Source organism: Centroberyx gerrardi, chromosome 13 (assembly GCF_048128805.1).
Source record: "Centroberyx gerrardi isolate f3 chromosome 13, fCenGer3.hap1.cur.20231027, whole genome shotgun sequence".
Taxonomy (NCBI): Eukaryota; Metazoa; Chordata; class Actinopteri; order Beryciformes; family Berycidae; genus Centroberyx; species Centroberyx gerrardi.
Window position 1 is genome coordinate 22,404,565 of NC_136009.1, and position 127,286 is coordinate 22,531,850.

The following is a 127,286-nucleotide window of genomic DNA, read 5'->3' on the forward strand; positions in this document are numbered from 1 at the left end:
TCATTTGATCCCCGCCTCTGGTTCTGTCATGGGAAAGTGAAAGCAGAGAGAGAGAGAGGGAGAGAGAGAGAGAGAGAGAGTAGATGGAAGGAATGGGGTCAGCGGGTTAATAGAGACGGAGGGAGGGAGAGAGAAAGAAAAAGAAGAAAAAGAAAATAGAGAGTGAGAGAAAAGGGCGTGTGTTACTGTAGTCCAACACAAATGAGGAAAAAGGAGAGAAGAGAGAGAGGTAGAAAAGTAGAGAGAGAGAGAGAATGCAAGAGGGGGTGAAGGGGGTGCTGCTGCAGTCCAGGGCAAATGAGGAAAAACACAGAGGGAGCGAGTGGGAGTGGGTGGAAAAAGAGAGAGAGGGGGAGTGAAAACTGTAAAGGGAAAAAAAGGGAGTTGGGAGAAGAAGCTGTATGCACTTCGTCCTGTTACACCTAGGGCCGCTGCCTCAGCCAGACTGCTCATGTTTAGGGCCTGTGGGTGAGCCGACTGTGTAAATCAGCCGCAGAGCGTGCCCAGTTCAAATAGCCTTACCAGTGTAAATGATATTACAGACACAAAGCAAGCGGGGCTATATTTAACACACAGGCAATTCCGCATCAGTCAGTTTCTACATGTCACGGAAATATGATAAAGATCCTTATTATGTCGGACGAAGAGGTGTGAAATGAAGACTATAACCTAGTTTATGGTCCAGTAATAGTCTGATGAAGAGCAGTTGTCGCTTCACTGGGCGCTGAAAAATTTACTGCCTTACACTGTGCAGATTTTTTTTTTTTTTTTTTACTGATCCAAGTTATGCCATCAAAATTACTAACTAGTGTTTCTTGCGCTGACAAGAAATACGCATACCACATTTCTCCCTTTATGGGTTTAAAGTTTTCAATAATTGAATCAGTTTTTGGGAACTTTTCAGGTTCCGTCAACTGAACTAGGCATTCCAGAATGCAGAAGGAAAGTCCTATAAAGTGAAATCCGCAGGCTCTTCCAATGGAAAGTTTCAGCCCGGTATCCTCCTTTTTGCCATGATGATATGTTGTGCAGATGTTGGGAAAAGCTTTCCATCTCACTGCAAAGAATAACAGCAGCAGCGGAAGTCCCCCAGGAGAGGTTCACAGTCTGAAACGTGCAAATACACACACACTTACACACACACACACACACACACACATGCACAAATGTGTGCGCACATGAACACGTGTTTGGAGACACACGCAAACACACACACACACAAATTTACATTCGCAGACCGCCTCTTTCTCCCTCTCTCTCTCTCTCTGTCTCACACACACACACACACACACACACACACACACACACACATGCTCTCAATACATTCTGAGAAGACATATATTTTGTACAGAAGTTCTTTTAGAGACACATGCTTCTCACATTCAGACAATTAGAGAAGCACATGTACACAGTAATCTTCAACATACACAGTATTTCCAGTACTAGTCATGTCAGTTGGAGTCTCGCCACTTCATATGGGACTGTAGTAGGGTTTGAGTTAAAGAAGATATATAACACGGTGTCCTAATGGGTCAGCAGGCTATGTCAAGTACCCATGATGTTGTGTTAAAACCCTATCCCAAGACTGATTCTATTCTGATGTTATTCCTGAATTCCCTGAAGGGAAACTTTAAAAGAGATACGTAACAACCATTCACACAAAGGCCAATTTATCCCAAAAGCTTTGCTATGCGATGGATGCCTTGAAGTGAGTTTTAATAGGACTTAATAGAAGGAATGCCGTCGTGCTCTTGGTGGCTGGAAAGTTAACCGTAAAATTACAGATGGAGTCAATTTTATGATCCTCTTTCACAGTAGTCAGCGGGAAATGAGAGCTTTGCTTTCATGGTCACAAGCTGAGCAACAGTTTTACTGTGAGGAACATTCCCGAGCTCTCCTGTACAAGTTGCTTCTCCAATGTTGGTAGTTTCTCCTCCTTATACATTTGTTACCATTTACACTACAATAACAGGGACCTGAAGGGTGTAGAATTTCCCCCAGCCTTTGGGCTAGACCAGAACTCTCCTCTGCCATGTTTATCTGTGATTTTCTTCAACCGGAATTTCATCCAAACTAGCGGCAATATGGTTGAACAAGAAGGTATGGTGAAACTATTGCCAATATGGATTTCATGCATTAGATTAAACTAAATACACACAATGAATTCCACACAAGCACAAGTTTATAGTATAAGCATTTTTGTGAATTCTGAGAGAGTAGCAGCAATCCCTTTGACTCTTTCCCACACCTGTCTGACTGTCAGGCAGCCCTCTTCACAACGCTCAGCTTTTTCCATGATATCACCGCTGGCTTTGAGATTTAGAGAGACTCTTTTTCTTTTCCAGCGCTCGGCTCCTCCAGAGCGAGAAGGGGGGAGGAGGGCTGGCGAGGGGGTAGAGCAGGCAGGCATCTTTCAAATAACACAGTGCCGGCCTTGCCTTTATCAAACGCGTGCTGGAGTCTCGTCTGAATTCACCGGCCGCGTCGCCCCAAACACGCTCTCCAATATCACTCTCCAATCTCACTCCGCAGGTTATCTAGTTTTCTCTGAAAGTTTTTCTTAGATTGGTGGATTCCACAGACAGCAGAGGTTATTGAACGTACAGTGAGTGTGAAGGACCACCACTGTTACAATATCAAACATTTTGGTGAAGGGAAATATCAGGCTTTTAATTGGCAACCAAGCAGGGCCTCAAAACACTCACCAGATGTAAAGGATGAACAGCCTTGGTACGCTGCAGCAATGTGCTAGACAGATGTCTGTCTGTGGCACAGGAGGTAGTATTACAGCGCTGAAACCGTCTCTTAAAACACTCCTATTCTCTCCGTCTAGAGAAAATAGCAACTAGTCTTTAACGGCAAAGGTACAGTGCTGTAGGTCTCAGGCTTATACTTAAAGAGCATGTGAAATAATCACAGGTTGTATAGTTGGCATTGAGAGGGGAGAGGTTGGCCGTAAACCTCAACCTGATCTCACACTCTAATGAGCTTTTGCATAAACATGCTTAGCACCCGTGGTTTGGTCTCTGCAGACTTTATTTGTTTTCAGTCATAAACTGTATAGTCCCAGCTTTGCCAGATCTGTCCAAGTTCCTGTCTTCGACTGGCCGCTCTCCCGCATTCTCTGCCATAACAGTAGCCAAGCATTACCTCTGTCCAAGGCATTGGCATAGACACACACACATATGCGATGGGATTGGGAGAAGGTACGCCGAAGAGATGGAGAGAAGAGTGAGAGTCTTGTCTTTATTACACTGCCACAGATAGGGATTTGATTCCCTCTTTGGCTACCTACACTAAAATTCGTGCATTTATGTTATAAGGCATAATGAATAAAAACATCCTGAATAAAGCATGCTTTATTTTTAATGACATATGTTATCAAATCGGTCTTCAAATTCATGTATTGCTCCTCTTAAATCCCTTACAGTCCATGTATTCGTCACAAAAACTAATTAGCCATTTCAGAATTTCAAAAGTGAATATTACAACACATTCTACTTCACACAGAACACCGTAGGAAGTCTAAACTGTAGATGGTAAGTACTTGTACTTGTAAGAATGTGTGTAATTGATGGCCAGTGTGGGAGATATCTTCAGCTGTAAATCTTTTGACTTTTCACTTCCTTCGGTCCTGTCTGGTCTGCTCCAAACACATGGAGTATTAATTAAGAAACAAAGCCCTCATTCTCAGAGAGAGAGAGAGAGAGAGAGAGAGAGAGAGAGAGAGAGAGAGAGGTGGAGCAATAAAGTAGTAAAGGACATCCCTGTTCCATATTGTAATACACTTAACCTAGTTTGTACTGAGAAAATAGCAAAGCACTTCTGCCTGAAACTCCCAGTTTGGTACATTGATACTGCAATCCATCTATATATTTCAGAATTGGACCCTCTCAACACCAACAGTATATGTTGTCTGCCTTTGGAGTTTTAGAGGCTCTATTGAAGTTTTATAGTATAGTTCTGAAACCTGAGTCAAATAGATATTTGAAAATAATTCTTAGCGTTTGTTTTAAACTGCTTGGCATACCAGATGGGTGGGGGTTAATGACTAAATTGGCTTTCAAATACTAAAATTAAATTGGTTGTCTAAACTTTCTGGAACTTAGAGGATTGTCCAGTGTGGTAAACTTCTAAACTCCACCCATTCGGTACTGTAACTAATTACATGTTAAAACAAACGCTGAGACATTTTAGAAAACACTTTTTGGCTCAAGGCTGATCTTGATATGGTCACCTCATAATTGTAATATCTCTTCATTGTGGCAAAGGAAAACCCGCTCACTCTTCTCTTTGTTGTTTTTTTCCACCACCTTGCGCTGTCATTTTCTCCGCTTGTCCCTCTCATACACTCTTTTCTCTGCCCATCTTTCTATTTCTCTTTCTCTCTCTGTCGTACCAACACAGACAGCCACACACACACACACACACACACACATCACTATAAAGTTGGCTAGAGAGTACCATTTGGGTATGAGACTGAATGTAGACATAGAGGCCCTGTAGAATATCCAGGAAGTTAATTTTGGAGGGCTTCCACGAGGCATTCTGGAAAGATCTGCTTCCAGCCAAATCAAATTAGAACCTCCAGAGTTGTGAGAGTTTACAGCTGAATGAGAATCACCTCGTCCAACCCGTCCCTGGGTGTCCATTTTCTGTCCATCTATTCATTTTCTGTCTATCTATTCATCCTAAAACACACCGTAATCACTGAGGACCATGAGACACCGTAAATGCCGTACAGTCATGAAGATCCACCGGGCAATTTCGGCCCTAGACTGCACCTGTAAGTTTCCAACACTAGGGGGCTCTCTCAGGATTTATGAGAGTCCTATTGCTCAGCAAACAAACCAACAATTAGAAAGCCCTTGGTTCCAAATTAAGCTTACCTACCTTGTCAAGCAGGGGGAGGGGAAGTAACTAATCTTGTGCCCAGTGCCTCCATCAGTGCAGTCTGGAAGTGGTCAGTAAGTTTATTGACTCTCTAAACTTACCAAGTGGAGGGCTTTTGGCTGAGATCTGTGTGTGTGTGTGTGTGTGTGTGTGTGTGTGTGTGTGTGTGTGTGTATGTGTGCTCAGCAATCTCATAGCTGGCACGTGAGAGGCTCTGTGCAGCTTCCATATGCCTCCAGTATATCTGGCATATGTGCAACCATCGAAACTGTTGACATTGCCATTCTTTTAATTAAATCGACAAACAATGTACCTCATGAGTGATCAGTGTTATAACTTTTTTTTTTTCCCCCTCGCAGCAAAGATACAAAAAGATGCCAGCAGTGTTATAACCCCAATAAGACTACAACAGGACATGCCAAAAGGAAAAGCACACGCTGAAAACATCAAATTCCTACCCTTTATATGAGCCAGATCATCACCCAACATTTCAACTCTAGGTCATTTTCAGGGGTGTGATGTGTGAAACTTTTCTCAAACTCTCTGTGTCATACATTCTTCTGTCACAAGTCAGTTTTCAAAAGCTATCAAAACTTCCGTGTTGTTTGAGCGCTGAATGGTGCAATAAAAGTGGTCTGTCAGTCAGTCGTATTAGCTTCTTTATTGAGTGTGATAAAGCTTAAGCCAAACGTCTGGAGCCAAACCTAAGCCCAGGCCGTTATTAAGTGTGTGTAGCGCATATCTGGAGCTTGTCTGACAAAACCGCCCGGCATTGGAGAATGTGTGTAAGAGTGGTTTCTGTAACATAGCAGCTATAAGACAGTGATGTGACATCATGCCTTCAATTACGCTGATGATCGTGGGCTGACTGGACCACTTGTCACATTTGTCAAAGGAGTAAGCACTTTCTAGCTTTTTAAACGATTTTTTTCTACGTTACAATGAAACCTTGGCATATTTTTTGCCTGAAGAACAGAAATCAAATATCTTCTTCGGGTTGAATTATGTCATTATTGTAATGTAAACGAAGATTCCTGCACACACACATCTCCTCTGTCCCTTTTGTTGGGTGCAAAGGACGTTTTCCTTATTCCTCTCAATCTTTTGAAATAACTTAAATTTCAGACCTTATTTTAGGTTACTTTCTTCTCTGTACTATTGCAACTTTTCTCACAGACTGAACAATGTGCCCACATTTCTCACCCACTTACACCTAAACAGGAACTTTAAAAGTATAGCTTCTAAGTTTGTGTGTGCATGTGTGTGTGTGTGTGCATGCATGCTTCCATGTGTGTCTTTGGGTGTGTGTGCACATGCTCCTCCATCCGTGAGTATAGGAGTGCATGGGTGTGCATTTGTTTCACAGTTTATGCATATATGTGATTTTCTACGTTATATTTGTTCCAAGGTATCAATTTGGTGAGCTCGGCTTGCCTCGCTGGCCAGTAATAAACATCTATTCCAGTGCTGCCTGTACAGCGCTGCTCACCACAAGCAACTATGTGGCGGTCTGCCCATGCTGCCACAAGGAGAGCCCTACATATGACTGTTATGAGTCACTGGCCATTTACTACGACTCCATGACACAAGCCACAAACTGGAACATTCAGCATCATATTGACAGGTTTCAAAGTCAAATCTAGTTCTTGAGCGATTATTTTTTCTTGTTTGTTTCAAGATTTAATGAGTTAATAAATGTGACTATATGTTTCCACACATAGCCCTAGGCACAGTCAAAAACAAAAAAAATCTATTGTGCAGCTAATGTGCATTATCAGCAGTGTAATAAGTGAAAATGGTTGTAGCATTGTGCGATCCTATACTGCCCGACAAACGAAAAGCAGTAACTGCTTTTTGTGTGTTCCAGAGGTCATAGGGTTTAGATTTCATATGAACTAAAATTATACCCGTGGAAGCCATTAAATTATATACAATCTGTTTCTATATCAGGACAAGAGACATAAACATTTTTTTCATTTTTTTCAATGACACTAAAGTTACTGCTCTTTAGTTTTGTAGGGCAGTATACTTGACCTTATACATTGTAAAAAAAATAAAATAATAAAATTAAAAAAAAAAGATTATAGTATGCTATTATGATTTCAATGCATTATGAAATGTTATGTGCATGTCCATGTTCATAAAGCATTTTGTCAGTTTTATAGGTGTTATAAATGCACTATGTGGCTTTAGACATACCTTTGTAATGCTTTTTACTGCAGGCGCTGTATGGCTTTCATTAAAAAGTGTCTATACCTGAAATATCTATACCTGCTCTGTTCTGTTTCTTATCTATAAGTCCTCCACTCTGCATGGTATTCACAGAAAATATTATCAAAATATATATCCATAATCTGTGAACTAATTACATATTGTTGTTCAATTTCTCAATTCTCAGTCTCCCCAAGCTGAGTTTTTCAATCTGAGTTTTAACATCAGAACAGTCATATCTTCCTCCTGGATCCCGTCCTGGCGCATTTGTAAAGATCTGTATAGCTGACAGGAAAAATGAAATATATAGGAAAAAATGCTACCTGAATCATGGTGAAAGCTCTGCTGTCTTTGGAAACAATGACACTCCTATTGGGAGAAATGATTCCACATGCGGGAATGTGTTCTCCCTCTGGTTAAATGATTCCAGACATGCTCCTCTCCCTATCGGGTTTACGCGCGTGCACGGACGGCAAGCACGCACGTGCATGAAAGCACATAAACACACACATGCATGCACCCACCCCCTCCACTCGCACACACACATACACAATCAAACACTCACGCGGATACACACAGTACACATATTTAAACAGTCAGTGCTCCACTGATCTGGAGCACCCATGAGGTTTTTTTTTTTTTTGCAGCATCACTTGTCAGTGAGTTGTTATGGCGTTATGCCAAAGGGAACCAAAAGACAGTCAGCACTGCGAATGTAAACCCAGCTGCTCTGCCTTCTCTCTTTGATTCTTATTCAAAGAAATGCAGTACCTCCACTGGAAAAGGCAATGGATCAACGTCAGTCAAAAATGTTCATAATGGTCTTTGATATTATTGCAGGTCCACCCTGCAGCTTCCTCTCCATACGGCCGGGATTCAGCTCCTTGACAGCCAGATGTTGAAGGTGGAACTTTCTATTCCTGAGTTTGCTGCAGGCTACTTGGTGAGACTCACCTCTGTGGATATTTATACGGTACGACAGTGACGTTAAAAACACTAATTCTTCCATCATGTGAGGGGCTAGTGTCTCTGTCAGTCGCTGAGTTGTTCAACACTCAGATAGCACAATGGAAAAAAATGTCTTGACTTTGCGCACACTAATGGAAAACCCATGTGGTTTTGGTCCCCCCCCCCCCCCCCCCCCCCCTCACTCCTGTGTTTAAGAATGATGGCTGGTGACTGGTTTGCTGGGGAAGCTTGTGGAGCGACGCATAGGCACCGCAGCTTACCGGCATTGTGGAAACAACGCTCAAGCCAGCTGGTGGTTACTGTAACCTAAACCACCGAGCTGGAAGCCACCCAGCCCGTGCGATGTAGGAGGTGATGAACACGGAAAATACTGTTCTACTACTGCTACTACTTTTACCTTTTCCACTGTAACTGTCAGCTTAAATACTTTTAACAGTCAAATTGTGCTGAACATGCAGTATAAACATGATGAAACAAGATGAAACAGTCTGTAGTATCTGCCCAAATTTCTCACTGACCAAATTTGTATGGTACTTTACTCATGCAAGGCAATGTTACGATGCCATCAGTGGAAGATATAGTGAGGGCCTCATTGTAAGTGGAACAAAACAGCCCATTCATATTCCCCGTGTTGTGGGTGATATGATTGCAGTACACTATAATCTACTTCATGTGTTTTTCCAAATCTCCAGCCACAGTTGTCTCTTTGGTCTTCAATGGGAGCACACAGGGCGTAATCAAGGAATTAAGGCAATGTGGTTTCCATTTTAACCACTTTTTGCTTAGAGGTATGGTGACATCTTCTACTGTCCCCAGTCCTCTTCCTAGTTAAAAAAAAAAAATCTGAATCAGGAGCTTTTGCTTTGATTTTACGCTGCATTTTATCATTGTAACCAGTATATTTGATATACTTCATTAACCGTATTCAGTTATGACACAATGCATTCGAATGAAATGAAATCAACAACATATGAACACTGATCAAATGATTACAGCAACAAGAAGAATACTGGAAAGACTCTGCTGGTTGCCAGTGCCGTAAATATTACAAGTATTATTCCAGCAATTTGATCCTCAATCAGTAACATTTTCCTCAAGCAGTGAGAGTTGGACAGCACTTCTAGATGTGACTAAGCAGAAAAATATGTGATTCAGGGTGTGTAATTTAGAAGCCAAGTTATGATTAAAATTCCTAATGCTGCAAGGACTCCTTTAGGTACCACCCCCAAACCTGGGCTTCCCCCATAGTCCCAGTTTTATTTATTTTCTTTCTTATTCAACCTCTATTTAACCAGGCAGTCCCAATGAGGAAACATCAAGAGTAACCTGGCTAAGAAAGTGGCTAAGACAATTATAAAAGTAAATCAAATCAAAATAGTGTAAAAAGTAAACTGAAAGATTATCTACATAAGTGCACAAAGGCAGTAGTCCAATACTAGCAGGACCAGGGGGAAAACTCAAATGATATTAACCTAATTAAAGCATAGATAGCTCCTTATTGAGTCTCTTTCAATAGCTATAGTCTCACTCATAGTGTCTCTCTTTCTTCCTGTTTAGTCTGTGCATTTGGAGCAGGGAGTAGATAAAGCGTTGATGGATTGGTTCCTCCAGTAACTTAGCTATGTAGTCCACATTGTGCAAGTTTAGCTGATGATGTAAATGTTAATAATGCACTTTTGTTTTGCTTTTTTGTCACCCAGGTTGGCTCAGCTACAGTCTGGCTTTCAACCATTTGCATCATACTTTCCTCTCATTCAGTAATCACAATATACAAATCGTGGCTTTACAGTTGTATGAGAGGAACATCACAAGCTGAGGCAGGACAGCAGGCTGATTTGGGAGGATGTCTAGAACTCAAAGGGTTACTGGTTCAATCCCTAGAACTGACAGAGTCCAATAAGTGCTCTTGAGGGTGGGTGCAGTATGTCATTGTGGTCGCATCCGAATAAATATGCATATTTGTGAAGAACTGTTGTCTTTAATGGGTGATGGCTGTTTGGAAAAATAGTTTCTCCACAGTGACTTCTTTTATGACTGGAAACCCCTCATGTACACCCACTCATAAAGATGTCAGAGGGGTTATACCTGTTGCAATAAACAGCGGGCCAGCAGGCATGTGCTTAGTCACTAAATGGTGAGCAATGGTCTACAACTCCAGGAGAAGCTCACACTCCTCCCTGTGTATCTGGAGAGCCCCGAGCAAAACTGTGGAAAGAATCACAATCCCTCCGCCTGAATGTTAAAACATTCCCACCAATCCTGAAACATGCCTGCTCTGATTAAAGAGCACAATATTGAATCTTGCTGTGGTGCACACACATGCTGTGATTTAGCTGATTTGGTGATTTACTGTTTTACTCCTCCACGTCTGCTTACATTCCCAAACGCGGGTGATCTTTTATGATTTATCTTCAGTTGCGCACACACAAGAATGTTTGTGAGAATAAGCCTTATTCTAAACAATTGCTTTTGTACAAATGTCAAACTAAAAACTGAATTCTCTAAATAAAAGCTCTAAGGCAGTGCATGAAAGATGACACAAAGATTTATGCTTCACCACAAAAAAAGAGGCATAATGAGGAACATCCACGGCCCGTGAACACAACAACTCCCAAGCTGTGCGGAGTCCAACGAACTGCATGAGCAGAAGATATGGTAGGCATTTGTCCTCTTTTGCCAAGCTCTCTGCTATGTCTTTCTCTCTTTTTGTCTTTCTCTCTTAATTTCTCCTTTTCTCTCTATATATCTCACACACCGTCCATCCAATCTAAAACCTCCCTCTCACTTCTCTCTGCCGTCTTTCACCCTACGTCTCACTCTCCTGTCTATCTCTTTCCTAATCTTTTCCCATCTCTCTTTCTCACTGTCTCTTCCTCTCTTTCTGTCTCTCATAGTCTTAAGTTGAAGTCGGTAGCGCCCAAGTAAATTTGGCTGTTTGATGCCCTTGAGTTTTTTCCAAGAATGATAACAGGATGTGACTTAGCGATAGGCTTTTGACCAGCCACGCTGTGTTTGTAAGCCTCCGCATTCAATATCAGCCAGTCCTGCTCCACTCCTCCGCTATCAGTTTTTTTTTTACTGCTGACGGCTGGAGACAGGGCTCAGGCAGACTTTGGCCCATGAAATATGAGATGCTTGGGGCATGTTTAGATTATCACAGACCTCTCCACTTAACTCGCCATAACAATCTGTTCACTCCTGAGAGAAAAGGCATTCATCACGCAGGCTTGACAAGAAACATGAAAATAGGATGAATTCTCTCGTCTCTCCAGGTCGCTCCTCTGGTACACTTGGCAATCAAGAACGGTGATATCTGATCTCCAGTTTCGTAACTACACAAACTTCTGGTTCTTATGAATCAGGGTTTGATAGTAAGCTAGGCAGATAGATAGGCAGACAGCTTCTTCCCCCGAGTGGTGACCCTCATCAACAATTTAACTGCACACCACAACCCCGGCGCACCACAGTGGACAATAGCACTCTACTGCTTTCCAAAATCTGCACCGACTATTATAATGGTCAATTCTTATATACTCAGTTCTGCTCTGGCGGCATAGTTATATATTTATACCTATTTATACCATTCCAGCCATTCCATGTGCAGATTTTTTTCCCTTGTGGTGTCCAAATCACTCAGAACCCAGAGCAATATTCTCTAGATCTCTATATACAGTATTTCTGTTCATTTTTCTTTTCTATTACTGACATCCATAGCTTCCTATCACAGCAGTGAGCCAGGCTCTAACAGAGCTGTACATATTGTACAGAAAAGAGAGTATTTTCTAAATTTGTATTTTAAATGTTTGCATGCAAATGCTGCTGACACAGCAGCAATAGCCAGTTATTCCATGTTTCTCCAAATGTCTGCTTCTGGTGTCTGCTTTTGCTTTTTTTCCCCTCTGTGCGCTCCAAGATGTAAGTGATGACTTAGCAAAAGAAAACCAGGTGACCTTGTGAAATGTGAAAGTGAGAGCACACCTACCCCCTTTCCTTTCAACTCCCATTAGGTAAGGCTGTTTGGGTACCACTCAAAGCTATAATAAACATGCCCAGACAAACACACATTCCATTCAGTGGTTATGCGGTCTGCAATGTCTAGTATGCATCCCTCTCCGCCCCCAACCAGCCGCACGCTGCTTTCTATAGCTGGATAATACATGGTAACACAGGAGCTTCTGAGGTTACGTCTGCCTGCGATAGGGTGGAGGAGGTCTGGGTGCAGTATCTCATGCTGAGTGCTGGTTGCCGCTTGAGTTTTACCACTACACGCATAGCAGGTTGGCGTATTGAAGAAGGGGGCCATCCTTCAACAGGGTGACCTGGGTTCAAGGCCTTCTATCGACTATATCTGCCCCGCTCCAGGTTTGCTGATCTGCCTGCGGAAGGGGAAGAGATTTTTCCTATAGGGATCAATTTTCATTCATTCAACCTTTATTTTGTTCTCGGAAGACACACTGAGGGTTGGGACCCTCCTTTCCAGTGGTGCCGAGATTACAAATAAATACACATTAGCAACAAAAGGGGGAAAAAGAAAGAAAGAGAGAGAGAGAATAAATGAATAAATAAATAAACAATTAAATATATAAACAAAAAGGCAATTCTAAAAGAGAATCACGTAGATTCACATAGATCAGTCCGTCCTCGCAAGGGGACAGATGAGAGATATCAAGAGCGCATCAATAAAGCATCATATTGAATGCAAAATGAGGAAATGCTGATATGCATTTAGTTAGACGATAAAGAAGAAGTTTCCTTGGCGCAGAGCGGTGACAGTGTGTGTCAACAGTGATGCAATTGTATGCAGACCTGCCTGTGAGAAGTGTTTCACAAGCATCACACGTTAGTCATTGTATTACAATAGATGCAGTATACATGAGGATGATCTCCTTCATGTAATGCATGTAAGAGGGTTTACATTCTGAACTGTACATGGTTATGGAACTGTACATCTGTAGAGAGGTGTGTCACTCTCTCTTTCTGCAGTTTCCTGGCCAGTTGTTCAAAGCAGATTCTTCTGAAATTTCAAGGCACTCTGATTAAAAGCTGCCTTCAACAGCAAAACAAAGCCACCGGGCAACATTTTCGAGACATTTCTGTTTTTATAGCTGCTCTGGGCTGAGCCATGCTTAGAGTAGATACTTATTATAGAATAATTATACAATGTCATCTTGGTACACATTGGCAGCAAATGCATCAGTTGTAATCATATGCTTCCAACTACAAAGAGAGCAGCTCCAAAGTCAAATCTTCCTGAAAATTGCAGACTGTCCTGGAAAATAAGAATCTATAAGGAGCACTTGGACCTCTTTCAGTACATTTTGTCTGCTGTGCCGGTCCTGGAAGCAGATCTGTTTCAAAGGGAAACTGAAGACTTTAGTTTCAGTTGTTCAGATTTCCTCTCTGCCAGCGCAGAAGGGTTCCTCAAATTAAACTAAACATTTTGGGCCACAGTCCCGGGAAGCAACATGAACAAGAGGCTCTGACATTTTCTGCCAAACAGTTGAAAAGAAGAATTACAACAAAAAAAAAAAAAAAAACCTAGCCAACCATCTGTCAGCGAACCAATATGCACAGCATCCTTTCAAGAAGCTGCTTTAGCGCTGAGCAAGCACAATGCTATAACCTGAAGTCATAGATGAAGCAATTGTTCAACACCACACAATTATCAACCGTAAAACTCATTCAATCCCACCAAACATTTTGAAAACCGCTAGTTTCTGCACCCATTCTACTTTGGAGTATGACTGAAAAACCTTCTGCACCCCTGGCATTTCTGTCATTCTCTACCCAGTGAGATCTTTGCCTTGATCACCAATTTTCATCTTCATCAACAAACATTCAGGTTCAGAGAGATTCATTAGTGCGGTAAAACCGAAGTTTGCCAGTTCACATACCCTGAACAAGTGGGAAAACCACTGGGGAGAAAAGGAATGAGTAACACTCTCCTCTCGCTCAACAGCTGCTGCCAAGGAGCCCTTGAGCAACACATATAATCCTCTATTTGTCCAGTGGAGCTGCTCAGTGGCCAACAATAGAAGACTGTGGTTTCACTGAGCTGCTCCCACATGTGAATGAGTTTAACTATGAATGTGAAGCAGAGTGTTGCTGATCAAGTATACGTGCTCAGCAAAATTTCCCTGGATAAATAAAGGAAGAAAAAAAAAGCCAAAACAAAAAACTGCACAGCTCTGAAGAACAACTGGTCCTGTCTACCCTCTAGTCCAAAACGACTGATCAAAACCACACTTACACAAAACTGCATCAGAGTTATCTCTGAGAGAAGATCCAGGTATCCATTGCTCTGCATGCTTTATAGTTAATCCCTATGTTCTATTTCATGAGAATGTCTCCAGACGCTAATTATTGAATTTACCCACATCTGCAAATGAATGTACTCAGTCTTTACCTCATCATCCTGAATATGCACTGTGGAGTAAACATGGCTCTAATTGCTGTTTGTGTGATAACATACGTAAACGCAGACAAATTTTCCAAAATGTGGTTTGGGTTTGTGTGACAATCGCTGCCATTACACTGTCAGATCCGTCTTTCATCGTCACACTAAGGAAAACCAAATCAAGGGCAGGACTCTATAGCTACCACCTGTGCTTCCATTCTTTGTTCCAGTCATCTTTTACCATTAATTATTTTCAGGCCTCATGAGCCCTACTGTCCAAGAAAAATCTAAGGGCTCTTTGAGGAAACTCCTAGAATCTGGAAAACATTTCATTTTGGCCACTGAGGCTTTTATATTAGACATTAGCCAACGAAGAGGCGATTCAATCTCTCTTTTCACATTCTTAGGCATTCGGGAAATGTCTGAAATAACCGCTCCACCCCATCCACCACCTCATTTGCATTCAGTGACCCTCCTGCATCTCCCACTCCATCACCATTTTTAATCCAGATAATGATCATTTTCTTATTCATTTAAGATTTAAGATTTAAATTGAGAAAAAGGGACAATTTCCTTTATTTGCTGTAATAAATACCCTTATATTTTTGTAGTTAATCTAACATAACCAAGGACAGCATATTAAGGAGCTTCTAAACCACCGCACTGTCTTGTAATTAGGTTGCTGTGGCATGGGGCAGTGATGCTGCGCTTGATGCTGTTTAGACCTCTTGCAAAGCGAAGGGGGCGGGTCCTGAGACAACTTTCCCGACTGGTGATTTGATGAGCGGAGGATTTTCCAGTGTCAGTTTCCTGCAGTGGGTTCAGGTTCAGTGTTGCGCCGCTTGTCCAGCCTCCCGTCGGCGCGCAACACTCAGGGAACCGAATGGTTTGTGCTTTTTTTCAAGAGAGCCCTTTACCTTCAGTCTGAGAGCTGGGCTTAGGGGGAGCGGAGCACAAGGGCCCGGTTTGCCTTCAAGAAGCATCCTAGACTATTTTTTTCCCCCACATGGCTCAGTAGTACAAACACATCACATATCTTTGTGGATTGTGATTTGATTTAAAGTCGCCCGTTTTTTGTACAGCCGCGGGCGCTCACCATGGAGATGCAAAGGTGGTCCACCAGGTGGAAAACGAAAAGGTGGCTTTGGGATTCAACGCTAACCGCTGTGGTCACACTAACTTTATTTCTGCAAGCTGCCAATGTCAGAGCAGGTAAGAAGCTGCATGTTGCTGCGCCGCATCTACTGTAGCAACTCCCGGGCATCTTTGACAGCTTGAGGGCGTCCTTGCCATAGGCTGGCTATCAAGTGATGACACCGGGGAAGTAGTGGTGTAAACCCACCTGAACTCACTTTACCCACTTTTTTATTTGCTGAATAGAGATTATCCACCTTTTTAAGCTGACATAAGTCTTTATTACAGCATTTCATAGTATGCATCATGGTAAGTAGTAGGCTATCACACTGTCCTCCGAGGGAAAAAACACTACTTTTCTGAAAACTTATTGATTTTTGTTTATATTGGTGGTTGTTTGCCTTATGATCGCCGACTGGAGATCATAGTTTGCCCACAGTTTTTATTTACCAGTTCATAGCCGCATGACACCCAATCACACCGAGTCTGTACCATATGACCCCCTACCTGCATCCAAGTTTCCATCAGCAATTGGTTGACTGAAACTGAACGTTTATCCTGTAATGTTTGAAGCGCTCTACTATGCCACAATATTCCAGTATCTCATAATCTTGCGCTGTCTCGGAGTTTTGTTGAAAACCGTGAAACGATCAACGTAAATCTCGAAGTGTAGACCTTTTCAAGTTTAATGTGTTCAAAATCACGTTGGATAGAAAATGATAGAGTGTTTATCAGGCAGGGTTAGGGGGAAAGGGGGAAGCTGCCCTTCCTTTGGCCCCCTCTGTGTGTCCCTCTAGGTAAAAAAAACTGACGTCCAGGTGTGGTCAGCCGGGAGGAAAGGGCTCAGAGTGTGTGACTTGTGACGAGACCGAAATTAAACACAAGACAAATAGGCTACTCGTCGGTGCTCCGCTAAAATGTGCGTAAACACGATCAGCGGTGATGGAGCTGGTCGTTAGAGGTGAAGATACTGTCGTAATTTCACACTTTGCATCATAATCTCTGAAGCCAGTGTGCAGCACAACAACTTTCTCTGAGTTGTACTTGAAGTCGTTATGGTTTTACGCAGCGCTTTTACGCAGCACGTTTGGTGATATAATCAGTAGCCCACAGTTAAAACGTGGAAAGTATCCAAAAGATCCAACATTGAGTAATACTTGGATATTAAATGGATAAAAGGCATCCTTGGCTCAGTTTTTCTCTGATATATTGTTCTGAAAGGTTGGCTAAATCAAACCACAGACCTATAATCCATATTATACCTTACTGATATTGCAATCTGACAGCTGTCAACAGATCTTATATGCTGGCCTACTCTGGCCCAGTGACATATTTGTTTTGTTAGTTATGTGTTAGTTTATGTAAGACAACACAGTAGGCATACTATTGTAGATATAGTGATTCATTTTGGAGGTGAAGTACATATACTGGCCTAAAGGATCACCGTTTCTCCACACTATCCTGGTTCCCACTAAGTCCAAGAAGGGGCGTTGATGGAAAAAAGCTCTCTGGAGTATTTTCTCCACTTTAAAGCACATATGTAGGTCACATTAACTGCCTCTTTCTGTGCAGCGTATATGTTGCAAAGTAAGCTTTCTTTTGTCCATGAAGTCACAGAGACATCCATAGCTGTTTTAAGCAGTCAAGATCAATTTGTGTCAAGACTAATGTGGATTATGTTCCTTCTAAACCCAAGGAATGTTAACATCAGATCGGTTATTCAGCTGTTTTTCAACCACATCGACTTTTTTTTTTATAACAGAATCATGCTTTCAATCATACAAAAGTACTGAGAATGTGTTTTATTTTGCTGTGCCATGATTGCTCATCTTGTAAAGTGTTCATGAGAGACTGAAGATGCCATTGCAGGTCATTTGTGAAATCACTCCCAGGATGCACTGCGCCCTGTCTGGACATTTCCTGCCTTAAAACCCACCCCTTTCTTAACCCCCACTGCCAATTGTTTTTGAGTGTTGAAGTAGCCCTACAGTATTGTTACATCCAGAATTCATTCAACGCAGGGCAAATTGCAGAGAGCTACCAGAAATGAAAAGATCTTGAAAGCAAATACCACAGTGGCATGGCTTGCCCGTTGCCCATCTTTCTTCGCTCTGACTGATATTTAAACTAACCATAATTGCATGATGTGCTAGCAAACATTTACAGGCTTTCCAATGTACTGTAATTGCCGCTTATGCTGCCAACTTTCAGTAGATGGCAGTGACACGAAAAAGACCAGCAAGACATCCCAAGACGTTACTGCACAGCTCAAAGCCGCAGAGCCATGAAGTCAAAATGTCACGGATTTAAACGTTGATGGCGAGGCTAAACTTAAACATCAAACTGTAAAGCTCAGCACTGATGGTTGAGCTGTACAGTGGTATGCCGCAGATTTTGCCTATACAGATTGCATATTCAGAAACAGCTGAAAATCACATTGCATTGTATCATTAAGGCGCGAAGCTGCGTTGCTGACTTGGAAATGAGTTCTGTCTAATGGTTTTAACAGAGGTTTCACGTGTCAGTACGTGCTCCACTGCCTCAGAGAAAATGCGCCCCTCTGCCATGTTAGTAGCTTGTTAACATGGCAGATAGTATATCACAAGTCCTCGCCAGCAGTCAGCAAGACGTGTCATTGAAGACGTGTGAGATTGTCAGTTTACCCGTCTGACAAGCCTGCGGATAGCCTTGAACTGCTGCGGTGCCGTTAAGCAGCGGCCTGGTCCGACTCCGCGCTCTCTCTTGTGGTTTTCCAGCCTTATCATTAGGATATGGTCGATTCCCTGTAGGGGGTGGAAGGATGGGAGTCTTTATTCAAGATGTGTTGAGCACATAGTAATCTGGCTCTAGCTCCTAGGGCTGAAATGCTTTTAAAAGCGACGCACATGCACTCATTTGGGGTCTTTAATGGTTTTGGGTTATCGCCCTGTTTTTGAGCGCTTCTGTGAGGAGGCGGCTGGGGGAAGAAGGGGGTTGAGGAGTTGGGGGTGTGTGGTGGTGGTGGTGGTGGTGGTTGGGGGGGGGGGGGGGGGGGGGGGGGGGGAGTGGGGGGATGGAGGGGTTCCTGGCCAATTCAGCACATCTGGAATATATGAGGCCTTGAGGTATGCAGTAATGCAGAAAGGCATTCTGAAACTCACAAAGAGACCTTTAGTTCAAGCTTTTTTTTTTTTCTTTTTTCTTTTTTTTTTTCAAGTACCAGTAGCTCTGTACTTTGGGACAATATTCAGAAGAGCCACAGACTATTTTCCTTTTTATGAGGCATTTGGTGTGAGGTTTTAAAGCTGGCTTTTGGTACTTACCATTTGTATGTTATTCAGTCTGTGTTCTAGTGAATAGTCGGTCAGGACACTCATTGTAATCCACAGGACAAAATGGCCCCCGTCCCTGTCAAATTACTCTCTGTGCCATGTCAGTTGTCAAGCCTGTTTTTACTGTATCTGTCCCACAGTTTCAGCAGTAGATAAAAGTTGCTCTGGGGCTGAATTTTCTAGGAATGAAACGAAAACACATTGTGCCTTGCTTGATTTCCCAGTGGTGCTGCTCGCTTGACGCTAATGCTCTGGACAATTTGAATTCATGATGTGTGGCATCAGATGTGTGTTAATATCTGGACCCATGTCAGGATAAATTACTTCAGTCCTTTCCATCAATTTAGGAGCAGATCTGCACAACTTCAAATGAGGTAAAAACTTGAGACACGATCCCCGAGCATGTGGCTGAATCAAGAGAGTTTGATTCACCACCCAAACTGTTGTTTTTCTGGTCATTTGAGAGAGAGCTATAGGGATGGGGCCGTCTCAGTTTAGTCCCATGTGTGTTTTAGTTAGGGGGGGTAAAGGGAGTGGTGCCAGTGCCATAATGGGTTCAGCATGTGGACTTGTAGCTCCACCCATCAGACCCCCACCTGGTCACTGAGAGCGAACAGGAACCGCAGGATCAGCACTTCCTGGCTTCACTCGCCACATGACTTAAAAACTATAAAAATGTAAACAGAGATTTATTTTCGTGATAAAATTCCATTGGCCTTGACTATGGATGAATGTTAAAACTTTTTGAGGAGGACTGTTCAAAGATGTGGTAAAAAAAAAAATACCGTAGTGCACGTGGTATTTGTTGCATACAAAGAAAGAACATACAGTTGTTTCTGCCCTCTTCCCGGTGAGTTTTACACATATCTCTGTAATATAACATCTTCTTCTGATGACAAAATCACATTTGAGAGGAAAAAAAGATATTCCACTCTATTCCTTGAGATCCTTGAGATTTTAAGTGATATTCTCACCACCAGTGTATGTTTTTTCCTGTTTCATCTAGATATTGTATCTTGGCCAACTCTTCGTGGTTCATTAAATTTTTATGGAGTATTAAGAGGCAAACAAGGAGATGTAATGCAATGTGAACATCAAGAAAGGCTTCTTTTTGATCCCTTTAAACCGTTTTCCCACGATGTCTTGTTGTCAATATCAAACACATGAATCAAGCCTTTTATATGAAGGGAGATTTCATATTAAGCCTGTTCTCTGGTCTTTTCTTGAAGGCCTTATCTTCCCAGTGGGACTTTAAGCTGACCATTGAGACACTGTTTATTGTTACTGGGCCTTTGAAGAGGACGCATCCTGCCTCTTGACTCACTGAAAGACAAATGGGTGATGTGATGTCTGGACATTGTTATCTTGGTTTTTGCTGCTGTGGGTTTTCGCAATGGTTAAACAAGAAGCTTTTAGTACTCGGTCTGTAATTGCGCTGCGACTTGACTGCGTCTACGAGCAAAGATCTTACTCATTTCTCATCATATTTCCTTCATTAAACCCCCGCAATCCTGAAACATTCTTTCCTTATAAGGGTGAAATTGCATCTCTCCAGTTTGTAGATGTTTGGGTAATTTGTCAGCAGTCTAAGACATAGTAATGGTGAATTGGTCGCTATTGATGCTCCCTAAGATGTTGTTACTTAAGTATTTATAACAGCACATTAATATACTGCAGAGTTGTTATTACATCTATTGAATGATATGAAATTACAAGGCAGAAGATATGAGAACAGTTGTGGTCAGACAGTGTTTCATTTGTAATTTCTCAGGAATTTCTGCCAATATATTATCAGCAAATATATAAAAAAGATAAATTTAAAAAAAGATTAGTTATGGTTTTACACATATCTGCTTGTGTTTGCCCCTTATGTTTAAGTTTGGAATACATAACAGCCACCTCCACTCTTTTTTTTGTGACCTATCCCCAGATGTTCTGCATCCATTTACATTTACCGTTCCATCCATCACCACACCCATGATGACCTTTAAATTATTGGCTCCCTCTTCTATTTTTACAACAGCAAAGGTAGCCGCGGGCAGACGTGCATTAAACCAACAGTGACGTTAGGCTTTCTTAAATTCCCCATAATCACACTGTAAATGATTATGTGCCTCGGGGTATGGGAGAGATTCAGGGGCAAGAGAGAAAGGGAGAGTTGGAGAAGAGGAAGGAGAAGGGAGTGAGGAAAGAGACTGAGAGTGACGGGTAAGAGTATGAGTCTCAGGAATGCAGATAGAGTTAGAGAGAGAGCGAGAGAGAGAGAGAAATTGAGAAACAGTGTTTACGACACACACACTGCACTGCACAGTAGTTCACCCCTGAGTTCCAGCTCCATTGATAGAAAGGAGCTTAGTAGTGTTAAGCAGGCAGTAAAGCTGCCCCCCCTCTGCGCTCGCCTCACTCCAAAGACCCAGTGAGCGGCAGCAGTGGGTTTTATCATCCCTAGATGCTGGGGGTTTCGGGGGCGGGGGGGACAATTATGTCCACTGAATGGTTCCTAACATTTTTACTGCTCCTCTGCCAGGGTAGCTCATAAAAGAACAATTGGTTGAACTGACAGATTTGGCCACCAGTCACTGACCAGGCAAGGAGGGGTGTAATGGGTGTAAATGTTGATTTATCATCAAAATGCCAGGTCCTATTAGATTTTCCGTTAACTGCTGAGCTACACTTACAGCATACTGTAAAATAACACAACCAGCTTTTTTACTATGTACAGTAATACAGTATTAATAAAGCATTCTCTATATCCCAGGGGGACATACAGTACACATCATCATCGTGTTGTTGTGTGTCTGTATTATGTGTGTGTTGTATGTATTGTATATTTTGTGATATGGCTAGAGCGCATCTTAAACACTGTGTTAGGTGTTCATTTTCTCCTAGGGCGATCAATAAACACTTATACACTCAAAGTTCTGCTAGGAGCTTCATCCCCGAAATGGCATATTTGTTATATTTTGCTGCCCATGTGCTATCATTGGAGAATTTCATCAGTTGTTTGTCCTGCCTCCCTCAGCTGAACCAGTGGATGTACTCAAGGCGCTAGACTTCCAGAGTTCCCCTGAAGGAGTCCGGAAAACAACAGGCTTCTGCACAGTCCGCAGAGGATCCAAACCTGACGTAGCCTACCGAGTGGGGAAACAGGCCCAGATCAGCGCTCCGACCAAACAGCTCTTCCCAGGTAACCCTAATCCTTTGCACCCACATATTGCCAACATTTACATTGAAGCTGCACTAGGCACCTTTGCACGTTGGCCGCTCCAAATGGCAGCGAGAAGAAAACAGTTTGAAAATCGAACTTCAATATCCAGAAACCATGTAAGGTAATGCCAGTAAACGCTCATGTTTACAACTGAGTCGGTCTGTGATCTCTTGATCCCAAAAGATACCAAAGGGACGAGAGAGGCAAAAGATGTAACATTGGTGAGTCCAGCTTTCTCTGGACAAAGGAGGAGACAGTTGGTATTTCATTCTAAAGTTTTAATTTGTCACTTCCTGTGGGTGGAGAAGTGTACATACAGTATCTGACACCACAGTTTCAACTGGGTAAATATATGGAGAATATATGGGGTCTCAGTTAACGAGGATGGGAAACTCTTCTCTGCTGCAGCGTCACTTTGTGATTTAGGCTGATAAGATGGGTGTGTTTTTGCATCAAAATCTTGCATAGTGCTGTAAGACATGAAGAGTTTAATTCTAAAATGAGATACCCATCCTTTGAAAAATGTGGTACCTACTCTGACAAATAATTGTTAGGATGAAGATGAAACTCATTGATGTTACTGAGGCTACTCGCTATCCAGAGCCCCTTAATAGCAAAATAGAAACATTTTAAAGATGAAATCATTTATGTTGTTTTTAATTAAACCCTTCATATATTACAAAAAACACCCATCTTCGAAAATGGTAGATTTTTATGAATGAAGAAAATAATTCTTAAAGACGCCCATGTATGTAATGGGGTTTTAAAAGGTTCCAAGAGACTCACTCAGCACTTTCTGTAAATGACCGTTTCAATTTAAGTAAGAAGAAAAACACCAAATTTCAGTTATGTGATATTTGTGGAAAACCCAGAATTTATTACAATGGATCAATGGAAGGAAGATTGTTTATGACATTTTGTGGAGTGATCTTGTCAAAAAAAGTGACTTTCCTCAACTTTGATTGCTGGCAGCTTTGAGTACGCTGTATTTGGCTGATGTAGAGAAATCTAGCTGGGTTTTCATCTTGAATGCACATTGTCTGACTCACATCTTTACAGAGTCTGATGCCCAGCTGTTTGTGAGAAATAAACCCATATTTATTGTTTTAGGAGAGAGTCCACTCAGACAAACAAAATGCTGATAATGTAACCAGTGGATCGGCTACTGTTGTAAACTGCTTACTACTCATCAGCTAATCCAAAGATTTAATAATAAACTTTAGAGGACAGGAAATCTGTCATTACTCATGGCTGTAGAAAAGTATTGAGCTCAGTGTTGCCAGCTCTTTTCCAAGAAAAAAATTGCTAGAAGTCGCCTGGATGACGTCAAGCACTAATTTGCATATCAACATATATATACAGTCCCTGCTCTTAGTGGAGGGAGGGGCTGCACTGTAGTGCACTGTGTAGGAGAAGCACTGTGATCGTCAGACTTCTGTGGTTTAGAGAAATAAGTAGAGCAAATCTGCATCAGCCGTGCCAATTTGTCGCCAAATACTTTAGGATTCAACACATTAACATTGTTCCCCATGGTCGGAAAAAGTCGCTATTCACTAGTCGCTTTTGAGAAATAATGTCGGCACAGCGGTCTGAAAAGTCACTAAATCTAATGACAAAGTCGCCCATTTGGGCTATTTGTCAATGTCTAATCCTTGCCATGTGCTTGGTTTCCATGCTGGAATATGGAACATGCTGTATTTAAAATAATAATATATATATTATATAATTAATTATAATACAATATAGAACAATAAAACGTAATATCCATTGGAGGCCTGTTAACTCTTTATTGCTAGAGCACACTGTTGATAGAGCCCCTATTTGCTTTCTTAACCCATATTGGCAAATACTGTATACAAATTTATTGGGAACTGAGTGTTGTTAAATAAATTCTCCCAGTCTGTGTGTGCTGGGCTGCTTCCAAATTGGCTGGATTGCAAAGGAAAAAAAACAACGTACAAAATAGTGTGACATATTAGTAAAAATATTACTGTGATTTTTGGCTGAAAATAATTGCCTTACGGTTTTAGGAATGGAAATTTGAAGGATATGATTGAGCTAGAGGGGCGAGGTGTTGGAGATGCCATGGAAACAAAGTGTCCTCAGTCAGAATAATTTGACTTTTATTTGATCAGCAATAGCCTGTTCTTTTTTTCACTGAACTGAGCTCTATTATGGTTAAAGAATGACATTTGAGTTGTCTTATTTACTGGCCTTGTAAAATTAATGTGGCTACAACATCACTCTCTGCTCTTTTCAGGACATGCCAACTTCTGTTTCAGCTTACGTAATTAAGAGTAGTCAGGTCCAATTGTCTAGACTTGTGTGTTTTATGTGAAAAGAGAAAGTTTAGGACTTTGTACACATGCAATTATTCAATTTACTCATTAGAATACAATCACACTTGTAATGACATCTGCAGTAGATTAAAGGCATGAGGTGAGCTGCAGCTTTCATGAACACACAATGCCTTGCATTAGAACTGGCTGCTGTACATTTAATACAGATGGTTCATTCAGCACAGATAACAACACTCCCTTCAGAATTATAAAACTTCATTACTTCATTAGTTAGGCTAGGAATCATAAGCTATTTGGCACCAGCCTTAAGCTTAGAGAAGCAGGCTTGTGACTCGGAGGTAAGGTTTGAATCTCCAGACCAACGTGGAAAATCTGGGCAGGGAAGTGACTTTTTTCCAAATGTTCTGGGAGATGAAGAAAACATTCTCTCCTCTGCCAACAACCATTGTCAAACGGCTCTTGACTGAGGGATGTAACTCCCAACTGCTTCACTGGAGCTGTTCAGTGACCAACAGTAGAAACTAGTGGTTATACTGGCCAGTTCCCATGTGTGAAAGTATGTAACTGTATGGATGTGAAGCAGGGTATTGCTGGAAAAAGTCAAGCATCCACAACAACAACAACAACAACATCTTGTAACTGTACTGTACATTGGTCCTTAATAACAAACCAATAGGGATGGGGCGATATATCGAAAGTCAATATAACGCAATACAAAAATATGACAATCCGTACCGTGGGGCAGAAAGATGAATTGTGTGTGCTTTATTCTCTGTAGCAATCACAAATGAGACGGCTTGTTCAACACAATTTCACGAGCTCTCCATACAAATTATACTATTTGCACTTTGTAATGACATTTTTAAGTTGTTGTTTACATTCTAGCGAGCCAATTGCTAGAAAGATTTGTGGCGCAGAAATGAACAGAATGCTGCACAGTTTTTACTTTTGTCACTGAACTTTTATTTATTACATTGTATTGTGGATGTATCAAATCCTCCAAATCCGATCCTTGCAATCCAACCGACTTTTCCCGCTGTCTGTGTCTCCCTCCAGGGGGAGTTTTCCCTGAGGATTTCTCCATCCTGTTTACCATCAAGCCCAAGGCTGGCCTCCAGTCCTTCCTGCTGTCTGTGTACAACCAGCAGGGCATCCAGCAGCTGGGCGTGGAGGTGGGCCGCGCCCCCGTCTTCCTGTACGAGGACCAGCATGGCAAGCCTGCCCCCGAGGAGTACCCCCTGTTCCGCTCCGTCAACCTCGCTGACGGCAAGTAAGTGACTGACTGGTCCATCGGAGGCCGTAAACACGTTGGTGCTCAGATGCGGGCGGTCGGTTTTGCCTCCTCTGCATCTTTGGTTGTCTGTGTGTGCTGCTATCTCACTGTGCAGCCAGATTAACTCATTTTCTCTGCTGAATGCTAATTTCTGAAGTTTGTTGTGAAGCTTGTAGGATTGGCTCAAGATCTAAGCTGCACATTTTAACGATTATCTTGAACAATTTACCGTGATTTATAGGTTATACTTCATGCTAAACAAACAAAACAATTCTACTTAGCTTATTTTCTCATGCGCTCAGAAATGTACTTAGTGCCTCTAGCCTAGCAAACTGACACATAGCACTGATGATTTATTATCATCATGTTGTTCAGTCATTAATACCATATGGAGCAAGTCAGACAGTAATGGCAAATCGATTATTGGCAACAGTTTGATGACAGTCTTTTCTTTCCCAGATTATTTACAGCAATGGGATACTGATGTGCAGTAATGGGCTGGATCTTCATAAATCACATAGCTGTCCAATGAAGTTAATATGATTTTTTTTTTGAAGTTGCCTCATCCATTTGAACAAATGTAAACAGAAATGTCTCGAAATGACTCCATGTGGGATTGTATCTCTGTAATTAATTAAGAAAGAAAACATTATATGTGTATATGTGCAGTAAAGACACTCCTGGTTGTTCCCAATATATTCAATTTGTACTCGGGATTTACCTGAGTATAAGTACAATCACAATATTCTCTCTCCAGAGGCCTCATTTAAAATACAGAGTTTTCGTACTTGTGACCAAACCCAAGCCAAGGCTGTGATTTGTGAAAATCATGAGGTTTTCTATGACATTCTTTGATAAATCACAAACCTAAGCAATTTCCCTTTATACTCCAAGGTATGAAAGCCACTATATAGACATATTATTCTTTTTTTTTTTAAAGAATGAGAAGAACACTGTTTGTCTTACTGACGTCCTGCTTTGCTCTTGTCCAGATGGCATCGTGTAGCCATCAGCGTGGAGAAGAAGAGCGTCACCATCATTGTGGACTGTAAGAAGAAGGTGATCAGGCCGCTCGGCAGAAGCGACCAGGCCGTCATCAACACAGAAGGCATCACTGTCTTTGGCACCAGAATCCTGGATGAGGAAGTCTTTGAGGTAAGGCGGCCATGTTGAGTTCCTTCTCCTCTGGTTTGGGGTGACAGCGTTGTGAATTAGTTTCATGCTTTACTCGGTCAAATCACTGCAGAAGTCTCCCTGTATTACTAATGGATAGATCTTTGTCTTAACTTTTAGTGTGTAGAAGAGGACTTTTGCATGTGGTATCCATATAAAAGTAAGAGTCTGGGAAGTGTAAAAAGATACAGTGCGATGCATCTCTCACATCGTTTGAAAGTCATAAAAGAAAGAAGGCTTAAATATGTCTCCATCATTTACACAGGAGTGTCTTTCTCAGTGTATTCAAGTTCTTTCTCCGCTGGGTTGAAGTAATAATGTTACTGTGATTGAGTTTCATCCTTTGCTCAGTCATAAGCTGCTGTGCTCGGATCAGCTGGGCGCCTGAGATTTATCTTACCTGGATAAATATGGATGTAATTGGAAGCATATGGTGGGTCGAAATCTCAATGAGTTTCATTTAGCATTGTTAAAAGCAACAATTCGAGTGTCTAATGTTTAATGTCCAAATGCCTAAAGGCTAGACATTTTATTCGCCTTTCATTAGATTTGTTCATAAATGGTAATTTTTTATGGACCTGAACAACAATATTGGCTTTGTATGCTTGGCCAGAGACATGGGCGAAGTCTGTGGAAAGGCTTCTTGTGCACTGAGTACTTCAAATTGCTCTTTTTTCCTCAACAGTGGTTGGATTTGTTTGAATGGTGGACATAATAAAGGAAAATCCAGACTGATTTCTAATAGGCTTCAGTTGTTCATATTGTACATTGTTTGGGATGCATGAACGGTGCCTCTATCTGTTAGGCGATTTCATTTTATTCCCTCAATAACCCTGACTATCAGGGATTCACAGCTAAGTGTGGGGTTACTCAGTGGAGACGGCCATTGCGTTATGACATGGGGATCGAAGCTACCAGTTTTAGTGCAGGTAGCGTTGAGCTCAGTGGAAAATGTGAGCTGCATGCTAAAAGACAATAGCCTCTCTTTGATGTCTGCATGTGGAATGCTTGCTAAGTAGAACAGCCTGCTAAATGCATGCCTCCAGGTCAAAGATGACTTTTAACAGAGGAGCCACTTGAAAATGGGATCCCTCTCTTCTCCGCTGCTAGGTCTCTTTGACAAGCAGATCTTAATGCTAGATAATGACGCTAAACCATGTGGACAAGGCAAGGCGAGGTCACCATAAGGACAGTCCGGTACTCCTTATTTTTCCAAATTTTTGTGAGCAATTAATTTTTCACGCTATTATGAGAATCTAGTGATTACAATTCATTTAGACATACAGCTGTTGTCCAGCATGACTTACAATGAGCGCAGCTGTAGAAAGTAGATTTTTTTCTAAATATTTTAGATGACCAATATTAACCAACAGTAAGGAGTGAAAGGGTCAGAGCCACAGTGCCTTGACAATAGGTGCAACAAAATATTTGCATGGCCCTAGAATTATGAACGAGACGTGTTAGGAAAGGAATGAAGAGCTGAGGAGTGAGGGTTGAAAGGACTTTTTCAGTGGTAGCATAGCACTTTCACCAAGGATATTTTTAATGCTGGTCTAAGGCCAGCATCTGGCTTTTGTGGGTGTTCTTTGTTTGAACATATATTAAACTAAATGGAGTTGAATTACAGAGCAATTTGTTCTCTTCTCTTTTTAGAAACCTGGAGAAGAGAAAATGATTTTGTTTGTCCCAAGGGTAGAGGCTGTTCGCACGTTGGAAGGTGGTTTTAATCAGGCTATCACCCACTAGCAATGCTGTGGTGGCCCAAGCAGAAAGTATGCAGCCATTTCTTACACTGTAATTATTTCCAGTTCAATTTTAATGGCTTTGGTTTGTTGATTGCAAACTGGCTGTTTGTAAGCAAGCTGCACACTAATGACAAAAACTCTTAGTGTCCAGGAGTAACTGTCTTAGGTAATTATATTCCTTGGGATGAAACGGGTTTGCTAAATTAGATTTACCATGTCTTTGGTTCAGAGTGTGCTTAAAGGATCATACTTGGGCTTTCATTCTACAGCTGTATTTGCAAACAATCAGTATACCTTGGAGGCTATACATGATTTTGGTGGCTACATTATCTATATAGCAAACACATTTTGATAATTTGAAGCATGTTTGGTATCAGGTTATTGTGGCCAGTTTGCCAAACGTCCTATGTATATATATTCTGTAGATGCAACTAAAATCATGGCTTAAATCTAACATTTATAACTCCTTGTGATTCTTAGGATTATTATTATTGAAGACAGTTGCATTTTATTAGAGCCACATTGCATGCATTTGACACACACCATATTCATTGTATCCTTATTTAATACAAAAATAATTTTGTTTTGTCCTTGAGAACGTTGGACCTACTCCATTTTTATATAATCCAATCTTTTTGATTATCAAAAGTCATAGACGGTTCATAGAAGTTGAAGACTCTCCTGTGAAGAGTCCCACCTCCCCTGTGAGGTTTGGCTCGGTGTTGCTGGAAAATGATGCTCTGCTCTGATATCAGGATCAACAGTGGAAGATGCTCTGATAAATTGGAATAACATATTTTTTTGGTCACAATGTGACTGGACATCTTGTTATTCCTATACTCAAATACTGATAGTATTTGTAAGTAATAGTACTAATAGAACAGGTAGATTCAGCCAAGCAATCTGATTGGTCAAAGATACTTTCCATCTGTGTTGATAATTCCAGCAATGCAGTGGATATCACCTAATAGTCAGTGCATACAGTAACTACTTAACAGGCTACTTTGTAGCAAAGTAGTTGAGCAAACCTGATGAATGGAGGCTTTCCAGTTCAAACTGGCCTGATTGGAAGGATTTTAGTGATTGTTTAATGAGGAGAGCCAATCAGAACCAGGTCCAGTTGTGATGCGTTGATTGGAGTTTGTCTGAAACTGCCTGGAAAAAAGGGTGGATTTGTGGAAATGCAATAACTTTAAATCCAACCACTCAAACAAAATGTCTTCATTAAACATCTTTAATATGTATAGAAATAGAGGAAAGTATGAATTCCGATAACATGGGACCTTTAAACAGAAGAAATAGGTAACCATAGACTCAGTGCAGAACATTGGAAAACTGATCCGCCAGGAAGCAAAACTAGAGTCGTTTGGCCTGTCTGCCCTTGACTCATCAGTAGATTTATTATTTACAGTTATGATAAACTATCTGAGACATAGTGGATAAAGAAATCGTAGTTGTTTAGCATGGCAAGCTTGAGCTTCAGAACTGTGGAAGCCTTCCCTAGTCTCATTACTGAGGTTGGCTGTGAGCTTTCTCACTAAAACTCCTCCGAGCTGCGAGCATATGGCTACCTTACTGCAGTAGATTGCATAAGCAGGTGTCAAAGCTGGAAGCAGAAGGAAGAGTGAAGGCTAGGGGAAAATATGATCAGTGTGCTTAGTCTTGGCTCAAGCTACACAGCTGTTTAAGAGATATGCTCACTGACCGGGCCTCCAAATGCCTTTTTTCTTTTCTTCTCCTTTTTCTTCTTTTAAATAAAAGCCACAAGATATGTGAACTGAAATCATCTGCCCCTCTCATTTTTATGTAAATGCTGTGGGGATCTTTGTGTACGTGGCTGCATATATTTCAGCATGTACTGTATGTGTTTGTATGTGCATGCTGTGCACACATCTGCAGGCGCGCATGCATGTATGCAAGCGTGTTTGTGTGTGTGTGTGAGAGAGAGAGAGAGAGCGAGAGAAAGTGAGAGAGAGCAAGAGTGAGAGAGGCGAAGATAGTTTGTTTATGTGTCTGTCATTACTGCAGACTAGACCATTCCAAACGTTGTCCCTCAAGCAGGACAGTATTTGGCAGTGGAATCTAACAAGCCTCTGATGGGCTCTAAGCCTTGAAGTGAATCATTGTTTATGGTTGAGTTGGCAGGACGAGAGATGGCTCGACTGTTCCTCATCTGCCTCAGTCACTTTTCACCCTCAAGTACCCGTCACAAAATGTTTTGGTTATGGCTGTTTAATGGGAATATAGTAATTAGTTCATAGTCGTATGAGTGTTACTGTAACTGAGAAAGTGTTTGCTGCATGTTTGACATTTTCAACACTCCTTTTTTCTTGCCTTAGTTCCTCATGGATATTTTTTTTCCGATTTTTTTCCCATTCCCTTTCTCTTATGATATGTATACCATATGTATTTGACGTCAGTGAACTGGCAAATATTTTGCTCACCCCTCTATCACGCAATTAAATGATTGAGCAACGTGCCGCACTGAATGAGACCTTTCAAAACTTCCTGGTATCGTGTCTGTGGCCCCCTTCCCCTGTACAGCGTGGAGGAGAAGACCCCCTGCGGATCCGCGGAACTTAAAAGACCGACTATTCATTTCTCCAAAGATCTTGCAGCACCTACTTAGCCAGTCCACTTTCTCTAAATTTCTAAATTGTAGCTGCATCGAACCCCCTTATCCCTCGTGCCTTGACCAAACATACCATCCTCGCTAACAGGTCCCAGCAGAGCCGTGAAGTAATGGGGCCAAGCTGTGTGGCGCTTCTTACAAACTGCTGTCGATGGAAAATAGAGGACTGAGGAAGAAGAGAGGGAGAGGTGAAAAAAGGGAGGGCAAACAAGCAGGCAGATGGTTCAAACAGTTCGACAGTTTTGTGTGCTACTGTCGGGAAAAAGGCATTAATATTCGATGGGTGCAAGACATTTGTCTGCCCCCAGTGCTTGAAAAGAAACTTTATCCCATGCGCTGACCACAAAGGCTGCATTTGATGAAAGCTGGGAGAAATCTGGATAGAATTATACATTTTTCCTTTTCTCTGCTTCTTGGTTAATTGTTGTCCTTGTATAGTTTTGGAATTTCATCTGTCTATTTGTTCTTTCGGTGATGATGTGTTCCCCCCCCAGAGTTTGGACAAGCAGGCCTTTTAGATGATAAGCGTGTCAAGTTTGTGGAGAGTTGGACACAAGAAATAAACAAACTAAAGAAAACATATTGCTACACCGTTACAAATGTTGCAAATGTTTCAGGTGCTGGGCAGACAAAAGTGTTGCACAGTATACATTTTAAAAGTGAAAATATCTGCCACTCATGACGAATAATGGAGAGTAACGCCTCTGGAGCTGTTGATATGCGTCCCTCTGGCCCATGATGCATTGGGAGGTTCAGTGTCACAGGCAGGTTGCAGTGACAGCTTAACATACACTGAACATTGTAACTACTGAAGGTAGAGGGAGAGACAGGTTACCAGCAGGAGCCCACTTTAGTTCAGCCTTTGTTGTGATTGGTGTGTCAGGGAACATTAAGACCCACAAAGCCACAGTAGGCAAGATTTTTATGTAAAAACACATGTAAAAATTGGTCTTATTACAGTAGCTTAAATCTCACAGTGGGGCTGCAATAAAGAGCGTTCCATTCTCCCCAGTCTCTCCTTCACTGTTTTTGCCCAAATTAAATTCTGGTGTCCGGTATGCTCCTAGACAGCAGCGGGTGAGCGCTCTGTCCAGAGAAAGCTGGACTCACCAATATTAGATCTTTTACCTCTCTCGTCTCTTTGGTGTCCTTTGGTATAAAGCATCACAGACCGGCCGGGCTGGTAAACATCAGTGTGCTGTGTGCAGGTTACTGATGGCATGTTACATGATTTCTGGGTATTGAAGTTCAGTTTTCAAATGGTTTTCTTCGCGCTGTTCTTTGGAGCAGCCAACATGCGAAGTGCAGCTCTGAGTTTACTTGCATCCTACTACTGTATGTAAGCTTTGTGTTAAATTATTAGCAATAGACAATTATTTTTTTTAAAGACAAATGTTTAGAGGCAGATGTTTAAAGACATTGTTTTCCAACTTAGAAAATAGAAATTGATCACACAAATACATCATTTGTGATTGTGATTGTGGGGCCCTGGTTTGTTAAGCTTCCACATGTATTCATTTGTGCTTTTGTGGGTCAGGCTGCAGATGCCTTGGGCATATTTCCAAATGTGTGTTCCAGGTGCATTAATATCCACCAGCTGTTCCTAAAGGCAAACTGACCTGTACCCCGGCTATAACTGCACCTGGACACAGACAATAATCTTTCAACCATGTAATTACATACTTACATGTTGTTGTGCATGCACTGGTAGAAAATGTGTAGCACTTGTGTACAATGGAGAGGAATTTTTTCCATGTAACATGTTACTTTCATTAGTATATACATATCTGCACATTATAAGCACTTTTTCCAGCTTAAATTTGATACATTTGGCCACATTATAGTGAAAGACATCATATTTCAAAGATTGTTCCCCACTCTAGTTTTTCATCTCTCCCTTTGGTATTTTGATATAATTGCACACTTTATGCACAATATGATGGATGTGGGAGTCTGCTCAATGCTCTGCTAACAAGCCCCCTGCTACCCCACTACCCCGCTACCCCTCACTGTGCCAAATGCCAAACTGTACCACTGCATCTTTTAAAATGGCAGAGGGGCAGCAAGAAGCCAAAACTGAGGGTGGCATCACTCTTGAATATAAATCACACTTGCTGAAGTTGTTAAAGTTTTAAGAGTCCTGAATCCAATATAAGTACAGCAAGCCTCTGTTTTCCCTATTACTGTTATAATTTTGTAGAGTCACACACGAGGTTTGACTTTGTTTATACCATCAGAAATTAGTCCAATACGGGGAGGATGTGAAAACTCTTTATCATCTCTGCTCTGAGGCCAGCGGTAGCTAGCAGCATCTGATCAAAGTTGTGTCTTGGTTTTTGAGGTCAGCCATGTGTTTGGGGTGCTAGTGGATGAGGTAATGCACGCTCATCAGCCTATGTCAACTATGTGCTTGATGGCGATCCCCCTACCTCTGTCCTTCGGAGCGGCATTCAGAAGCACACGTTTGACGTCCCACTAGCGATGTCGTGCCAAGGCCGGATTTTATGGTCTGCTGAGGACTTGTAATATCGCCCACTATTAGGTGATCAGCTGAGGCGGCCGTCTGCCAGATATTTTCCTTTGGTGATTTCTGTTCCCAGAGGGTGGGGGCCGTGCACTGGGAGGGATACTCCGCATAGTAGACCTCCGGGTCACCCAATCCAGGGAAAATCCACAGTTGCCTCTCTGCTGTTTTAGATCTCATAGCTTTAGTTTATCAGAGTGGAAATCTGCAAGCTTGAGAACAAAAACATACCTATTGTGCTCACTTCTAGTACTCTTGCACTCATTTTCTGATCTAAAAACTAACTAAACTAAAAGTAAAGCAGCCCCTTTGAAGTATTTGCATACTCTGGAATTGGTGTGCCTCTGGTGTGTGAAATGCAGACAGATCGGGGATTCATTGATGATTCAAGACTCTGTTTTCTTCTCTTTACTTTGATCCTCCCGGCTCTTATCCTTTTCATTTTCGCCTTTTGTCTCTTTTTTGCCTGTTAAATGGTTGTTGTTACTGTATGAGATTAGGGTTAACATGTGTTGCGGCACATTGTATTTACACACACATGCACGTCATACACAGGCCCATTAATAGATTGATTGTACTGTAGCCTAGACAGATGATTTATCCCAGTGTGTGTCTGCCAGCTCACAGCAGAGCCAGGACAGTGCTGTAGATCATTCCTGGAATCCTGAGGAGGAACCTCAACTGATGCCAGAGAGATGTGCAATACAATCCAGACAATAACATCAACAAAAGCACTGAGATGCAGACAAGGGAGACACAAGGGGGTAAAAAGAGGGGAAGGGGAATGATGAGGCAGAAGTTGATCAGGGAGTCAGTGACTTATTGACTGACTGACTGACTGACTGACTGACTGGCTGGCTGGCTGGCTGACTGACTGACTGACTGACTGACTCACAAAATGAGCTAAGTGAATGACTGAATGAAGAGAGAGTTACATACAGACAGGAAGACACGGAGAGCAGGAAGCAGGCTGAAGTCTTGCCATCCTAAATGTGATGCAGCTATCTTTTTTTTTTTCTTCTTTTAACTGAGAATAGCTGTCTACACTCTGGCTGTGACTTTGGAGCCACTCATCCTAAACTATAAAAGGGACATGTGCAGAGCCAATGGGTGAATACTATAAATCTGCATGACTGTCATTAGTTTGAGACCTTCTGTTTGTCATTTCGCTTTTTTGTTCATTTTAGCAGGAGGTGCATTGCACAGACAGAAAAAAGTTTGCATCCAGTGAAAAGTGTGGCAAAGTTTGACTTAAGTGATTGATGCTAGTAGTATTAATAGTTGGTGGACTGGGGCTCAGTGAGTATCCATGCAAGTGTAGAGTCCATCCATAAACTGTATTTATGTTTATGTCAACTGGTTGTCATTCATTTGGGTTGTCCCTGTTGAGATTTACTGGTCACATATGATGCGAGCATTGGGCGGTGAATATCTAATGGGTTCCAGAGGGTTAAGCCTGTGCAGATGTCCCCTCCTGTAATTTAATGTAATCTGCATGGATGTGTTTCCTCTTTAGGGGCCACCCTGCTTGCTGGCCCCCCTTTGGCCAATGTACACTTCGCACAGCACTTAAGTTATTTCCCCATTCATTCATCCTCTTTGTTGCTTGTTCCAGGTGCATTTGGGAAAGAATTGTCCCAACCCCCCCTCCGAGGCAGACCCAGGTCAGCTGAGGTACCCCTGTGGTTGATGGGTATAGTTAACGTTCTCCACATCAGTGGCATAGAGTAGTTCCTGGTTTAGAAATTCCTTGGGAGACGATCATGCAAAAAGGGCCCTTGGCCGATGGAGGGGGGTGGGAGTGGGGATCTAATTTCCTTTTCCAAAAGCTCATGAAAAACAGACGGCCTCAGATATTCACATAAGTACAGACTTTGGTTATTTATCTTCCCATTCCTTCAGTGGTAAAGAGGGACGCTGCTGTGAAACGGGACTTGCCGTCCCTAATGGCTGGGCGAGGGGACTGTACAATAGTTCTTTTTGAAAGGCTTACAGACGCCCTCTTTGCCTTATTCCTAATGTGCATACACACACACACACACCACTAAGCCCCGACACAATCTTCCCCTCACACCCTTTTATTTCCTTTGCTGAGGCCTGCGTTTGCATTTGAATCTGCATTTTTGTGCGTCAGTGAGTGAGTGGTCTCAGACGGAGAGGAAAACCACTACGATGGTCTGATGGTAAAGCCCTGGTTCTTTCCTTTAAGGCTGGAAATGTATTTAATAGTCAGAGACTCCTGCAGCTAGTACCATACAATATCCTCTGTATTGTTTGTCACATTTAATCTTCACCAAGCTGACGCAAAGACTGCGCCGTCTGAGAAAGCGAGAAAGAATGGGCCTATGTCCTGGAAATACACATTTGGTTTCTATTCACAATCAGAAGTGGACAATGGACAAAAAAACTCTGTACTTGCATCCGCACCAATAACACCTTTTTGCTCTTCTTCTTACATGGGCACTTTTATGTAGACAGACATTTAGTTATTTTGTTCCATTGCCCAGTGAGATTATAATAACCACTGAGCTGAAGAAAATTACATTTCTCAGCTACCCAGTAACGCAGTGTGCTGTCTCTGGAGAGAAGCTGTCTCATTGTATCCCCCTGCAGCCGGAGAGGTTTGGTGACAGTGGCTTCTGCTGACAAACTCTTTCTTATCTTCTTCATCTTCTTCTTCTTCCAGGGTGACATCCAGCAGCTGCTGATCGTGGCAGACCCCCGGGCGGCCTATGACTACTGTGAACACTACAGCCCCGACTGTGAAACCCCCAACCACCACGACACCCCCCAGGCTCAGGAACCTGAGGAAGCGGTCAGTATCTGGACGGGAGTGGGGGGGGGGGGGGGGGGGATGGAGGAAAACTTATTGGGAGGGAGGGGCAGTTGTAGGGAGGGAGGGAAGGAGGAAGGAAGAGAAGGAAGGAGGGAGAGCGAGGTAGTTGGATGGAGAGAGGAAGGGAGGGAGGAATAGTTGTAGGGAGGGAAAGAGGGAGGGAGAGACGGCGGGAGGAGGAGTGAAAGTTTGAGATGTAGTAAGGATGATAACAGGAATTTGGAAAGAGGCCTAGGGACATAGGCAGAAGTTAGGAAGCAAAAGACGAAAGAGAGAGGGGAAAGAGAGGGGTCGGATAGACAAAAAAGGGTCAGGGCAGAGAGAGAAAAGCAAAAGAAATTTGTCAAGTAGATTGAATAGGAAGGACAGGAGAGGGGTGAGTTGGAATGAAAAGGGGAGGAAGGTTAGAAGGAGGGAAGGTAGAAAGAGTGAAAATGTGAGGCTTCGAGGCACAGAGGAAGGGACTGGGGGTTGGGTGGTAGGTGATATGTGAGATAGTCCAGTCAAACACACCAAAAGCCTCTTCGTCTCCCAGACCCGGCATTTTCTTAAACACTCTCATAGCATAAACAATAGTCTGTGACAGCTAATAGTAGGTGACACTGTGTTTTACAGACTCTGTCTATGTTGTAAGCGCAAAAACATTCTCTGCAAACCTAGTAAGCTTAAAACATTTGCTGCAAACATTTCCTCCCGGCTTAAGTAGTTTGACAGAGACGGAGACATAGTTTCCACATTGACCCTAACCCATTTCTTAATCCATTGTGTATTCTATTGATGGAGACACGCTCACATATCAAAAGTGATTGTTGAGGCTGAACTCATCTGCTGAAATTTGAATTTTATTGCCATTGGCTCCAGTGGATCACTTGCAGCCCCTGAAAACCATGCTCCTTTAGCCAAATCTCTTAATTGAAATACAATGCCTTGTGTTGGGGCCTCTCTTTTTTTCTTTTTTTATCTTCATTTTTTTGTTATTTTGCTAGTTCGAGCCTTTCTGCCGGCTGACATTTTCCTTCAGTATTTCACTAAATAACTGATGAGCTCACACTGGAAACTTTTCCCTTTTCCCTGCCACGAAGTCTGAGCCCACTTTGGAGTGGCCCCGTGATTTATATCGCTAACGAGTTCTGCAGGCTCTGCCCAGACTCCCAGGGAAATTTAAGCTTTTCCTTCCCCAGCTAGACTCCCAGTACCTGGAAAAGCAGACTTTAGATCCCTGGGTCACGAAAAATCAGGAGAGTCGAACCGATTCTCTGTTTGAAAATATTGGCTGTACAGCGGTGGGTACCGATCCCGGAAAATGTTGCTTCATCACCGAGTTTCTCTTCAGCGCCAAGACAAGGAGCTTGTCAATTCTAAACAGACAGCAGGGAGCAGTTGGACAGTTGCAAGAGCATTGTAAATCCAGTTTATTCATACTGTCCGTCTTGGTACAGTTATTAAAAGAATGTTCTTCCCACATTCCAGGTAAACAACATCCCTCAGTATTTGCGATACCGAACCTTAGCGATTCTTAAAAAACATCTAGCTGACTTCAAACATATACAAAGTAGGAAGGGTCATGGGTTATAGAGGTTCACAGAGCGCGGCTTTGACCTTAGCCTCTGAAGATGCTCCTTGACCTGAAACACACGATGCCTTGCAGTCGACGGCCACATGTCTGGAGTCGGGTTGAGAGAGGAAGAGGGAGTGATGCAGGAGGAAGGGGAGGGTGGGGTGGGGGTGCTCTTTTTATGAGTACACTTCAGTATTTATGCCTTTCATCCAAGTCTGTGGTGACGGCCTTCAGCTTTGCCAAGCACTTCAGCCCCATAAATCTTTATAAATCTCTCCCTCTTTCTCTCTCTCTCCCTCTTTATCTCTCTCTCTCATTCTCCCTCTTTATCTCTCTCTCTCTCTCTCTCTCTCTCTCTCTCTCTCTCAGTCAGTCTGTCAGTCTGGCCGGTCTGGCCAGGACTTCTCTCCTCTGTGACCCTTTTCTCTGGGCCAGTGAACGGAGGCCAGGCCGGCAGGCCAGCAGGCCATGGGTCTCTTATTATTTTTATGAGTTTAGCAGTTATCCTGGGACTAATATTTATTCCTGCACTGATAGAGCAAAGCATATCGGGGGCTGGTCTGCTAACTTAATCTGCCTCGCCTGTGTTTTGACTGGCGCTGCTCTATTTGAAGACAATGTTAAGAGAACTTGAACAAATAGATAGAGCAAGAGGGATCAAGATTTCTGACAAAGAAGGCCAAAAGCCAAAACTTAACATGGGAAATGGGCCAAAAAATGCAATTGGACATTGATTATTTAAAAATGCAACAGGTAGGCATTAGTCACTAGGATCTTATGTGATCATGGTGTTTATTAATATGCTTCCTCATAGGCAGGTCATGACAAAATGACTCCTCAAATGTAATTACACTGCACTTACTTGTCACTTTCTAGAATGAATGGGAGTGGCAAAGGAAATTTGTAGAGGACCAAAGTTGCGGATCTTCATTCATTCTCTCTCTGTAGCTTTTTAACTATGTTTTTTTTAAAGGTTATTCAAGTAAAACAAAGGTGAATAAGAAAGTTAACACATGCTGTTTTGGCAGAGAGACTGTTTTAAGGCCGCACCATTTTCTTTTTAATGATGATTTTACCTCCTGCTATATGCTTCCCATAAGTATTTACATGCAGTGAGTACAGACAGCATGAGCTTTCTGTTTTAAAGAGCCCATTAATGAAAGCCAGGGGCCATTGTTGGCATACTGAAGAAACAGTATAGAGGTAGATGAGTTTTCATTGGCATCACATTAACCCTCTAACATCCTGTTGGAAGCAAACAAGAATCTTTATTGCTGTTTGCTTGGTTACAGCCATGAACCTTTCCGTAGGTCATGTGAAACAAAGTGGTGGGTGGGAACGCATCACGGAATGCTCCTTTCATCCATATGCAAAATTGTTCCGTTTTCCATAATGGATGTGATATTTTCCTCATAGTGTAATTCTATTTTTATAATCCTGCACCATGTGACCATGGGATTTATAAAAAGCATGAAGACACTAAAGGTGTTGTGAATGAGATGAGATTTCTTTTGTTTGTTTAATTTCTCTTATAGCTCTTATATGCCATGTAAATAATGTAGAATATGTCTCTCAGACATCGTACTACCTTATTTACATGATTGCCCTAACTGACTGGTTGTCCCCCCCTCTCCCCCCTCTGTCCTTTTTCCTGTGTAGTACACTAACTATGATGATTATGGTGACTTCTATGACTACGGTGAAGGAGGGGTAGTCACTGATGCTCCCCCAACTGAAGGAGCCAAGACTGAGGTAACACTTACTAATACCATTATCGTGGGTGCTGTCGTGAATGTGATGCATGGGAACACACACACACACACACACACACACACACAAGTACAGACATACAGTTTCTTGTTGTCAACCTTATCCATCAACTTTTAAGTAGATCCAATTTTCAGTCCAACCTATCTCTCTTTCTAGTTCTTGTTCTCTTTCTTTCTTTCTTTTTCTTTCTTTCTTTCTCTCTCACTCTTAATCCCACTTCCTGCCTCCCTTTTGTTCTCTCATTCCGTATTTGATGTCATGGTTATGTCATCATTTTACTTTTTTACTTAACTTTTTACTAAATATGTACTATACATGTACTATATATGTAGAAATGTAGCATGATTAATATGATATTTAAGTTCATTTTAAAGATATGCTACCTACGTGTATTAAGGATAACAATATCACCTTACCTTGTCATGTTAGTGGTGCTGTGGAAGGATGTGGTGTAGAGAAAATTAATTAATTTGCATTAACAGAAGCCATCCAACATGATTTGCCCTTCTCAGATTTGTAATCCTTTACTTTTTGTGCTGTTCCTGTCCTGATTTCAGACAAACGTGGGTGGAGATTATTACACGGGTGAGTATGACTACAGCCCAGTGGACGGCAGTCAGCCTGAAACCCCCACCGAGTCGGCAGGAACAGGCCAGGTAACTTTAGACATATTTATCACTAAGATCTTCATTTTTGTCAATAGGAGGAGAAATTAAAAACACAACCTGCTTGATAAATAATCTGCAGTAAAATGAACAGTTAATGTCCTTAGAAGGAGCCAACAAGAAAAACATATTTTCTTTAATCTTCTGCCATCTTCCTTGGAGGTTGAAACCCAACTCGACTCCTTGATTGCCATGAGAACCCTTATAAAAAAAAGCATATTTATGCTTCCTTGTACTTTTAATGATACTAGAATTATACTTTAATGAACTTAAAAGTGGTCCAATTAAGTCACAAGAAGTTCAAATCTTCAAACCTTTGTACACTTTTAGTACTGTATTTGTGAGTCAATCTCAAGCACGCTGAAAATATACAGATATAAACTTAAAGTTAACTTAAAGTGCAAGTACACTTCTATAAACTATAAATTTAGTCCCAACAAGTAACAAAATTGTGCGCTTACAAGTAAACTAATAGTATGCCAAAGTTAATACACTTCTTTTAAAGTTTAAATAAAGTTTTTTTTTGTTTTTTTGTGTGTTTTTTTTTGTAATTGAAGCCACCCGCATCAATAGAATCTGGATAAAGACCGTAGTAGGCAAACTTTGTCATTTAATGAACCGTAACCAATGGAAAATCAGCAGACAGACGCATCCCCTATGTTTCTCCCATATCCTGAATCTGGCAGATCCTGTCTTAATTTGTGCTAAACCATCACATAAAACAGTACATAATGAGGAACATTCGGGGGTTAAACTAAAACAATACGGCTGTGTGCTCCACCAGCCAAATGCTTGCCGCTTGTGATGTACCTTGAGGTGGATAACACAGCTTCAGCTAGCTTGAGTCATCACATTCATCAGGAGGAGACAAGCCAGAACGCTAACCAGGGAAATCCAAACATATCCAGTCCCATTGTCCCACACTTGTCTGATTACTTAGGACTGTGATGCACCGGACAACTTTTTGGACAATTTCGTAGGGCAACATTACCCATAGAACAACGATATACAGTATGACATTGGTGGATGCTTTTATTCGAAGTGCCTTGCATACATGTTAAGCATGGGTGGCCTCAGTGGATATTGAAGCCCTGACCTTGGGGATTGTGGTTCTTTGGGTACACAGTGGTGGAATGAACTCCTGGTATTTGTATATAAGAGATGTACCATGTAATAAATTACATCATAAGTTCTTTTGGGGGTGGGCGGCAGTAGCCTAAAGTCTAGAGAAGTGGGCTTGTGGCTGGACGCTTGACGGTTTGAAGCCCTGTATAAATAAACGTTAAAAAAAAAAAGTTACCTGATTCATTACCTGTTTAGAACATGGAAGCGCTCTTACAGAATGTTTAACTTCTACTTCTCTAAACAGACATAATTCTGCCTGAGAAGTCTTGAATTATGCTGAAGTGAACAATTACTTTTGTGAGTTGTTGAGATGTTGTGAAGTTCTTCCAAGGAGATGATACACAATGTAAATTGTGTGATACAAATTGACGAACTCACGAAAGGGGTGCTTACAAAAAAATTGCATGACAGGCCCAGATATTTTCTCTCCATTCTCCCTCATCACGTTGTTAATATTTGATGTCTCATGCTGCATTTTGGGTGTAACATTGATTGACATCTCTTAACAAGCTGAGCGAGATCTGATTTCCAAGGTAATGCTTGCAAATCCCCAAAAAAAACAAAAAACAATTCTCTGCGGGAACACCGGGGACAATTAAACACCCCATTTCATGGGGTCTTTAATAGCTCAGTAACCTGAAATAATGTTTATCTGTAAACATTTGCATTTGACTTGTTAGTATTTAAGATTATGTTGTCTGAATTACCTGACAAGTCCTTCATTTTGCAATTTTACAGCATGAATGTGATATATTTCATCTACCATATTTTACTGATTTGTTTTATTTTTTGATACACTCTTAAGATGTATCTTTTTCAAAACATTGGTGTGTCTAGTTTGGGACATCACACATTTGTATTGCTTTTCAATGAAATCATATGTGGATATTAACATATGTTGAGTTGAAAACTAATATAAGTGTGTGTTGTCCCAAATTAGACACATGGATGTGTTGAACAGAGTTTTAAGACACAACTAGGTTGAAAATTCCTAAGGGAACTTTCACTTTGTTGGTGTCCAATAATGTTGGCATAGTTAAGCAAAGTGCCAAGTGCTACTGCTTTAACTGTGAATCATGTTATAAAATCATGTGAAAGTTGATCAGTGAAGCTTTTCACATGGTTTCATTTCACTAACCAAACCTCCATGTTCCCTCCCATCTCGACAACCTGGCCCCCTGCTTGCGACACTTGGATTGATCCCAGAACTACGAAGAGGAAATAGTCGATGATTACATCACCGGCGTGGAGCAGGTCGGGGCGGAACCCACCGTTGCCGTGGAAACCGCCGCCCCTGTGGACACCAAAGAGAAAGTGGAACCTGGCACTGAAATATATGACTTTAAGGAATATGACCTGAAGGAATATGAAGCCAAGGAGCTTGAGAAGAAGCAGTACGAATACGGTGATTATGGTGATTACGGCACCGCCGAGGCCAAGCCTACAGACTCGGCGTACGAGGACGAGTTTGGCCCCGGTGTTCCCGCGGAGACGGACTTCAGAGAGAGCAATGTAAGTGGAGGAGGGGGAGGGGGGCTTCAGGAATGTGGGCGAGATGGAGAAGATGCTGGTGGCATTTGTTTCATGGGGTGTTTCTGGTGCCGTTGTGTTTGTTGCTTCTAATGGTATCGGGTTATAGCTTGGAGCATTCTGCACACACACACACACATAAACACACATGGACTCACAAGCACATACGCACACCTCGTCCGTCTATCTCAGCCTTGACACAAATAAACAGATGTTGACCCAACTGTCAGCACAGCCACGTCCTGCCTCACCTCTTGACCCCGATGACCTGTGCTGTTTATCAAAGACATTCTCCTCCAACGGTCTGTCTGCGTTCCGTGACGACAAACTATGACTCAGCAACTGTTAATCTCATCAAATCCACCTAGATCATTATCTAAAACCGCACCGAAATATGTCACGAGTCATCCGTGTCTGTTGTGGCGAGTCTCCAGCCCCCTTCCTCCCCTCAGGATCCAGAGTCTCAGAGGCAGGAAGTGACATGATCCATGTCTGGCTGTGGGCTCGAGACCCGTCTGCCTCGGGTTCATCTCCACCGCTCTGTTAGTTCGCTCCACTCTTCAGCGCTCACAGCTCCATTCCATGATGGCTTCCTCAAAAAAAAAGAGTTTCTACTCCAGGCTACGCAGTATAATCTAGCGGTTTTTAAACACACTGCTGTAGGTGGTTTGTGAATTCTTCTCATGTGAAGTCATTGTGTGGATAGTGTCAGGTAACGACCCCTGCCTTTCTGCTCAGTTGGGGTCTTTTTTTTCTTTCAGTCACTGGCTTTCAGGAAGCTTAATACATAGGAGTCAGACCAAAGTCTAAATTATAGCTTCTTACAAAATGATTCTTGAGGTTGATTTTTCCAGCAGGCAGAAAAAAAAAATCAGCTTTTTCGCCTGAAGAACTGCTTAAATCCTTTTAAGCATGCACAGCTCTAGTCAGCATTCTCCTGAGCTTTTCTTAGCAGTTGTATTGCTGTATTAAGTAACCTCTATAAAAGAGAAGACACCCATTGGGGCAGGGCATCCGCTGCTTACTGGTTTCACTGTGTTTTTGTTATGTTTGAGTTTCTAACCATTGATGCTTCTGTGTAGCAGCTCACCTGGTCTGTCTTGTGCCTGTAGGTGGGTGGAGGCAGTTACCAGGGAGAGAAAGGAGAGAAGGGTGAACCTGCTGTCATTGAGCCAGTAAGTGATCAGTTATATTGTGGTTATCTAACTTCCGGTAATAGACCTTATTGCCACAGCAGCCATTTTAAACTTACTTTTCATTCGGCGTGGGAAATTTCTCGACATAGCAAGCACAGCCCAGCTATGTCTTACTGTTGTGTACCAAGATTCACATCATAATGTTGAGAATCAGACGAACATTTATCATTCCACAGATTACCCACTGAAAAAACATATTAGAAACAGACCTCAAGAGTCTGGAGGGATATAGGTTCACATTTTAAGGTAAATTTAGCCCTCTATAGCTACCGAAACCTAGCCTAGGTAGCTAGGTAGCTAACTTCCCTGCTAAATTAAAGCAGTCATTGTTATAGTTGTTGATCCCAAGATTGCTAGTTAATAATGGCAATAAGGTCATTACCCAATTATTATTCATTTGCCCCAGGGGTGAATAAATTATCTATCTATCTATCTATCTATCTATCTATCTATCTATCTATCTGTCCATCTGGCTGTCCGTCTGTCTGTCTGTCTGTTATTTGAACCAGTGAAATATTCAGATGACTGAAACACATATTTCAAAATTCCCTGTGAAGTCAGATTTATAGTTGAAAGGCTTTCATAACAAAGACTTGCCAACATTTGCGCACAATGATTTATAAGGGCCTATAAAAACCCTAAATCACATTCTTAGCATATTTTGTTGAATATATGCGTTCTTTTATGTTTTATCTGTTCTCTTCAGATATCTATTGTTCAAACAAATAAGGGCCATCCATATCTGATTGCCATCGGCTCATAAATGTGTATCTCTCAATTTCAATCAGCAATGACCACTGGTGCAATAAAAATGCCAGCACATCAAACCACATCACCCACAATGAAAGTGAATTTTAAGCCTTGTTTATTTAATCTGAAGCCCTTATAACCAACAGTCTCTTCCCTCCTGGCAAGAGTTAAAAAGCGTATGTCCTGTGGCACATAAAAGACTAGTTTCTACACAAAATGTCAGAGCACATAGGATCTTAAGATGGCCATCCTATACAATTTATCATTATAGGGTAAACACTGACCAAAATAGCAGCTGCAGTTAACTTCACCCCTCCCATACCATCTGTGCCACCGCAGCCTCCCATCCAAATCTTTGACCACACACACGCACGCATTATAGAATAATACATCAGTTAGCTGAAGTATTGTTAACTTTAGCTTGTAGCTTTAAGTAAACTCCTCAACATCAAACCCAAAGTCTCCACTCTTTGGACTCACAAAGTTGTTTTTTTTTTCCATCCTCCAGTGCCTGTGGATTTACAGCCTTCCCTAAATGCTACTGTATCCACTTTTTCCTTTTTCAGGGGATGCTTATAGAAGGACCCCAAGGAGCCCCCGGCCAAGCAGTGAGTATCACGTTCTCCCACACTCTTGCCTGCCTTCCACAGATGGAGAACAGCTAAAGGGGGAAAAATGTCTTTATGGAAAGAGCGTCACTCCTGATCGCCTGTGAAGCTTGAGTTGAGAGAGACAGTGAGAAGTGTGTGTATGTGAGAGAGTGTCTGTACAACTCTGTGTGTGTGTGTGTGTGTGTGTGTGTGTGTGTGTCTGTGTCTGTGCTTGTGTCTTTGTTGGCCTGTGCATGTGAACTAGCTGATAGATTGAAATGTGGTGGGAATGCTGGTTAGAAGTAGTTTGGATATTATAGGCTAAGTGTGTGTGTCTGTGTGTGGTTTCAGGGTCTCCCTGGTACCCCGGGCTTGCAGGGTCCCCCAGGTACCCCAGGAGATCATGGTGAGAGGGTAAGTGAGCGCTGGCCTCATTTCAGAGCGGATACCAGATGTTTTTGAGAAGCTCTGTCACCCACTCAATACACATTATGAATGTTATTTAATGTGCTACTTTCATTACACCACTAACAGCCAGTTGTACTTTTCGTCATAGCTTAAAGTAGAAAAAAGCACAATTGCACCAGGCAATTGAAAATATGGTCCAATTTGATTGTATAACAACAAAAACCCTTGGAGTAATAGTTCTCAGATTTTTGCGGGCCATAATTGATACAAAATGTACTGAAATACCAACTTTATACTCATAAACTGGCCGTCCATCTTGCTTTCGAAATGAGTGGAGTCAGCATATTTAAGAAACAGTGCTTCTGTTGTTATCCTGCTGTCTTCTCCTTTATTGGAAAGCTGTGCAGTAGAGCCTCAATGCCATGGAGTGAATAATACAATTGGACGCAGCTTGCTACTGCAGCAGTAGGGGGGGATTAGCAAGGAGTGGTGCAGGGAAACTAGATATGCCCATAAACTGTCAATATCCCAACAAAGACAAGTTCTGAGAAACAGTTGTGTTGGTATCTCACAGGGTGTGCTACAACTTCAAGGAGTTTTCTGTAAAATATGTCAACGCCTGAACTTTCTCAAACCTCCTTTCCCAGCACTGTGGGATTCCACTCATTTACTTGATTGATTGGATGACACGGAATAAGTGCTCATCCCCTCTCGAAAGCTGGATCTCAGCTTGTTTTTCCCAAATGTGGTGAACGCCCCCCACCCCTCTTTCACTGCTCTTATTGCTCGTCCGTTCTGTCTCCTCACCCTGCAAGTTAACCCTTTCGGTGCCGGCAAAGTAAAACCCAGGCACGCCTCCCCCAGCATGACCAGCGGCCCTCTCCAACACAAAAAGCTTATTGTTTCAGGGGGTCAAAGTGATCAGAAAATATTTTGGCGATGCACCCCCCTCCACCCTCTCCCTCCCCCTCCACCCTCTCCCTCCCCCTCCTTTCATTTCCTCCCATGAGAAACTGTCTTGCTGAGGATTGACAGAGCGATTAAAAGTGACGTGTTTCTGTAGTCTTGCGGTTTTCCGTTGCGTAGGGTCCGCCTAGATTGGACGTTTGATCAGCACATTTCTCACATGATCACCCCACCCCCTACCCCCCTCCCTCCTCTACCCTCCGCTCAAACACCACTTTCCCAGCCATGCAGGATCGCCATGAGCACTAGATGGCGCTACGCTTACTATAACACAGCAATGGAGGGAGAGTATTTAGCGCCTCTGGGACAAGGCAGTGGGGAACACATGGCATCAATTTGAGCCAGCAGTCTGAGACTGTGGCGTGTGACAAGCCTGCTAAAGAGATCCTGGTTCCTCTGGAAACATAGTGCATATTATTTAGACTGGATCTTTAGGATAACTTGTTGTCTTTATTGATTCATCAGGCTACATTTTAATTTAACTGATGGTTTGTTCTAACATATTATCACTATTACTCTTATAAACAAATGGTCATGCAGCAGCGGTATTTCTTATTTCAATATGACCAGCTGTGTTGGATACAACCATCTCGCTTATTAGCATAATACCTTTTATGAATTCAACTCAGTGCTTTCCTGCAATTAAGCAGACAACATCCCAAGGCCAACTTAATGCAAATACATGCTTTGCTGTTGTCATGCCTTTATTGTTGCTGGATGTGAGTTTAATTGCTTCCTGGCTAATGACAGTGACTGGCCTCAGTAGGCATTGTGCCAAACTGAATAAACACGAGTACAGTCTGTTTTGTATCAAGGCTATGGGCTCTGCTACTTGGCCCAGTGATAAAGGTTACCATGGAAAATTTCAAAGCTCATCATTGAACCCTATGTCTCATTTTTCTTAAGCGGATTAGTCCAATTACCTATTTGGAATAAGCAACAACAACACAGACTCACGCACGGTACCTTCCTATATGGAAATCATTGTTGTTGATAAAATAGGATTTTGCTGTTTCCAGATTAGGTGTCCAGTGTTTTTTAAATTTGCAATGTACTTTCAATGGATTAGAGACAAAATAGCAAAATCATCATGCTATCTGGTGGGAAAGTAGAGCTTATTATCCACATCAGACAAAGATAATCTTCTGAATTCAAAACCTTGAGGATCTGCTTCATTAACAATCAAACCATGTCAGACTTTTTCGAGAAACTCTTTGTCCTGGAAGAAGAACCAACTCTCTCTCTCCCTCCTCTTATTTCCCAGGGTCCTCCAGGGCGTCCTGGTCTTCCCGGTTCAGACGGTGTTCCTGGTCCTCCAGGTACCATTCTGATGCTGCCAGTAAGTCCTGCTCCGCCCTACTGCTGGGCTGTCTGTTTAATTTCCCTTACATACACCTCTCATCTCAGCCACTGGCCCGTGAACTTACTTCATTTAGCAAGTTTACCTCATAGCATCACCAGTAGGCCAAAGTGTGTCAGTCTTATTTGCTTTGAGTCACAAATCACTTACCTTGTAAATGTCAGCCAGTGCAATGGAGTGGAACCAGTGACTGAGGCTTTGAAAGGATTGGTGACACATATTTGTGTGTGTGTATGTCTGCTAGTGTATATGTGTATGCGTGTGCATGTGTGTGTGTGCTTGTATGCCAGTGAATATGTGTGTGTGTTTGAGTGCATACATGCGTGTGTGTGTGTGTGTGGCACAGTGACAGCTTTACAGGTGTCACAGAACACAGCAAAGCGTTTAACACACTCTCTGGGGGGCGAGGGGTATTAGATGTCTCACTCTGTAAATAGAGACAACTCAATTTGTTTTCTTATGTGTGTTTCTTCTCTCTGTTGCGGTCGACAGTTCCGTGCAGGCGGAGAGGCACACAAGGGACCTGTGGTTTCTGCCCAGGAGGCCCAAGCTCAGGCGATCTTGTCTCAGGCTAGGGTAAGTATCAGTGGTGAATGTTATCCCGGCGCAGCCTACTCGGATTAGAGGACATTTTACGAGATTTTTTTTTTTCTCGGTACACTCTAATTGACTGCCGCTTAACCTACACCCACAATCCAAAAACATAGGATACAAAAGTTAGGTTAAATACACAGGAAATAATGTGATCCTGGCGTGTTTGAAGAGCTAATCATCCTCACCGGTGCCTCTTAAACTATTGGTTGTGACCCAAAATGGATGGTTACCCGCTTACTGACGAGTCCCTTCTTAACATTAGCACCAGTTTGTTCATGAGCCTGTGCTCAAGGAGTAGACTAAAGTTACTCAATTCAAGTTTCAGGCAAAAAAAAGTTTAAGAATCTGGAACCTGTAGTAAATTATCAATCAGGGAATCACTGTTAGAAAGTCCCACTCATCTTATAAATGGTCTATATTCAAAAATATTCAACTTGCAGTCTAGCTGTACCCCACTTTACAAGTGTCAGGTTGGGTAGTATATAGGGCCACAGGGGTCTTGGCAACCACAGAACTGTTGAAAAACAGGATGCGCTATGTGGCTTTAAGCAAGGTGTGATCTAGAGTACAACACATGGAGAACATTAAATGTCGCGCGAGCATACAATGTTCACACATTCACAAAACCCGACGGAGCTGGAGCGTGGCCACAGCTGGTGTTCAGTAATGTTTAGAAAGCACTTGTCACCTTTCTATATTTACTTTTTATTCCTGAGGGGAAAAAAAATAAAATGTCATGTGTTCTAATTTCCATTTATCCTAAACATTCACACAGAGTGCTTTTTTGAGACAAATTGTTGAGCTTAGTTCTTATTGAGGTATTTGTAGTTGCACTTTGGAAATGTTCATCTATGTTTCTATATTGCAGCTATATTGTTTTAAAGAAACTTCTGCTCCAATACTGCCATTTTTCTCCCCTCCGCTACCTGCCAAGGACCACAATGACAATAAGCTAATTGATAGTTAATATGCGTGGTGAGGAATAGTGTCGGGCGTGTCTTGCTTTCCCTTTAATTATCAAATTAAGTCATTCAATCAATTATTCATGGTAAACCTGATGCAAATATATAGGTAAGTAGTTGCACATAAATCCCAGGCAATTTTCTTGACAGGTGCCAGACTGTGGTAGACCACAGTGGTAAACTATAATCAAGAACAAACTAATGTCTGCATACTGTAAGGTTCCATGCTATAGGGAGGTAAAATGGGAGTCTTGATTGTAATTGTCGCATCTGTTATGTTAGAGTTTGATGTTGTGTTATTTGATGTTGTGTTACCAAGTCACTGTTTGATACCAGTGACTTGGTATAAGCAGACAAAGCATGAATAATCGTCTAAATTCAAAATCACAAATCTCTGCTTCATTAAAGGTGCTACGTGTATCAGCAATTCATACCACATTCATTTTGAGACATTGGGAAAATTACCATAAATAAATATAAAATACCATAAACAAACATTGCCAAGAGGATTGGCAGCCTTTTACATTGTGTGCCACCAGGTCAGATTTTGCGGGAAATCTGCTGGATTGCTTTACCACACACAAAACAGAAGCCATTTTACGTTGCAAGTCATATACAATTTCATTCCAGTTCCACTACTGTAGCTGCATAGTTTCAGTGTTTCACATTAGCCGACCTTGTTGGAACGCATATTTGTTGTTATCAGTTATTGGCTCTTGTCCTTCTTCTTGCTCTTCAAAACAAATGCGCACAGAGCAACGCCAGGGAGAGGGAGGTCCTCTTTGCGATAGGAAGCAAGAGGGTTTATGGGAAATGTGGTCTGAATTTTGAGAAACACAAGATGATACACGTGGCATCAAAACTTTCCATCTCTTTCTCCATCAGAGCAAGAACAGATGCTCTGAACATCGCTTCACTGGATGCTAATAAATTGACTGCAAAGGGAGCCTCATAGCATGCAGATTTGGCTTCATTCCTAATTCCCTCTGTTTGATGGGAAGAAATATTGTTTGATTTGTAATTGGTGCAGACAGATGTAAATGTAGGAGTGTCAACACTGCCTGGTTGTTTATGGGTTGTTTCTGTCCAATCCACAGCTGGCCATGAGAGGTCCTCCGGGGCCAATGGGCATGACAGGAAGATCTGGGCCTGTGGTGAGTAGCTTTCACCCCCCCCCCCCCCCCCCCCCCCACACACACACACACACACACACACACACACAGACAGACACCCACACACACACACACACACCACTGATCTACCTACCATCCGCTCATTTCACAGTTGATGAGAAACACAGGGTTGATGAGAGCTTCTTCCTGTGAAGGGTCAGACTCAAAGCATTTCATGCCGTAACACACATACACACACACACACACACACACACATACACACACACCACCCTCTTCCCTATCTACCCGTCTAGAGGTTTTGTTCAACAAGTATCTTATATGCGGACTGAACAATTGATGAAAGCAGATGTCACTTTCATACGGAACAGACAGAGCAGTATAGTCTCACACACACTCTGGTGTATTGATGACAGCCTGAACTTTGTTCTTTTGTCGAGTGTCTCCCACACTAGCGTTGCCTTCATGCCTTTCTCCAATAATACATCAGTGCTACACCACTCAATACCCTGTAATCCTGGGATACTGGAGGGAATTTGTGTATATGAAAAGATGTTCTTGGAGGTCTTGCTGTCCTATATTTGTGTTCCAAGTTTGAAATCTTACATTATCTGTCTTGGATTTGCATTAGTTTCTAGTCCAAACCAGATTATACTGGTTTCTAAGCAGTCTTCTCTGTGTATAAATCTTTCCTAGGGAGGTCCTGGTTCTTCTGGACTTAAAGGTGACAGCGGCGACTCCGGACCACAGGTGAGACGGGGACCTTCTCTTTTTATGCGAAAAAGGCGATAAGATAACGATAACAAATTAATATCGAATGTCAGATACTTTCTGGCTTACTGTACATCCCATTACGATGACACAAAACTAAATCAAAATGCAATAGGATATTTACTAGCGTTTGTACATATGGGAGCAATAAGTTAACAACATATTTCTGAGATCTATCGAAGATGTGCAACACTAAACTTGTTTTTGTGTCATTAAATATCCTATTAAATATGCCAATGATGCACTCTTCATTTCATTTTGGTTAACCCCTTGCCTTTTAAGCCTCCTTATATGCCCACTTTTTTACATCTCAACAGAAACAAATAGTAGCACGAAGAATGTTTTATGTTTTTAAATATTCATATATTTTCTCCTCAGGGACCCAGAGGTCTTCAGGGTTCTACTGGCCCACCAGGGAAAGGAGGAAAGAGGGTAAGAGCAAATTCCACACAGGCTCAAGCCAGGAGGAGTTTATACTCTGTCATCTGTGTTATGATTCATCTTATTCAGTTATTGCAACAGCAGAATAATTTTAAATTCCTAGATTTCCAACATTACAAACTATCAGGAGTTCAAGGATCAAAGCCACAGCGACCAGAGAGATGAGCTTGTGTAGTTTCAAATATGGCCTTATTTCAAATAAGTCAGCTGCACCCAATAATCGTCTCTCCGTGTTGTGTAAATTCATAAAGTCATGTTTATTTAACTCTAAACTAGTTAGAACAATGATAGCATCTTTACTGTGTTTATTCTCCACGACCGTCCATGATGATTGGATATGCTTCTAATGTGATTTGCATGTAGAGTGACATGATATTTGCGTGTCCTCCAGGGTCGTAATGGAGCCGATGGCGCCCGAGGAATGCCAGGAGAGGCAGGAGGCAAGGTAGATGAAAACCGGCCGCAGCATCACCATGCCCATCGCTGTTCAGTCATCCAACCTCGGCCTGCTGCATTTGAAAAGTTTTGTTCCAAAATGAGATAACTGGCCATTTGAAAAAAGTGGCACCTACTCTACTGATTGATAGAACAGAATTAAATCAAATCAGAGCGCTCTCTTTACTTATTATAGAGGCATGTGATAACAAACTTACGGTATTTTTTTGTTTTGTTTTGTTTTTTTGTTTTTTTTAAACAACTTTTGGAAATTTGGAATTTTGGAAACAAGCTCTTGCATGCGAACCTAACCTCTTGTTATTGTGATGTTCCAGGGTGACCGCGGTTTTGACGGCCTCCCTGGTCTTCCTGGAGAGAAGGGACATAGAGTAAGTATGAAGGGTGTAGATTTCAGGTCTGGTGAATGACCCTGGTCAGGGGACTCAGGAGAGTTGCATGGCCGCCATACCCATTGGCTTGCCAAAGTCTTTTGAACACTTGCATGGATCGTTTACTCTCATGTCTTGAGAGAAAGAAAGCTATCAATCTACAAAGGTCACAACCAACAGTCCTCTATTATTTCTAGTTCCAAACATTGTCCCTGATCTGACTCTCTGCCGCGCTATACCCTGTCCTTACTGCAGGATCGGGGCTGATTGGTAGTTCAAAGGCCACCTCCCATCCATCTCATGTACACATCAGTGTTGACAGATGTGAATTTTGAACCAATGGAACTCATTATAGCATTTGACCCAGTTACAGAGGGTGGGACTGACTCCAGAACCACTTGGGTTGCCTTTTAACCGGCCTATGGAGGAGAACACCGAGTGCTGAGTTTGGAGTTTGTGGAATTTGGGCCTATGCAGAGAGCAGAAAGAGAGAGGCCAAGGATCACAGAGAGGGTATTTCTAGACAGACTCTCATTCCTAATCCTATACTGAGTAATTACAGGGCACCAGAGGCAGGCCAGAGCCTATAGGCCACTATAAATAGAGGAAACAATATGGGTCCACGCCAAGGGTGGTGGCCATGATTTGATTAAAGGCGTTTTTGTCGTGCTCTCTTTTCAACTATTTCATTCTATGTTGTCATAATTTTTTTTACCTTTAGTTCCTTTCGCTTTTTAGAACAGTTCAATCACCATATTTCAGAAAGCATAATTAGGAACCTTCTTTTCTTGGCCGTTGTGGGGATCCAAGCTTGTGACCCTCTGCATATGGGACAGTCTTGCTAACCTCCGGGCCACCCTGCCACTCCCGCTCCTTGCTGATAGTCTGTTATTTTCTTTCATACATGTCACTGATCATCCCTCTCTCTTTCTCTCCAGGGAGAGCACGGTCCTACAGGACCTCCAGGACCCCCAGGAGAGGATGGCCAGAGAGTGAGTAGTGCCTCATTCCCCACATGTCCCTCTCCGTTGTCAGCAGTCTTCCAAATCCCTCTGCATTCCTTAATAACCCACACTTTCTTTTTCTAACCGTAGGGCGAAGATGGTCAGATTGGACAGAGAGGTGTGGCTGGAGACAGCGTAAGTGTATTTGCTATCATGTCCTAATGCCAGTGTGAGACGGGTTTGCAAAACTGACAAAAATTGACCTGTCAAATATAAGACCATGATGAAGATTACCTGACCCCTTTGTTCTGCTTCTAAACACACACACATACACACATACACACACACACACACACACAAGCACACATACCAAGCCACATACCCTCATCTTTTGCTCAACACTCATTATGACAATTACTTAAAGAGAGAGCCCTGCCCTCCTCTCTCCTTACAACTCTTGTAATGACATTCCTGCCTGCAAGGCCCATCACGTTTGTAATCTCATCCTTGCCAAGCCAGAATGGGAGTGGATAATAGATCAGAAAAGCACTAGGGAATGTGTTGTTACTCATGAGAAATGGCCATAATTTCCCTAGTTCAGATTAAATAGACCATAGCGTTACATGAGAAATGGTTTTGCTCCCTGCCGTACCCAAAATAACATCGCTCATTTAACCAAATATTTGCGTACCATTTCATCACATACTGTCCATAAGATGAAAGAGGGCAGTAAATGCTCGGCATTAAGCGCATTAGTAAAGATGTTGAGATAAGAGGCAGCTTCCATTCTCCATCCCAGAACTGCACCTGCAGTTACCACATATCACCACATGAGGTCAATATTTTACATGCTCAGCTCAAGCCATTTCTAATGTTTTTCAGTGAACTTGGATCATGTCAGTTCTTCATTGCCTCCCTACTCCTAAAGAAAACACAGTATCAGACAACTAATCATGAATGAGCAGCTTTACCTTTATGTGTAGACATTGTTTTTACTTTATTTTCTCTAACCTGTGATTGTTTTGGTATACAGGGTCCTAGAGGTTTGCTCGGCCCCAGAGGGTCTGCAGGTCCTGCAGGACAGCGTGTATGTACCACTCTTACACCACTAAATGCTAATATTCCTCAGAACCTGCACTCTGCGCTACATGTGTTTGCAATATTCATTGTCATATTCTCATCCCTACAGGGTCTTCCCGGACTTGATGGCCAATCCGGTCCCAAAGGAAACATGGTGAGAATTTCTTGCTAGAATATTTTTGCATGTTTCAAATATTTATCTGGAGAAAGTTAGAAAGTGCATTGTCGAGAAAAAAAAGAAAGAGACTCGTTTCTCACACATTTCCCAAGACTACCCAAGCAATTAGTGTGTCGTTTGACCTGAGGCTGATCTCGGGTCAGTGACCCTCAACCTCTGTGTAACATGACAACAGCGGAGGTCATAGTTCAGTTGCTGATCAGAGATGGGAGATGGTGGCAGGGTGACTCTTATCATAGTTGGCAGTTTTTGCCATAAACAACAAGGTCTGCTGAATGAACAGGACATGATGAATAGGCCTCTTGACCTTTAGTAAAGGATAAGAGGGAAAAGCCTGTCTGTACATGGTCCAGCCATGCGTTCAGCTCTCTGACTGTCACAGTGGGACGTTTGAATGAGGGTGATAGGTCATTGGTCAAGACAGCTGGACAAGCCCACTCGTTTTCTGTGGTCACTGAGTCACTGAGCCAAAGAAACTAGCAGCTGTTGAAGAGACACAAAACAATAGAAATTACTCATACTTCCGGGGAGATTTTCTTGAAGGTTAGTTTTGATCTTGAGGCGATTTGCTAGTTACACTCTAAAAATAAAAAGACTTTGAGGAACTTTTAAAGGTTCTTAATGTTGCAATATCAACAGCAGAACCCATACCTAGTAGAACTCCTTCATCAAGGGTTCATGAACCCTGACGGTGCCTCACCAAATCTCTAACATATGGGTGTTTTTTTAAGGAACCCTTTAGCGGTATTTTACTAGTGAGGAAACCAAATGTGTTTATTGATTCCATTTGGATCTTAGAGGAACGCCTAATGAGCCCCCACGTTTAGAGTGAACATTTCAGTGGAAGTCCCGCTAACAATCGTTGTGAGTCAACCTAAAACCCTCTGAATCAAGCATTTGTTTTGTGTTTGTTGTAACAGCTGTAGCAGACTGCTTCCCAGAGGTCTCCTCTTTTTTTATTTGTTTGGTTTGTGACACACTAAATCTCAGCAGGGATACGAAACAACCCACCATTCCAGTTAGTCCTATTATTCCTAATCGACACCCATTGACCCACAGCATGTATATGGAGCGAGCTGTATTTCATAACCAAGCTTAGATTTTGACCAGTCACCAGATTTTAGGACTGTCTTTGATAAGAAATAAACGCCAGGAAATAGACAGCTCTGTTCCACGAGCCAGTGTATTGAATTTCTCTCCATTTGAACCTCTGTTTGTTTCACATTCTTGACATGGTTACACAGATTGGATTAAGCCAATTCGTCCAATCTATGTAGGAATCCATCCAAGCCAGTTCACTCAGTGCTCGATTGTTTTCACCTGGCCCAGCACCACTTTTCTGACCTGGGAATACCATGTTTAATTTAGAGGCCGTTATACTTAAAGTACAATGGAGCAAACAAAATGTTTCACCTCCTGGCTTTGTCAGGTTTGTTTTTCATTGCTCTCATACTTGAATTAGACTTATAAACAAATGCTTTGGCAATATTGTTTCTTTCTCAAAAGTCATGTAAATGAATAGACTAGAATACAATATAATACAATGGAATAGAATACAATAGGATAGAATCCAGTGTCTCTAAAGGAAATATTAATGTTTTGCACACTCTCTTCTTTTCTTTTGTCCCATACAGGGTCCACAAGGAGAGCCAGGGCCTCCTGGACAACAGGGTATCCCTGGCCCACATGTAGGTTTCCCCTCTCTCTCCCCTCTTTTCTCTCTCTGTCTTTCTCTCTCGCTCTTTCAGATCTCTCTCTCTGTCTCTCTCTGTCTTTCTCTCTCGCTCTCTATCTCTATTGCTATCTCTCGCTGTCTCCCTTGCGCTCTCTGTCAGTCTTGGTTTCTCTCTCTCTTCTGCTCTGTTTCTCCTTCTTGCTCCCTCTCCCTCTCCCTCCATTCATGTCTCCCTCTCTGTCTTTATTGCTCCCTCCCCCCCCTCTCCTTTTCATGCTCCATCCATCCTCTTTGCCATATCTACAGTTCGATGGGGAGTACTTTGACCTCAGATGATCGCTCGCACTTGTGTTTTCTTAATCATGCAGCTCCTGCCATATTTTTTTTTTCTTTGCCTCTCCTTCGTTTCTCCTCTCTCTCCATCCTTCATTCCCCAAATCTAGGCCACTCTGTGGGGCATCCCGCAAAACTCTGGGAGTCTCACACCAAGACAGAGAGCAAAGAGTTTACAGTTGTTCACCAGCACTGGCTCTCTGCTACCAAACAAAAACATCCTTTCTGTCCTGCTGAGATGACACACATATTGTACAGATTTGATACTGCTTAACCCAATTTCACTGTCCAGTTGATGGCTCGGTGAAGAATATTCAACTTTGGAAGCATCAGTAATACAAAACAGCACACCCCATGTTGTAGCCAGGGGTAGATTACCACTGCCAGGTAAAATTCTCAGACCTGCTGACGCTGGATAGGATGGCGCCATGCCACTGGAAAGTATTAGTAAAAGGACCTATCCTGATGGTATACAGGTTGAATAAATATGTTGTTCATTTTAGTCACACCTGGCTAGTGGGAGATTCATGCCTTCCAGGGAAGGCATTAGCCCGAAGAAAAAATAACACAGCTCGTTTGCTTTAACTCGTTCATACCTTTCTATTCTTCACGGGGCGAGTTTGCGAGGAGTCTACAAGACGTGTGACTTGAAAATGAGCGTGGTTTCAAGAAACAGAACGGTCCTCCCTTCGCACAGCTGAATGAACACGCTTGAACAGATTTGAATGAGCGGTGTGAAGTGGCCAACCAACAAAAACAATGTTGTGGTTTTGAATGTCAGGAAGAAGGTGAACAAATTACAAAATAAACAAATTACAAATGCAGTACACGATGAAAATGAGATATCGGCTTGCCCTAACTGAAATAGCAGATGCTCTTTTCCCCCAAACGTACCACTTCATTTTGAATATCCTGTAAGACTAGTTTCGGAAAAAGACCTGAACTGAATTTGGCGGACCGGTCTAATAACTGATCTATTCTCCATTGGCTTTCAGGGTCTCGTTGGTCCTCAAGGTCCGATCGGGCCGCCCGGTGAAAAAGTAAGTGTGAGAGCGAACCCACGCACCCACTCAGTCCCCCCCCCACCCCGACTCTGTCTCCCCAATAAGTGGATTTTTCAGTCAAGCCCTCATAAGTGATTCAGCAGATACCCTGCTCTCCAAGCTATAGGCCTTTATTGGCTCTCTGCACATTGACGGAAGACAAACACACACACACACAGGGATGGACACACACACACACACACACATTATACATGCAACCCTACGGCTATTCCTGCACAAGCACTTACATTGTCTCACTGAAAGTATTTTGTCAGTGGTTTTGTGGATGCTTTTCAAACGTATGAAGATTTGACAAGCTTCAAACTGATATTACGGGTACAGACAATGAGGAATGCATCTCTCTCCCTCCCACTGTCTGTCTCTCTTTCTCTCTCTCTCTCTCTCTCTCTCTCTCTGTAGGGACCTCAAGGTAAACAAGGTTTGGCCGGCCTGGCTGGTGCTGATGGTCCTCCTGTGAGTAACACTTCTTGGTTCCTGACATGCATGACAGTCATTAAGTCAAAATGCCAAATCACAAGGCGTTGAACAGCTGATAAACTGAATATATGACTTCTTTTACAGGGTCACCCAGGCAAAGAAGGTCCTGCAGGGGAGAAAGGAGGACTTGTAAGTTGTATCAATTTAGTCATTTTGCTTTTTAGGGTGATGTATCTCCTTAATTCTCACAGATTCATCAAATGTGTCAGTACATAGAAAAAGTCTGCAAATAATTTAGCAAAAAATAGTATTTGCTGAGCCTCCATGGCGTACCAGATTGGTGAGGTTTAACACATCCACACAATTCAGATTGCATCGGGTAAGTTGTCAGTCAAAGTATACTAAATTTACTTACACATACTTTTTTCTTGTGATTGTCTACACTATGTGGCACTCATTGTGTTGTCCTATGTGGTAACCACACCGATCTGGCACCAAAGAAGGAAAATATAAAGCAAATTATGAAAAGTAATTGCAAATTGTATGGATAGAGATATAAAAATATTAGCTCATGAGTTAAAGTACAGTAAAGTCCCTTATCTTGAGACATGCTGATCATAAAAAGTTCTTCCAATTATATATGCATAAGTAAAATGTGAAATTAGAATATTCATAGAATCTATAATTACTTGTTAATTAAAGACGTTAGAATCAGGTGCCTTAGTGACCCAGTGGACTGAGGTGATGGTTTGAATTTGGCTTGTAACCTTTGGCGTTTTATCTTCCCTGCCATTCTCCACTGCATACTATCTAATACAGTAGAGATGCTACACACTAATACTCATGTCACACAATTACATAACATTGCTTTTTATTCTACCTTTCAGGGTCATCCTGGTCCTATGGGATCCATTGGTTACCCTGGGCCCCGCGGTGTGAAGGTAAACTATCTTAGTCATACTGTTCTGCCATGATAATTTCCCATTTCCCCCCCAGACTTTCTTCCTGACTCTATTTTTTCCCTTTTTCCAGGGTGCGGAGGGCATCAGAGGCCTTAAAGGTGGCAAGGGAGAAAAGGTAAACACCTCTCCAGTCTCCTGATCTTCCTCAACATGGCTGACAGATGTCACTCCTCTAAAAATGGCCCCTTCATAGTTGTAATTCCTTCTTAAATGAGGCTTCCTTTGAATCTAGCAAGTGGAAAACCTCTTAAAAGCCCATCAGAACGGCAGTAAAGGCCTCATGCCACTGAGCTGTAATGGAGTGTAGAACATTAAGCTAGAATGAGGCTGTTTGTAGGGCAATTTCAGTGGAGACTGACCTGTTGCCATTGTTTTCTTTGGTCGGTGAGGGCGAACTTCTTAAGCCTGTTGCTGCCTCCATGCATCTTGATAGATTTTCCACTGAATCTGCAGGAAAGGGAAGCAGTTCAGACATTACCTTAAAAATTATTTTGCTATGTTATTTCTGTGTCAAACTCTCATCGGGCACATATATTTTACCAAACCCAAAGTTACAGTGTAGATTATATATTCAGGAAATGTTGTAATATGCTGTAATATGTTACTGGTTTCAGGTGTAGAAAGTATGTCAGAAAATTGGCATCAGTATGTCATTTATAGAGAACACAGCTGTCGGGCACCATGGCAGCGCCCTGGAAAAGTTTTAAAACTGCATTCTGACTCTGGACCAGCAGATGTCAGTAGAATGACATTGTGTTTTGACCCATCAGGTAACATCTTCAGTGATGTTTTGCCCATTATCCTTCAAATCAAATGTTACAATAAGTACACTTCATGTACTTTTTAATCGAAATATATATTTATAAGACATTGGTAACAAGAATAGATAGATAAAATAGTTACACTTCAAAATCTTTTGTATTAGTGCTGTAGAGTTCATTTAAGTGGCCACCAGGTGTCAGTATGAATCTTTTCTAATGAGTCCTCATAGAGTTCTCACGCTTCTACTAGTATTAAAACAGCAACACTAACCTTCCACTATTATTTCTTCGCATAAAATATAAATCATCAAAGAATTCCCCATACATTTAAGGTATAAGTATTTTAGGTACGAACTCTTAAACTGATATGTGTCAGATTGGCCTTTGTTATGCTGTATGAAGCGGTCCTTTGATCAGCCCTAATCAAAGACGATATGTTCCTCCTTCATCTCTAGGGAGAAGATGGATTCCCTGGCTTCAAAGGTGACATGGGTCTGAAGGGTGACAAGGTGAGTCCTCATCTCTAAAGAGAATATCGATGTTTGCACTTCACCATGCACATGCTTTAGAGAGCGATACTGATAATAAAGGAAATAAGATTGAAGCAAGTGGCTTTTGTTTGTGTCCAGGGTGAGGGCGGCGTGCTGGGACCCAGAGGAGAGGACGGACCCGAGGGCCCCAAGGGCAAGTCGGGTCCCAACGGTGAATCTGGTCCCATCGGATCGGCCGGAGAGAAGGTAACTTAGCTGTACCTGCCAACATTTTAATTGTGAAAATATAGGAGGGTTTCCTTTTTGACCAATGTGCTCGACTGACCCACTGAAAAGCAATAAGGAAAAATATAATAAGGGAGACCTGTGGTAAATAAAGGACTTCTAGCAGCTCTGTATTTCACCGACAAGTTTTTTCGATCACTTTACTTAAGATTAATTTAGCATTTGCCATACAGCCTAGCTAATCCCACCTGGTGCAAATAGAGACTCAAATTTAATTCTTCTACTTAATACTACTGCTATACCAATACTACACTTCTGCTCTTTGGTTAGGCCTTTAGTTGACACCCTCATCCACAGTGATTTATAAGTCAAGTTCCTATGTAGGCGGCCACCCCAGTTTAATAGCACAAAGGACAGTTACATCAGATCCTGTGTAATTCTGACTGACCACAGACCATCCGAGACCACAAGGACCAAAGTGAAGTCACATTGCAATGAAAAGTAAAAAAAAAAAATAAAAAACCTCCACAGAAATGATGTCATGTTCATAAACACGGTGTTCAAAAATCGTCCCACACCAGAACTCAAACTTTATGGTTATAAGTTTATTTCTTTTTACAATGCTGCTGTGAGTTTTACTGCTGACTCGGGAGAAGTCTCTGGTGACACAGTGAGAATTTGACGTCTTTTCTTCTGTTTTGCTTTGCTCTCTTTTGTTTAGGGGAAACTTGGTGTCCCCGGATTGCCTGGATACCCTGGAAGACAAGGCCCCAAGGTATGTCATGAGAATAATAATGTGATTTTCTGTTGATCCCCGTAGAGAGATTCTCTTTTCGCTTGCCCACCCCCCCCCCCCCCCTACCTCCACAGGGAGGTCAGAGGTCAGGGTCAGCTACACACCAGCAGCCCTGGGCCTGGTAGGGATTCATTGAACCAGGGTTTTTTTATGGTTCAAGGATAATCTCCGTACTCACTACATGACCCTGCCACCCAGGGAGAATCTGTGTGTGTGTGGGTACATGAGTGTGTGCAGACACGCTCATATGTGCCTGTGTGTGTATGAGTGCAGATGAATGTGTATGTGTATATGTGCATGTTGTAATGCGTTCGGTCGTGCCTTGGCTTATATTAGCTTTAGCAAAATGCTCTTGGATAACTTGATAGAGTCGGACAACAGCATTTTCACGTTTATTCAACTATGCTTGTCAACCATACAATGCCTGGTCTCCACGGCACTATATTCTCTAAACATACATGTGTAGATTAATATACTGAAGAGACTTAAAGCTACTGGTCAGGAGATAGACTGGGAGTAGAACTCAGTGCATGTTGCTGTAACTCCGTCTCAGTAAAACAAGGTGACGAGTCTGTTACTGCGACTAAACAATGTTCCAAAAGTACACTAGGCTTATTTCTGGCTGCTACAATGTATGTGTGCATTTGCATGTGTTTTTCTCCCAGTGTGTGTGTATCTTTCTATCCAGGTTTGTTTGTGATCGCATTCTCACATCCACCCACATCCAAACTTGAGTACATGCTTGCACGTGCTTTCCTAAAATTTGCTGACTAACACACACAAACACAAACAAAGACAAACACACACAGAGGCAGGCACCTTCTCTGGCCACTCGCCTCATAGGGAGCCCCAGTGGCGGGGTCATCAGCTGTCCTCCCTCCTTACCTCAGCCTCTTCTAGACATCATTTAACATTCTGGCATTCCTTGCACTGTAGCCCCTGACCATTGTGCCACTGCTCCACTATCAAGATGTGCTGCTGCAGCTGGTTCCTCTCTTGCTGCTGTCAGCACTGGCAGCTTGGCACTGATATGATGGGTCAGATACACCCACTCTCACAACATCCAGATAGGCAAGTCTCTGCTCTGCTGTCTGACAGTCAGCAGGATCTGAGTTGAGAGTGGAAGCACAAGTTAATGAGAGACCTGGACAAATTGAGAGAGGCACAGGGAAACAGAGACGAGGGGTTTTCATTTCAAAATGCTACACGTCTGCCTGGAATTCGTCACTCAGGATTTCAAAAACACAGATGATTCTATTCTTAAAAACGTAGCTAATTGGTGTCACTTCCTTCAAATAGTCAATATTTTTGGATGGTAGTCTTGCAGTAACTGTTGTTGCTGCGGGATGACAGAGGATACTATACTCTGTGTTCTTGCTTTATGTCCAGATATTATTTTTAAAAAATGTTGGCCATAAAGGTGCTCACTGGAGTTCAGGATTGACTCTCCTTTTCAGAGTCTGGATGCTTAAAAAGACAGAGGCAACAATAAAAGGCATTTCAACTCTGCCATGGTATACAGAGTGTCATGGCTTCCTTCCTCTGTGGTACATTTGAAGAGTTTTGTTTTCTGAAATGAGATATCCACCATTTGAGAAAAGTGACACCTGCTCTTATGGGATGACTCTTGGCACTAAAGTTGAACAAACTGTAGTGCTTTCTGAGTTAACTTAGGTTCTTGGCAAACAAAATGCTGACACTTTCACAAACGATAACCTCTATAATTTTACAGATATTTATTTGAAATGAACCCCCCATTGAGACTTTGCTTTTTTTACTGTGTGTTAACGTAATGGATGTTCAACAAAAACTGGCTGTGATCTCTGATGTTCAAACATGCACAGTATCATCAGGGTTATAGATGTCACAGTGTCCTATCAGTAAACGGTACAGGGTCAAAATCCTGGCCCGTTCTCAGCTTTTATCCCTCTGGATCAACCTGTGCGTGAATCCCCTCCTCTGGCTGTGTTTTTGGCTGCTGCGCCCCATCGCTCTCTGTTAACAGCTTTCCCCACACTGTTAATTCCGGATGCCATTTGCAATAGCTCCAGTGGACTGTCTTATCTCTGCGGCGCAAGTCAGGCTCGTCCAGTATCGGCTCTCCGTTCAGTTTACCATAACTGCAGCTCTGTGAAAAACCAATTAAGCAGCATAGATCTTTTCCTTCCTGCTGTCTCCACAATGTTGGTCTGTTTACCTCTTGCCATTCTGCCCACGCCGCCGTGTTGTGATGCCCTTGCTTATACTGCACAGTCATGATACACAATATACATATGCATGCAAGTAGCACTGAGCATTACAGATTCACATTGCATCACATAAAATGTTGCAAACACATACAAACATGCATGCACATGAGCTCGCTGTGTTGTTGAAATGTAGAGACATTTAACTTGAATTGTCCAAATATGTATTTCTCCTAACTACTGCTGCATAAAGTGAGGCCGTGTTTGGTAAGCTGCTTGGTACTCTCTCTTTTATCCATCCAACAGTGATTGCCCTCCTGCTTTGTCCCGCGGTCGGGGCTGTTTGTTTGACTGGCACCCTCGTCACTATCAGAGGGCACAGCGTTTGAAAGCCCAAAAACTAAATTGCTGATGGGTATCAGAGGGGATCTTCTGTTTTCCAATCCCTTGTCTTTATTTGCTCCCACCGCCTCATTTATCTTCCTAGTTTGCTTCCTAAGTGTGCTAACAAGCTAAGGGCGCTACTGTCTGTCTGTGTGTCAGAAAGCCTCTAAGTGGCTAGGAGGAGATTTTCCCTCGGGTTCCTTCGAAGCATTCGAATGAAAACAAGGTACCCATTTATCAATAGGAACCCACAGAATTTACACTGTAGTCCGATGATGAGAAGTGGCGCCTGGCATCTCTGTAGCGTTTACCAATTAGATGAATGTTGGTGTTACTTATGTGAGGAGTTCTCAGTTTCTGCATTAATTACCCTTGGTCATTGAAGTGCAAAATTCTTCATAGCCTCTGTGACGATGTTATTGGACAGAGACTATGGTAGACAAATCTTGTTTTCTAACCCCAACTCTAACCATCTCTAAATATATCTCGCTCTCTGTCTGTTTCTTTCTGTTTCTCTCTCTGTGTCTCTCTCTCTCTTGCAGGGGTCCAATGGCTTCAACGGATTCCCAGGATCAAATGGAGAGAAGGGCACCAGGGTGAGCCACCGTTCATTATTCTTCTCTGTCTCCTATTAAAGACACGTTTGCTCAGTCACAGTGGGCTTCTGTAGTCTCGAGAGCGTGACCGAATTAGCAGAAAGCGTAGAGACGAGTATCGAAGCACAACTCGGTCAAGTGGAATTGAAGCAAGCAAAAAAAAAAGAAAAAAAAGAAAGCATCCCCATGAGTATTGGTTATTTTGAAAGTTGGGTCAGGGGGCTCACAACAGCATCTCTCAAGGCCTTTCAGTGCAGCGCGTCGAGTGGTCCAGCAGAGAGAGAGAGAGGGGTTATGGAAGGAGGGATGAGAGGGAGGAGGAGAAGGGATAGAGAGCGGGTTATTATTGACGAGACAAGCTGTTCTCCGCTCTCAGACAGACATTGAGAGGCAGACACCCCTGGACCCGGCATGCCAGAACTGACAGGTAGTTCAAGCTGTCAAGTGCCTCTGGGTAACCACTTACTGCAGGAATTTGATTATTTATTTTCGCCCAAAGATGTTCCGGATGGTTCTATTTCATCCCAGGCTCAAACCCCCTCAGCGTAGGCGTCCGCTCTGATGTGTTCGAGTGTGTTTCTTATAATAGAATGGCCTCAGTTTAGACTTCTGAAAAGAGAAAAACACTGCATTTGTTATTTATCAAAAGTAGTTGATGCTACCAGGAATGATTTTGTCCTAAATCAAGACTATTCTTTTTTTTTTTCTTTCACAGGGAATCGCCGGCAAATCTGGCCCTAGAGGGCAACGCGGCCCAACGGTAGGCAATTCAGCTGTCTGCCAACTCACGCCGAACTTTCCACATAAATGATTTATTGTTTTCAAATGAATTCCCCTTCCCTTTGTATGGTTGTGTACAGGCTTTATTTTCTTGTCTTTTTGAGGGGGTCGGGGCATGTGAACTGGGTTGGGGTTGAAGGGAGGGGAAGGGGATGCAGTAGACTTTGATTACCTGTCCTTTACACGGTTGTATTTCTTGGGGTTTTTTTTAATAATAAAGACCATAATACAGAAAATGTTTTACTGACTGTTACTGTATTGCTTTATATACAGGGTCCACGTGGTGGGCGTGGTGCCAGAGGACCAACAGGAAAACCAGGTGCAAAGGTAAGGGCAAGGAACTCGGCCATTTATAACAGTGGGGGCTGATGATAATGAGTGTGTTTACATGTACACAATATTCCAGATACTAGCTCATATACTACCAGTCAAAAGTTTGGACACACCTGATTGAATGTACTATGTTTTTCATTATCTTAAAGCCATTTTGATCTAAAGGCTTATGCTTAAAATGTTTGAAATTTGTTTCTTAGACAAATATACATAGTGAAGTTGATGCCTATGTATGAATTTCTTTCCAAAGCCTTTGCCTTTCCATCAAGGCAAAGGGCAGCTACTTTAAAGAATCTAAAATATAAGAGAGCTTTGATTTGTTTAACACATTTGTGGTCACTGCATAATTCCATTTGTGTTTTCATAGTTTTGGTGTCTTTACTATTATTCGAAAATGTGGAAAATAGTAAAAATAAAGAAAAATGTGGTGTGTCCAAACTTTTGATTGGTAGTGTATCTTCATGTCCAAATCAGAAATATTCCGGTATACATGAATAGATGCAATATTCTGAATATCACATGCATAAATGGAACATAGACAAACAAGAAAACAGCAGTAAACAGGGAGAGGTGTTTGCCTACTGTAGATACTGTTTGCCTCCATGTTCTGGCTAATATGGACATGTCAAAACTATCATATTCAGGAAGTTTATTCAAGAAGTTTGGATATGACTGCTCACTCTGACTATTGTGACACTCTATATACTAAAAAGTCTAAATTCATTTCCTATTCATTTCTATTTCCTCAGGGTACTTCAGGCAATGACGGACCTCCCGGTGGGCCAGGAGAGAGGGTGAGCACCACAGTCTGTTCTGATCAGTGACTCTTGTACTTTTGGAGGTTTCAGGTTTCTTACTTTGTATATCAATGACAGTCAGTAACAACAGTTTGACTGTATATCAGGCGCTCGGCACTTAAAATTGATCCCAAAGTGGATGAGAGGTTTTAGACAGCGATGTTGTGGTACATGAAAAGGGGGGTAAATTATGTAGTCCAATTGGTGGTCACCATTAGGTAATTAACCTCAAATAAACTATTAGAAATTTGTTTTTGTTTCATTTTCTTGAAGACACTCCATTTCATGTAACTTACATCAGTCTGATACTTACTATAATGCAAAATAATGAAAAGGTGGATACAATATTTCTCAATTATAAAGGTTGGTAAACTGAGATTAGGTGGATTTACCCTCTATTGTATCTCTTGTTTTACTATTGTTATGCAGTTCCGGCATGTATTTATTTTTATTCATTAAATCTATTCGTTTTCTTTTCACTCAAGGGACCTCAAGGACCGCAGGGACCTGTCGGCTTCCCCGGACCCAAAGGACCCAACGTAAGTAGCTGCTACCAGTCTGTCTGTGAGTTAGCAATGTTAACTTTTCAAATATTAATGCGCAGCTATGCCCTGACGTCTTGTTTTTTTATTATCTGTCTATCTGTTCCCCCCCCAGGGCCCACCAGGGAAGGATGGGCTGCCCGGTCACCCAGGACAGAGAGGAGAGACGGTGAGTCCATGGACGGATAGCGTCATGCCATTTGACCCTGAACATCATGCATCAACGCCCACTCACTACCCACTCCGCCTGGCGCCCGCCCCGTCAGATAGGCTATACATATAATACTAAAGGCCGAAGAAAGCTGAAATAGCATACAAATGTTGTACTTGAAGGTGAAAGTAAAGCACCAGCAACAGAATATCATCACTGTCGGGTGAAAACCTTCTATCTCCAAATTGTCAACTTTTCAGGAGCTAAGAAAAACAGCCTGCTTTCTAGCTTGGTGGCCGTGTATTTTTGAGTTTATCCAGTGGATTTTAAAAATGTTTCATAAGCCCAAGAGGTCGGAGAAGTTCCTCAACCTCATCATGTAATCCTTCAGCTGAAGTAAAAGCATGAGCATCACCAAAATTGGAGTTATGTGGTTTTCAAATGACAACAGCGATATGGAATTTGCACATAATAATACCACAGAGACCAGAGTATGACGGTTAATTCCTTAAAGCAGCACAAACATTTTCATGGGCACAAATTTCAACCAAAATGAATGAGGATTTGCAAATTTAGCCATGACTGATCACAGAACCACCAGTCTTTGAGGACCCTTGTATGGTATTATGCATGTTTCTGACCAATGGGTGTCTACCTTTAGAAAGAATATACTTGGCAGGCATGTGTTTGAGATAATGAAGCAAATCTAAATCAATAAGTGTTTCCCTATACTTTTTATAAATTGCTACAATTACTGCCAGAATGCATAGAAAATCACAGGAAACCCTTTGATTTGTCCTTGTGGGGTAAACTCCACCCAACTGGTATTCCAGACGGGTTAAAATCAATGCCAACTGTTATGAACTATTGATCCAGTTCTGTTATCAATCGTGCGCTGGATGTTCAAGATGCTTCCATAATGACTTGGGCAATCATCGGGAGGTAGATTGCTCTATATAACCAGAACTGTTAATGTGCGAAACAAGAGCTGGAAAGAATCACAAAAGTACATACTGATACATGGCACATACGATGCAATACGACAATGCAAGACACACAATAGACAGTAGACTTTACATACTGTATTACTCTACCTGTTGACATTCAACTTCTCTGTTTTCCCCTTCAGGGCTTCCAAGGAAAGACGGGACCCCCGGGACCTGGAGGTGTGGTCGGACCTCAGGTAGATTTACATTAGTACTACGCCACTATCGTCAACTTCCACGTGTATTGCGCCCATATTCTGTGTCTGTTGATGAGGTGTTTTGAGACATATTGAGATTAGAAGTATGTAACTACAGCTGGGTACAGAAAAACTGCCCATTTGCACAGATTTTTGGTATTGGAACGATTTTAAGGCATCGCACGGGATCACATATCACATATATCACATAAAGACGTTCATTCAGTATGGAAAGGTATCCAAAAAAATAGATCATTTGCGAACCGGTATCAAATTGGAGAAGATCGAAACCACTATTGGTGGCGGAAAATCTCCAACAATACCCAGGTCTATGTGGACACCATATTTTCATAGCACATTGACCTTAATGTCTCTCTGTTGTTCCTGACAGGGTCCTACTGGAGAGACAGGACCCAGCGGAGAGAGAGGACACCCAGGCTCCCCTGGTCCACCTGGTGAGCAAGGTCTACCTGGAGCTGCCGGAAAAGAAGGTGGAAAGGTAAACTGGCCCCACTTTATTTTGACCTGGCCAGCGTACACTACGAAAGTAAAATGCACAAATCATGAGCAGTGTTTTTTGCTCATCATGCACGTACCATCCAATGTTTTCCCTATATTGTATGTTAGAGGACCACAGAGGAAATAAGTTACTGACTTTTTTGTTTTTATCCTTGAAGGTACAATTGTATAACTGATTCACCATAGTCATTTTAAATTCTTAAATTATACAGAATGTCAAATGTCAAATTAATGAAGGCAATTTATTTAGTGTTTTTTAGTCTTGGTCCTTTTGGTTGGTGTCCTTGGTGTTTTCTGAACAACTTAAGTCAGAGTGTGTATTTGCCTTGTAAAAAGCCTCTTTAAGCTATACAGTTTTTTAAAATTTGTTATGTAATTGCACTTCCATTGAATTACCGATAATGTAACAAATTATAATACAGGAACCGGATGTCTTGGCTCATGATTGAGTTATTCATAGCAATTTCATATACTATAATATTGGAGTGATTGTGTTTAGCACAAGGGTGTCACAACCAAACACTTGACTTGGTTGCCTTTTTTTTATATCTGCCTTTGCCTTCCTCCTTTGCCACCACTTCTTAATCACTGGTTAATCACTTGTTCCCATATAATGAGGGATAATTTAAAGTTTGATACAATGGATCAATTGCTCTAATTGTTCTTTCTCTGACTTTCTGCTGCCACTTTCACACATTCAACTTTGGTCATTATTTTGACCGAAAGCAATTCAGTGTTTAATTAACGTGATGGGATATCTGGATGTCAGATAAAGCTGATGTTTTTGTCTCCCTCTGTAGGGCGACCCAGGTCCCCAGGGTCCTGGTGGGAAGGCGGGCCCTGCTGGCCTGAGGGGCTTCTCAGGAGCAAGAGGTCTTCCAGGGGCCATGGTAACACACACAAAGAGACACATGCAGACACACACACACACACATCTGCACAGACCACCCACACACAGCGTAAGCACACACATACACACAAACTCACTTGTGCACAAAGATGTGTGTCATCCCACGCCCTGTTGAATTTAGCACCGCTCTAAAACCCCAATTACCAGGCTAACTACCTGCTGTTAAACCAAATGGCAGTCTTGGCAGTGACTGAAAGGTGTGGTCATTGTAGAACTGGCTCAGATAGGAGTATAAGAGACGATTGAAATACTGATGGCCACCATATTGCCATGTTTCATCATCATTTATTTCAGCAAGGTTGAATCCAATTTGCATGAATGACACCTCTGTGTAAACATTTGGATCTGTTTTGCTGAATGTCATTGAGATCTTTCAACAGACGCAGTAGCCTCTCATTATGTTTGCTCCTGATGATTTTTCACATTGTATAATAATAGTAAAGACTTCAGAACTATGAAATAACACAAAAGGAATTATGCATTGTCCAAAAAAGTGTTAAACAAATCAAAACTATCTTTATAGTAGCCGCTCTTTGCCTTGATGGAAAGGCAAAAACTTTGGAAAGTTTATTTATTTATATTTATCTAAAAAGCAAATTTCAAGCATTCAAGCATAAGACTTAAGATGAAAATGGCTATCAGATAATAAAAAACATAGTACATTCAATCAGGTGTGTCCAAACTTCTGACTGGCAGTGTATGTTAACTAGTCAAATGCCTCAGTACATCGCCTAGAGCCTATGCATTTTAGAGGCAGTTCATTCATCTTATTAGACTGATAACATTACAAGATAGAAGTACACTAGCTGCAGGTTCTTTTTAACAATTACTTGTGCAGAGTTTATACCGTTTTGATAGTGAATAATGGAGCAAGATGAGAGCGGGAAAGAGCGTGGGGAGGGCACGCAGCAAAGCCCATGATTCAGATTCAAACCCATGACTTAGTGAGTACATTGTACGCGCCTTAGCCTGCTGAGCCGCCCGGACGCCCCTCGCTTCATTCCGAGTCCAGACAAAAGGCAGCGAGCGCGGGTGAGTGTGAGTTCAAGGTGACAGAGAATGGCTGAACCCCCATTTCAAGGCTGACCATTAAGAGAGCACACGACAGCACTGCCGAGACTTATTACCGCCGTTATGTGTTTGTCCCATGTGTGGAGAGGCATGACCTTCTCTTCATATCGCACACATACACACGCACAAGCGAACACACACAGCTTCTCACTCACTCCTAAACATGCATCCCATCCACTCACTTGCACAGGCACACCATACATACTAGCATACACACGCATTGTGCGAGCAAAAACATACACAGATAGTCTCTCTCTGTCTCTCTGTTGAAGGTGCAGGCACTTATGCAAACACACACACACACACACATTCCTCAAGCGAGCACACACACACACACAGAATTTATTGTTCTCTTTTGGATGGGCATGCACTCACACACAGATACACACATACACATACACACACTTCATCCCATCTCTCAGACTTGGGGAAAGGCACAGTAGCGATATATGAGCCAATAAATAACTTTTTGTGTGCCCGACAAGTGGGATCCTTCCAGCCTTCTAATGCACCGTGGTGAAATGTGGAAGCCGCGGCGGTGAGGAGCCCGCTTGGCAGCTTCCGCGCCCCCTGGCTCTGTCGGAGCCTGTAAATTAGTTATTATAATGAAAGTCTTTACTGCCTCTGGCGAACAGCATTTTCCATATGCCATCTTAGCTCCTGGTGCTATGATTCAGCACAGGCGCTGCCATTCAAAGGCTGCGGTCTAGAGGAGATGACAGGCGGCCGGAGATAGATGGACTCCACCTGAGCTTCTGGCCCACTGGGGGCCTTAGACTCCTAGTGGTGGCTCAATAATGAGGTGTAATTTAAAGAGGTCCTGCAAGATTAACGATGCGTATTATACAACCTGTCAATAGATCAGAACACACCGGTACGAACCCACACATTCTCAGGCGTGTGAAATCACACACAAGCGCATACTTAGCACTTGAAGCCAAAGGGGCGTAAATAGCGTTTGGCAAATTTTACAGGACAGCCACAACAAAAAAAAAAGTGGACCTAACTTTGATCAACTGTTGGAAATAATGATAACGTCATCACGTAAATACACAGATAAAGGGATACTTACATTACTAAATAGACAAGAGCTTTTACTTTACTTGTACTCATTTTCTCCCAAAATGCCAGTTATACCCATTTGGCTCCAAGCCCTTGATACATACGTGCGCAGACACACACACACACTCACACAGATGCATAAACACACACACACATACACACAGAGACACGCATACACGCACGCACACGTTAACATTTAAGAGCCCATTTGACAGCTGTGATTACTGCTCTTTGAATGGCATTGAGCAGCGGCCCGCAGTGAGTGAGATCTAACCCTGTCCTGTCCTTTGCTTTCAGGGTCCAGCTGGCTTAAAGGGAGGAGAAGGCCCTCAGGGTCCCCCCGGCCCTATCGTAAGTAGCCCGTTACTATGGTTACCTCACCTCTCCTGCCACAGAGTTAGCAGAGAAAGGACTTGTTCTTTTGGAGAATGGAGCTGCACATACTGTAGTATAAGAAACAATTTAAAAGTGGTCAAAAAGGCAAGTCTATTGTCTAAAGTGCATTTTAAAGGTTGCTACATGTAGCCTAAAAAGGCATCTATACATCATTGTGAAATTAATTGTGATCTTCATATAATTACGGTAAAAAAAATTAGCCCATGGTCGGGATGATTGGTGGCCTCTATCTCATGCTTGTTATTGTAGTGTTTCTCAAAACTAAGACCACATTTTCCATAAACCCTCTCGATTCCTTTCACAAAGAGGATGTTGCTTCTTTGGTCAAAGGTTTTCTCTTTTGCCCAACTGAAGAGCATAAACATGTTGGAGGTGATTTTCCCTTTCACTTGTTCCACCATCTGCCATCGCAAGATACTCTGAAAGCTCTAGCTCCATCTGGAAGAACAGCACCCTCTTCCTGTCTTCTTCTGCCTTTGTGCCGTAAAGAAATCCAGCAGATTTTCCATGAAATCCGACCCAGGAGCACACAATGTAAAATTCAGTGTAGAGGCCGATAGAGGCTGACAATCTTCTTGGTGATGGTCTAGTTTATTAACAGTAATTATACTAATGTCTTAAAATAAAAAATTAGCAGGTGGTGGACACATAGTAAAGGTTCCCTACCAACAATAATAACATGAAGCAGTGTTGTAGTTTTTTGGCCTGAAGATCACATGCTCATGGTCTTGATCTTGATCTTGTCTTGGGCGATGACATGAGTCCCAAATTTCTCAAAAGTATTTTGCCCCTGGTGGTAATACACCCTCTCAGCAATAGAAAAAAATCTATTCAAACGTCTTCTAGAAACAAGATGTTTCTGTGTAATTCCAGTAACAATGCTGTGGCAGCTCCTTGGTCACAACTGACCATCAGAGTGGCCTTGTAACAGATATGTTAAGTATTATTGTTGCTAGCCAAAAAAAACAATCATGCTCTATTGGTTACTATGCCAACTGTTGTGGCAGCGAGAGAGCTAGTTGGTGATTTTCCTCGTTTTTTTCTGTTTTTTATTGTCATGTATGCCATGTAATATGTGTATATATGTGTAATATGTATCCTACATGTTAGGATGTTCTTTGCTATGATTATGGGTATTTTGGTGCTGTGCCTTGCGCCTATTGCATCACCGTCTCACCCATAATCACAATAGAGAATGCCCTCTTGCCCGTTATTGCTGTATTCGTGCCCTGTACTGTGTCATTCCCCACTCGGTCGCGCATAGTTTGGGACCCTGAAAAGGAGCAGCAGTGGCGGAGTAATCCATAAATAAGTGGGCCGTTTTTTCTCTCTCTTTGTCTCTGAGCCCCTCAGTTAGTGATGTATGCAATGAAAAGCCTCAGGAGCTCCAGCGGTGAATCTGTACAGAAGGCTGACTGACAGGCAGCTTTGAACTGTCTGACATTTTGTTCAAGCGTTAAACGCAGGCTCCCGATAATTGCCCCTGCTCACCAGCGACAGAGCAATACCAGATTAGATGACAGCGGATATGCAGAGCGCGAATGGAAGATGATGAAAGAGAGTAGAGGGGCGTTCGCTGAATGAGTGAAACCATTTCCACTGCAACATGAGATAGTTTTCCCAAATTAGCTTGGAAGCGGGTATTGGCTGAAAACATGTGATAGACTGTTTTTGTAGTGTTTGAAAAACTCCTTGAAAAAGAGGCCAGTGTGCAATGCCCACGCACACCAGAGATCTGATATTTTCCTCCATCGATTTCCTGCCAGAGATTCAGCTGCTGTTGAACTGCGGGAAAGTCTGTGAGAGGTGTGTGTTGCTGTTTCATAGTGTTCTTAGAGGGTTGTGTGTATGTGTGTGCATGTGTGTGTGAGAGAGAGAGAGAGAGAGAATGAGCGAGAAAGAGAAGGAGAACAAGATAGAAAAAGGGGAAAAGAAAGAGAATGGCTGTGAAGAGTTCAGTCACACAAACCTTGTGTGTGTTTTCCCTGTTTGTGCGTTGCGGTTTCGTTTTCTAGTCCGAGAATCATGTATGTGTGTGGGAGAGAAACGAGGATAGAAAGAGAGAGCGAGAAAGAGAGGGAAATGGAGTGAAAGGATGTGAAGTGTTGTGAGTCAGAGAAACTCGTGTGTGGGTCTGTGCATGCCTCTGTGTGTGAGTGTGAGTGTATGCATGCTGTGTGTGTGTGTGTGTGTGTGTGTGTGTGTGTGTGTGTGTGTGTCCAGGCAGGCAGGTTGGCAGCCTGGGGATGACAGTTTGGAGCTGTGTGTGTCACAGGAGATGTCTGTCATGAAATGGGCCAGGCCTATGAGTGCCAGGTGGCGGCTCACATCAGCAGCTGAATCATTGTGTGTGTGTGTGTGTGTGTGTGTGTGTGTGTGTGTGTGAATATGTGCCCTGTATGATGCATGTGTGTGTATCTGAGCAGCCGCTTTAGTGCCGAAGCCTTCCTCTGGGTAGGAGGATGCCATAACGGCCTCTTAATCACAGATATACTAGTCATATATCTTTATGTGATTTTGGCCACCTACATGCCGACGAACACCCACCTGGGCACAGTGAACAGGAAGGTAATAAGACAAGCTGATGTGAGAATGAATGGGGAGACCTTGCATAAAGCCTTGGCGGAGGACGGTCCCTGCAAGCAGCTGAATCCTATTACTAGATAAGAGTTCCTTCATCAGCCCAGGTGCTCTCATCCCAGAGAGGCTTTGAGGCTGGCAGCAAGGTCATTATAGGTTTATTATTTTTATCAGTTTACATTTTTATTTTTAGTTCGCTAAAGTGTCTTTGGGAGCGCTTTGTATTACAATGGCCTTATTAGCCTGGGTGAAAAGTGATTACAGACATTCAGTGGTCAAATTGTAAACACTAATGAATTCAATTTTTTCATGTTTCTAGCTGAAGCAAGCGTACTTTCCTTTGATTTCAGCTAGCTCGTACATTTGCTGCAGGAAGCGGACGTTTCTAGTTTGCTGCCGTATAATAATGTCAGTTGTTAGGCATGTCTGATGGGTCTTTGTTCCTGGATGACAGGGTTCTCCCGGAGAGAGAGGCGCTGCTGGCCCCGGCGGTCCCATTGGTCTGACGGGACGCAACGGCCCCCAGGGACCCCCCGGTCCCGCCGGAGACAAGGGAGGCCCTGTGAGTATTTCCTTTCTTTCTAACTCTCTCTTTGACACACTCACCCAGTCAAACACTTCCTTAGGTCTCTTTCTCATTCTTAAAGATAGATGGCTGTGATAGCTAAATAAAAAAGAAAACAGTTGATTTTGACTGCTGCTAATTTGAGACTTCTTGACGACTGTGGTCCATGTCATGCTTAGGGAGAGAAAGGTCCCATGGGTCCCGCTGGTCGTGACGGTATCCAAGGTCCTGTGGGTCTTCCTGGTCCGGCTGGTCCTCAGGGACCCCCTGGAGAGGACGGTGACAAGGTGGAGTACAGTCGGTTTGCACCTGTCAGCAACATCAGTGTGATGCACTTTACCGGGAATCTTGGGGTTAAATGTCTACTCTAGAGAGTCAAATACTTTTCAGAACACAACAAAAGCATTGTTGTAGCACTGTACTTGGTGAAAGGTAAAAAAGAAAATATTAAATTGGAGACACTTGTTACAGATAGCAACATGAAAGAAAGCGACACGTCTCTAGTGCTGACAGGGTGTCTGCAAAATGTGTTTAGAAATGTAAGGGTGACATATTTACTTTCTTTGCATGTTTGATATTTTTTACTCCCATCCATCATTATAACTAGCAATGACAGAACATGTCATGATCAGAGATAGGCTGTTGCATAAACAACCTTTCCAATGACATGTCAACATACGTACTATAGAGAATACAGTACTTAACCCACACACCACAGATAAACAAATAACAACTTACTTACATAGTACATCTACAGCAACTCTAATAGCACTCTTTGTTTAGCCTCAAGGCCAGTAATGACAGAAAATATCATTCTCAGTGATGAGGTTGTTGCACTCAATAACCAAAATAAACATGTTTTTTACTGGTATACAAACAAGCATGCACTGGAATGCATAAAAGACACACTTAGTAAAGCAAATAGATCAACAAATACAATGTACTGAAATAGCCATGATTCATTCATACTCTGTTTACACTCAGACCAGCAAATACCATCTCCACAGTTAATGCACTCGACCACAGATCAGCATCTTTTGAATTAGTAATCATCACACACTTCCAATCCCTGTCACGTCTCCTATCACGCCATTTTGTCAATGATAGTGCCAATGGGGGTAGACAGGGAGCCAAGTAATCAATTAATTGCAAACACTTGCCCAAGGTCTTTGTGGGCCAATCAAATTAGAATCTCTCGAGTAATATTTACCGCCCAATCACGGTAAAGGTGACATCTAAAGATATTGGACTTAGACTAAACATGGGAGGCAAAGCCTTTTAAGATGGAGGGGGAAGATGTGAGCTGTGCTGTTTGTATTGCTCTACAGGGAGAAGTTGGCGGACCTGGCCAGAAGGGAAGCAAAGGAGACAAGGGTGAACTTGTGAGTCTGTTTTCTCTCTCTCTCACACATTTTCACAACTCTAAAGCAGTGAGTTTTAAATGCTGTCGACAATCCATGGTGATTCAGGAAAGATCACAGGTTGTTTTTTTGCAAATGGAATGCTGAAGAAGGCTGAAGACTGCCTTAAACAGTCTTCAGCATAAATATTGATTGGAGTGCTGTATTGTGTTCTTTGACCAGGTAAGGTATTCAATTAAACCACATAAATGGTTGGTTAGATATCAATATAAATACCAATGTGCTTTGTCATCATCATAAACCTAGTTTGTGCTTTTTAATTGAATGTGATTTTAGCTGACAACATATTACTGAGAAAATCAAATTCATCTTCATGATGGACGTTAGGGCCACAAATGTTTGGTCCATTGTGAAAATGAATGAAATATTGAAATATGTTTTCTTTGCTTAGAGCAATGCCATTCCTTCGATTAGACATCCTGCGTGACTGGATAACACACTGAGCGGTCTGAGCGTGGAGTTGTTTTCACAAATCTTCCTTGTTCTGCATGTAGAACAGCATGTCTACCTTGTTTAGGCCGTTGGTCTGACTGCGTATCTTTGTCCTCCATGTCTGCAGGGCCCCCCAGGTCCGAGCGGTCTCCAGGGTGTGGTCGGAGCTCCTGGTCCAGCTGTAAGTATCACCTCCTCTGGCCACCTCACATCAACTCTACTCCCATGAAATATTACCTTCCCCTCTCGCTTCACCCTTAACTCATTATGGATGGTTGTTCGGTGCCCCCTGCCCCTGTACATCATGCATCCACCCCTGCAAGTGCCCACCCTGTCAGATAGGTCACACAAGCTGGAGTAGTTATTGAGGTTAGTCGAAATGCTGTACAACTTTGTATGCAAAGGTGAAGACAAAGTAGCAGAGACAATAGCAAGAGAATGTGGAATCATCACAGAATGACACAGCAGGAACAGGAGAATAAGACTTCACACATCACAGCATCATGGACATTTTGATGAGCACATATTCCAACTGAAATGAATGAGAAATTGTATTTTTATCCATACTTGAATGTGGTGCCACCAATCTTTCAGTTCCCCACATGACCAGTTGGTAATCCATGCATTCCTTCAAACATCATCTTCCCCTTTCAAAAAGGTTCCCAACCTTTATTGGCAGATTTTGCCCCGTACTGAAGTCATTAATTCCCCCTGACCTCAACATTTCAAATGCATTAAAATTGTATGTGGTGTTGTCCTAATGTTAGACCCTGTTAGAGCCTGTTGATAAAAACAATGTTTAATTTCCCAGATGGACAGAAATCAAGCAGCTGTTCTAGGCAGGTCAATGACATAAGCCAAGCAGTATCGCTTTTTACTGTGGCTTCTGCTCTCCAACAGCCTTCAGAGACAGTTTTCCATTCATTTCAAAATCCCCATCCTTTTATTCACATGTCATGATTACAAAAAAATCAGTTTACATAAATATCAGGATACCCCATCACCAAGGTTGTAACAGCTTGTCCTTCATCAGACGTTTACCACATCACAGAGTGTAATTAGGAGTTTGTTTCTTCACATATCCCTCAGAGATTCACATGCAGGATTAAAACCCATGACCTTCCAGTAACAAGACAGTCTCACTAACCACTATACCGCCCTGCCAATCATCTTCATGTATGACCTCACATGGCACCGAGAGAGAACCAGAACCAGCTGAACAGACTGCCCTATATACTGCAGCACAACTACTGTTCTTACCCATCTCATTAACACTGCAGGAAAAGTCTCGTTTCTACAATAGCTGATGGCCTGAGGGCAACTAACAGCTCATTGCTGTAAATTATCGGGCCTTAACAACCATTCCAGCAAAAATTCAGCATCTGCAGGGCTCTGTAGGGGCTGAATGGGCCTGGTGAGATGGATTGCCGCTAGCAGGTAGCACACACAAGCTGAATAACAACAAATTATTTAACAGTGGTTTGTCCTGGTGAGTCAGTCCGCTCATGTGCATTCATACCTTCATGACTGTGTAGACTTGAGATTTGGCTCGTGCTGTGGCATTTCAGCTCACTTTTCCTTATTACACATCTTAATACTGTTATCAATCTTTACTGTATCTACCACTTCTTTTGTGGAGAGGTGAATTACCCAATTGCCTTTTAAGGGGAGGTTGGTATTTAATTTGATTTGTTAAGGCTTACTTTTTTATAACCACGGCCCAGTCACCAGTGGCACTGTCTGTAAGATGCAACTACAGGTCAATCAGTTAGGGTGAAACACTTCACTCTTCTATACAAGGACGCTTGAGCGGTATCTAAATAGTAAACAGAAGTAAAAGTTGTATGCAAATGAATTTTGGTGGTGTCACATTCATTATTAGTTTACGTGGACGGCTGCGATACAGTGAATGTGTGTAAATCTTTTTTTGATCGCAAGACAACATAGGGTATACAAACTTTAACAATATATCATGTTGTTTTATAAGCAGTGCTTCTATGCATGTGTGAAATATGCTATATGCTATGTTTGCTAATGGTTCAATTGATAACGTTAATTAGCAAGCCTAACATTAGTGTATGTAACATTAATGTGGCAATGCAATAAGTCTGTTTATGTCTTTATGCCTGCTAGCATTAGAAAACTTTAAACGCACAAAATTTTACCCTCTACTGGCATTGAAGACAGCCAAACATGTAAAAGTTGATATTTCTAACATCATGACAGGCCAACAGAAATCCAAAAGTAGCTACTTAGATTTGGTTCATGGAAAATCTAAAAATATGTAGGTTGGATGTACCTCACATCTCCCTCTGCCCAATGAATCAAATCCCCTTCTCTACTAAACCCTTCTGTCTCTCTTATTAGCTCTTATTTCTTTTTTACCAGCATTTCTCTCTTATATCACAATTGTAAAAAAGAATGAAAAAATGCAAACTCATTCAGCTGTTGCACTCATTGTATGTCAGTCTGGATAAGTCAGCTAAATGCCTAAACTGTAAAATGTAACATGGATGGGAAATCTATGAGTTGGGGACAAGCGTGTACACAGCATGTTTGTTTATTCATTTATTTATTTATTTATTTTCACTTACACCTGCATCGGCATGTGTATCACGCCTCAAAGCCTAAGCATCTCTTATACTCCAGGTACAGTAAGAGTTCCTGCACTGAATTATGAAATCTAATTCGGTGCCACCAGCCACACTTCACCTTTCAGATATGGAAAGGACTACCAACAAGTCTAATTACTGAAAGCTCCACAGCCATTTAATTACAGCACTTTCGTGGAAGCGTGGGTAGCACACACTGTGACTGAAAATCCATAAAGATACATTGGCTGGTGATGATGAGGGTCCCTGAAAAGCATGTTGCTGTGGAGATCTTCAGTGAGCAGTATGTATGTAGTTTCTCTAGTTACTTCTCTCTCAAAACTTTTATTCAGGAAACAAGCAAGCCCCTCTTCAGAATAATGCTGTATGCGTTAGAGTTGGAGAATATACACTTACATTTTAGGCAATTAGCTGATGCTGTTATCCAGAGTGACTTACAGTGAATGAGCAGGTAGGGGTGAAGCTCAAGCACTCTTAAGCAGGACGCATGAGTGGTGTTGATCTCCTTGACTTGCTATTATGGGGATCAAACCTGTGACCTTTTGGTTGCAGTACAGTCTCTCTAAGTACTACCTGGCCCCTACACCTCCAACACTTCAATTCAAAGCTCTTCTCACTCTACCTGTAATCACCTAACAGTCCCTAAACTATTCTGCATTCACTGCCAGCGCCCGAGGCTGCGTAAACGTCCCAGGGCTCAGCAAGAGCTCCCGAAGCACTTTCAAGTGCTGACGTGCGTTTGAACTGAAAACTCCCAGTTTGTCAGCACTTCCCTCCCTCCCTGTAGCCTCCCTTCCCGCTCCTCTTTAGCCTCATGCACCTCTGACTTCACAGATGAAGTCAGCATATTTCACATACTCTGTTTACCGTAACCCCGTGGCTATGCTGTACTGTAACCTGTGTTCCCTGATGAGGAGCTTTGGTACGCTGGCTGCTGTTCCTCAGGTAGCCAGGTAGCACAGTGGCTCAGTGGTTAGCGCTGTCGCCTCACAGCAAGAAGGACGTGGTTTGATCCTCGGACCCGGTCCTTTCTGTGTGGAGTTTGCATGTTCTCCCCGTGTTTGTATGGGTGTGATTGTGAGTGTCTGTCTATCCTGTTAGTCCTGCGTTGGACTGATTCCCTGTCCATTCACCCAGTGTATGCTGGGATAGGCTCCAGCCCCGTACGACGGGGTCGTTAGTTAGAAACTTTATTGTCCACAATGTGGAAAATTGCCTTCGCCTTCACCACAATCAACATGGAATTACAAACAAGACAATTTGACATGAGAACAGGAAAAGAGCTTATCACGTAATTATAAAATGCCATGCTAGTTTACAATGTGGAAAATTCTGGGAAAAGTGCAATGTGCAAAAAGTACAGTGCAGTTTATGCCAAGAAGTATGTGCAAATTTAGCCTGGGGGGAGGGGCTAAGGGAGTAGCTCAGGAAGCTTAACTATGCATTTAATATTTTAAATGTACTCGGCACGAACGATTTACTATACACATTTTAGTGGCTCGTGGTTGCCTTTAGCAAAGTAGTAAAGAAATCCCATAAAAGAAAGTCCAACAGATTTGAGTGTTAATGGACTAGCAGGTGGTGATGCATCAGCTATTGGAGATCAGATTAAAGGTGTTCGGGTTCTCATGAGCTTTGACCTCCCACAGGGCAGCGATGGTGAGTCTGGACCCAGAGGACAGCAGGGTATGTTTGGCCAGAAAGGAGACGAAGGATCCAGAGGATTCCCTGGTCTACCAGGACCCATTGGACTGCAGGTAAGCCTCCCTTAAATCCACATAATTTCACACACATGCGTATGCACACACACACATACAATGATCCTCTTTCTCTCTCTCTCTTTCCCCCCTCATGACAACCTGATCACGTTGAACACAGCCTAGTAAGCATGCATATCGGTTTCCTTTCTGTCAAAGCCAGCCACAACAGAATGATTTGCTCTGCTCCCGAAGACCCTTCAGACCTACAACATTTCATCTCTCCTTACATCATTTACATTACATCAAAATAGAGCATAATTTATTAATGCAGCCTCAGCTCGTAATAACACTTTGTATAGCTCCTGGGCAAATAATGCTTTTTCCCCCTCAAGGTCTTTCCCGAGCACCGACAGTTCTAAAAATCCATCACCATTGCTAACATTTTGCATTTGGCATTTTGCCGCGGCGTTAATGGCAGGGAAGCTGCCATTGGTTTTCCACTCATACTTCATCATTATCATGCAGTAAATTGCGCCCCTGCAGCGCTCTCAGGCCCGAGTAAGAGAGCAGCTGCTGTGACAGACCCTAGCTGGTGTCACGATTATATTTACATTTCACTCAATTTACAGTAATTACGCATTTATTTATTTGCATTTCCCCCTGAGAAACACAAGTATGACTATACTATATTTTATTTTAGTTTGCTTTTACCAAATTTTAGATATAAAACAAATTGCCCTTTGAGGATATTAGACTATGGATAAGATTTACCCTACTCTACTCTGCTCTACTTTACACTACCCTACTCTACTCTTCTCTGCTCTACTCTACTCTACTCTACTCTACTCTTCTATACTCTACTCTATTCTGCGCTTGCTGTCCTCTACTCTCCTGTTCTTTCCTCAAAACTGCAGTAGAGGGAAAGAAGAACAAAAGGACAGAACAAATATAAACCAATGAGCTGAAGCTGAAGAAACTTGCTTTGGTGGCAATGAATAAAGAAACGGCACACTTTAGAATGTCTTGAAGTCAATTATCCAAGGACTCACCAAGGATGAAATTAGAGCAAAGCCCCGCTGGTCAATGGGGCCAGATAACGTTGTTATTAAGTGCGATTGGCTTTTAATTGGGCATAATGCACTCCATCTCCACTCTTTTAATTATGTTTGGCTAAGCTGCCCTTCAATAGATGGCAGCAGCCACTGCGAGCTCAGCTCTTCAATGCAATTATCTGTTGCATTAATGATTTTGGACTGTGCGGGAATGAATGGCTTTGATTTGAAAGCCCTCCATCGGTCGGGGCTGTGTTTGCTGTGGAATATTGGAGTCCGCGCTGAGCGGATGAATTCTTCAGATTAAGAGGTTAGGATTTGGACCTAGAGGAGAGTAAATATCAGATTTGATTGCACCGGAGTGTCCTTATAGTTCAAGACTAGTGTGGAAAGTGGAGGGAAATGCCAAGTCATAAGTAAACATTTATTGATCTGTCCTGATCTATGTATCTGACTGCCAAACAGTAGTGGTGTGTGTGTGTGTGTGTGTGTGTGTGTGAGAGAGAGAGTGTGTGTTTGTCTCTCCAGACATAATACACCTCTTCTTTCCTGCCTTCTAGTCCACTGGAACACGCCATTTCCAAACCAGCCTAAAAGTCCAGTCATATTCATACATTATCCGTAAATGAAGTTGATGCTGTATTTATTTTTCCATTCTTACTGCCCACATGCTTTATTACTATGACTAAAGTCCCAGTCGAAATCATTCATAAATTAGCCTTCCCTGCCATTGCAGAGGTACAGTAAATCAACAAAATGGGCAGAAATTGCACATACATGATCACGGTGACCGATATCCTTGTCATTTTGGTTTTACAGTAACTTATCATTACTGCTGCCTTCCACCCACCTATTGATTATGCATACTCCATCAACACAGTTTAACTAACAGAACAAGTAATAACTGCAATTACGCAGGTACAATAAACTACAGTAGCAAATGAGCGCTCTTTCATTTTCATTGCTAATCGTCTTGAAGATACACCCAAGTTGTATTCAAACTGTTTTAGTTAAGCATGATTGAATCCCAAAACTGAATAATACGCGCTGCCTGCACTGTCCTTTTTGTTTCCACTTTCCTGTGGACATAGACGGATGGAGCTCCCACCCTGTAATTTACACAGGCTGATTATACCCAAGCCTCCCATAGCCTTTAATTACAATAGGTGTTCTTTTTGACTAATTGTGTGTTTACACCGAGTGGTTCTGGGTGTGTTAATGTATTCCCCACCACACAGCGGTGCAGAGCCCCCTTCTCAACACACATCATCAAAAAGAACTTGTTAATCAGCAGCGAAAACGTATTTATGCCGCTGTATGTGGGTTTTCTAATGTGCAGTGGTTAATTCCTCAGGTGTTGCCTCAGATTACCTTTTTTTCTTTTTGCTCATGAGATTCTTCTTCTCCTTTGCAGGGTTTGCCCGGCCCACCAGGTGAGAAGGGAGAGAATGGAGATGTAGGACCGATGGTGAGTGTACAGTAGCTTCTCTGTTACTTTGCCTCTCTGTTACAGCAATTCACATTGTCTTCACGTACAACCCATCGAGGTGGGTAATTGTGTTGATTGTTCAGAAATTTTGGCTGCTGGTTAAGTTTGGCAATTCCACCAGCCACTTGGCAGGTGTTTTTGAAGTCTGCGGAAGATGTATTGTATTCAAACAACCATTTCAGCTGGTAAAAATTCATTTATGCTTTTTCCATTGCGCTAGTGTGCTGTACTCTACCCGTGCTGTATGATTTTCCATTATGTTTTCCATTATGTTATGTTCATGGTTCAGTACAGTTAGGCTACGGTAAAAGCGCACTTGTACAGCACCTTTATGTACTTGATACCAGCCCGCTTTCAAAGGGTGCTGGTAGGATTATTGTCATCATGTAAGTGAGCAACACACAAGGTCAGTTACAACGGCCATTTTTAAATAACGAACACAATAAAAGTGGAAAGTCAGAGAAAGTTGAGAAAGTGAAAAAACATAAGCAATCAATAGAAAACAACAACAAAACACTACAGCAATGGAAAACAGAAGAAATACAATTGCTAATCACAGTATGGGCTGAGGAGCAAGTGCAGAACAATTTTAGTCCCGCAGTGCACAAACAGAAAAAAAAGTGAAATAATTGAAAATAATCAGTATGACGTTCGAGAACTATCGCTGCTGTAGCTCGTGTGGCGATATTGTTTATATGCAGTATTATTTCAAGTAAGAAAGAAAGATATAATCCCAGGCAAAATCCGAAAAAAGACAAAAAAGTTGTTGACATTGACACTGGTTGCTATGGTTGTGCAGTTGCTGTAGCTGCACATATGCATACTGGAAAGGGTCCCATATGTTCAAAATTGCAATGGAAAACCAAAGGGTGCCAATCCTGTGCCAAACCAGACCCAGACCCAACATGGGTTCAGCACAGGACTTGTACAGTGGAAAAAGCATAATAGTGACTGGTGAAACTTTTGAATTCACTTACCATGGTGGAAGGTAAAGCATAAATCTAGTTTCCCCTCCTGCAACATATAGAGTAACACTAAACTCTACTGAACACACACTTCCATCTGTGCTGACAGGGTCCACCTGGTCCTCCTGGCCCCAGAGGTCCTCAGGGTTCGAGCGGAGCCGATGTAAGTGTCGTCGTTTGGTTTCATTTTTTTTGACAAGGCTTCAGTCACGTTCATCATTTCAGTGCAGTCGTTTGGTCGTCGCTAACACTGCGTTTCATCCACAGGGTGCACCAGGTCCTCCCGGTGGTATCGGTTCGATGGGAGGCAATGGGGAGAAGGTAAGAACCAATCACATCCAAATCATAGCTGACACACTTGTTAGCCACTTAGCAGGCCCAAACTTATAATTTATTTCATTTTCTTTGGTATGTTTTGACGGAAAATATGTGAATTCTTTCTCTTTTTGCCTCTTAAGTGTACTGCCGCCATTTACTACCATAGTAACTCAAGCACAGTTCAGTGTGTATGAAAGCAAATATTTTGAAGAGTCTGCCAGTTCTGTAGAAGATCCAAATCAAACACACTCAGATGGCAGTTGATCCGCTAATTAATCTATTAGTCAGCCGATAACAGCAGACTGTTTACTGTCAGAATGATAATCCACACTTACTGTGATTCAACAGGGAGAGACTGGTGAGGCTGGCAACCCAGGACCCCCCGGAGAGCCTGGTACCGGAGTAAGTACAGTATCATATGGGTAGATTCAGATGGGCATTACTCAACTCTCTTCAGACAGCATTCTGAACTTCCAAAACAAGACAACTCACTACTCATACTTGTGTAAACAGTGGTTAAAAATGCATAGCAAATAGCATAAACATTATCCAGCAAGTGTACTAATTTCCCCGTGTGTATTATTCCTCCCTTATGTCATTGTGACTGTTTTAACAATCTGCCTATGAATATATTTGAGTGCAGCTAATTAAGTTTTGTTTATTATTTGACACTTCAGCAGTGGGGGTGTTCTACCTCTGGCTGTTTCACCTCTATATTACCGTATGTTGATGTGTAGCCAAGCTAGCAACCTGGGGGCTTTTCAGCAGATAATTAGCTCAGCCATATTTGGACACCCCCAATGTGCTAGTGTCATTAATCTAACCCACAGGGCAAATATCCCTTGAGTTATTTAGCTGTTCTCTGACAAACTCATCACAATAGGATACAGTGTGATAAATTACAACAACATTTTATTATTTGACTTCTCAGAAATTTGTTTTGAATCACAAGCAGTTCTCTTCCACACAATACGTCCGACATCTGTTTCTGTACGCAGTATATTGCATTTGCCCACAATAGTGCCAGTGGCTTTGATTAACTTTACAATGGCGAAAATCAAGATCAAGTATTCAGAGTTGGCATCCTGAGCCTATTTATCTCAAATCAGAGCGGCGCCATCGATCCCGGCTAAGCAGCGGACACTGGTTGTGTAGACCAGCGAGGCTCCCCTCAGTCTTGGGTATGGGGCCTGAGTCCATCAGGTTGTATTGACGTCGCTGTCTGCCGCTGTGTATCTGTTTACAGTGACAGATAGGCCCTGTGTTGCACGGCACATTGAGGTCGATTAGAAAGGTGCCGTGCTGGCATCGACCGGAGAACAGTTCTGCTCTAATGGGCCGACTAACGATCTCTCTTAAGCGTGTGGCTTGTAATTATACTTCACCTGCTGCTCTGAGGCGCAGCCAAGACTGTAAGACACCATTTCCTCCATTACTGGGGCAAAACACAAATTGAGATTGTAATGATAAGACTATTGGAGTAATAGTTTATCGTAGAGGTGGAAAGTTAACTAAGTACATTTACTCAAGTACTGTACTTAAGTACAATTTTGAGGTACTGGCACTTTACTTGACTTTTTACTCCATTACATTTCAGGGGGAAATATTGTACTTTTTACTCCACTACATTTATCTGATGGCTGCAGTTACTAGTTACTTTGTAGAATAAGGTTTTACATCCAAAACATATGATGAGGTCATAAAATATGTTGCATTTTTAGAGTTTAAACTCCCCAACAGTATATGGAGCAGTTAGACCTACAACATTAAAATACTTCTTACAGCATCAATAATTTAACACTCTGTTCTTCAGAATGAGTACTTTTACTTTCGATACTTAAGTACATTTTACTGCTAATACTTCTACTGAATGCAGGACTTTTACTTTTACTGGAGTATTCATTCCATTATGGTATGCTACTTTTACTTAAGTAAAGGATTTGAGTACTTTTTCCACTACTGGTTTATTGGATTAAAATATGATTAAATAAAACAAAGAACCTGCGTCACGTGATGCGTCATTCAAAACAGAATCTACAGCAGATGACATTTTCTTTTGGCTCTTGTTGTCTACTTTAGAGCCTCATATAGCCAAGTGGTGACAGCACAGTTTGGTACATCCTTTGATGTCAGTAGGAGTGACAGATTTAATATTCGTCCCGCGTCCTTATTTTAGCATGGCATTGTCAAAGTGGTGGTCACGGTCCTGATGTGGGCGTCACGGTGACGGGTTGTGATGCGTTTCTCCTCAGGGCACAAGAGGAGAGACCGGTGAGAAGGGAGAATCCGGCCCACCCGGAGCTGCCGGGCCCCCCGGCGCCCGCGGACCCTCTGGAGACGACGGCCCCAAGGGAAACCCTGTACGTCCGCTCCACACACACACACACACACACACACAGCCGTGACCGATGCCATTATTAGAACTGTCACTGATACTATCGCTGTGCCAAATTTCTCTCAGTGGAGCTGTCTGCTGTTAGAGCTGTTGTTGACGCGATGTGCACTGTGTCAAATGTCTGAGTGGAGCTCAGTCTTCTTATTGACTCGCTCTGTCTGCAGGGTCCTGTCGGCTTCCCTGGAGACCCTGGCCCCCCTGGTGAGCCTGGTGTTGGTGTAAGTGCTATATTTAAACCTAAATCAGTCTGATGTTCTCATTGAACTGTATGTTTAGGGTACTATACCATTCATTGAATATGCATTGCTCTGATCATACATGTGCAACGTTAAATGCCAGTAATAAGAGTATGATACTGAAAACGAAAGAGCGATACAGATGCCTTTACTACCTTTACTGTTTGTTTTCTTGTTTTTTCATGTTTTCTTCTTGATTTTCATCTTCTGCGTGGTAGAATTAGCATTTAGTGTTTTGATTTTATTTGTTTGTTTGCTTCTTTTGAGGTGAGATAAGCCCTTTGGGGTGCTTTATCTCTCCTGCAAAATCTGTTATATGTGCACATAAATAAACTCCAAATTGTATCCTCAAATGGCATTACACTATATGATGTATGAGCTGAGTTGAGCGATTCCATGTGAGTCATCTATCCTCTGTATTTCCCTTAGGGTATTGATGGTTTACCAGGAGACAAAGGAGATGACGGAGAAGCCGGTCAACCTGTGAGTCTGCTGTCATTTACACCCTCTGAATGCATGAAAACTGCCATGTAAACAAATGGAAAATGTCATAAGCCATAAGTCACATTCTGAATCCAATATTGAAGGCAGTATATTTGAATTTAAATCCTCAGTACGCCAGGCAAGTTGACAAAGATCACATTCCCATTTACAGCAGTGGTGTGGGAGGGTAGTGGTAGCAAACAATACATAATGCATCAACCTAATGTGATTCAGCCCTGAATGTGTAGACCTATTCGCCTTCAGTTCACTCAATTCAGGATTTTCTTCAAAATTAAAAAGCTGGAAATCTTCTGCTATAAATAAATTATTGAGATCAGATTGGTAACTTTATCACTGCTATGTGAATTCCTGTTTCACTTTACTGTTCATTTTGAATGAGTGATTTGAAACTGAATTTAGGCAAATTGTACTTGACACATATAGTAAAGCAAAGAACATAGCAACAATTAGGTGAGGGGAGATCCAAGGGGAACAGTGAAGTTGTTGAGGTTACATATCCGTTGTGACAAAAAAATCAGTCTCTCATTCAATTCAACATTTAATGTCTATAATATAGAGGATCTAGTCTGTGAAAGTGTTATAATTTTGGCAACAAAGGACTTATGTTACCTCCTACCCTTTAAAATGACCATAATTTGTTTAATTTAGTGCCATCCATTATTTTGTAATAGTGAGTATCACTTTCAAATGGTGAATGTCTCATTTTGTATCAAACTCATAATTTGCTATGAAGTGGATTTAAGTTGAAGTGTTCTATCTACTCTAATTTAGGGCCCTTCAGGTCCATCTGGTGAGGCTGGAGTACCAGGACCTCCTGGCAAAAGGGTGAGTACAAGTCCAGAATGATGCATGAGAGGATACTTCTCTTGATCTCTTGAGATGTGCTCTATTTCTGCATTCAGAACACTCTTACAAGCTCAGAGCTATTGCTGAGTGTATAGTAATTCAGTTACCTCTCATAATTGTGAATTTTGCATTACTATAAATGTGCATGAAAAAACACAATAAAAGATAGAGAAGAGAAGTGATGTCCTTGGCTAACTGACTGTCCAGAGCAGCCAGTAATTGGAGATGGAGATTGTTCTGCAGGAGAATATTGACCCACTGTGAGTTTGACTGGCAGTAATGTTAAAGCAGTAGGACTGGCTACTTATGTCAGGAAATTAAGTTGTCACTTCCAGCTCTGGCGCTTTATGCCTTTTCAGCCACATCAGACTCGAGCTCAGATTATTTCATTTCACTAGCGTAGCATTTTTACGATCCCTTCCATTTACAGTAATAATGTTTTATAGTTAGCAATAAAGCGCAACACTAATGCGCTCTAATGAACGGTTGGCACAACATGGCTAGTGAGAATAGGGGCTTTGATGTTTAAAGTCAATTCATCCCATTTTGTGTACTTCAGTATGGAAATTTCTTGTTATACTGCAGAGCTCATGCTCAATAAAGTCTAACTTCCCCTCAGTGACTCAGCCAAGGGTGCAGAGCTGCTGTACCACCTAACTCTGCTGCTACCTCAAAATGTTAATGCAAAATGACGTAGATACCATACAACTCTTGCTTAAGCTCATAACGTTACAGATGCGTGATAGACACTGACTTTCTGCCTGCTATCATGAATCGAGAGGGATCAATCAGTGAAGCCGCTTGGTGAAAAGATCTTAATCGTAGTTTCACAACAAAGATTTCTAAATGTGATGTCTTGGTCAGACAGGAAAAATCTGTTGAGGCTGATACACATTCTCATACACAGTCTCTCTAGCTTATCATGATCGCTCAGCTTGTGAGTAGATGTTGTAGGTTGTTTGGGCAGAAGATGATCAGTAGGAAGATAGCAACGTCTGAGATAAAAATGCCTAATAATTTTCTAGCAGTGGTGGTGCTTCCCTAACAAAAATTCAAACACTTCCTCGTTAAGCATTAGGCACACTCATTTGCATGTTTACCATGCAGTTCTGTGGCTCGAATTTAAAATACAGGCTTGATAGGTTGATCATGCATTTTAAAAACTTCGGTAAGCACTTTTAGGCCCAGCATTTGTATTCCAGGGGATAGCATCCAGGTGACAGAGGCTGCAGAGCAAATTAGAGCCCAGTTCCATGTCCATATTAATGGACTTTGTGATATGATGTTTTTTCATCCTTCACTATGGTAATTCCTGGTTGGTCTCTTTCCCAATATCTCTTCGAAATTGGCTCAGGTCCGGTGGTCACTGATGCATGGGGCTGTTTGGCTACATTAACACAAATGCACGCACGGATACACACACACACACACACATGCATGCACACACTCTCGCACACTCACACACTCACTCATGCACATATATACTTGCCAATGCCCATAACCTACATTGAGGACCGGCCTCTCTTTTGTTTGCTCTATTAGATTATGGTTTCTAATGGCAAATGGCAGCCCACTTACAAGGCTTTGACCGGAGGCTGTTTGGTGAAAATACTGATGTGCTTTTAGCTCAGCCTGTTAGGAATGTAGGGCAATTTACTTACATTGACGTTGTCTGGCCCTGAATGACCCCTTTTTTTTTATACTATTCAAGGTCAGAGAATGCATCAGCTGAATAATTAGTATGTACATGAAATTACTGCTTGTCAGCAAATGTTGGATAATTGTGTCATTTCCCTTTTAGAGGATATTTTGTGTACTTTTTATTTCATTATAGGCAAAATTAGCCATGAAGAGCCATGGGTGCTATAGTTAGTTAGTCAGTTAGTTTTTGTATTGTTTTGTTTATTTAGATCCCCATTAGCTGCTTCCTGGGGTCCACATAAATATTATTATTCCTTCCTTCATCCGTTCCTTCGTTACAGTGACATATGTATTAATTTACAATATCATGATGGCATTTGACTGATGTTCTGTCCTGTCCTTCTCAGGGACCGATTGGACGAGCAGGTCAGGAGGGCAGACAAGGAGAAAAGGGATCCAAGGTAAGTCACCAACCCTCTGCCTCCCACATTAGCTTGGGACTTAAAAATTAGATGAAACTGTTGAACTGTGTAGAGCTGATCAGTGCTGAGATGAGGTAAAGAAAAGGTTGGATAATGGCTGCCAGAATTTGCTGTTTAGCCTCCTAGAGGCGATGTGGACCAAATTCAGTGAAATGTCTGAGATGTTAGGCACCCGCTTGATCATCTAAATGACACAGCCACACCCACTCAACCCCCTTACTGTAACGCCCTAGTCAGGTGCATAGGTGCTCAGCACAGGGATTTTAATATCAGATCCTGTGTATTGATGAAAATGGGCAAATTAGTCTCAGTGGAAAAGCAATGGGGTTCCTTGAGGCTATCGGTGGATTTGATCGCTTTGTTAAAACCCATAACATCCCGATGTTTGCACAGCAGACTAGACTCAAATTGGAAAAACCTTTTTGAATATCAGCCTTGATGAAAACATTTCTGTCTTCAAATCAATTGTTTCAAATGAATGCACACACACAAAAACTGACAAATCTTAGAAACAACCCCTCTCTTTCTTTTGTTCTTGCTCGCTCTCCGTCACTCATTTCCCTTTCACACACATGCACACACACACACACACACACACACACACACACACACACACACGTACAGAGTGAACATTCTATCCACATTGAGGTAAAGGATTAGAGTTGATTTGATGGAGACAAGCCAAAGCCTGTGCGGTGATCCTAGAGTGTCAAATCCAGGCCTAATTGGTTGTCAGAACAATTTAATCCCCTCATCCTATCATCCTGGCTGATATGACATCCCTGAAACCTCAATACATTAAAACTCCCTATTGCTCTTCAAGGACAATAGACGAGATCTGGCAACAATTGATCTGTTAGGGTCTTACAAGTCCTCAAAACTTCTCCAATCTTGTGAAGGCAGACGGTGTAGAATATCAAAACACTGTGACTTCTGGAATCTGGATCACTTTAATTCCCAAGTACCATAAAGGTCTTGTTGTCACTGGTGCAGAGACATACTGATAACTTCCATGCTAACACACATGTACAGAGACTACGAGACTTTTCATACATTGCAAAAGGACACTAGCAAGTATCTACTAGTGTATTGGCCCTGTGTACCACGAAAGGTCGGTTAAGAATATTTAATGTATTGTAATTTTGTCTTTTTACAGGGAGAAGCTGGAGCTGAGGGGCCAGTTGGCAAAACCGGACCCGTCGGACCTCAGGGACCCTCTGGAAAGGCTGGTCCAGAAGGTCTGCGTGGAATCCCTGGCCCCGTTGTGAGTAGATTTTTGTTGATGAAAAACCCTGAATATTTATGCCACAGGACACTCTATATTGTCATGGTATACACAAAAGGCAGGGACACATTTCTACAGAATTTCCAGTGGTGAATAAATTCACGGTTAATGCAGAAAAGCTCATGTTTGAGGAGTACTGTTCCAAAATGCTATGACTACATTTTGAAAATGGATTATTTACTAAAATCCATAATTCAGTATTTCTGGAATATAATCCAATCTGTAAAAGCATTCTCATTAATTACCATAATTTGTTAAAATTGTGTGCTGTCAGTCATTTTGTAAAAGTAGGCATTATTGTTTTTCACATTTTGTAAGTGAACTCTTTGTTTATTCTCAGGGTGAGCAAGGACTTCCTGGTTCTTCTGGTCAAGATGGCCCTCCTGGACCTCTAGTAAGAGACTGTCCTTCTGTCCTCCCTAGTAGACCATCTATCTACTCTACTGTACAGATGAAGTTGTCTTAGAAGTCCCATGTTGTGCTGAATGCATGCTACTCACAGAACCTGAATGGATAGAACAGTCATTCCCATTCAAATTAACGTTGCAGGATGGTCGGAGCGGCGGCCATTTTTATGTGTACCTTTGGCCTAGCTTTCATATAAACCGATTTACGGCAAGTCGCTGAGGTGAGAGGTTTTGCAGCAAGAACCAAAGGAGCTTCTCCGCCTTGCCTATTCGCCATCTTGCTGCCTTTGGATTGCTAATATACTAATGTTGTCTAGAAGAGCTAGCGAGAGAAGTACAATCTTTGATAATGCTGCATTAACCTTGTCGCTAACGTTAGCTTTCAGTTGAGTTTCGACAGTTTGCTAAGCACTCATGCAGCAGACACATCTGCACAGTTCTCAAGCAAGTGTGATAGACTTTACAGCCTTAATGCCCAGAGTTGTCACCATAGCAACTAACCCTTAAAATTCCATAATCACCATTTTATGCTGTACTAGCCAAATTACCATGGCAAACAGTGGAAGGACCGTTCATGTTTTGTAATGCTGCTGCTGCAGTGCTGGCCCACTTCTAAGAGGAATTGTTTCTAAAAGTCAAATCTGCTGTTTTCAGCTATCAGAAGACGCATGGATTGGTCTGGCACAGTATATTTTTGCGTGTTAATTGGACTCATATAAAAACACTGGCACTGTTGATTTGACATTGTTACTGTGCAGTCATCTGAGAGAAAAGGGTTTTGTGTTACAGTATACCAGGTTTGTTCTGATAACATTCAAGACCGTATTGTTTAGCAGTTGCTGCAGTGCCTATGCAGGACAGATACAGGATAGGCACAGGAATGAGACTTCTGCGATGGCTGTCACTGTGTAATAGTTCTAATTCATTTCACTGACAGCTGTGCTTGACAAACTGATTCTTTTTCTCCACAGGGACCCCCTGGACTTCCTGGTATGAAAGGTGACTCCGGCTCCAAGGGAGAGAAGGCAAGACATTATTATGATGCTAATCTCAAATTGCTTCATTGTGTATTCCTCATATCTGCTTATATGCGCCTTATCTGAAGCCTCCAAAGTAAGCAAACATCTAGGGCTATTGCCTCCATCGCTTTGTTCACTTTCTCCCAGTGAGATGAAGAAAGGTTTCGCTCTATGGAGTTTTCACACAATGATTTAGTGCAGCGAATGAATATGTATAAGTCCGATAATATCATCTTTGTAATGGTCATTGGTTTAATGCCAGCATGCAGTAGTCGAATGGGATAGAAGCAGATGGCCATAACTCTGTCTAGCAGCAGGTGCCGAGGCAGACCACCATTGTTAAATATGACGACCACTATAAACACACTAATTATTTATATGCAGAACTAAGACAGAACTCTGGTCCTCTGGCCAGACATTGTTCATAAACTTACAGGTGGATTTGCATATTAGTTTCACTTTGAATAAGGACTTTCATTTTCTTTAACAGTTATGTGGATAATAAATGGACATTATGAATGAATGGAATTAAACTTTATTAGATATGAAATTACTTTTCTGTCAAATGGGTAATTAGTATAATTATTGTTTTTAGTCTGTAATTTTGTTCCTCTGCTTTTGTCTTTCTTTTTGTTCTTTTTTTCTCCCAGGGTCACCCAGGTTTGATTGGTCTGATTGGACCCCCTGGTGAGTCCGGAGAAAAGGGAGACAGAGGTTTGCCTGGACCTCAGGGTACTGGTGGTGGCAAGGGTGATCCTGTAAGTCAACCTCTGTGTCTAGAAGAATATGCTTTCTTATGTAGTTATGCTCTCCGTAGGAACGTAACTACACTGACTTCATAAAATCGTGACCCTGGATAGATGTATGCTAAAAATGGTACGCAATCATAGTACTGTAAGACGCGTTGGACAAACTCATCCGTCTAATATCAAATCTTAAATGGGACCTCCATTCATTGTATCCTGATCGATGTCTTCTGTTGTCTGTCAGGGTATCGGTGGCTCTCATGGCCCTCTCGGCCCTCCTGGTCCTCCTGGTATTCCTGTAAGTTCTTCTTCCTGTCAAACAAACAAATATATTTTTCCATTCTGTCATATCATGACTGTTGTTCATCTCTCTTAATTTTGCCTTATCTTCAGGGCCCTCAAGGATCCAAGGGATCCAAGGGATCAAGTGTAAGTTATGGTCTTCTCCCTCTCCATATTATATATTTACCAACGTGTGTCTCGTTGGACTGGGTTCCCTCTTAATTGTGCTCACGATCCTTTTGTTCCCTTCAGGGTTCAACTGGTCAAAAGGGAGACACTGGAATGATTGGACCACCTGGAGCACCTGTAAGTTAACTGTTCAATTTACTGTTTAAATCTGGGTAGATCCAGATGTCTGCCCAAGCCTTATGCTCATAAATGCACTAAGGATGCTCTCAAGATGAGGCAGCAATAGTGTTAACAGGTTAGAGAAGTACTGTACTGTCATCATGCCACTGAGCAAGACTTTGAATTCCCAGTAAAGTAGAAGATTGTTGTATTGGACTACTGTAGAAGGCCATTACTGAAAAACAGCATGCATACTCCTTGATAAATACATGTTGATAAAGATAACCTACTCTGGCTATGACCTTTCACCTCTGTGCTACAGGGTCCCCCCGGTGACATCATCCAGTCGCTGCCCATCCAGCAGGCTGCCAGGAAGACCAGGCGGCAGGCTGAGATGCAGGGAGACGAGGCCTTGGCCGACTACGGTATGGACGCCATGGGTATGGAGGGAATGGAGGACGTCTTCGGGTCCCTCAACAACCTCAAACAGGACATCGAGCGCATGAAGTTCCCCATGGGCACCCAGGACAATCCTGCCAGGACCTGCAACGACCTGCACCTCAGCCAGCCTGACTTCCCAGACGGTAGGGTGGGAGGGTGGTGTTCATCTTAATGTTAACAATGATTCAGAATTATAAAGTAGTATCAGTCTAGTAGAATTTGGTGTAGAGTTGCTGTGATGGTATTAGTAGTTGTTGTGTGGGTAGTAATACTTTACTCATCCCACAGCAGTTCAAGTTCAAGTTTGTTTATTTATCACAAACATGTCTCTTGGACTTTACAGAGAACGAGCCTAACTAGATCTAACTGATCAGCAATCAGTCGTAGAACAGAGTGATATAAGACGAACACAAGGAAGCAGAACAAAGCACAAGACACACAATAGCAAGGAGAAACCTCCAAGAAAACCTTATTAGGAAATAAAATAGAAGAAACCTTGGGCGGGCCAAGTCAAAGAGGGATCCCCTAACGGGACGGCTGAGCGTACAATAGGTGACGAGACAAACAGTGGAATGGACAGTAACATGACAATTGTCCATGCAGGAAATGTTATCAGTGAAACACAAGTGATGCGGTACAATACACAGAGTGCAGTCAGAAAATTGCTCACAGAAACACAGTGTACAGTAAATAATGATCAGTGCCTTTGCTACTGAAAAAACACAGTAAGATGGGTCAGATATAACTGTCTTCAATCCAAAGCCTCGCCTCAGCAGGAACAAACAACTGTCTGAACCTCCCTGTAGACATTCTGCCAAGTGGAAACCTATTGCTGAAATAACTCATGTGTGGCATCAGTATATTGTGAAATGGATGAGCGATCTTGTCCAAGATGTTGCAGACTTTAGACGAGAAAAAGAGCAGTGAAAAAGAGGAGAAATACCCGATGATGACCTAGGGTCCAGACATTGTGCAATAGTTGAATAAATGTTGGAGAGTTGGAAGCGGTGTGCGCCGTTCTCCTTTTTCTTAAATCAACTTTAGACAAGAACACATAGCATAAAGGCCAAGGCAGTGCAGACTATCACTGCCTTCAATCTCATGTGTGTGTGTGTGTGTTTCCCTCCCAGGTGAATACTGGATTGATCCAAACCAGGGATGCATAGGAGATGCCATCAAGGTGTTCTGTAACTTCACAGCAGGAGGAGAAACCTGCATCTACCCAGATAAGAAATCCACAGGAGTAAGTAATGGGCAGTGGCTATGTTAACATACAGTATTACCAGTCCTGGTATAATAATAAGTGGTATTTGCAAATAATTCTGAGCGTTTGCCTCAAAGACCCCATGAAAAAGCATCTTTACTTTATGTCCATAATGCAGTGAGCGAGCAGTCAAAAGTCTAAACCAATCGAATATGAGTCAGGGAGAGAAAGGCGATTTTGTTTGATGGGAGGGATGCGGATGGGCGGGGCTGTTCTGATGGTCTTATTGGTTAGAAATTTGTATTTATGCCTACTAGTGCAGCATGAGGGTTAGAGTTAGGGTTTTCCAGGAGGTAAAAGTAATGGGAGTTCATTTCATGCAGACTTTAACCTGGTACCAAATGGGTGGGGTTTGCCTCATAGGAAAATTACAGTTAGACCATCATAGGAAAATATTTAAAAGTATGCACAGTATGCAGCAAACCCCACCCATCTGGTAATTAAAGAAGGTTGAAATAAACACTGAGAATAATTTGCGACTAAGTGACCCAAATCTGTATTCAACTACTGCAACATTTACTCTCAGAAGTCATAATTTTGTCATTAATTTGATTATTTGTTTGTTCTTTACTTAACAGGTTAGAATATCCAACTGGCCCAAGGAGGCTCCAGGTTCATGGTTCAGTGAATTTAAACGTGGCAAAATTGTAAGTCAACCCAAGCCGACTTCCTATTTTCTCTTCTTTTTTGGTATTAGCTCTCACTAGACGTTCACATCCTTTCTAGATAAGTTTTTCAATTTTGCTAGTTTATCAGACACTTTGTCTACAGTAAAGTCTTCCCACCCACTCTCTCTATTTCCTGTTCTACCGCCTTCTGTCTTACATCCCTCCCTCCATCTCCCTCCCTCCCCTCACCCCCCTTACCTCTTTTCCTCTGTCTTTCCTTCTCTCCATCCTTCTTTCTCTCCTCCATTCCCTCTTCCCCCTCCCTCTTTCCTTCTCTCCCTTCTTCATTCCCTCTTTCCTTCTATCCCTTCTTCATTCCCTCTTTCCCTCTCTTTCCTTCTCTCCATCCTTCCTTTTCTCCTTCATTCCCTCTTCCCCCTCCCTTTTTCCCTATCTCATTACCTCTTTCCCTATCTCTCTTTCTTTCTCTCCCTTCTTCATTCCCTCTTTCTCTCTCTCCCTCCCTCTTTCCTTCTCTCCATCCTTCCTTTCCTCCTTCATTCCCTCTTCCCCCCCTCCATTTTTCCCTCTCATTCCCTCTTTCCCTGTCTCCCTCCCTCTTTCCTTTTCTCCCTCCTTCATTCCCTTTCCTTCTATCCCTTCTTCATTCCCTCTTTCCCTCTCTTTCTTTCTCTCCATCCTTCCTTTTCTCCTTCATTCCCTCTTCCCCCTCCCGTTTTCCCTATCTCCCTCCCTCTTTCCTTCTATCCCTTCTCCATTCCCTCTCTCCCTCTCTCCCTCCTTCTCTCCATCTGTCCCTCAGCTGAACTACGTCGACGCGGCAGAAAGCACCATCAACACAGTGCAGATGACCTTCCTGAAGCTGCTGAGCTCCTCGGCACGGCAGAACTTCACCTACATCTGCCACCAGTCGGTGGCCTGGTACGACGCCAAGGCCGACAGCTACGACAAGGCGCTGCGCTTCCTGGGCTCCAACGATGAGGAGATGTCCTACGACAATAATCCCTTCATCAAGGCCCTGTCAGACGGCTGCTCGGTAGGCACACGCTGTTTAACTGTCTTTTTTAAAAATTTATTTAACCTTTATTTAACTAGGAAATCCCATTTAGAAATGTCTTATTCGAGAGAGACCTGGCCAATAAAGCTACATCATCACAAATATGTAGGTTGGTGTCAGTGTTGGGGTTGTTACTGGAAAAAAGTAATGAATTACACATTACTCCTTACTTTTCTTAAAAGTAATGAATTGCTTTACTTATTTCTCCCCAAGAAAAGTAATTAGTTACACTACTTGTGTACTACTTTTTCCATTACACCCTAAAACGATTGTGCTAGACTTACTTGCGTTCATTGGGCCAATAAATATTGTAGACCTAAGCTCACATTACCAGCAGAAGTAATGACAGACACTGAATCTTTTACGGTTTTTAATCAAGATAGAGCCTACAGCATTAAATTCTGACTTTTTGAGTTGTATTTGCCACTTTGTTGGCTCGTTCATGTGCGCTGTACTCGCAATTCCGATATGTCCAACATGACTTGAAGGCAGGAGAAGACAAGGGGAATCTTTATTACACCATTAAAGTTGTTAAAAAGGATAAAGAATGTAACGCAAGTAACAACCAGTCTGTTAGATCAGTGACTGTAATGTGATCACTGAAATTGGAACGGTCATGCCTTACTTTACTCAGTTACAGGAAAAAGTAATGCGATTACAGTAATGCATTACTTTACTACACTGGTTGCTGTAGACAAACATCATACTGCAATGTATATAGAATAAGCAAGAATACAATCAAGTGAAGTCAGTTTTACAGTATCACTGTGTAAAAGCAGTCTAGCAGCATCAAGGGCCAAGCCTAATTAGATCTTGGCTAAGCGAAGCATAGGCAGTTCCTTATTGATTCTGCCTCGGTGGATTTATATGATGCTTGGTAATTAATATAGTAATGCCAATGATGACAGTCTGTTTTTGGTTTATGGAGTGGAGTTTGCACTTTTTCTCAAATACAAGAGATACTGTAGATGGAAACCTCCAGTCGATTTTAAAGCTGCACAGTTCACTTATAATTTGAATGTCTAAAATGACAAAAAAAAGAGAGTCAGTCAGTCAGTGCAGTCAGTACTTAATAAAGAATGTGTACCATGAATAAAATTGAATCCCTGCTGTTTGATGATGGGGAGAATTTTTTACCCTTGTTGTAGGATAGGATACGTATAGTATATCCTATCCTATCCTATCCTATCCTATGCTATTTATGGTACAATGAAGCATTTTCTTGACTTCCTGTTCGTTCTTTCAAAAGATTATTCTTTAGACTTACAATACAAATAAAATGTAAAATGCACGCAGCTTAACATCTCCACTAAAAGACTGTGAGAACCATACCTACACGACCTTACTCATAACCCTCTCCACCCTCCCACCCCCAGCTGAAGCAGGGCTACTCTAAGACGGTGATGGAGATCAACACCCCCCGCATCGACCAGGTGCCCATCATCGACGTCATGCTGAATGACTTTGGGGACCCCAACCAGAGGTTTGGCTTCGAGGTCGGCCCCGTCTGTTTCCTCGGCTAGACACGCCCCCTCCCTCCCCCCTACCCCCCCATCCCCGCTGAAGGACAGGGTCAGAGGGCACATAGTAACACCCACATGCTGAGATCTGACAACCTTCGCCTTCTCTCCTCGCGAACCAAACCTGTGTTCTTTTTTGTTACCAAGAAGATCCACTCAAGCCTGGAGAAGAAGAAGAAGAAGAAGAAGAAGAAGAGTGCCCCCCGACCCCGTCATGGAAGCTTTGACCAGGGGAAACTACTCCTCGCCCTTGTAGGGCCAGAATCACATGACTTTAAGTTAGTAATGGGAGTGACATCAGGAAAAGGACATTTGATGCCGTGGCGGACAGTGGCGCACTTTTAGCACCAGAGAGAGGATCCACTCACCCCAAGCCCCACCCTCCCTTGCCCCCCCCCTCCCACCAAGCCTCCCTCTCTGGATGCTGCAGGTGCTGCTCTGAATACAACCACAGAGGTGCTTTTGTGCAGAACCACAAAACACCCAAGGTGCTACAAAAAGTGCTTTTTGATAAAACTGTAATTATTATTATTATTTTGTACAATACTGTTCCTTTCCGAATCCACTTTCAAAACTTGCATGTGTCCCAGCTCTTAAGGTTTGAATAAATGTTTGATAAACTATATAGAAATAAATTTGCAATAAATATATTTGTTTGTTTGAAATGTCTGTTAAGAACTAATTTGGTAAGAAATATTATGTTGTCTTTTGAAAACGTTCATGATATACATCAATTTGAGTTCCACAATTTGTAAGTATGAAAAGTTCCTTTTGTAAATAATATACATTTCATTATTTGACCCCTCTAAGAACAAACAAAACTGGAACACAACACCTAACTCAAACTCCTTTTCTCATAAATGACTCATGTTTTTAACATACTTGGCATGCCCATTAGCAAATTCAGCCATAGTAAAAATGAAATAGTAATATAAATATTGAACTGCTGAATTGCAGTATTAAATCAATAAGAGAGGGCTTATTTTACCAGACAGACTTTTTTCTTTCAGATTGTATACCTCAATTGCTCCAAAAAAAAAGTTGAGATATTTGGATGTTCAACCATGTATATATCTTGATTATACAATTAAGTTTATATATGTGGGTGGAAAATCTTTTTCACAAAGGAAGAAAAACATTTTGTGTAGTTCAATCTGTCCAGTTTTTTGTTTTTTTTTAAATATAAATGCACAAAACAGCCCTGTCGATACCGATTTTTCTTTTGTAACAATGAGGAAATGTTTTCATGTGCTTTGGATGGTTCATTCAAAAATATTAAAACTGGATTCTGAACAATGTTGGGTTGAATGTCTATTGCTGGCTACTTGCAGAAACGATTACTCATTCAGTACTCTTGTTGTGATTCTATCCTGTCTTATACTTATTACTTTCCTTCATATTAATTTAAGATTAGGAGGATTAGTGGTAACAAGTGTTTGGGTGCATGTGATTGATTCTAATGAGTCATCCTCAGCCCAGGCAGTCTGATCTCTCCCACTGTCTTTCTCTGACTCAGATTTGACTTTGATCAAGATCTGTCTGCATCTCCGCCTCCTTAGCTTTCGGCTATAATAGCAAAGACTTCAGAGCCGCTTTCAAACCTGTGTAACTACAGTATGTTTACAACCTATGTAAAACTGAAATAAATGTATGGTGCCTTGCCAAATGCACATTGCAATGGTTTGCATTCACTTAAAGATGATGCTATATTCATTAAAATCACAATGAGGGGAACTGAGGGAACGGAATCAATGTATTAGGCTAAACAGTGATGCATGATGGTCACACAATGATTATTTATTGATACTTGCTGTAGCTTTGCATGTATGTTCAGACTGTATGTGCAGGCACTGGATGACAACAATAATCCCCAGGCTGTTTCAGGTTCCTGAGGCTAACTGCACCACTGGGTTCTCTAAAACCACGAGCAGTCTCCTGTTTCCCAGTCCTCTTAACACTGTTGAGTATGCCAGCCGTCCCTTTAAATTGCCTTTATTTTCAGACTGACAATCATACATTGTTGAAATTCTATTTGGGGTTTTGAATGGGAGTCATAAAAATTGTGCTACCTATGAATGACCACGTAAACATTCAGTTCAAGTAAAAGCATAGAAATTACCAAAACCATCACTTTTCTGTGACAGCACCAATCCATTGTAATACAGAACAACATGCTGTGTCATTCCAGAGGAGCTCCAGGGGCATTTCTTTATCAATTCAGTTCAGTTTGTTCTCTTAAAGACATACATAGCATCGGCCTGTATATGCTTCTTGATGCTTTGTGTCAAAATTTTCTTGATTTCCATTATTTTAAGGTGAAATTATATGGTTATGGGTATTGCAGGAACTATGATTCACTACATAATCCAGCCTGTTTGCATACCATGCAGAGCTTTTGTCAGTGCTGGTGAAGTGTCTACAGCAAATGCAAATTGAGAGTAATTATCTTTTCTTCCTAGGGAGTTTGTTATTTTAGCAGTGGCGGGTATGAAGGAACAGGTTACACTGCTGATAATAAAGCGTATAAATCACGGGATACAGTTTGAAGAATAGATGTTACAGAACAGTGAATATGATGTTCCATCAGTCTGAAACGGCAACAACAACAACAAAAACATAAATCTGGATTGTTGTTTTTGCTCATGTCTTCCTGTAGGAGTGAGTGTCATACGCTATGTGAAGGGGTTCATTGTTAAAAGCTATATTATGTCCAGTGCTCAAAAAAACGGTTACTTTAGAATCATGACTCAAAAATAAAGACAAATCCATCCTTAAAACTACTTTAGAAAGAAAACATCTTAAATGGGCAATAAGTAAGATTTTTACATCCCCATACGGCTGTTGATCAATACCAATGACTCAGCTTGTACTCTTGTTTTGGTAGAAAAACTTTCCCACCCACTGGAATTTCAAGGCACTTATACAACAATTACTACTACTACGAAGGCTAAAAAGCCTCGTTCTCTCTCTGTGCCAGAGACTTGTGTAGGAGGAGACAAGTTCTACCAGTGTTGTTGCAATTCCTACTGGTTGCTGATAGAGGTCGATAAACATCATGGATTACTTAATGTCCCTTTAAAACACCTAAGAATAATAAAAATATAGAATTTTACTTTACACGTGTTCTCAGTCCTCTCAGATTATTAGATATCAGTAATGAATAGATCTGCTGATTTCACTTTTTGAGCAAAATTTGATTTAATAAGAGACTTCTTTCAACTAGCTCACTTGTAGCTGACATACAATGCGTCATCACAAGGAATATTGCGACTAAAATAAGTTTCATCACTCCCAGCTTTGGAAACTTGGTACTGAAAAATGCATGAACCGTTACTGGAATGTTGTTTATGGAATAAATTATTTACTTACTTATTTCCAATGGCAACCACACAATAATCACATAACAAAGCTATGTTTCACAGCCTCATCTTCTGCCATGTCCCAGCGATGCTTTTAGCCTAATAGAGAAAAAACAATCTTGACTTTTGTGAGGTTTGTTTGGTATCGGGCGCCTGTGTGCATTCCAAAGAGGGTTTTTATTCTGCTGTGTGAATCATTACATCTGTTAGTAGATCTCTCCGTGTACTTACTAAAACCTCAATACTGTCATCGTGGTCTGGCCAGTGAAAGCACATATGGTGATGAGTAATCATTGAGTGTGCCTGACAATTTGGCTAGCGCTGATGGCCTATGATCAAAACTGATATTTTTTTTGTTTTTGGTGTTAGTTAATAGAGGTGCCACCTGTTTTTGTCTTTTTTGGCAGAACAATGAGTTTTTGGTGTAAGGTGAGGAAGGCTGCCATGAACTGCTGAATCAAAACAAGGAGAGTCGAAGGAAAATAAACCATATAATCCAATGAGAGGCAGTATGCAAAGGAAAGGAGGAGAGGAGAGAAAGAGAGGAGAGGAGACGCGAGGATTGTGCCTGTGGATGTGAAAATTTCAGCCAAGTTCATACATTTTGTTGTTCATACTCGTTGCTCTCTGCTTTCCTTTTTGGATACTGTGAACTGCTAAATTCTCACTCTGCTATTCTTACACATCCATTCTCCCTACCCACTTAATCCTTTCCAGGGTCACGGGCGGCCCCATCACAGGACTAACACAAAATAGACAGACAATCACATTCAAAGCCACGGATAATTTAGAGCCTCCAGAATCTGCTGAGTCTGACTTGCATGTGTTTGGGATGTGGGAGGAAGCTGGAGCCGCCCACGCAAACAAGGAGAGAACAATCAAACTTCACACACAAAGGGCCCGGGGATGAGGCTTGAACCCAGATCCGTCTTGTTGTGAAGCAGCAGTGCTAACCACTGATCCAGCCTGCCACCCCCAAGTCTTATACATACACCCAGTAATGATGTCCTTACAAACCACCCTACCATGTCTGTGTAATAGGGTTGTGAAAAGGCTCCGGCTGAGCGACATGAAATGTATCAGTGAAGGACCGGGTCTGGTTTTCGTGACACGCTGCACATAACTTGAGGAATAAAAAGTGTCTTTTGCCTAAAGGTTTGAGAAGCAGGCTGGTGACTGGCAGATCGCTGGTTTAAATCCCTGGACAGATGGGGGAAAGTCTGGGCAGTTAACTATCATCGAGCAGCTCTCGACCAAGGCACTTAACCTCCGACTGCTTTAGCGGAGCTGCTTACTGACCAGGAATAGAAGACTGAACTGAGATCCCAGGTGTGGAAGTATGTAGCGAAAGAGCTGAAGAAGAGCATGTGTACTCAGCAAAACACTTCTCTGAATAAAGGAAGCTAAAAAATGAGTAGTCTGTAAGAGTCAGCACCATGTACTTTACTGCAGTATTGAGCAACACTGATGTCTCCTTTGTAGCTCTTGCTTACAGATAATTACTTGTTCTCTGTTGATTTATGTTTTTTGTGCAAGACAGAATTCCTAGAGACACCAATAAATCTGCTGCGTCTGCGACATTAACATCTTTCAGTCTATTGATTCCGGCTATTTCATTAAACATATTCTTTGGAGCGATTTTGAAAGCATATTTGAATAGCAAAGGATAACCTGTGCTCATCATGTGTCAACATCAATTTGGACTTGTTCGTGCCACAAAGCAAGCAGCAGCCATTGTTATTGCTGGAGAGGATCTCATCAGCAATGCGGGTCATGGCTTACAAAAAGCCTTTGTTCAAGTGCGCCAAGAAAACTTCTGTCTCCTTCTCCTGTCAAAGACACTCCTTGAGTTCAAGTATTTGTTCAAACTGTTTCAACGGGAAGCGCTCCAACAGCAGCAGCGCGCTCCATCGCCCCACCCTCAACCCACCGTCATCCCACCCCACCCCCTCCCCCTCCTGCCGCCTGCTGTTCTGGATGGGGGGCCTTGGAGACACCGCTGCTCCTCAGGTCCCCCATTTAAACTAGCTCTACTTGACAGGCATTAGCATTGACTGGAGTGCCGAGAGATACGGCCCCCTGCCTCTGGAACCAACTGTGTCCTCAACCGGCCTGTAGGATCAAAGCCTGACGGCGCTTTCCGTCCTCCGAATCCTTTGCTGCTTCCTCCACTATCTGAATAAAGAAAAGAAAAACTTGAACAGGCTTGTCCGTTCTGCTTTAAAAAGGGAAACGCTGATTGGAGTACGAAGGTGGCAGGGCTTCCCACCAGGGTGAAGGTGACTCCTGCAGTCAAGGCCTTGCTCTGGCTGCAGTGTGTGAACAGCTCAGACTCCGGGGGAAGGACTGGAGGGCAATCCAAGTACAGAAGCTGTGGCTCGGGCCCAAGTCAAGCTCTCCAAGTGAAGGTTTCACAGATGGGGAAAAATATGTTAAAGAGTATCTAGCTCTGTTCCAAAATGAGATAACCACCATCTGAAAAAAGTGACAACAGCTATTACACAATAACCGCCAGCACAACATTAAAACTAAAGATGGTGTTGTTTTTAAAGGAAAGTACGTTACTTACATCCTTGGTTGATGAAATTATAATATTTTCACAGAATGGGTCACCTAAATATTACTAAATATTAGAACTGGGTATTGATTTTTTTTTCAAGGTGACATTTTTTTCCCAAATGGTTGTGTAATATACCAAATATATAATATACCAAAATAACTGTCAAAAGACCTCTTTTTGATCATTTTAAACACTAAAACACTATCATTTCAGGGCCTGAAATGATGAGACTAACGGCTTTGGAATAAATATTGGCCACAGAGGAAATGTCATAACAGCGGTATGCCACAGAAACTTCAATATCCTACTCGTGTGATAAGTTGAAATTGTCTAATCAGTTTCAGTAACGTGACATTTCAGATTCCTCTCCACGGAAATGAGTTCTTGGCAATCAGGAACGTTTCCCCCGTTTAATGCGCAGACTTTGCCCTAATATATTAAAGTAATGCTCAAAAATGCAATAACACTCTTCCTCTTCACCTTATCACGCTGCAAATAAATCACACTCGTCCACTCAAAAGACAACAGTAACTGAACACATGGGCTATATTTTGAATACTTTGTAGCCGTTGTAGCCAAGATCATGACATAGTATCTTGGTGAAATGTGATGATGTGATTCTCTCTCTCTCTCTCTCTCTCTCTCTCTCCCTCTCTCTCTCTCTCTCTCTCTCTCAATCTCTCTCTCTCTCCCTGCGCGTGCACACGAACGCAGCAGCAGCCCTAATCTGCATGCCTCAATGTTTTTGTTTTCTATTTTCTTTGCCGCTGAATACCGCCGGCTGTAACTTTTTGTCACGGGCGCATCTCCCCGGCGGTTCCTCCTCAAACAAGCTGGATTCATTAAAAAGCCAAGACGGGCAGCTGGATGATGTCATATCCGTGAAGAAGGGTCCCTAACGCAGGATTTTCACCGCTGCCCACAAACTTTTGCTCCTTGCAGTGACGAGGTTTCCCCGCTGCCCACATGGCATGCGTAACGGGGATGAGTGTGGATGCAGCCTCGTCAGGGAGCCAGGGGTTTTACCAGCGTGCAGCGGACACGGCGAGAGCCCACGGGCAGAAACTTGCGTGAAATATTCCCGTAAAGGAGGCGGAGGTGGGAAACGTGTTTTTTTTTATTGCAGCCAACAGAATGCGGTCGCTGTCCGTGGTCCTGGACCCGCTGTTGTTTCTGCTCCTGTTCGGATACTGCCCTTCAGTGGTGAGTTTCCTTGACTGCCTTTCATATATCTAAAAAAAACAAAACTGGAATGAACTTCAACACGACTTGGTCTGTTATGCATAAAGTGAATGTTGTGAAGTTCAGTTAAACAATTGGTGATAACTCTAATAGAGGGGGTGCATTTCAGAAAGGTTGCTGAATGATTAATAACTTAGATTAGAAATGAGTCAAATTTCATTTTAATTTCCAGTGTTGCATGTTTGTCTAATTCTTTGCCATTGTCTCTGTAGCCCATACACACACACAGTACTGGCAGTAATTGACACAATAAACCTATGCAACATTTGCAAAAATGATGCAAAAATTGAAATCTGAAATAGAAATACAGAATTTAAAGTGGTGGTGGTGGTTCAATCATTAAAAAAAAAACCCAAAACATTACACTGGCCAATTAAGTCCAAATGCCTTCCCAGATAGAAGGGGCTGCACGAAACACCTTGCTACTGGCACATTCTGCATAAAATTAACCTGGACTTAATCGATTAATAAACAAATATCAGATGTAGACTGTGCATACTATCTATTCATGCTACCTCCCTCTATGTCTTTAAAATGTAATGTTTTCATATGCTTTATATCCTGCCAATTTGAGCTTTGGAGATGGGGGGTGTGTTTGGGACCATTATGGCAAATTAGGAGGAGCAGCTTGCAGATCACCAAGCCATTTGGACAAGAATAATGGTCAATTAGGTCCCTCCCGCCCGTGCAGACTCCCGTCCCTGTGCCAGTGTCTTGATTGCGATGCAGTGCCCTCCCGTAGTATCACCTTGCCATGACTGGAAGTGCTGCACGGAATGAATCTTTAATGTTTTTTCATAAAAACTGGGGACAGTTGGAGGCGAAGGCGATATTCTTTACCATCTTGAGTCAGAAAGTCTAAATTGCTGCCCCAAAAACAAAAGAGGAACCAGCTGTCGGAACAATGCAATGAGAGGAAAAACTCCTCGAACAGAGTTCCTTCACAAAGAGCCTCGATGGAGAGTGCATCTGACTTGGCTGAGCTACAGATTGGTCTTAATGTGAGGAAATGTGAGTGCGAGGAGAGGGGACAGGATGTGCGTCACCCAAGAGACAGAGGAGAGGGACTATTTCGACAGATTAGTGAAGCTGGCTTCTCTTTAGGAGCCTTTCAAAGCACAGTAACCAAGAGAAGGGCTGAGGCTGTTTCTCTCCCCTTTAATCCCATTCAGCCATGATGCCATGAGAGAGAGGCAGATTCCAGCTACAGTCACGGTGCACCAAGGGACCCAGTCAGTCATATGATTTCCTCGTCTGCCACGATGTGTCCCCACAATGTAACACACATGGCCTGCAAGCACTTTCTCTTCCCCCTCTTTTCAGTGAGGTTCTGTTCTTCATGCAATGCAAGTTCTTATTAACCCCGAGCTTCAGAGTTTAGAGTTATTTGCACATATAAAATTGATAAAAAAAAATGAAGGAAAATATTCAGATCGTGCAGGTGAGATTAAAAAAACAAGGGCTTTATAAAAAAAACATCCACATTTACATTTTACATTTGCCGCACTTATCTGACACTCACATCCGGAGCAACTTACAGTGAGGGCAGCAGTAGCATAAGCTTCAATTCCTAGATCACAAACAGTACAAGCAACCAATATTAAGGTGGGCAAGGGTCAGGGCTATACTGCTTTGATGATACATGTAACAATTTCCCTGCAATCTGATAACGATCAGATAAAAGAGACGTGCAAGGAAAAGAATAAAAGCTCGGGAAGAGTGATAGCGTAGACGGCTTTGTCATTGTTTGACTTCAAGATAAGAAAATATAAAAGCAAATAGAGGAAGCAGATATGGCAGAAGAGACACAATTCAAAGCTTCAAAGGAGCAATAAAAAAACAAAACAGCAAACCCTGCATTGCGAATACCAAATTGATTGTCTGAGCAGCCATTTCATTCTGAAAGTGAAACACATTATGCGTTCTATGGCAACGGTATGAACCGTTATCCCAAAGTGACATATTATGATGCTAACTAGAAGAAGAAAAAAAACAGTCTCTGGGAAGTGAATGCGATGAGTCAAAGCCTGTGCTTTCTTCTTGGCGTGACTCCTTCGCCTGCTCAGAGGGGACCCGATCTTTCATGGTTGATTCCAAAGGCTCTTTAAAGTGTTCAGGCTGACAGGCAAGGATGAATGGAATAAGGAAAGGGTACCTGCACTGTAAACAGGGCAATAAACTTCACTTTTCTATCCACCAGCTGCAATAGCTGGCGGATGCCAAAGTTCACCCGCTATTCTCGCTATTTCACCAGCCGGATTGATTTTTAGAATGTAAAACAACCGCCGAATAACAGATGGCTGCCTGCCAGAGTGGCTGCTAGTGTAGACAAATTTACCAACCACAGTCAAAGTTTACCATCATTTAGCTGGTGGCTGGTGTTAATTTCCCATGCTGACAGTAAACCATGACTGAAATGGTTTATTTTGCATTCCATGTTGGTCGAAATACTATTTGTTTGTCTGGTAGGCATCAAGTTTTTCTAGCACTTATGGAGACTAACAAAAACTTTGATCAATAGTTTAGAGAAAAAACTCTCTTTCACTGTGTACACTGTGACATTGGTTGATGGTGCTGTGTTGTAATACGCTGCATTGGTTTATGATGCATAACTTTATGTTCTTTAAGTTTTATGCTCTAGTGCTGTGGAGCATATTGGATGTAATAAAGAATGGGAAAAAAAAAAAGCTCGCACAAATCAGGTTTATCTGTTTCTCCCAGTGGGACTTTGTGTTGAGGCATTGGAAGGCCCAGTGGGGAGAAACAGAAGAATTTCAACGCTCGGGTTATTTATCAAGGCCAGAAAACAGTATTTATTGTAGCGGAGGAAACTCACGGGAGACCGTACACTGAGAGCGGAGGAATATCTTACAGCAAAAGCACTTTGTTCTTCCGAGGCCCAGACTTTTTACAAGTCAGTGGAATCGGTTGGTGTCGGTGCTTTGGGGGCATAAGGCAGCAAAATGGATGACCCGTGAGGAAAAAATAAGAAAACATAACAGCTGTGTGCCAGGATTTTATAATAGTGATATCATCAGCGTTGAATTTATTTTATGTGTGTGTGTGTGTGTGTGTGTGTGTGTGTGTGTGTGTGTGTGTGTGTGTGCCTGTGTCTTTGTCTCTGCAGACCATCAGGCCAAAAGAGGGGTGGCAGGTGTACAGCTCGGCGCAGGATGCAGACGGGCGGTGCATCTGCACGGTGGTGGCACCTGAACAGAATCTCTGCTCCAGAGATGCCAAGGGCAGACAGCTCCGCCAGCTCCTGGAGAAGGTTTGTGTGTGTGTGTGTGTGTTTGTGTGTAGGTGTGTGTGTGTGTGTGTGTGTGTCACTGTGTGTGTGTGTGTGCGTGGGTGGGTGCATGTGTGCGCGGGAGTGTGGGCTCTTGCAAACACATTCACACAATCAAGCATAAATCTGTTTACATGACCGCACACATACTGTAGACGCAGAGATACATAATTCACGGACAAACACACACACACACACACACACACACACACACACACACGCGCGCGCATTCTCTCTCACGCACACATGCACATACACACACACACACACACACAGCTCCTTATTTCTCATGCACACGCATAAATACACATGCACACATCACACCGATTTCTATCTTTATTCATGCTTCTCTGTTGCCTTAATCCTCAGAGAGATTGCACCAGCAAGGTCCTTAACCCCATTTTCTACTTCTGCTTATATTACATGGATGACATCAGCTGAATGGATCCTTGTGTGGACCAGAACACTCTCCAACTCACCTTAGCCGCACTAGAGCGCCCTTCTTTTGCAACAAAGCGTTCAAGGCTAAGGTCTTACAGTATTATGCGGCTTAAACGTCTGATTAGGAATATTATTTTGGTTGCCGTCAAATGAACACCCACTCTCCTCAGAAAGCCCACTCTTCAGGAATAAAAAAAAAGAAAACAGCCTTATTTTTAGATATAAATTATGGTATGAGTTTTGAGCTGGTTCAGTTTTTCCCAGGGTCATTAAAGTAGCTCTGAAAATAAAAGCCCACACAATCAATTCAAGTAAAAACAGGAAAATCCCCCAAAATCAAGGTTGCAAGGTTCTTCCATGACAGCAGTGATTTACTGCATCATCTACAAACAACAAACAAACAACACGGCACTGGAATTGCTTTCCTCAATTTGAATGCCGTATATGGAAACATTGCTTTAGCCTACATTTTAATGTTGTTCGCCAAAGGGTGTTCTCTGTCATTCACTGGGGCCTTTGACACTAATGTACTAAGCTGCCCCAGGGCTTCGGTGAGGCCATTCCAGGATCTCTCAACCAGAGCCAGAGAAGTATGCAGAACACAATGTGTGAGCGTGGTGCCGCTTTGCCAGTCATATGCCGCGACGATGTTGGCCGGTTACAATGAGAACCAAAGAGAGGAGGGAGAAAGGAGAGAGAAGAGGGGAAAGAAAGAAAGAGAGAGAGAGAGGGAGAGAGAAAGGCACTCAAGGCTGAAATAAGCTTTGTATACTGTATCAAGTCGTCTTGAACACGTGGCCCTTAAACCTAGAGAGTTTTTGTTAAAGCAGAGAGAATCGCATGAAGGTTTTTGTGTTGAATATCGCCTCTAAATCCTACATGGGTGGGCGGTGCAATATGTGATCAAAGCTGATGAACTGACTGTGTATGCATGAAACTGAAAAGGAAAATCTTTGAATGAGGATCCATCCATACAACATGAAATATAACTCTTGAAAAAGCCGAACAAGCAAACCCGACACAACTATTCTATTGACCATGTAACGCATTTAAAGCTCAATTCAGTTCACACATGGATGGTTAAAAGACAATCACAGTGGAGGTCAAAATGTTGATTGGCTGCTTGGGAAGTTAGAACATGGCAGAGCACTGAAAGGCTGAACATTGAGGACATTTTAATCTCGCGGTGAGACGGGAAAATCAATGCTGTGCCGTTTCATTCTTTTCAAAAGGTGCAGAACATGTCCCAGTCAATCGAGGTGCTGAACCTGCGGACGCAGAGAGACTTTCAGTATATCATGAGGATGGAGAGCCAGATCAAAGGACTGCGGTCAAAGTTCCGGCAGATCGAATCGGACAGGAAGACACTCGTCAACAAAAACTTTCAGGTATGTTGGTTTTGATGTTTCAATCTGCGAGAAATGTGACCGGATAGCCTGCGGTAAGATCTCCTGTGAAGTTCCCTGAGAAGTGTCTGAATTGATAAACAGCTATTCCTGATAGATCAATGCAGGTTTGCCACCACATATAAGATTCTCTTAGAAACTTGACAGGGTTTGCAGATGGCTTCCCAGCATGGATACTGATGACTCATTTTTTATTGACAATGATGACACAGATATTGATGGTGATTCATTCATTTAAAGTCCCCATGAAATGAACTCCCATTACTTCTACTTCCTGGAAAACATCTCTTTAATGGTGACCTCATGCTGCACTAGCAGGCATAAATATACATTTCTAACCAATAAAACCATCTGCATCCCTCCCATCAAATAAAATCGCTTTTCTCTCCCTGACTCCACTGGTTTAGACTTGAAGGATCCCTCACTGCATTATGTCCCGCTCCATGTTTCAACAGGAGATGCATCAAATCCAGACAGTAAAGATGCCATTTCATGGGGTCTTTCACCCTTATTTAACCAAGCAAGTTGGCAAAGATCACTTTATTTTTTGCAGCGATGACCAAAGAGAGTATGGGATAAGAACAGTTATACACATTTACACGCTATATATCTACCACCACAGTCTTGTACTGTTGGCCACTGAGCAGTTTGGGGTTTAGTGCCTTGCTCAACGGCGCTGTGTTGTTGAGCGTTAACTCAGAGTTTCCAGTCACATGCCCTCTTCTCTCATGTTATGGCAACTGCTGCCCTTTCCAGTCACAAGCCTGCTTCTCAGGTTATTAAGTCTTAAAAACGTGAAAAACTGCCAATATTTGTTTCAATTGTTTTTTTAACCAGATCTCTGTTATTCTGCCTTATTGACCTGATATTCACCTTTGAAACTAAAAATCAAAACAACTGAACTAGAAACAAGTGGAATTGTCCCCCCCCCCCATTGGCACAATTTTTCACATTTTCAGAAAAATATTATTGTAAGACTGGGAGAATTAACTTATTGAAATTGGCTTTTCAGCAGTGCACTCTCTCTCTCTCTCGGTGTAATCCAGGAGCTCAAGGGGAAGATGGAGTCCCTGCAGCCACTGATCCCTGTACTGGAGCAGTACAAGACAGACGCCAAGCTCATCTCCCAGTTCAAAGAGGAGATCAGGAACCTGTCTGGAGTGTTGATGGGCATCCAGGAGGAGATGGGAGCCTATGACTACGAGGAGCTGCAGCAGAGGGTCCTGAACCTGGAGAGTCGGCTCCGCAACTGTATGAGCAAACTCAGTAAGTCCGTTGTTGAAAAGGGGATGCGGGCACAGTGGCCCTGCACTGTCCTGTAACTGAAGGGTCACGGATTGGAGGTTTAGTTATACAACATTTTGTCAGAGCAGAGCTGCTGTGGAGGCAGAAATAATGTTACTGGTCGAGTTAAACCTCAGAGCCAAAGAACCATTTTTTTCTGGATAAGTAACATTAGACTGAAGTCAAGTGAAAAAGGCAAGAGGTAAGAGAGGAGGAAACTAATATAATGAAGCATATCACTCTTGCTACTAACTGAAAAAATGCAAAAGTCATCAAGGTTAGCTAGTTAGTTTAGGTATCTTAGCTACCTAAGCTGACCCTCCAAGATCATGAATGCCATGGTCATGAATGAATCACATTTTTTGTGTTTATACTTACCAGAGTTAACTTCTTTGCCATTTAAGGTTGCCAGTTAGCTAACTTGCACTCCAAAAAACTGTGGTTCTTTGGCTCTGCCCATTGAGGTTTAACTATAATAAAACTGTTTCTGCCTCCAGAGCAGCTCTGCCTCTGAGAAATGTTTGTATAACTAAACCTCCAATCTGCCTGTCCATCAACACCGATGTGGCTCGTCAAAATGTCCCTGAATCCTGAATCCTTCCTTAAGGGCATTAGCTAAATAGCTAGCATGTAAACGCAAATAAGATGTGACTGGAGGTCTGACTGAGTTTGAGTTGATTACTTTAGCATTCATTGTGCATGGGCTTTGACGGACCTGGGTAAAAGAGCAGTGGAATACTTAATGGGGAACTTATCTTGGAAGTGATAACTGAATGTCATTTGGCACTGTCAAAGTGTCTGGCAAGGTGAATCAAGTGCGCCTCAACTAGTTCAAACATCACAAACCAAATACAATACATGTTTACCTGGGGCTGACAGGTGGTGAGTGGGTAATAGTTGTTGTAGTCTGTGTGTGGCAGTTTCTCAGGTTTTTCTCTGGCAGTATGTGTCTAATGGCAGCAGAAACTCTACTTGTGTCCAGATGTTCAACACAAACTGTCCAGAGACAGTTTTTTGTTGGCCCATCTTTTTGATTGAAGAACGTGCCACTATCAGAAATGAGCAATCCAGTGCTTTATGATTTATTCCAGTATCAACACCATAACATTGGCTGTTGTTGATGTATCATGTGGAGGCGGAGCAGTACGCACTGTGTGTGACCAGAGTGTGTGATGTGTTCCCAGCTTGTGGCAAGCTAATGAAGATCACTGGGCCACTGACAGTGAAAACTTCAGGGACCAGATTTGGAGCCTGGATGACTGACCCACAAGCGCCTCCCAAAAACAACAGGGTGAGTTGAGCTAATGTGCTTTGCAGTGTGTTGCAAGGCTCTGAAGCAACTGTGAGTGGTTCAGTAATTTACATAAAACTGCTCCCCTCCTGTTTTCAGAGGGGAGATGCTGCTGAATTTCAACACCACACTCACTAAAACTTTTTTTTGTACACTAACCAGTGAGATCAAACACAAAACTTTTTTCTGACCATTTGGATGATGACTATTTTGAATTATTGTAACTGAACCTTACAGGAATGTTGTCCATTTGCCTTTATTTGCCCCCAGGTTTGGTACATGGACAGCTACACCAACAACAGGATAGTGAAAGAGTATAAATCCCTCACCGATTTTGTGGCAGGAGCCGAGTCTAGAACCTATAACCTGCCTTTCAAATGGGCCGGAACTAACCATGTGGTCTACAACGGGTCTCTGTACTACAACAAGATGCAGAGCAACATCGTCGTGAGGTACAGCTTCGAGACGGGCCGCGTCGTCACCCAGCGGGCGCTGGAGTCGGCCGGCTTCCACAACGTCTACCCCTACACCTGGGGCGGCTTCTCCGACATCGACCTGATGGCGGACGAGCTGGGCCTGTGGGCCGTGTACGCCACCAACCAGAACGCCGGGAACATCGTCATCAGCCAGCTGAACCCGGACACGCTGCAGATCCTCAACACGTGGAACACAGAATACTCCAAGAGGAACGCCGGCGAGTCGTTCATGATCTGCGGGACGCTCTACATCACCAACTCCCACCTGACCGGCGCCAAGGTGTACTACGCCTACTCCACTAAGACCTCCACGTACGAGTATACGGACATTCCTTTTCATAACCAGTACTTCCACATGTCCATGTTGGACTACAACGCCAGGGACCGCGCCCTGTACGGCTGGAACAACGGCCACCAGGTCCTGTTCAATGTCACGCTTTTCCACATCATCAAAACCGAAGACGACTCTTGAGGGGAGAAATCATTAATTCATGGGAAAAAAGTGGTTGATTTGTTTGCTTGTATGCTATTTATTTATTTATTTATTTATTTATTCATTCATTCATTTAATTGCCCTGAGTGTTTGTGTATTTATACAGTATATTCATATTCATTCATTTGCAGACATCTAGCTATTTGGTTGTGTTTATATGAAGAGTTTCATTCCAAAATGAGATATCAACCATTTGAAAAAAGTGACACCTTGTCTTACAAAATAAATGACAGCACAAAATGAAAACAAATTTGATGCATTTTGAAACATATTGTAGGTAATTTAAAGCCTTGACTGACAAAATGATGACACTTTTACCAAGTGCATCTCCTATATGTTAGAAATGTTGAGTGATGAATTTCAGGTAATTTTTCCAGGTCCAAATGAATATAAAGCATTTCAGAAATGAACTCTCAATTTTTAATGGTTTTCTCACAGAGAATTGCATTTATTCAAGCTCCTAATTTATTCATATTTCTATTCGTCACTAATTGTTCTTTTTGTTTCCATTCCTTTCCTTGCCATTTATTCATCATCATCTGCTAATTTATTTCGCCCTTTCACTGCCTCCATTTAGCTTTCAATTTGTCTTTGTTCTTTTACTTTCAGAAGTTTTGCACTTGACCTTGTAAAAGACAATGAGAAACTTGGTGAACCATAATGTACCTGTACAGTTACTTGGCTTTTTTGTATCTTCAGCAACAGTTTGAAAAAAAAAAAAGTGTATGCCTTATTCAGTGCAGTACGTTCTGTAAGCCCAAGGATAACAGCTCTCATGCATGAATGTTGGCTATCCTAATAGCATTTATACTGTAACTCTATATCTGTGTATTTTGTATTGGCAAAACATCTCATTATCTCCCTCTATAGCTATATTAATGGTTATTATCCATTTATACAGAAAGCAGTAGACAACTTTAATAAGCATTCATTTGCGTAAATAACATTAAAAAGTTATACGTCAGCAAAATAAAATTATTGTTTTGATTAAGTCGGCATTTGGTGTATTTGTGTTCCCAGGATAACAGTTTAGTTAATGGCAGCAGGATGGCCTAGTGGTCGAAGAGGCCGTCCTGTAATCCAAAGGTCACAGGTTCAATCCCTGCCACATCCATGTGTCCAGACAAATTCCTATATTCAAGTTTGCTTGGCTCCACTTATTGAGGTTTATCTCAACCAATAAGATTCACTACAAAACCAAACCCCTTAATTTTATCCCTGAAATGTCCTCAGTTTCTCCATTACGTAAACATTAACTATCCATCCATTTTAGGGGATCTATTCATGGGATTTTTATGCCTTTTGTGCATGGTTTACAGGGTTATTAATGAGTTATTAAGGGCAAGTCAAACATTAAGGGGTGTTTAAGGAGGTTTTGATGAGGTCTCCTCCATTAATAACTCCCTTAACAATTTTGAATTAAGGGGTGAATTCATGTAAATGTGAGGTTATTTTAAGGGATTAGCGGCTCGTAGTGATTATTTCTGCTTCTGCCTCCAAGAAATGTTTGCATAATTAAAACTGACTCCAATCTGCCAACTGCTGTCAACAAGACACCAAACCCCAACCTGCTCACTAAAGTAACAAGCATATGCGAAAAGGCCTACGCTGCAAAAAATATCCACCTTAAAGAAGTGATTTAATATTGTATTGAGTCTTAAAAGTGAAAAAAAATCTGCTAATGAGGTGAGATAGCATCAATTCCAGTGCCGATCAACTGCTTTTGAGAATTTTCTTGGCTCATGCCTCATTTTAAGATCTTGTAGTATTCTACACTGAACTGAAGGATATTCCAGACTTTACCTAAAACTCACAAATACATCAGTTTATTAAGAGTACCATACACAGGCTACTGTATGGCCATAGGCTACACCCAAACAAAAAACAAGGCAGCTTTTTTTTTTTTTTTTTTTTACATCTAATGATGATAGGCTGACCTACCTCTTAACTTGGATGAATGAATGACTGCTTTCTGAACCAACACAAATAGCAACAGGTAGCCATAACATTACAGTCCTCGGGTCGCTGCAATATCTTCACTTCATTCTAGAAAATACTCAAGTCAAACAAGTGAAAACAGTGAAATTGTCGCCCAATTGGCAGATTTCTTTTTAAATAAACATGATTAATAGGCTTAATACAAATGAGATGGATACGGATTCAGTGGCAAACAATGAGTTTCTCCAATCGCAATCAGTGCATACAGTATAGTACAAGAATAGAACAGTTAATTATGGAGGAAACACAGTTCTCAGGCAGTCAGATTTGACCCAAGCATTTGTTTAAAGGGTAATGAGCACATGGGGAAGGAGATCTATTTACAGTGCAAAAGAAATCTGCAAAGTCATTTAATCTAGAGTTGAGTCCCAAAATTTTATTCTGCTTAAACCAAATGAATAAATCTAAGAATTCTCTCCAAACACTTGACATTATCTTGAAGCAAATGGAGCGATGTGCCTAATTTCAAGATATCGATTGATGGAGATAAGTGAGACGGCGTTCAAAGCAAGTGAATCAATGCGAGATTAAATTCAACTTGTTAAGATTCAGACTTTTTGCAGTGCAGGTGTGGGGACTCGTCCATGTTGAGTCATTATGAGGCTTTCTGCGGCGGGGAGGTGTGATTGCACTGTGTATGTGTGATGACCTGGAGCAGTTTTTAGCCATCCCACGCTGCATTCCCGGAGGAGATCGACAGCTTTGGACCAAGCGACTCTACACCTACACACACACACACACACACACACACACACACACACACACGTGTTTACATGCAGGCACACTACACGCTAATATCCACTGCAGGACCACTGCCCACCCATAGCTGAATCTCTGGCATCTCTGGCAGGTTGGGCGCTGAAGCTCTCCGCCAGGTCAGATCGATGCAGGTCAGCCAGACAGGAAGCACCTTAAAGGTCAGAGAGCCGGCCGCAGCACCGCCGTGCCTTAGGAAACACAGTATGGATCTTCTGAGATATTGATCCTTGAAGTGCACCAATCTCAAGAACCTTCCCCAGTATCAATTTAAAATACATGCTTCTTACAGCCATGGAAAGGTAACTCCAAGTCTCTGTTGAAAATCAGGGGTGCTGCTAATTGTAGACTCCCGCACTGTAAAAACTGGCAGACTTGTTATGTTATTTTATTTTGTATCCAGACTTATCACTTGTTTTAGGATTTTTTAGTGAAATCATCTTACTGCACCAGCAGATAATTTTACAGGTTTCAACTAATTTGACTTTTTTTCCAGGTAATGTAACTTGTTTCAGGACATTTACTTGGTAAAAGTGAAACTGTCTTGGAAAAAATTTATTGTTTCAAGATTTTCTTCATTGTTTTATGATGATTTCTTGAAAGAAGCCATATTGGCATGTATCAAGTGAAATTTATTGAAACCAGCAAGATTATCTGCCAGTGCAGTGAGATAATTTGACTAAAAATATCATGAAATAAGCTTGATAGGTCTGGAAACAGATCTTTCAAGCCTCCAACGCCCCCCACTAGCAGTGCCACTGGGCAGAGTTTAGTTTTTCTATCATTGTCAAATTCAGTCTCTGCAGGGTGCAGGGGCATTATGCACAGATAGATCCACAGTGCAAATCAGCAGAAAACATACAGAACACACTGAAGCTACAATATGCAACTTTTTTCCTTGAGGCGGGAGGTATATCGTATGTATGTATCGTTAGTTCTGCCCTCCTCCCCCTCAGTTGGGCAAGTTCCCGCCCCAGCACTTGTCACTCATCCCGATGAGCTGTCCATCCTGAAACAGCATCTATAGTCTGAGGCTGAGGGAACCGGCATCCGTAAAGTAAAGCCTCCATAGGCGCTGGAGAAGCAGCGAGTGCAGGCAATCTGCAAAAAAAAAAAAAAAGGCAATGGTGATTTTCACTGTCATTTTTGTCTGCTGCAGGCTTAGTTTTGCTGTTCTTTTGTTTCTTACTGCTTTCCACAATTGTTGTTGTTTCTATGACTTCCTTGTATTTGATAGTCACAACCCAGCTCACCCAGCATACCATTTGTTGTGGATGTGCATCATATGGGCGTGGCGCCCATACGACGCACATCCACAACAAATGGTATACACCCCAAAACATCCTGAACATCTTTAAAAAGGCAATTTCAGGCAAACAGGGGGATTTAGACATGTGCAAACACGGTAACAGACACACAAGGACTGATAATCTATAATATATACTATTTATTCATTGTTATTTTAATGTACAAAGGTACATATTGTAGCTCTAACATTAGCTTGACAATAGATGAATTTTCCTCTGGTGGTGCAAACTCACTTGAGGAAATAACTAAAAACACAAGGAAGGGGGCTGGATTAGTGTTTAAACCTTTACATAGGATAATCATGACTAAATATGTCAACAAAAAATCCCTGTTATAATCAAATCTGACAGATGTTAGTCATCAAATATCTTAGGGGGCTCATGCATTGAATAGGGATGGCGCTAGTGACAGGGTGTAAACACTGAGATTATCCTACAGAAGTGAAACTGACACTTACCTCAAGAGCATTGTAATCCTGTAAATATTGTTGAGAGCCATTACCATTAGCAACATCACCCAAATGAGAAATGTTTAGATAATTACTCTGGCCCATTCGATGCCATTTCATGAGCATCCACTGGGAAACCCTATTTATCAGTATTACAGTATAAACATTAAGCATCTGTTGACCAGAAGCGTGGATGACTTTGGTTGTGGATTAGGCGTTGCAAAAACAAAAGGATGACAATTGAATCATATGCTTTGCACCATGGGCAGCGTGAAATATCCGTTTACAGAAGCTCAGATGAAATGCAAAATGTATTTCTGATCCTGTCGATGATAGTATGTGATGCTGCAAATCACCCTGACAGCTGTGAGCTAATCCTTCAAGAGGGAGATCAAGTCATGTCACTGTATCACGGCGTTTTGAAATGGGATTCAAACTGCCTTTCTATGCTGGATTTACACAACAACAAACACAGGGATGTGATCAGGAACACAAAAGGCTGCAGGAAAAAAACACAAAGGAGAGGAAAAAAGCAGGAAAACTGATCTCTCCCGGTAGAGATGAAGATGATGTGTGGCCAAAAAAAAAGCCTGAAAAATCACATCCCTGGGAAATGGAATTTTTAAGAAGCAGTTTTTCAGTTCCTGCGCCAATTTTCAGCCTAAGTGAGACAAGAAGTTGCTCTCAGAAAGTATCAATTTAGTTTTGATCATGTCAGGTATTCTGTTATGTAATCAAGGCACGTCTGAGGGCTCTGGAAAGCAGTTTGAGTTTGAGATAGAGCCACGGACTGATGTCTGGAAAACAAGTCAGCTGTGGTGATTGAAGTCATTAAAGTTAACAGCTAGTGGTGGCACTTAGACTTTACATTTAAAGCCAGAACATAACAAGACAAGATTTAGACTCTATCAAAACCCTCCCTTTATATATCACACTTTGTAATTGGGTTTGTTTCCGGATGAATACAAGTGGAAATTGTGCTTTGATTGCTGAGATCTTTTAACAAATGACATTGTTGTTTGGACAATAGGAATAGCTTGAAATGAGGGAAATGTACCAAATCTCTGCTTGATTGTGATATTGTTGTTGAATAAAGATGATTTCTGCCTCCTTTGGTCCTTAATGCCCCTGAGCACCTTGTATAAGAAACGTAGATTTGCTTTTCTGCATGTGCTACGCTTCACTCAAGTCCTTTGTTGGCTTGACTCTTATCGAAAAACCTGCAGCTCAAGTGGTTCTTTCTGAGAGAAAGGGGGAATTTACAAAACCATGAAGAGGGAAGCAAAGACTCCACCAAGATGCTTGAATTGTGTAGTGAACTGAAGGAAAAGTCCAGCAAATATAAACTAGTTGTTCGGTGCTTTCATCTTAAGTGCCTTACATTGCCATTCATGCATAACGTTAATATAACTTTTCTATATTATATTATATTATATATATAAGTTGTTACTGCTGCTGGGGTTTCTCACAGTGCCCTCTGTTACATTTTTCAGACTTTGCCAACACCTCTCCTCATCTCTTCAAACATCGCTTCATAATCCCTCCAACAGCAATTATTGACAAAAACCATGTACCAATAAATGAGCTGCGGAAATGTCACATCCCCTCAAGCTGCTACGGATAATCAAAGCTAAACTCTGGTCTGTCTGTCCACCCAGCCGAACTACTGGACCCCGAGGCAGGAATTACCATCCGAGATTTAGACAGATATCTTGTTGTCAGATAAAGTGGAGGAGATCGAAGTGACCTAACCTTACTTTTGCTGAGTTTATCAAGTTTTTGTTTGCCCAAAACTTAATTTGAAACTGTAGGCGTACACAAACATCAGTCTTTTTGAGCCATAGATAGATAGATAGATAGATAGATGGATAGATAGATAGATAGATAGATAGATAGATAGATAGATAGATAGATAGATAGATAGATAGATAGACAGATAGATAGATAGATAGATAGATAGATAGATAGATAGATAGATGATCTTCTAATGTGATTCTTTGTCCTTCATGCAGTTGCTTCATACCCGTCCCAAAATTGTGTTTGTTTTGGAGGTCAGGTTTGCCTTTCTGTGTTGGCTGCTCTCCTCTGCAATCATTCCTTATCTGTGTGCGCAGCAGCTAAGGGTTCGTCTCTCTGAATGAATGGGCTCCATAAACCTGTCACAGCCTGGACTTGTTGAGTCTGTATTGACTCAGGTTACAGGGATCCATTCTTTTTATTAGCTCCGGGTTGCATTTACTGTGTGATGTTCTACCCATGTCATTAAAAAACAAATGCATTTAATATAGTGCAGAGGTTTGTTGTTGCACTCAGTTGAAAGGCTTTAATTCACCAATTTCAGCACCTTGGTGTGAACAATATTACAGTACCTTGCTCCATTATTTTTCAAACTGGGGCCTACAAGCCATTATCCTGCATACTGCAGGGTGCCATCTACTGCTGATGCTTGTGATGATTGTAGAAGGTGGAACCGACTGTAATCATTAAATCAATCCCTTCTACCACTCTCCTTTGCTCTTATTTTATTACTTTTCATGGCATTTCTGTTACATAATCATATACACTACCAGTCAAACGTTTGGACACACCACATTTTTCTTTATTTTTTACTATTTTCCACATTTTAGAATAATAGTAAAGACATCAAAACTATGAAATAACACAAATGGAATTATGCAGTGACCAAAAAAAGTGTTAAACAAATCAAAACTATCTTATATTTTAGATTCTTTAAAGTAGCCGCCCTTTGCCTTAATGGAAAGGCAAAGGCTTTGGAAAGAAATTCCTACATAGGCATCACTATTTATTTTTATTTTGTCTAAGAAGCAAATTTCAAGCATTTAAGCATAAGCCTTTAGATCAAAATGGCTTTAAGATAATGAATAACATAATACATTCAATCAGGTGTGTCCGTGCATTTTGGCTCTGACCCTTGCACTCCATACTATTGGTTGCTTGTAATGTCAGTGATCTATGAATTCAAGCTTATTGTACTGTTGCACTCATTGTAAGTCGCTCAGGATAATGGTGTCAGCTGAATGCCTAAAATTTAAAATCTACATTGATTAGCAGTCAGAGATTGGGTCAAATAACTTTCAATCTCTCTCAAGAATTCCTTTATATTTGGGCAGACAGATGATAAAGAGATGACGATTGACAGGTCCTGGGAGGGGTATTCAGGACGTTAGCCTCCACGGTTGTCAGGACAGGTGCGCTGAGATCTTTGACTGACAGCCGAGCATGTCGAGGCATAGAGGAACAGCCCCTTCTTCCAGATTAACTTTCTACTGCTCGGCCTCAGAGATTGATCTGTGCCAGGGGCTGCCAAGGCCTTGGTGTGGGCATTGTAAAAAGAGATTGGATTTATTCTTTCAAGGAAAGCTCCCAGGGTTGAGGGAGAAAGAGCGTGATAAAATAAATATGGCGCTTTTATTAAATCACTCACAATCACTGTGGGGTGATACTCATTCACTCGCACACTCACACACTAGGTTGGGGTCAATCTACTTTCAATTCAATTAATTCAGAAGTTTATTTTGTTCAATATTCCAAAAATTTGAAATATTTAGCCTTGGAAAAGTTCTTATATCCAATCTATACAGAAATGATAGAGAATGAACATTCTATACACAACTGTTCCAATTTACATTATGAAGTGAGTGAAAGAAAAGTGGATGAACCCAGCAAATAAAGAGGAGAGGTAAAGACGAGAGAGGAGAAAGAAATAAAGAGTTCCATATGAAAGCTACAGAGATCCATGCCAAGGACAATGTGAAACAGCAAACAGTAAACAGCAAGTGAGGCAAATGTCTATCATTATTTTCCCTGTGCATAAGACCTTCATACTTCTGTCAACTCAAAGAACGATGTCTCTTGCTATGTTATAGCACTATTACCAATTTGGTTAATGGAGTCCAATATGATTTCTGCAGCATCAGTTATCTTGGCTTCACGTTGATGTCATATTCACTGAACTCGAGTGGACTTTCAAGCTCATGGTGTTGTCATTTATATCTAATGATAATTTTATCATTACACAGTCTTATGCTGTTTCGCTTCACTTCACTTCACTTCACAGGCCTAAATTATACAGCATCTTGTCATTTGGCTAAGTGAAGTGCTGTAAAAATATAGTTAGCATTATTAATTTTACTAGTATTAGTAGTATTTATATTAGTAATGAATAGTAGTTGTATTAGCATTAGTATTATTTGACAGTGACCTGCAGGCTTCAGTCAAACTTATTCTCTTGGACATTAGAAGCTAATTGTAGGGAAGGCATATCACCTCCATCAAGCTGAGCTCCTACAGCAGGTCAGGTGGGACACATTTGCTGTCAGGCTGCTCTGCATTAGAATTGATTGAAGCAGACTGTTGCTGTGTACATCAGCTCTTTCTAAAAGTTGTCACTCAGCAACCGGGCTGTGTTTTGTTTCAGTTGTCTCAAAAGCTGCTGAGATGCTTGTAATCAACATCTAACGCTATTTGCTGGATGCTTTTACACAAAGTGCTCCGGTGCCCCATGAGTGCACGCATTGTTTTTTAACGGGACAACTTGTGCTGACTTTGTTATATTTAATATGGTCTAAGACGTTCTTGATTTCATGTATTATTCTGTGTATATGATTCAATGACGTATATGAGGGAGGAGGGGTTCCTGTAAGATGTGTATTTTAGTAAAAATATAGTAATAATTTAGTAATAGTAAGTATTTTCCCAATCTTAATTCTATAAGTATAGTATAGTTTCATGACAGCTGCAAACAGTGGCGTACTGCACACACAACTTTTGAGGGTGCACAGATTTCCTTAAGAATCGCCTTCATAGCTGCTCTTCTACTTTTCCTGACCTGTAGCCAGAGACAAAACAACAGTTTTGCTGTCAGACATTTTTCATCATCATAATCAATAGGCCAAGAATAGCTGTTGAAGGTGAGCCATGTCGATCCGTCTCTCTCAATCATCTTTTCTTCTATTACCCCTGGGGTCGATACCATAGCCTTTGGTGCCAACAACAAAGTTATACACATTTCCCCCGGGGAGCAACAGCGAGGAGCAGAGGTGCTACACAGCTCCAATGTGAGGAAGCTAATGAATATATTTGTCATCTCTCTAATGGCTCACTATATCACCTTGGCTTGGGATTTATGGTAATCATGACTGTGGAAAAGCAAATGTATTCTGTCTAAGAATGTTTCGTTTCTGTGTACCGGGTTGCAATGATGAGACACCTTGGGAGAACCTTAAATTGACAGCATATGACTGCAGTGGACTCCTTTTGAGCCGAACTGGTGAAGACTTTGACAATGAGACACGGTAAGAGATAGCCTGAGCACGCAGAGTTGGGAAGTTGATATTCACATCAGCAGGAGTGCAAGAATGGGAAGCTAATGATGAGTCAACTCTGCTATTGATTAGAACTGACTTATTTCGGTCCCCGAGGCCCACACAAGCCCACACACACACAGACCAACAATACCAGTTTGCCCTCAAGTGATGCTGGAATGTCTCAACCGATACCAACCCCAGAAACTTTTTTTTTTTTCTTCCTCTCCTTTTTTGCCTCGCAAATCTAACCCAATACCAGAACTTTGTCTTCTTCCATTAAATCCCAAGTGACTGCACTTTGAGACAGTAGTATTTTTATCTATGCACTCTAAATGCAAATGACCCAGTGT

At 42.0% G+C, this 127,286-nt stretch overlaps 2 protein-coding genes across 4 annotated transcripts; both read left to right on the plus strand.

Annotated features, from left to right (window-relative positions):
- Positions 1 to 15,407: 15,407 nt before the first annotated feature.
- LOC139915234 (collagen alpha-1(XI) chain-like) lies at positions 15,408 to 103,150 on the plus strand. 3 transcript variants are annotated; one of them, XM_071903766.2, is made up of 67 exons: positions 15,408 to 15,682; positions 21,938 to 22,102; positions 25,480 to 25,693; positions 26,689 to 26,851; positions 36,457 to 36,585; positions 39,824 to 39,916; positions 40,492 to 40,590; positions 42,931 to 43,236; positions 44,367 to 44,429; positions 45,767 to 45,808; positions 46,142 to 46,204; positions 48,429 to 48,503; positions 49,017 to 49,100; positions 51,178 to 51,234; positions 51,907 to 51,960; positions 52,360 to 52,413; positions 52,814 to 52,867; positions 53,193 to 53,246; positions 54,185 to 54,238; positions 54,341 to 54,385; positions 55,224 to 55,277; positions 55,380 to 55,424; positions 57,083 to 57,136; positions 58,452 to 58,496; positions 58,920 to 58,973; positions 59,082 to 59,126; positions 59,825 to 59,878; positions 59,970 to 60,014; positions 61,116 to 61,169; positions 61,290 to 61,397; positions 62,098 to 62,151; positions 65,285 to 65,338; positions 66,054 to 66,098; positions 66,392 to 66,445; positions 67,201 to 67,245; positions 67,734 to 67,787; positions 67,906 to 67,959; positions 69,071 to 69,124; positions 69,516 to 69,623; positions 70,444 to 70,533; positions 72,984 to 73,037; positions 76,117 to 76,224; positions 76,407 to 76,514; positions 77,556 to 77,609; positions 78,208 to 78,261; positions 82,342 to 82,449; positions 84,859 to 84,912; positions 86,008 to 86,061; positions 86,166 to 86,219; positions 86,565 to 86,618; positions 88,469 to 88,576; positions 88,776 to 88,829; positions 89,277 to 89,330; positions 90,123 to 90,176; positions 92,246 to 92,299; positions 93,477 to 93,584; positions 93,946 to 93,999; positions 94,984 to 95,037; positions 95,682 to 95,789; positions 96,022 to 96,075; positions 96,171 to 96,206; positions 96,312 to 96,365; positions 96,670 to 96,931; positions 97,919 to 98,031; positions 98,631 to 98,699; positions 99,484 to 99,717; positions 101,115 to 103,150. In XM_071903766.2, exons 1-67 carry the CDS (start codon positions 15,568 to 15,570, stop codon positions 101,259 to 101,261), a joined length of 5,472 nt encoding a protein of 1,823 aa, XP_071759867.1. In that variant the 5' UTR covers positions 15,408 to 15,567; the 3' UTR covers positions 101,262 to 103,150. The 3 variants fall into 3 exon arrangements, with proteins under 3 accessions (XP_071759867.1, XP_071759868.1, XP_071759869.1); XM_071903767.2 differs by lacking the exon at positions 39,824 to 39,916; XM_071903768.2 differs by lacking the exons at positions 86,008 to 86,061; positions 86,166 to 86,219 and having other exon boundaries at positions 84,859 to 84,900; positions 86,580 to 86,618.
- Positions 103,151 to 113,381: 10,231 nt separating this feature from the next.
- LOC139915227 (noelin-3) lies at positions 113,382 to 117,078 on the plus strand. Its single transcript, XM_071903755.2, has 4 exons — positions 113,382 to 113,537; positions 114,602 to 114,821; positions 116,024 to 116,130; positions 116,401 to 117,078. Exons 1-4 carry the CDS (start codon positions 113,391 to 113,393, stop codon positions 117,076 to 117,078), a joined length of 1,152 nt encoding a protein of 383 aa, XP_071759856.1. The 5' UTR covers positions 113,382 to 113,390.
- Positions 117,079 to 127,286: the final 10,208 nt, after the last annotated feature.

What these genes read in the sequence shown, in the direction of transcription:
- LOC139915234 (XM_071903766.2), top strand. Translation starts at nt 15,568, where the DNA reads ATGGAGATGCAAAGGTGGTCCACCAGGTGGAAAACGAAAAGGTGGCTT. An exon ending in GAGGTGTGGCTGGAGACAGC is followed by an intron (nt 54,386 to 55,223) that starts GTAAGTGTATTT and finishes TTTGGTATACAG; the next exon opens with GGTCCTAGAGGTTTGCTCGG. An exon ending in AAGGTGGCAAGGGAGAAAAG is followed by an intron (nt 60,015 to 61,115) that starts GTAAACACCTCT and finishes CTTCATCTCTAG; the next exon opens with GGAGAAGATGGATTCCCTGG.
- LOC139915227 (XM_071903755.2), top strand. Translation starts at nt 113,391, where the DNA reads ATGTCCCAGTCAATCGAGGTGCTGAACCTGCGGACGCAGAGAGACTTT. An exon ending in CAACTGTATGAGCAAACTCA is followed by an intron (nt 114,822 to 116,023) that starts GTAAGTCCGTTG and finishes ATGTGTTCCCAG; the next exon opens with CTTGTGGCAAGCTAATGAAG. An exon ending in CGCCTCCCAAAAACAACAGG is followed by an intron (nt 116,131 to 116,400) that starts GTGAGTTGAGCT and finishes ATTTGCCCCCAG; the next exon opens with GTTTGGTACATGGACAGCTA.